At 43.6% G+C, this 144,179-nt stretch overlaps 1 protein-coding gene across 1 annotated transcript; it reads right to left on the minus strand.

Annotated features, from left to right (window-relative positions):
* Positions 1–44,366: 44,366 nt before the first annotated feature.
* Positions 44,367–89,968, minus strand: ostn (osteocrin). Its single transcript, XM_064982676.1, has 5 exons — positions 89,760–89,968; positions 49,966–50,064; positions 46,864–47,084; positions 45,199–45,319; positions 44,367–44,774 (listed from the first exon to the last, which is right to left on the minus strand). Exons 1-4 carry the CDS (start codon positions 89,787–89,789, stop codon positions 45,235–45,237), a joined length of 435 nt encoding a protein of 144 aa, XP_064838748.1. The 5' UTR covers positions 89,790–89,968; the 3' UTR covers positions 44,367–44,774; positions 45,199–45,234.
* Positions 89,969–144,179: the final 54,211 nt, after the last annotated feature.

Below are 144,179 nucleotides of genomic sequence, written 5' to 3' on the forward strand. Positions count from 1 at the left end.
CGCATCACCGGCGGCAAACTACCTGCCCTCTAGGACACTTACAGCACCTGATGTCACAGAAAGGCCAAAAAGATCATCAAGGACAACTAACACCCGAGCCACTGCCTGTTCACTCTGCTATCCAGAAGGCAAGGTCAGTACAGGTGCATCAAAGCTGGGGCAGAGAGACTGAAATACAGCTTCTAACTCAAGGCCATCAGATTGCTAAATAGCCATCAGGCTGCTTCCACCCAGTTACGTAACCCTGCACCTTAGAGGCTGCTGCCCTACGTACATAGACTTGATATCACTGGCCACTTTAATAATGGAACACGAGTCACTTTACTAATGTTTACATATTTTTGCTTTACTCATCTCATATGTGTATACTGTATTCTATTCTACCGTATTTTAATCAATGCCACTCCAACATTGCTCATCCTAATATTTATATATTCTTTATTAACTTCTTTCGGATCTTTGGGAGGGTAGCGTCCCACCTCAACAACATCCGGTGAAATTGCAGAGCGTGAAATTCAAAATACGAAAGTAGTAATATTAAATATTAATAACAATAGAAGTGTGAAACATCATTCTTTAGCTTAGAATCTTGGTAATCAAACCACTTTGTCCGATTTACAATAGGCTTTACGGCAAAAGCATAGCATCTCATCGTCTGAGGACAGCGTCTCACCCACTTCCTGCATTAACATGAATTCATAACCTGCACAGGTGTCACAAAACTCAAAAATAGCAATAAAATAAATCACTTTACTTTGAAGATCTTCATCTTTTTGCAAACTAAAGGGTCCCAGTTACACAATGAATGGTCATTTTGTTCGATAAAGTTCTTCTTTATATCCCAAAAATGTCAGTTTATTTGGCGCGTTTGATTCAGAAATCCACCTGTTCCAACGCGCCCAAGATGCCTATAAAGGAATCTAAAACTAAAAAGTTACCTGTAAACTTCATCCAAGCAATTCAAACAACGTTTCTAATCCAACCTCAGGTACCCTAATATGTAAATAGTCCATACAATTTAAGACAGAATGTACTGTGTTCAATACTGGAGAAAAAGAATGAGGAGCGCACACTCATTCACCCGAGCCAAATTACTAGAGTCCTTCTGAGGGATACTTCAAAAGAATACGAATACTTCTTCATTTTTCAAAAGACAAGCATGAAACAATTATAGACTGTTGACATCTAGTGGAAGCCATCGTAACTGCAATTTGGGTCCTTATTATTACACTTTCCCATAGAAAAGCATTGACAAGTCCAATGATCTCAAAAAAAGATGGATTGTCCTCATTGTCCTCAGACTGAGTAACAGGCAGTTTACTTTGGGCACCTCAGTCATCCAAACTTCCAAATACTGCCCCCTAGCCTTAAAGTTCATTTCATTTTATTGCTTTTAGGTTTGCATGTATTGTGTGTATTGTTAGATATTACTGCACTGTTGGAGCAAGAAACACAAGCATTTCGCAAGTGTTTTCACAAGCATTTTCATGCAAATGTTTTATTAATTAATAATGCAAAAAACACCTTAGCTAGATGTACAATAGTGCCCAAGATGCAAATCTCGTTTTTCTTCATGGTTAGCAGAAAAGCCCAGGCAAAATTGGTGAATTCAACTGCACTTCCTGATTCCTATTGAAAAACCCTGGACTTGATTGTTTCGTCAATCAATTAACATAATAAATAAATCCCCATCAACATCTATCTGTTTAAGCTAGAGATATCTGTGTGGGCTGCGTCTCAGTCCACCACATCTGCATATTTAAGGCCATCCGCATCTGGTGAAAAGTGGCAGAGCTATACCTCTGTTTGTCAGACCAGGAGGCATACCGAAAATCGCTCTTCCCATGAAAACATCTGTAGCATCCGAATGGTTTAGTCTGCAAATTAATTTGACCATCAAAGATGAGACTCTCACAAACACGATGCTATATGATCCCCACACATTTTGCTCTATGACTCCCACAAGTCTTCATCTGAAGGTAATCAGTTTAAAACAATTTATGGAAGTATGAAAGTAGTTTTGTGCCCCCCAAAAACGGGTTAAACATGTATGAGCTTGGTAAAATCTTCTAGATATAGGACAGACTGCAATATACAAGGCAGTGTGTATATCAACCCGAAGCCTGGACACCGTACAGAAGGCATATCAAAATCTTGAGGCCTTTCGCATCTGATGTCGACAACGGATCTAGGGGCTAACATGGGAGGATAGGGTGCCCTACACCAAAGCTACAGCCGAATACAATCCATCAGCTTTGATGCACTTCTCCCCAAAGACACCTGCGGTGGCTGGGGCATGTGATGCTCATGCCTCCTCACCACCTCCCTCGGCCTATCCTTTATGGCCAGCTGAAGAATGGACATAGGTCTGCTGGGGGACAAAAGAAGCACTTCAAGTACCACAGCAAGACCCTGCTGAAATGGTGTGACATCCAGCCTTTAAACCTGTAGAGACAGTTAACCACCGCCATACCTGGCATTCCAACTTCCACCAGGAGACAATCACAGAGAATCTAATTGTGTGCCCAGTGACACCAGCGTGCAGCAGGGGCTCCCCTCTCTGGTGGCAAATTAACCGGTGCCTGCCTCATGTGGCAGACATGCAGGTCTCGCATTGGCCTGCATAGCCACATGCAATGGCATAAACTCAACCACCCACAATAACCACAATTGGGAGAAATGTCACCATCGACATCGAAGGACAGTCATAAAAAATGTGTGTGAGTATGTGTGTGTGTTTCAGAGCGTTAATAGAGTGAGAGAGTCACCACCCTACTTTCAGGTGATGAGATTAATTGAAGAACCTCAATTGACAATATTTACCATTTACCTCCCACAGCACATCCTCCTTTATTCTACTATCTACTCACATCAGGGAGGAGGTACTAGTAACACTTTTAATCAAAAACTTTTAACAAGACAACTGTTTGATGAATGGTGTTTTCCAGAATTCCCCTCCTCCTCCTCCCCATATTTTGCCTTCTGCTCCTGCCCTTTCCACCCCACCCCACCTCCCCTGTCCCATTTCTTTTTCTTTCGTCCTCTGTATCTTCCTCCTCCTCTGCATTCTCTTCTGCCCCCTCTTTTCCCCTCTTCTCCCCTTCCTCTTCCTCCTCCTCAGTAAGAATGACATTCCATTCCCAAGTTGACCCCTCAGCACCGCCCGATGACGTCACTCATTCAAAACCCTTGATGAGAGAGGAGCCAAATCGATCATTCGCTAAGCTTATCCCTCCCCATCTGAAGATGCTTGTCTCAGATCGTCATGACAACAAAAACCCTGATGGTGAGGATGAACTGAATGATGAGAGTGTGATAGGCATCGCATTGGACGCCACATACCCCCGAAGGGATTTATCTGAAGATGCTCGTGTGAGATTACCTGGCCCTCCTTTTCTCCCACCTCTGTTGTCCCCCAATCGACACTTGAAAGGTGCTAAAGGACATCAGCTCACACACCCCGGCAGCTTTTGACTTTGGTCTCCTGTTAAGAAGTGCAATGTTTCAATTTCCTTGGGGGACAAGGGCAAAGGAGGATGAGGAGCGAACATGCAAGAGAGGTTGGGAGAGAGGGAGTCCCTACTGTCCCATAATATCTTGTGGTATATCCTGATGGAGAGAGCAGGAAGAAGAAGAAAGAATAAAGGATGAATAAATTAATGGAGGGATTGAGAGACGGCCGCCCCTTTCTGGTTAATTGTTGGCCTGTCCGTTTGAAGGAGGCCATTACCAACACAAAGGACACAATCCCCTTAATTCTGTCATTTAGGAAAACAGTGACTGAGGGAATACGGTCTGTGTAGATAGCGGAATCCCTCAACCCCGGGCCTACACAGTTACAACCCCACCACCCCCGGCCTGACAATCCCTCTACAATAACCCCCCAACATCTCCCTGGAGCCTTCAGCCTGCACACACACACACAGCCCCATACACTGGCCACACAGCCATGATACAGAACAACAGTGATAGCCACAGCACAAATACACAGCATTCAATATCCCGGCATTACCTTTCCTCTTCATCTGTGAGCCTCCCCAAACCAATGGAACTTAATATGTACTGAGACAACACTGATACATTCAACAATGATCACATGTTAAAGGGACGATCTGCAGTAGCAACATCCATTTTTGGACTTATAAATAAATTATATGCACCCATTGAAGATTGAAGAATATAACTCAGAAATCCCTTGTGAGCTAAGTTCAACTGTCGTACCCCATCAGAACCCAAAATCTAGCTTGTTTTACTTCAATGTTTGTAAAAAAAAAAAAACGAAACAAGAAAACATGATTACAACTATAATTTTGATATCATGGATGGTCAGTCCTTGCATCCATAGCTCTATCTATGAATTTGAGAGTGGTTACATCTCTCCCGCCCTATACCTCAGTGGTGGGCAAATGTTTTGTTATTGCTTCAACTGCTGATTGTCGCTTTATGGACAAGTTGCATAGACTGCTGTGATCACAAATGCTTTGAGAATGCATAGAATTGGCCCATTATACAACCAGACACTGTGCTAAAAAATGACAAACCACATTGACATTACATTTAACAGACATGACTGTGGCACTTTCCTGCTGTAGTAAATACACAAACAATTAGCTTATTTGATGCTTCTGCCAGAAGTTGATGTCACCGTAACATTTCAATATCAGATTGGAAGATACTGTACAGTCATGCAAAGTACTTGCATGAGTTGTAACAGGTAGACACATCTGATCAATGTTCGTTCACCAGAAGTTAACATATGACTAACGTCTGATTCATTGTATTGTTAATATTCTTACTGTGCAGAGAGCAATAGCTCTCCCATTGTTTTGCAAGATGGGACACGTCACGTCTGCTCCCGCTCTTCTCCCCCTGGCGCTTGAGGGAGCCAGGCTGCCCTTCATCACACACTCCTGCCATCTATTACGCACACCTGCCTTCCCTCGTCACGCGCATCAGCGATATTGGACTCACCTGAACTCATTCATCATCTGTTTATTTCCTCCCCTATATTTCCCCATCTCTGTTCCCTGCTCCTGCATTGTATTGTTTTTGTCTGTATTATTAGTTTGCTGACGCTGTTCCTGTCTCGTTCCATGTCCGTTATTTATTAAATGTGTTACTCCCCGTACCTGCTTCGTCTCTCCAGCGTCATCCCATGTGACAGAATGCAGCAGCCTCTCTTCCCCCCCTAGCGCTCGAGGGTGTCAGGGGGCCCTGCATCACGCCTCCCTCGCTGCAGCGGGATCGACAGGTGTCTTGCCTTAGCCGGATTGTCGGGCTTCCATGCCTCAGCCGGCTCGCCAGGCTCTCAAGCTCCTGCGGGTTCGTTTGGCTCCCACGCCCCTGCCGGCTTGCCCAGTGCCCATGTCTCGGCCGGTTTGCCCAGGTGAGACGCTGTGTGGCGCCCCAAGGAGGGGGGTACTGTCATGTCTGCTCCCGCACTTCTCACCCCTGTCGCTTGAGGGCACCAGGCTGCCCTTCATCATGCACTCCTGCCATCTATTACGCACACCTGCCTTCCCTCACCACGCGCATCAGCGATATTGGACTCACCTGGACTCATTCATCATCTGTTTATTTCCTCCCCTACATTTTTCACTTCCCCAGCTCTGTTCTCTGCTCCTGCATTGTATTGTTTTTTGTCTGTATTATTAGTTTGCTGACGCTGTTCCTGACTCGTTCCATGTCCGTCATTTATTCAATATTTTACTCCCCATACCTGCTTCGTCTCTCCAGCGTCATCTCATGTTTCAACACAGTTCTTACTCATTTACTTCAGTGTTTGATCTAATTAGAGTAATCAGCTAACCTTGGCTGCGATGGCGTTGACAAGTGATGGATTGGGAGACCTAGTTGGGTCTTCAATGGTCAGTTGAATCACCCCAGTGGACAAGGGTGACCCGAGATAGAATATCTTGTTTTGTCGTTTTAGTACTTCAATCAAAGCATTTTAATTCCACCCTGGTCATAGTCTGAAGCCTCCCAGGATTCTTCAGAATTTACAAATTAACAGCTGCTTTTACGTAAAAAATCTCCCTGGATGTACATGATTCCGGACCCCTCTAAGGCCCCCTACAATTGGGCTACAATTTGAGGTGAATGGTAGGGAATCAGGTTGTGAAGCCTAGCTGTGACAATAGGAACCTCAAGGCACAGCCAGCTGTACAGAGGATGAACAGCACCCCCTGGTGATTCAAACACATATGTACTCTGTGTGTCTACCAAGTTGCATGTTCTCTATTGTTACTATAATAATCATGGACCTTTTCCAATTGGAAAGTACACAATCATTCCTTCACAGGGTAATATCTCATTCATGGGATTAACTCGATAGCCTGTCACAAGAGATCTACGCTGTTTACACACCCACACTGCTTGCACAGTTAACACAGTTCAGTCCCATTCAATATCCTATTTTCCCTAACCCCTAACCCTAATTCCAATTATGTACTTATTTCATTATTTTTTATAATTTAATTTTCCAGTTTGCATGTTTCATTGTGATTTTATATAACATTTGTTTAAATTTAAACCTTTTTACCCTCAGCACTTTATTAATAATTGTCTTCCTCCCGTTATTGAACTGTTGTGGGTTACCCCTCGGAGCTCTCGTCCGGTCGGATGTACAAACAGAAACCCTCTTAAACCTAACCGTAACCCCAAAAACCTAACCTTAAACCTAACCCCAAACCTAACTTGAACCCTAACCCTAACCCTAAACCTAACCTACCCCCCCACACACACACACACACACACACACACACACACACACACACACACACACACACACACACACACACACACACACACACACACACACACACACACACACACAGTCAAACAGCACTGATTAGGCTCTTTCATAACTACAATCTGGAGAGTGGATTCCGTCTGGCCACTCTACCATAAAGGCCTGATTGGTGGAGTGCTGCCGAGATGGTTGTCTTCCCTGACCAAGGCAATTCTCCCCCCAATTGCTCAGTTCGGCCAGCTCTAGGAAGAGCCTTGGTTGTTCCAAACTTCTTCCATTTTAGAATGATGGAGGCCACTGTGTTTTTGGGGACCTTCAATGCTGCAGAATATTTTTTGGTACCCTTCCCTAGACCTGTGCCTGGACACAATCCTGTCTCGAAGATGTATAAGGCACCATGTCATTGCTCTGTTTCTCTCTGCTGTGTGTATGGAGTTTCCACTGAGTTGTTGGGTTGGCCCTGTAACCTCATTGGATAACACTGAGCTGGCCTGGACCAGCCTTCTGCGTTCACTGTGCAACCTCATTGGACCTGATCACATGATTGTGCCTTCTGCAGAAGAAAAAAAATGTCATGCACGTAGTAATTTCACACAATGAGTGGTATTTTGCATGGGCTGAAAGTTAACAAAAACGTATTTAACCCCCTAGAGTTCGATTGACACACAATCTAAGTAAAACAATAAAAAAATCCTGTCAATTTATTAAGCTAGAGGGAACTATTTTTTGCATTGGATGCGTCTCAATCCTCCACATCTGCCTATGTCGAACAGTTTGACCTGCAAAACTATTATGACCACGCAGTGGAAAGGGGAGACTCATGAACACGATGGTCTCCGTTTTGGTGTACGACCCCCACAAGTGTCAGGGAACTTGTCTGAAGTCAGTACTGTCGAGCCATCTTCTGTTTGTGTAGTCCAAACCGTTTGGGCTACAAACCAATGTGACTCCACTGAAGAAAGGGGAGATTCTCATGAACATGATGGTGTTCTCCGTTTTAAGAACCAAGCACATGGAGCAAAGATTCAGTTTCTGTGTTTTCTCATGCAAAAGTGATTGCATTTTTAAATTAAAAGTAGTGGGGGGGCTGGTACAAAAAAACAATCAAAGAAATGCATGCAATGATAACCCCATTCCATTTCCCCACTCAGTCCCCATCCACCCATCCATGTCCTCCCTCCCCACCCAGAAACCATGCCTCCTACCATTCTTGCTGTCAATAATTCAAATGTTATAACTTCTAATAATAACCACTGGTTAAATGGGAGACAGTGAGGCGGTTGCCATCTTAGAGCCAAAAATTGTTAAGCAACATAATAGAAGCAAAGCATTAAGGATTAAAATTTGTGCACTTCAAACTGATTTAAAAAAAAAACTTTGCACCAGAAGCTTTTAACTGTGGGGCACTCCCACATTACATGAACAAATGTGCCTACCTGTTCTTAAATACAGTCTGTGAACAAACCTAAAACTTATAAATTGATTGTTCACATTACAGGATGCCATAGTCACATCTTTCCGTATTCTTTTCCTGTTATGGATATCCCCCTTTTTTCAATTTTCGCCTAAATGACATACCCAAAACTAACTGCCTGTAAGCTCAGGCCCTGAAGCAAGGATATGCATATTCTTGGTACTATGTGACAGGAAATACTTTGAAGTTTGTGGAAATGTGAATTGAATGTCGGAGAATATAACAGAATTGATCTGGTAGAAGAAAAAAACTGTTTTTTTTTCTACCACCATCTTTGAAATGCAACAGAAAGGTCCCACTTCCAGCCATCACCCTGGTTGGAATCCCAATGATGTTCACAAATGACAGCAGTGTATTTCCAAAGTGTCAGACGGATAACTTGAAGTATGTGCGAACTGCATGACATTTAGTGTGTCACCCAAGTACATTTGGGCAAATCGTGAAGGAGATATTTGCATTCATTACATTTTTTTCTGCAAGAATATCATCAAATCTGTATACTTGGACTTTGATTTAGCTTTTCCAGTATTAGCAGCCATATTATAAGTTCACATTTACAAAATAACCAGTTTTCATAACTTCATAACTCTGAATATTCTTATTATTATTGTCCAAAAGGAAAAGGCATGCTGTCGTACAAGGTTATTAGCTACAATTTACAACAGATACAGTCTCCATATACTCACGTAAAGCCCAGCTCATTGGCTATCTAGCTAGCTTTGTTTGACCCCTAATGGTGCTTATTTGACAAAGTTAGAGTCGTTCAAGTGAAGACCGCCCACATCATCAGCTTGCCTTGAAGGCTTCGCTCTCTGACCAAATATGGTATCCTATAGGATATACTACACCCCTAATGATATAGTGAAGTCTGGTTACGTTCTAGGATCTCTGAGGAATACACACAAACGTGATTTGACTGGTTGAAACAACGTTTAGGGTTAGATTTTCACAGATTCCTTTCTTTGCAAATTGAACAAGTGTAAATACAAAATCGATCATGGACCTTTTCAGGATATGAAAAAGGATTTTATCGAACAAAACGACACTTCATGTTATCTCTAGGACCCTTTGGATGATAAATCAGAGGAAAATTTCAGAATGTATGTACACATTTCACTTTCAGTGGGGAATTTATCAAACCTATTGCTGTGAAAAAAAGTGTTTTGTTGTTAGGAGCTCTCCTCATGGCATGGCATTCTTTCGCAGTTGTATTAACAATAATTTAAGATTTTAGCTGATATAAGACATGTATATGTACCGACATTTGTTGTTTCTCTAAAATCTGCGAGCCCAGATCATTTATTTATAAATCCCATATTTGGATGGATTGGCAATTGGGTTTCCCAAGGGACTCTATTGGCCAGCATAGCTGACCTAAGTTTTAAATATAGAAAAAAGGAGTTGGCAGGTAATGTCCATGTATCTTTCAAAACAAAGGAGATGATCGTGGGCTTCAGGAAACAGCAGAGGGAGCAACCCCCTATCCACATCGATGGGACAGCTGTGGAGAAGGTGAAAAGTTCCTCTGCGAACACATCACGGACAAATTGAAATGGTCCACCAACACAGACAGTATGGTGAAGAAGGCCCAACAGTGCCTCTTCAAACTCTGGAGGCTGAAGAAATGTTGCTTGTCACCTAAAACCCTCACAAACTTTTACAGGTGCACAATTGAGAGCATCCTGTCAGGATGATACAGCAACTGCGCTGCCCACAAACACAGGGCTCTCCAGAGGGTGGTGCGGTCTGCACAGCGCATCACCGGCGGCAAACTACCTGCCCTCCAGGACACCTACATCACCGGATGTCACAGGAAGGCCAAAAAGATCAAGGACAACAACCAGCCGAACCACTGAATGTTCACCACGCTACCATCCAGAAGGCAATGTCAGTACAGGTGCATCAAAAGCTGGGACCGAGAGACTGAAAAACAGTTTCTATCTCAAGGCCACCAGACTGTTAAACAGCCATCAGTAACAGAGAGGCTGCTGCCTATATACAGACTTGAAGTCACTGGCTACTTTAATAAATGGATCGCTATAAAATAAATTAATAATAATCTATAAAATAATTTCTCCGTAATTAATATTAACTGATTGGGCTAACCATGTAAATGTAATTAACTAGAGAGTCGGGCACCACAAAATAATATTTATAGAGCTGTTATCTTCCGAATAATCTCTTAAAGACCTAGCAATATTTTACATCAATAGCAGTCAATGTTAATCGTCATCTTAATTCAGTCTCATCTGAAAGTTGTAAATTCTTGGTTATCTGCACGAACCCTGGCTAACAAGTTGAATCAGCAATACAAAATTGGGTTTAATTATTTATTTACTAAATACCTAACTAATCACACAGAATTACACATACACATAATTAAGTCATAAAGGAAAATGTCCTTGGCGGGTGGAACAGATATGACAGCTTGTTACACAAAAGAAAAGGGTCTGGGTTTGAGTGAAAGAGCGGGAAGACTAAGGAACAAAGGGTGAAGCTGTGCTATCGTAAATACCGTATCTTATGCATTCTAAATTACCGCACATTTGGAAAAGGAAAATGCAATAAATATTTACTTTGAGCTGCGCTTCGGTAGGTTGGTGGTAGATGGAAGGTCGTGTTGCCCAACCGAGTCCTTTGTCCTTTGAAGAATGTCTCTGCTGGTAAATTGGGTACGTTGTAGTAACATCGTTGTGTGATAGACGGAATACTCTGTCTGTTCCTTCCTAACCCTCATTTGCCTCTGCTGTTGCTAACTCAACGGCTAGGACGTATCACGTTCTGACCCTAGTATTTCTGTTATTTGTTTGTTTGAATTGATCAGGACGTGAGTTGGGTGGGCATTCTATGTTTGGTGTTTCTAGGTTAGTTTTCTGTGTTCGGCCTAGTATGTTTCTCAATCAGAGGCAGGTGTCGTTAGTTGTCTCTGATTGAGAATCATACTTAGGTAGCCTGGGTTTCACTGTTGTTTTGTGAGTGATTGTTTCTGTGTCTGTGTCTTACACCACACGGTACTGTTTTTGTGTCTGTGTCTTACACCACACGGTACTGTTTTTGGTTTTCACATTTGTTGTTTTTTGTAAATTCAAATGTTCAGTTTGGATTTATTATTAAATAAGATGAACACAAACCACGCTGCGCTTTGGTCCTCTCCTTCAACGGAAGAAAACCCTTACAGAATCACCCACCAAACAAGGACCAAGTGGCGTGGTAAACAGAAGCAGCAGCAAAAGCAGCAGCAGGAGAAACAACAGGTGCAGCAGGAGAAGCAGCAGCAGGAGCAACAGCAACAGCAGTGGGAGAGGCAGCACTCTTTGGAGAAGTGGACTTGGGAGGAGATCCTAGACAGGAAAGGACCCTGGGCAGAGCCAGGGGAATATTGCCGCCCCAAAGCCGAGCTGGAGGCAGCGAAAGCAGAGAGGCGGCATTATGAGGAGCTAACACGGCAGAGCGGCTGGAAGCCCGAGAGGCAGCCCCAAAAATGTATTGGGGGCGGCACAGGGAGCATGTGGCAGAGTCAGGAGTCAGACCTGAGCCAACTCCCCCTGTTTACCGTAAGGAGGCATGGATGTTTTCGGAGCTGTCGGCAAAGCTGAGGGCTGAGTCTGAGAGGGTCGAGGAGTTATTGGACAGAATGGAGGAGAGTGAACAGAGGGGAGATGAGGAGACACTCGAGGAGCTGTTAATAGAATTGGGGGAGAGTGAAGAGAGAGAGCAGTTGATTTGGCGAAGTATGCAAGGCATTCGCCCTGAGGTGCGTGTCCCCAGCCCGGTACCACCAGTGCCGGCACCCCGCACCAGGCTGTCTCTCCGTCCCATCAATACAGGTGCTCCCGCCTGTCCGGCACTACCAGAGTTTCAGCCCCTCAGACCAGAGGTGCCAGAGCCCCTCAGTCCAGCGCCGCCTGAGCTGCCCGTCTGTCCAGAGCTGCTAGAGTCTCCCATTAGTCATGAGCCGCCAGTCTGTCGTGAGCCGCCAGAGCCGCCAGTCAGCCAGGATCTGCCAGAGCCGCCAGTTAGCCAGGATATGCCAGAGCCGCCAGTCTGTCATGAGCCGCCAGAGCCGCCAGTCAGCATGGAGCCGCCAGAGCCGCCAGTCAGCGTGAAGCCGCCAGAGCCACCAGTGAGCTTAGAGCCGCCAGTCAGCCAGGATCCGCAAGGCCATCAGTCAGCCAAGAGCCGCCAGAGCCGTCAGCCAGCCAGGAGCCGCCAGAGCTGTCAGCCAGCCAGGAGCTGCCAGAGCCATCAACCAGCCTGAGCTGCCCCTCAGTCCTGAGCTGCCCCTCAGTCCTGAGCTGCCCCTCAGTCCTGAGCTCCCCCTCAGTCCTGAGCTACCCCTCAGTCCTGAGCTACCCCTCAGTCCTGAGCTACCCCTCAGTCCTGAGCTACCCCTCAGTCCTGAGTTATCTCTCAGTCCTGAGCTACCCCTCAGTCCTGAGTTACCTCTCAGTCCTGAGTTACCTCTCAGTCCTGAGCAACCTCTCAGTCCTGAGTTACTCCTCAGTCCTGAGCTACCCCTTAAGTCCAGAGGTGTCCCTCAGTCCAGTGGGCCTGTTGTTTAGGGTTCCCAGGTCAGGGTCGACGGCAAGGGTTGCAGTTCCTAGGAGACCACAGAGGCGGACTAAGACTATGGTGGAGTGGGGTCCACGTCCAGCGCCAGAGCCGCCACCGTGGACAGATGCCCACCCAGACCCTCCCCAATAGGTTCAGGTTTTGCATGTCGGTTTTGCGTGTTGGCGTGTCCATCAAAACTTTGGACACGACAACACATTCAAGGGTTTTTCTATATGTTTACTATTTTCTACTGTTTAGATTAAAAGTGAACAAACACATCAAAACTATGAAATACCACCTATGGAATCATGTAGTAACCAAATAAGTAGCCACCCTTTGCCTTGATGACAGCTTTTGGCATTCTCTCAACCAGCTTCACCTGGAATGCAATTCCAACAGTCTTGAAGGAGTTCCCACATATGCTGAGCAATTGTTGGCTGCTTTTCCTGCAGTCTTCGGTCCAACTCATCCCAAACCATCTCAATTGGGTTAAGGTTGGATGAGGCCAGGTCATCTGATGGAACACTCCATCACTCCATCACTCTCCTTCTCTCCTTCTTGGTCAGGTGTGTTGGGTCATATTCCTGTTGAAAAACAAATTATAGTCCCACTAAGTACAAACCAGATGGGATGGCGTGTCGCTACAATATGCTGTGGTAGCCATGCTGGTTAAGTGTGCCTTGAATTCTAAATAAATCATAGACAGTATCACCAGCAAAGCACCCCCACACCACCTACTCCATGCTTCACGGTGGGAACCACACATGCGGAGATCATCCATTAACCTTCTCTGCATCTCACAAAGACACGGCGGGTGGAACCAAAAATCTCAAATTTGGACTCGTCAGACAAAGGACAGATTTCAACCGCTCTAATGTCCATTGCTCGTATTTCTTGGCACAAGCAATTCTCTTATTATTATTGGTGTCCTTTAGTAGTGGTTTCTTTGCAGCAATTCAACAATGAAGGCCTCATTCAAGCAATCTCCTCTGAACAGTTAATGTTGAGATGTGTTTGTTACTTGAACTCTGTGAAGCATTTATTTGGGCTGCAATTTCTCAAGCTGGTAACTCTAATGAACTTATCCTCTGCAGCAGAGGTAACGCTAGGTCTTCCTTTCCTGTGGCGGTCCTCATGAGAGCCAGTTTCATCACTGCTTTTACTTTTTCAGGATCCATTTCCATCAGCGATGACATATCCCAGAAAGGAGATTTTGGAGCAGTGGAACTCACACTTCTTGGCTTTCACGAACATTTGGTTCTCCAAGAGACGCTGAAGGACTTGTCTGACATGAAGAACGTGTTCTCGGGCAGACCGGGGAAAAAAAACAGGATGTCGTCAAGGTAGATGAACACAAAACGGTTTAGCATGTCCCGGAGCCTGGAAGACAATGGGGGCGTGGGTGAGTCCAAACGGCATGACCTGGTACTCATAATGTCCACAGGCTGTCTTCCACTCATCTCCTTCACGTTTCCAAACCCAGTGGTAGGCATTCCAAAGTTCCAGTTTGGAAAAAATGGTGGCCCCCCTGGAGAGGTTCGAAAGCCGAGGAGAGGAGTGGTAGGGGGTAATTATTCTTGATCGTTATATCATTCAGACCACGGTAGTCAATGCACAGATGCAGGGTCTTTTCCTTCGTCGTAGAAAAACCCTCCGCCGGCAGGAGATGCAGACGGACGGATGCCTCCAGTATCCAGAGAATCCTAAATGTACTCCTCGATGACCTTGAAAAAAAAGAAGTAGCCCGTTTCTTACTGAAGTCCTCCAGGAGTTCATGGTACTCCGTGGGGACAGCATCCGTGGCTTTGTTTACGTCCTGAGGGGAACGTCTCAGGGACGGATGTGCCACTTTTAGACAATGAGAATGACAAAACAAGCTCCAACCCAGCTCGTGGTCCAGGTCCAGTCAATAACAGGATTGTATTTCTGGAGCCAAGAAAATCCAAAACCACAGGAACATGGGGGGAAAATTATAAAAAATAAACAATAACTCGATGAGGAGGAACTGTATGGTCTCACTATGGTTTCTTGATACCCGTATATGAACGGGCACAGTGCTATGGGTGACTCTTCCAATAGAGCGGCCGTCCAGTGCCCTTGCATCCATGGGGACAGAGAGAAGTTGAGTGGGAATACCTAATTCAGAAACCATGGTAGCAGTCATAAAACTTTTATCAGCCCCAGAGTCAATGAGCACCCGGAGAGACTTAGACTGGTCTCCCCACAGCAGGATCACAAGAAAAGGTGGGCGGGTGATGGAAGTTAGGAGATTCCCAGTCTGGCTTACCAGAGTACTTGTACCCACTAAAGAAAAGCGTTTCTTAACTGGGCAAGTGGTTATATAATATCCCGCCCCGCCACAGTACAGACAGTTAGAATTCAGCATACGTGAGCGTTCCCCAAACGATAACCTAGCTCTTCCCAGTTGCATGGGCTCAGGAGGATCCAACTCACCCGTCGGCGATGATTCTCAGGGAACCTCGGGTGTTTTTGGCTTTCCTCGGAAATACAAACTTAGGGGATTTCCATATTCGGACAGGCGCCAGCATTAGCAGATGAACGAGTGTTCCCGAGACCCGACCTCTCACACCGGCATTCTCGTAGGCGCCCATCAATCCTAATCGCCAGGGCGATGAGTGAATTGAGGTCCTGTGGTATTTCCCGAGCTGCGAGCTTGTCTATAATCCCCTCCGACAGTCCGTGGAGAAACATGTGAACAGAGCCTCCGGATTCCAGGAATTCTCACCGGCCAATGTGCGAAAATCTACTGCGTAGTTTGCCACACTACGGGAGTTCTGATGTACCTGCAGTACACCGTCTCCTCCCGTCTCCTCCCAGGCACTGGAGAATCAAAAACCTGGCACACAGCGGATTTCTGCTCCGACACAGCCGTAGCCCAGGAGGGCGCCCTTCCGGACATTAGCCTGATTAAATACGCTATCTTCGATCGGTCCGACGGGAACAAAGAGGGCTGGAGTTTGAAAATGAGGGATCACTGGGAAAGGAACGCCTGGCAGGTATCAGGATCACCTGCATAATGCTCTGGAGGATGTAAAAAGGGTTCTCAGGGAGCAAGGGGAGGTTGAACAAATCCACTAGTAGTAGAAAGGTTACTGGGTGGTTGGGAGGTCTTAGAGGTGGGGGGGCTGCCTATGAGCAAACTCTGATTTGCTCTATTATAGCCTTGGACCCTTGGTCGTGGCGTTCCGTCACGGAACGAAGCCCTTCCAAAAGATCCAGCAGTAGCTCCTCATGCTTCCCAATGGTGGCTCCCTACAGGGAGACAGCGTGACGGAGCTGGTCCCAGTCTGCTGGGTCTGTCGGTGCCATTTCATACTATAAGGCGAGACCGAAATGCAGACCCAGGAGGCAGATGGTTGAGCTCCGACATTTATCATACAAAAAGGGTTAGGCAAAAGGCAGGCCGGGACAGGCGAGAGTTCATAAACCAGGTCAGTGTCCAAACAGTATCAGGCGATAGGCGAGCTAAAGGTCAGGACAGGCAGGTGTTCAGTGAACAAGTCTGAGTCCTAACAGTACAAGGGGATAGGCAGGCTCGAGGTCAGAATGGGCAGAGTGGTCAGGCAGGCGGATTTGGCGTCAGGACAGGCAAGGGTTCAAACCAGGAGGGCTAGGAAAAACAGAGACTGGGGAAAAATAGGAGCTAGGAAAAACACTGTTTGACTTGGCAAAACAAGACAAACTGGCACAGAGAGACAGGAAACACAAGGATAAATACACAGGAGACTAATTGGGAAAACAGGAGACACCTGGAGGTGGGTGGAGACAATCACAAAGACAGGTGAAAAAGATCAGGCGTGACAGGTGTAAATCCTTTGAACGCACTATATATCCTGTCAACATTAACCTATACTTTATTAATCATTTCTACCATAAACTTTTCTCAGTACGGTCCACATTTGTCTTTGTTTTATATCAACGTGTGTAGCATGTTATTAATGATAGATCGGTCTCTCTATGCATTTTTAAATTCTAGATTACAATACATTTCCAGGTGTTAAGAGCTCCACAATCAACCCAATACCCAAAATAATATTTTGGGGCAATACCAAATCAATTACGAGCAATGTTGACCCCCCCTGTCAGAGTGGGTGGCCCTTGATGATGTCCCAGTGTTAATATCTTGGGGGTTAGACTGATTTTCCCAACCAGATGATTTTTCTCTTTGTGTATGCTACCTCATCCATTTTTTTTATCCGGTGCACCAGCAGCATGAGAAGTTTTTAAAAGTGATCTCTGCATGCTCACTCCACGTGCTCAACCTCAAGACAACTCATGTAACACTCTTCTGAGAAAAGGCAGGCGATTGCTTCGACTGGATGCTGTACACAAGTTGCTGGCTCGGACTCAGGTCTCAGGTGGAAGTGGTGAGGGACAGGGACTCAGTGGATGCCATTTCCGCCATTACTTCAGCCGGCTAGAGGGGATGGGGCTCAAAAGATCCCATCAATGCATCTCGGTACCATCCTGGGTCACTATTGCTATAACCTCGAGAGAAGACAGACCAGAACATCAGTTTAGGGCATTTGTGATTCAGGAATTCAAGACAGAATATTCACTGTACCAGGTTGATATTGTTTTTGAGTACATTTCTCATAAGGAGGACATACATATGTGAAACCAAAATTTGGACAATGGAGAGTTCAGAAAATGTTATTTGACTGTCCTTTAACTTCAATGGGACTGGGGGCAGTATTAAGTAGCTTGGATGAATAAGGTTCCCAGAGTAAACTGCCTGCTACTAAACTGCCCAAATGAAGAATATGCATATAATTAGTAGATTTGGATAGAAAACACTCTGACGTTTCTAAAACTGTTTGAATGATGTATGTGAGTATAACAGAACCCATATGGCAGGCAAAAACCTGAAAATAATCCACCAGGAAGTGGGAAATCTGAGGTTTGTAGTTTTTCAAGTGATTGCCTATCCAATAAACAGTGTCTATGGGGTCAGATTGCACTTCCTAAGGCTTCCACTAGATGTCAACAGTCTTTAGAACGTTGTTTCAGGCTTCTACTATGACGGGAGAGCGAATAAGAGCTGAATCAGGGGTCTGGCAGAATGCCATGAGCTAAGTCACGCTCGCGGCCTTGAGAGCGAGCTCCGTTCCTTTTCATTTCTAAAGACAAAGGAATTTTCCGGTTGAGACATCCTAAAGATTGATTATATACACCGCTTGACATGTTTCTACGAACTGTAATTTAACTTTTTTTGACTTTTCGTCTGGACTTAGTGCCTGCGTCTTGTGCATTTTGTGCGAACAAAAAGTTTGTATTTGGACTTAAATATGAACTTTATCGAACAAAACAAACATTTATCGTCTAACATAGAGGCCTGGGAGTGATCATCAAAGGTAAGTGATTCATTTTTAACGCTCTTTCTGTCTTTTGTGACACCTCTCCTTGGCTGGAAAAGGACTGTATGGTTTCTGTGGCTAGGCACTGACCTAATATAATTGCATGGTGTGCTTTCAACGTAAAACTTTTTTTATAATCATATGTATAACACTTGTATCTTAGATCAATGTTTATGATGAGTATTTCAGTAATTTGATGTGGCTCTCTGCACTTTCACCAGATGTTTGTTTGAGACAATGCATTTCTGAACATAACGCACCAATTTCAAATGAGGTTTTTGGACATAAAGATGAACTTTATCGAACAAAACACACATTTATTTTCTAACATGGAGTTCTGGGATCCGCCATCCGGTGAAGATCCGGTGAACTTTATCGAACAAAACACACATTTATTGTCTAACATGGAGTTCTGGGATCTGCCATCCGGTGAAGATCATCAAAGGTTAGTGATTCATTTGAATGCTATTTCTGTATTTTGTGACACCTGTCCTTCTTTGGAAAATGGCTGTATGGTTTTCTGTGGCTAGGCGCCGACCTAACATAATCGCAAGGTGTGCTGGCGAGGTGTGTTGGCGAGGTGCTAGCTGGCGTCCCACATATCCCAGAGAGGTTGGTGCATCCTTTCTTACCCATAAGAACCAAGTAAAACAAATAAAAAAGTCCACAAACGATAAATCAGACATGATATTTTATCCACCCAGTAACGTTGCAATTTCCCTTTCCACCTGATGTGACAGTTGCCTGAGTTTGTCCCTTGAACGGTCCAGTTGTTGCTTCATACTCTGAACCGGCAGCATCTGCTTGAGAGTCCTTCTCTTTATTATCAGCATCATATTCATTTTTTTTCTTTCAATAGTTCCCGTTCTTCCTCCTCTCTCCTCCTTTCTTTCCACTGTCTCCTGTGTTGTTCAGTTTCCTTTTTCTTCATATTCTGTTCCCAGTCATATCAGTTCTTATTCTTCTCTTCTGTTCTCTTCATTCACTGTGTGATAACCACATAGACTTTGCTCTTTATCTTCATCATTACAACCTTGTCTGATAACCTCAACAGCTTTATCCATTTCTCTCTGCACTTTCTTTTCTTAGGCTGCCATGAGGTCCTTTGCCATGGTAACTCTAGGGTAGAGAGGTGTTGATTGTGTCTTGTCATCATTCCATATTTTTCCAAGTTCTTGATACATTCTACCTGGTGGTGGGGGAGAGTTGTCATCTTGCTCTGGCAGGGGACCAGGTTCCCGTGTCTCTGAATTCAGAAAAGTCTAGTCTACAGTAAAGACAACCCTCCTGGTATCATCCGAATCCCCTCCTTGACTCGGGGCTCTTCCTCCCCCTGGTTCGGGAGACCAAGCACCTGGAGCTACGACTTCATTTGGGAGTAGTGGATAAATTCCTTCAAACCTATCTCCGCAGTAGGGAGGGGGCGGTGGAACATATGGTGGGGCGTTGCATTCTAGAGGAAACATCTCTGTCTTGACGGAGGCAAGGTCTTTAATCTTTGTCAATTCCTTTTTCAAGCAGGTAGCTTTCTGTTGAGTCCAGAATAGGTTACCCTCAGTTTTTAAAATCGACAAAGCAGTCACAGAAAACAGGGTGGATTTTTTTTCTTTACCTTGGTCTTATTTTCCTGTCTTCTTTTCACAATGTCCTGCACATGTTGATATTTGGTTTTATTAAAACATCATAGGGCTCAAATCCCGTTAACGGGATCGATTTGACAACTGTCAGTGAAATTGCAGGGCGCCATATTCAAACAACAGAAATCTCATAATTAAAATTCCTCAAACATACAAGTATTATATACCATTTTAAAGATACATTTATTGTTAATCCATCCACAGTGTCCGATTTCAAAAAAGCTTTACGGCGAAAGTATACAATGCGATTTTGTTAGGTCAGCACCTAGTCACAAAAACATACAGCCATTTTCCAGCCAAAGAGAGGAGTCACAAAAAGCAGATAAAATGAATCACTAACCTTTGATGATCTTCATCAGATGGCACTCATAGGACTTCATTTTACACAATACATGTATGCTTTGTTCGATAAAGTTCATATTTATATCCAAAAATCTCAGTTTACATTATGTTCAGTAATGTTTTGCCTCCAAAACATCCGGTGAATTTGCAGAAAGCCACATCAATTTACAGAAATTCTCATCATGAACTTTGATGAAAGATACAAGTTTTATACATAGGATTAAAGATAAACTTCTCCTAAATGCAACCACTGTGTAATCTGAAAAAAATAGACATGTTACTTTCACCCTGTTTTACTTTCGTCCTGACTTTCCCCTATTACTATTAAACAGGTGCACACTTCAGGAAGAAGGACTGATCATTGGGAAGTAGCCTGACGAGCAAAAGGAAATAGGGGAGCTGAGGGTGCTGCAGAACCCCTTGAAAATCATCTGAAAAGTAAAATAATTATTTACAAAAGTATTGAAACTGGGCCTTTACTAGTGATGTATTCGCCGACCGATGTAGCTGTAGCGCATATTTTTCTGCATCCCCCTCTACAAAAAATGTCTCAGCTGTCTTGATAGAATTAATGGCTTTATTCCATTTATAAACAACTTTTTCTCACTAAAGCATTGCACTGGTCCTTTATTTGCAGACCGACGTAGCACACATTTTTTTTTAACAATCCCCCGTTCAGGAAATCCCTTCCTATTTCAGTCCGTTTTCCTCCGTTTGACGCCTATTGAATATGAATACGATTCAGATTTTTGCCTCACATGGATGTGCATGTTTGTGTGAGATAGAGGGTAAAGGGGAGGAAGGTGTAATCAAAAGCACTCAAGGGATACAATGTCTAGTCAACTGTGAGTCCTTGACAAGTTTTGCAATGGAAGTGGTTCAGCCATCCACGGTTGACCCTGAGACCTGAAGACTTGTGTTCGCTACCCAAGGCAATATCTAGACTTTTGCTCAGCAGGCTAAATCAATGGCGCTTAAAACCCTGGATTAATCCAGTCGATCACACTTACAAAATCTTATAAACACTGTGTAAAAGCGACCAGCATACTATCCAAACAAAACCCGTGCAAATACTAGACTTCGAAGATAAAGCAAAACAAAAACAATGTAGGTTCTTCCTCCCTGGATCCTCACTGGTTTATTGTATGGCTCAGAATAGGTTCCCTGAGAAGTTCACTAAATGCAATCGTATTGGAAGCAAGATTTCTTGGCTTATCTTAAGCAATAGACTACTGCCTCTGCTAGAAGTGGAATATTGATTACACCTACCATGCTGTGTTGTCCCCATCTCCAGCTGTTTCCATGCCGTTGGTAGAAGTGACGTGAACACTTGTTGGGAAAGCGAGTTCATGTTTGTGCAGGGATGTCATGTTGAAAGAAGCTCAGCTGTTTCGCACAGTAAACGGGACTTGGCTGCAACTTCAGCAATGATGGGGTAGGTGTAGACTAGTATATAGTTTTAAATTGGCCTCTAAAGTATCTCACAGTAGATATAAATAAAATGTTTTTATGGGATATTTCATATGTGTTATATATATATATATATATAAGTTTTAAATGATTAACGGTTTATTCTGTCAATGCATGGAATGTGAATTGAATATTGCTGTTTCGAACGCTCTTTGACTTTTAGACCACTCTTTGATCTTAAAAAATTAAATACAGGATAAAAATATGTTTTTGTAAATGCTCAGAAATAACCATAAGAAAAAGATATCCCAAAACAAATATACACTGCTCAAAAAATAAAGGGAACACTAAAATAACACATCCTAGATCTGAATGAATGAAATATTCTTATTAAATACTTTTTTCTTTAGATAGTTGAATGTGCTGACAACAAAATCACACAAAAATGATCAATGGAAATCAAATTCATCAACCCATGGAGGTCTGGATTTGGAGTGAAACTCAAAAATAAAGTGGAAAACCACACTACAGGCTGATCCAACTTTGATGTAATGTCCTTAAAACAAGTCAAAATGAGGCTCAGTAGTGTGTGTGTGGCCTCCACGTGCCTGTATGACCTCCCTACAATGCCTGCGCATTCTCCTGATGAGGTGGCGGATGGTCTCCTGAGGGATCTCCTCCCAGACCTGGACTAAAGCATCCGAACAACTCCTGGACAGTCTGTGGTGCAACGTGGCGTTGGTGGATGGAGCAAGACATGATGTCCCAGATGTGCTCAATTGGATTCAGGTCTGGGGAACGGGCGGGCCAGTCCATAGCATCAATGCCTTCCTCTTGCAGGAACTGCTGACACACTCCAGTCACATGAGGTCTAGCATTGTCTTGCAGTAGGAGGAACCCAGGGCCAACCGCACCAGCATATGGTCTCACAAGGGGTCTGAGGATCTCATCTCGGTACCTAATGGCAGTCAGGCTACCTCTGGCAAGCACATGGAGGGCTGTGCGGCCCCCCAAAGAAATGCCACCCCACACCATGACTGATCCACTGCCACACCGGTCATGCTGGAGGATGTTGCAGGCAGCAGAACGTTCTCCACGGCGTCTTCAGACTCTGTCACGTCTGTCACGTGCTCAGTGTGAATCTGCTTTCATCTGTGAAGAGCACAGGGTGCCAGTGGCAAATTTGCCAATCTTGGTGTTCTCTGGCAAATGCCAAACGTCCTGCACGGTGTTGGGCTGTAAGCCCAACACCCACCTGTGGACGTCGGACCCTCATACCACCCTCATGGAGTCTGTTTCTGACCATTTGAGCAGACACATGCACATTTGTGCCCTGCTGGAGGTCATTTTGCAGGGCTCTGGCAGTGCTCCTCCTGCCCCTCCTTGCACAAAGGCGGAGGTAGCGGTCCTGCTGCTGGGTTGATCTCCTCCTACGGCCTCCTCCACGTCTCCTGGAAGCGCCTCCATGCTCCGGACACTACGCTGACAGACACAGCAAACCTTCTTGCCACAGCTCGCATTGATTTTATTTAATTAATTTTTTTACCTTTATTTAACTAGGCAAGTCAGTTAAGAACAAATTCTTATTTTCAATGACGGCCTAGGAACAGTGGGTTAACTGCCTGTTCAGTGGCAGAACGACAGATTTGTACCTTGTCAGCTGTCAGATGTGCCATCCTGGATGAGCTACACTACCTGAGCCACTTGTGTGGGTTGTAGACTCTGTCTCATGCTACCACTAGAGTGAAAGCACCGCCAGCATTCAAAAGTGACCAAAACATTAGCCAGGAAGCATAGGAACTGAGAATTGGTCTGTGGTTGCCACCTGCAGAACCACTCCTTTATTGGGGGTGTCTTGCTAATTGCCTAATTTCCACCTGTTGTCTATTCCATTTGCACAACAGCATGTGAAATTTATTGTCAATCAGTGTTGCTTCCTAAGTGGACAGTTTGATTTCACAGAAGTGTGATTGACTTGGAGTTACATTGTGTTGTTTAAGTGTTCCCTTTATTTTTTTGAGCAGTGTATTTCAATCTCTGCCATAGTTGTTTAATTTGAGTTGAGATTTACTTTCCTTTGAATTTTTAAAATTTTTATTATAAAATGTCGATAAAGATAGATTCATCATAATACCTCTTTTTCCAGAGTTTGACTGTTCCTGTTAGATCTACTGTCCATGGTGCCCACTGGAGCTCAGGTGTTTTCTCTGAGTGACATGTCACCATCAACTCAACAAACTTCCCAGAACCCTAGCCCAAAGACGCCAAGGTCATCAGCAACATCAGCATTCCCGGCGGGTTCCAAATCAAACTTTACTTCGTACACTTCGACCTAAAACTGTACTACTTCTGCCAGTACGACTCCGTCTAAGAACGTTTGTGTGTGTGTGTGTGCGCGCGCGCGCGTGTGTGTGTGGCCAGCCATCCACACAAAGTAAATGACTCAAATGGACAGACAAATTCACAAATCCCATCTGGATTGATTTCAGTTATTCCAATTAAGAATTCAATTAATATGCAACTCTCCTGACAAACATTTTTATCCTTGGAGGAGAATATTTTTTTAAATAGAAAATTTGTCACCTCTACTCCAGCTCTCCCGCTCCAGGCGCTCAACGCCTCCGGTTTACTAACAATTGGTACTGGCAACCCATCATTACGCACACCTTGCAACAATTCTTACGCACACCTGCTTCTCCATCATCATGCAGACCTAGACTTCATCACCACCTTGACCACTTCCCCTTTCTCTAGCACTCTCACCTCAATCATCAGGCAGTATTGAGACAATTCTCTTTTTTGGATCACTCCATGTTCCTTATGATCAAACGCACCAACTGCACCTGCTTCCTGACTCCCTGCATCTCCTTTACAAGATTAGCCTGCCTGGCGCAACATACCCTGGCATATTGCTAAATTATTGGTGTTGGTTTGTCCCTGAGAAGGTGCATGGGTTTAGACAGCTAAGGATGTCAGTGTGCCAGCAAGACTAGTGTAATAGGCTATGCCAGTGAAGAGAAGGATAATGGATGATGTGCCAGGCAGCATTGACACGGGAGCCTGGTCGGAGCTGGTGCCAGTTCGGGTTGGTTTGCCAGGCTTTGGTGCCAGAACAATTGAAACTTCTGAACAGGGTTTAATATGGCAACCAGCATAAGGAACTGAGGTGTGGAGTGCTCTTACTGCATCAAAGCATTCAGGAGAAATGCTCCTGACCCGTTTGTCTTTCTGCAATGCAGTGGCGATTTTAGCATGCAAATCTTGGTGGGGTAAAAAAAAAACAATGGGATGCATGCCAGCAAAGTCACTACACAACACTAAACAATTCATTTAATTGCACTATAACGGTGACAAACGGTGCCCACAAACTGTTAGGGCTTACATAAAGCTATCCCACAGCAGAGTCCCAACACCAGCAACACCTGGCTATCAGCAGAGCCTTGTCTGGCAGCGAAACAGTTCATTTAGCCTCATTTACTGCCTTTAAAAAAACATACTGTAGCTGTTATGGCTGACTTGCTTAAACAAATGTGGTTTCTACTGACAATTGAGATGTACAAACTATGGCGTAAGGGGACGACAAGCATATAATAGGCAATCCGTACTTTCGACAAACGAAGAACGCCGTTACAGAATCACCCACCACACACGGACCGAGCAGTGTGTCAACAGGCAGGAGCAGCCCAAAGAGGAACTGCGTATTAAGGATATCCTTGACGGGAGAGGACCCTGGACTAAACCAGGGGAGTGTAGCCGCCCAAAGGTGCAGCAGGAGAAGAGGAAACAGGAGCAGCCCAAAGAGGAGTACAGTATGGACTATACGACGTGGGAAGAAATAGACAGGTGGGCGGCCGACCCAGAGAGAGTGCCGGAAGCCGCCTGGGATTCACTGGAGCAGTGCGAAGAGGGCTATAGGAGAATGGAGTCGAAAAGAAGGACACGGCGGCGCAGAGCGAAGCCCGGGAATCAGCCCCAAAAATTTCTTGGGGGGGGCTACCAGGTAGGAGACCTGCGCAAACTCACTGTGCTTACCGGGGGGCTAGAGAGACCGGGCAGGCACCGTGTTATGCAGTGGTGCGCACGGTGTCCCCAGTGTGGGTGCATAGCCCGGTGCGGTATATTTCAGCTCCGAGTATCGGCCGGGCTAGATTGAGCGTCGAGCCAAATGCCATGAAGCCGGCTCTACGCATCTGGTCCCCAGTGCGTCTCCTTGGGCCGGCTTACATGGCACCAGCCTTGCGCTCGGTGTCTCCGGTTCGCCTACATAGCCCAGTGCGGGCAATTCCACCTCGCAGCACTGGCAGGGCAACCGAGAGTATTCAACCAGGTAAGGTTGGGCAGGCTCGTTGCTCAAGAGCTCCAGTGCGCCTGCACGGTCCGGTCTATCCAGTACCACCTCCACACCCCAGCCCTCCGGTAGCAGCTCCCCGCACTAGGCTTCCTGTGCGTGTCCTCGGCCCAATACCACCAGTGCCAGCACCACGCATCAGACCTACAGTGCGCCTCGCCTCTCCTGCCCTGTCGGAGCCTTTCTCCTCTCCAGCGCTGCCGGAGCCTCCTGCCTGTTCGGAGCAGCCTGAGCTGCTAGTCTGCATGGAGCAGCTAGAGCTGCCAGTCTGCAAGGAGCTGCCAGTCTGCATGGAGCAGCCAGAGCTGCCAGTCTGCATGGAGCAGCTAGAGCTGCCAGTCTGCAAGGAGCTGCCAGTCTGCATGGAGCAGCTAGAGCTGCCAGTCTGCAAGGAGCTGCCAGTCTGCATGGAGCAGCTAGAGCTGCCAGTCTGCAAGGAGCTGCCAGTCTGCAAGGAGCTGCCAGTCTGCATGGAGCAGCTAAAGCTGCCACTCTGCAAGGAGCTGCCAGTCTGCATGGAGCAGCTAGAGCTGCCAGTCTGCAAGGAGCTGCCAGTCTGCAAGGAGCTGCCAGTCTGCAAGGAGCTGCCAGTCTGCAAGGAGCTGCCAGTCTGCATGGAGTTGCCAGTCTGCATGGAGTTGCCAGTCTGCATGGAACAGTCAGAGCTGTCAGTCTGCAAGAAGCCGCCAGAGCTGTCAATCTGCATGGAGCAGCCAGAGCCGCCAGTCAGCATGGAGCAGCCAGAGCCGTCAGTCTGCCAGGATCTGCCAGTCAGCCAGACTCTTCCAGATCTGCCAGTCAGCCAGACTCTTCCAGATCTGCCAGTCAGCCAGACTCTTCCAGATCTGCCAGTCAGCCAGACTCTTCCAGATCTGCCAGACAGCCATACTCTTCCAGATCTGCCAGTCAGCCAGACTCTTCCAGATCTGCCAGTCAGCCAGACTCTTCCAGATCTGCCAGTCAGCCAGACTCTTCCAGATCTGCCAGTCAGCCAGACTCTTCCAGACTCTTCCAGATCTGCCATTCAGCCAGACTCTTCCAGATCTGCCATTCAGCCAGACTCTTCCAGATCTGCCAGTCAACCAGACTCTTCCAAATCTGCTAGTCAACCAGACTCTTCCAGATCCGCCAGTCAGCCAGGATCTGCCGGATTCAACTGCCTGGCTGGGCTTCATCTCAGTACTGGGCTTCTTCTCAGTACCTGGCTTCCTCTCAGTACTGGGCTTCCTCTCAGTACTGGGCTGCCCCTCAGTCCCGAGCTGCCCCTCAGTCCCGAGCTGCCCCTCAGTCCCGGGCTGCCCCTCAGTCCCGAGCTGCCCCTCAGTCCCGAGCTGCCCCTCAGTCCCGAGCTGCCTCAGTCCCAAGCTGCCCCTCAGTCACGAGCTGCTCCTCAGTTCAGTGGGGTTCTGGGTGAGGACTATTCGGCCATGGTCGGCGGTGAGGGTGGATCATCCCAGGACGCGAAGGGGAGGAACTATGACATTTATGGAGTGGGGTCCACGTCCCGAGCCGGAACCGCCACCATGGACAGACGCCCACCCGGACCCTCCCTATGGTTTTGAGGTGCGTTCGGGAGTCCGCACCTTAGGGGGGGGTCTGTCACGCATTGGTCTTAGTATTTTGTGTTTTAGTTAATTAGTTGGTCAGGCCAGGGTGTGACATGGGTTTATTGTTTGTTGTAATTCTTAGTGGGGTTTTTTAGTTATTGGGTTTGTGGCTAATTAGGGGTGTGTGTTGCATAGGTTTGGCTGCCTGAGGCGGTTCTCAATCAGAGTCAGGTGATTCTCGTTGTCTCTGATTGGGAACCGTATTTAGGTAGCCTGGGTTTCACTTTGTATTTCGTGGGTGATTGTTCCTGTCTCTGTGTTAGTGTTCACCAGACATGCTGTATAGGTTTTTCACGTTCCGTTTGTTGTTTTTGTTATTTCATGTATCGTCATTTGTTCTATTAAAAACATGAGTAACCAACACGCTGCATTTCGGTCCGACTCTCTTTCGACAAACGAAGAATGCCGTTACAGTCGGGAAGTTAAAGCTTGGTCGCAAATGGGTCTTCCAAATGGACAATGACCCCAAGCATACTTCCAAATTGTGACAAAATGGCTTAAGGACAACAACGTCAAGGTTTTGGAGTGGTCATCAAAAAGCCCTGACCTCAATCCTATAGAACATTTGTGGGCAGAACTGAAAAAGCGTGTGCAAGCAAGGAGGCCTACAAACCTGATTCAGTTACACCAGCTATGTCTGGTGTATTGTGGGAAATTTGTGGAAGGCTACCCGTAACGTTTTACCCAAGTTAAACAATTTAAAGGCAATCCTACCAAATACTATTTGAGTGTATGTAAACTTCGGACCCACTGGGAATGTGATGAAAGAAATAAAAGCTGTAATAAATTGTCACGTTCTGACCTTAGTTCTTTTTTCATGTCTTTGTTTTGGTATGGTCAGGGCGTGAGTTGGGTGGGTTGTCTATGTTAGTTTTTCTATGATTAGCTATTTCTGTGTTTGGCCTGGTATGGTTCTCAATCAGAGGCAGCTGTCAATCGTTGTCCCTGATTGAGAACCATATTTAGGTGGCCTGTTTTCTATTGTGTTTTGTGGGTGATTATTTCTGTCTTTGTGTATGTCACCAGACAGGACTGTTTTGTTTCGTGTCATTCTCGTATTCGTTTTCATTAAAAGGCGTAATGAATACTTTCCACACTGCACCTTGGTCCTCCTCTCTTTCTCTGTTTCTCCCAACGACAAACGTTACAGAACCACCCACCTCCAAAGGACCAAGCAGCGTGGTAAAGGGAAACAGCGAGATCTGGACTATGTTACAACATGGGAAGAAAGAGAGAGGTGGTCGGTTAACACAGTGAGAGTGCCGGAGCACGCCTGGGATTCTCTGGAACAATCTGAGGAGGGATACCGGCGAATGGAGTTGGCACGGCGATCAAGGAGGCCCGAGAGGCAGCCCCAAAAAATTATTGGGGTGTGGCACACAGTGAGTGTGGCGAAGTCAGGTAGGAGACCTGCTCCAACTCCCCTTTTTACCGTGAAGAGAGAGGGACTGGGCAGCATCTGTTATGCCGTGAGGCGCACGGTGTCCCCGGTGCGCAGGCATATTCCGGTGCGATACAAAGCAGCGCCTCGTATTGGCCGGGCATGAGTGGGCATCGAGCCAGGTGCCATGAAGCTGGCTCAGCGCATCTGGCCTCCAGTGCGTCTCCTCGGGCCGGGGTACATGGAACCAGCCTTACGCATGGTGTCTCCGGTTCACCAGCACGGCCCAGTGCGGGCTATTCCACCTTGCCGCACTGGCCAGGCTACGGTGAGCATTCAACCAGGTAAGGTTGGGCAGGCTCGGTGCTCGAGAGCTCCAGTGCGCCTTCACGGTCAGGTCTATCCGGTGCCACCTCCACGCTCCAGCCCTCCGGTGGCAGCCCCCCCCGCACCAGGCTGTCTCTCCGTCTCCTTCCTACAGGTGCTCCCGCCTATCCAGCTCTGCCAGAGTCTTCCTCCTGCCCTGTCATGAGCCGCCAGAGTCGCCCGTCTGTCCTGAGCCGCAAGAGTCGCCCGCCTGTCTTGAGCCGCCAGAGTCGGCCGTCTGTCCGGAGCCACCAGAGTTGGCCGTCTGTCCGGAGCCGCCGGAGTCGCCCGTCTGTCAGGAGCCGCCGGAACCGCCAGTCAGCCAGGAGCCGCCGGAACCGCCAGTCAGCCAGGAGCCGCCGGCGCCGCCAGTCAGCCAGGAGCCGCCGGCGGCGCCAGTCATCCAGGAGCCGCCGGAGCCGCCAGTCAGCCAGGAGCCGCCGGAATCGCCTGTCACACCGGCGCTGCCAGAATCGCCCTTCACTCTGGAGCTGCCGGAGTCTCCCGTCCGTCCGGCGCTGCCGGAATCTCCCGTCCATTCGGGACCCGTGGCTAGGGTCCCCAGTCCGAGGTCGGCGCTCTAAAGAGGCCACGGAGGCGGGCTAAGAGGTGGACAAGGACTATGGTGGAGTGGGGTCCACGTCCCGCGCCTGAGCCGCCACAGCGGACCGCCACCGCGGACAGACTCCCACCCAGACCCAGGATATTAAATATCCTTTTGAGCATTGTGAATTATTAATTACACGTTGGATGGTATATCAATAAACCCAGTCACTACAAATATACAGACGTCCTTTCTAACTCAGTTGCTGGAAGGAAACCGCTGTGGGATTTCACCATGAGGCCAATGGTGACTTTTAAACAGAGTTTAATGGCTGTGATGGGAGAAAACTGAGGATGGGTCAACAACATTGTACTAGTTACACCACAATATAAGCTAATTGACAGAGTGAAACGGAAGCCAGTACAGAATAAAAAAGTAATACTTTTGTCCTGATTTAAAAGTATTATGTTTGGTGCAAATCCAATACGACACATTACTGGGTACCACTCTCTAAATGTTTAAGCATAGTGGTGGCTGCATCGTTAAGGACTGGGGAGTTTTCCCTATAAAAAATAAACGGAATGGAACGGAAGCAAAATCCTAGAGGAGAACCTGGTTCAGTCGGCTTTCCACCAGACACTGGAAGATGAATTCACCTTTCAGTATGACAATAACCTAAAACACAAGGCCAAATCTACACTGGAGTTGCTTACCAAGAAAAATGTTCCAGAGTGGCCAAGTGACAGTTTTGATTTAAATCTGCATGGAAATCTATGACAAGACTTGAAAATTGTTGTCTAGCAAATGAACAACAATCGGTTTGACAGTGATTGATTTTTTTTTTAAGAGGAAGGGGAAAATATTGTACAATCGTGGAGTGCAAAGCTTTTAGAGACTGACCCAGAAAGACCCACCAAAGGTGATTCTAACATATATTGACTCAGGCGTGTGAATACTTATGAAATTTGCAAACATTTCTAAAAACATGAATTCACTTTGTCAACATGTATTGTGTGTAAATGGGTGAGATTTGTATTTATTTTATCCATTTTGATTTCAGGCTGTAGCACAACAAAATGTGTAATAAGTCAAGGGGTATGAATAATTTCTAGAGGCACTGAATTTACATAGCCCCAATTAAATGAGGGAAGCGCATGGTAATTTGTTGTATGGCTCCTTCAGAAATATGAACCCATCACAGACAGAAAAGGTGAGGAATTTATTTTGCAATGTTTATGAAAATGATATAAATAGTAAATAGAATCATATGTAATTATTTTAGATTCCAAAAATGAAACACTAGATTTTTTCTCTTCTCACTAATGACAAATGATTGCTTCTTGTTATGTTATGAATAAGCTTGTCATCATATCCCTCATTTGCACAAAATACTTAGGCCTACTTGCTTGTTTGCAATACAGTACTTCAACCACTAGAAGATGTGCTAACACATGTTGTACAGTTTGCTCGGAGGAAAGGACATTCTCACGTTAAGTTCAGTTTTTATAATTGCCTTTTGTGGGAAAGCTGGAGGTCACACATTTTGGGGTATATTTATACGGATGCACTTGTTTTTAAAAGAGACCCCAGAAGCACCAATCAAATGCTTTTCAATGAACCGGAAAATAGCTAAGAGAAAGTGGCAAATTGTATGGAGGATTCTGCTGCAAAACCAATGTCCCCCTGGGGGTAATCAAGTTAAACTAATGTTAAGGGGCTGTGTGTGCGTGTGTGTGCGTGCATGTGTGTGCGCACTTGTGCTAAGTGCAAGTTCTCCCACCTAAAAAGATGAGAGAGGCCTGTAATTTTCATCATAGGTACACATCAACTATGACAGGCAAAATGAGAAAATCACATTGTGGGATTTTGAATGAATTTATTTGCAAATTATGGTGGAAAATAAGTATTTGGTCAATAACAAAAGTGTATCTTAATACTTTGTTTTATACCCTTTGTTGGCAATGACAGAGGTCAAACATTTTCTGTAAGTCTTCACAAGGTTTTCACACACTGTTGCTGGTATTTTGGCCCATTCCTCCATGCAGATCTCCACAAGAGCAGTGATGTTTTGGGGCTGTTGCTGGGCAACACAGACTTCCAACTCCCTCAGTGTTTCCTTCTGATCCGAGGAACGCTTCTTGGGCTTCCAGTCCCACTACAGTGATGTCAGTGAGTGGCCAGTACTATCACTTCCATTCACTGTTAGATAGTGGTCGCTAAAGTTTGTAGTGGCTGTTTAAAGAAAACCAGACCATGGTTGACAATCTCCTGGCCCATAGAGTACTTTCAGGGGGAGGAACCATTTAACATGATTAAAATCAGTGTTCTTCAATACTGGTCCAGGCTAGACCCAGAGGTTATTCAGGCTTTTGTTCCAGCCCAGCACAAATAAGATATAATCCAGTTAACTCTTAATTAGCTGTGATATAATACAAATTAAGTGATTAATTGAATCAGGTGTGTTAGTGCAGATCTTGAGCAGAAAGTCCCACTCGCTCTCTCGACGTGGATGAGTGTAGGAACAGGAACGATGAGGATCTGGCCTGTGACCATGTCTGCTCAACTACATCGGTGACTACTAATGCTCCTGTCGCTGTGGCTACCTGCTGCACTCTGACAACAGGACTAGTCGAGGTATTGTTTACCTTGTCCCCAAACTCATGGCCACAGCTTCTAAACCTTTCATATTTGTAAAGTACAGTTGGGGACGCTTAAGAGTTTATTTTTTATGACACGCTATCACTAGGAGACTGTAGAGCGCCGTGTTATACACGCATACTGGCAATTGTTCTGCCTATCTGCTACCTAACTTTGAAAAACTGTCAATTATTATGCATCATACACTGCTAAAAAAATAAACGGAACACTTAAACAACACAATGTAACTCCAAGTCAATCACACTTCTGTGAAATCAAACTGTCCACATAGGAAGCAACACTGATTGACAATATATTTCACATGCTGTTGTACAAATGGAATAGACAACAGGTGGAAATTATAGGAATTAGCAAGACACCCCCAATAAAGGAGTGGTTCTGCAGGTGGTGACCACAGATCACTTCTCAGTTCCTATGCTTCCTGGCTGATGTTTTGGTCACTTTTGAATGCTGGCGGTGCTTTCACTCTAGTGGCAGCATGAGACGGAGTCTACAACCCACACAAGTGGCTCAGGTAGTGCAGCTCATCCAGGATGGTACATCAATGCGAGCTGTGGCAAGAAGGTTTGCTGTGTCTGTCAGCGTAGTGTCCAGAGCATGGAGGCGCAAACAGGAGACAGGCCAGTTCATCAGGAGACGTGGAGGAGGCCGTAGGAGGGCAACAACCCAGCAGCAGGACCGCTACCTCCGCCTTTGTGCAAGGAGTAGCAGGAGGAGCACTGCCAGAGCCCTGCAAAATGACATCCAGCAGGCCACAAATGTGCATGTGTCTGCTCAAACGGACAGAAACAGACTCCATGAGGGTGGTATGAGGGCCCGGCGTCCACAGGTGTGGGTTGTGCCTAGCCCAACACCGTGCAGGACGTTTGGCATTTGCCAGAGAACACCAAGATAGGCAAATTCGCCACTGGCGACCTGTGCTCTTCACAGATGAAAGCAGGTTCACACTGAGCACATGTGATAGACGTGACAGTCTGGAGACGCCGTGGAGAACGTTCTGCTGCCTGCAACATCCTCCAGCGGTGGGTCAGTTATGGTGTGGGGTGGCATTTCTTTGGGGGGCCGCACAGCCCTCCATGTGCTCGCCAGAGGTAGCCTGACTACCATTAGGTACCGAGATGAGATCCTCAGACCCCTTGTGAGACCATATGCTGGTGCGGTTGGCCCTGGGTTCCTCTTAATGCAAGACAATGCTGGACCTCATGTGGCTGGAGTGTGTCAGCAGTTCCTGCAAGAAGAAGGCATTGATGCTATGGACTGGCCCACCCGTTCCCCAGACCTGAATCCAATTGAGCACATCTGGGACATCATGTCTTGCTCCATCCACCAACGCCACGTTGCACCACAGACTGTCCAGGAGTTGGCAGATACTTTAGTCCAGGTCTGGGAGGAGATCCTTCAGGAGACCATCCGTCACCTCATCAGGAGCATGCCCAGGCGTTGTAGGGAGGTCATACAGGCACGTGGAGGCCACACACACTACTGAGCCTCATTTTGACTTGTTTTAAGAACATTACATCAAAGTTGGATCAGCCTGTAGTGTGATTTTCCACTTTAATTTTGTGTGTGACCTCCATGGGTTGTTAAATTTGATTTCCATTGATAATTTTTGTGTGATTTTGTTGTCATCACATTCAACTATGAAGAAAAAAGTATTTAATAAGAATATTTCATTCATTCAGATCTAAGATGCGTTATTTTAGTGTTCCCTTTATTTTTTGAGCAGTGTACATTTTTGATTTCCCATTCCAACCCCCTTTCCTACATGCCATCCAATTTTGATGTTGAAATTTGTATATGTGTCGACAATACTTATGGGGAGATGGAAATGTAAAGTGTTTAGCAGCTAATGTACTGTCAAATATGAATTTGTTAATGAAGGCAGTACGATTCCAATGTATTGGCCTATCTGGCACCAATCTGATCTTTTCCTTTTAACAGCAAAAACCACGTGGAATCTGATATTATGTAGTTCTGATTTTATTGCACATTCAAATGTGGTTCTCAATCCCGATACAGTTCTGAGGTTTCATTTGCTTCCTCAGTCTGGATTATCAGATCTTGCTTTTTTAGTTTGGAAGTGTTTTTTATTTGTTGTATTTTTTCACATCTGCCATTACCACAACAACAACCCACAAATGTAAAGGAACAGTGACAGGAAATTAGCATAGCATCTGTATGTGACTTCAAAGGCTACATCAGTGTGAATGTCAAAATCTGATAATCTGTAGGTCACATGTAAAACTGTGTGTGGACATTCTGAAGAAAGTGGGTATGGAAAAAAATCTGAATTGTGTTCTTAAGATGGCTGTGTTAACGCAGCCCTAGTGACCTAGGACGTACTTTTCTTTGGGGCAGCATTGTTAACATGCTATATATTTAGAAAAATATGAATTCTGATCCACAAACCAACAATGCAATCCTTTGGGTATACAACATTCTAAACTCTGTTTTGATTTTCTGCACTAAATGTCTCGAATTGTACATTTGTGAGGCTCACCTATTTTTTTGTGGACAGTGATATCCTTGTTTTTTACTTTTTTTTAAAGATTTAACTTTTTTTCTGACATGACCTATTGAGAGCTAGGTCACTTTTACAAGTGTGCCCTGTATATACACACACAACATACAATACCAGTCAAAAGTGTGGACACTACTAATCCAACGTTTTTTCTTGATTTGTACAATTTTCTACTTTGTATAATAATAGTGAAGACATCAAAACAATGAAAAAACAATAATATAGTAACTAAAAAAAGTATTAAACAAAGTAGCCACCCTTTGCTTTGATGACAGCTTGGCACACTCTCGGCATTCTCTCAACCAGCTTCACCTGGAATGCAATTCCAACAGTCTTGAAGGAGTTCCCATATATGCTGAGCACTTGTTGGCTGCTTTTCCTTCACTCTGCAGCCCACTCATCCCAAACCATCTTAATTGGGTTGAGGTTGGGTGATTGTGGAGGCCAGGTCATCTGATGCTGCACTCCGTCACTCTCCTTATTGGTCAAGTAGCCCTTATGTGTAAGGCTGTGGCCTGGAGGTGTGCTTTGAGTCATTGCCCTGTTCAAAAACAAATGATACTCCCACTAAGCCCAAACCAGATGAAAAGGCATATTGCTGCAGAATGCTGACAACCTTTTTAACAAGTTTGTGCTCATGTGTAAGGTGCAGGGGGGGGGGAGACCCGGATGGGGTGGCTGAGATTTGCGTGTTTTTTAAATACAGTGGAATAGCCAGTCCACAAGGAGGCGTGGCGCCCCTCTTACATTCTTTGGGCGCTCATTGATGATGCATTGAGTAGAATGCTCAGTTAGGCATCAGTCCAAAGCCAACGTTCAAAACAATATTGTTAGGAAACATGCAACCCATTAATTAGAAGAGGATGAGAGGATGAAAACCAGAAGTGTTTAAGCCCTCCTCAGGACCGACCTTGAACAGCCCTGGGATGCTTACGTGTCTTTTTGTAGAGCAAAACTTTTTGTGGAAGGTAGGACACAGTGCATAGACCCTCTTGCACACTCAACGTAGTTGAGATACAGTATGTCGAGTTTCCTTGTAGGCCTATTTGGCACAGAAACTATGAAGCCAGCTGTATAGTCTTGTCTGTTTGTTTTTGAGTCTTTCTATTACAGAATGTGAAACAATGTTATGTCTGTTTTCTGCTTCATTAAATCATGCATCGTGTAACCTAAAATACATGTGTTCATATGTGGAGAATGTTATCTATGGACAATAGCAAAAAAACATTCCATGGGGATATAAAAATTATCTCCTAAAAGGCCTACATTTGGGTGTTTAGATTAAAAGAGTCTGTCACATGACTACAAAAATGTGAACTGCCAGATCTGAATAAATGGGTTGGATAAATGGCTTCGATTGTCCAGCTATTAAATTTCAAGTCCTTCATATGTTAATAATCCAAATATTCTGCTTAAAAAGATCTTGCACTGTTACCTCAGCATTCATTATTCTTAGAGGAGGTCAAAACAAGCAACATGGAAATAGCCTTTTCTAAAATAATTTCTTGCAATTCTAGGTCATTTAACATGACTGGAGACGTTACAGTAATATATTTAAATACCGCATTAATGACCAAAATGATAAAATACTCTGACATTGACATAAATAAAACAAATGACCCATGTCTTATATGCAATGAATAGAATAGGGCAATGAAAAGAGTGGATACACAGGTTGTAGGCCTACAAATATGAGGAGGAAATTAGTCCACCAATTTTCCAGTGGCACTCACTTATCCAAGGTCATGGTGACATATCTAACAAGCAATGGAAACAAAATGTATCATCTCTGTGCTTCAAAAAAACACTGACTAATGGGGTTATCTCCAAATGATGCTGGACACACCTTTTTTTTCAGTGCCCAGGGAACATCAATTGGAGAAGCTCCTGACATACTTTCAGGCAACAGGGGTTCGGTCGGAGAAGGTCGGTCGCATTTGAAGAAAGCCAATAGGAATGTCTTGTTTAATATAATAAAGGCTTTATTATTCTTATTTTCAATTATGTTGATTACAGCATGCTCTTGGCCAATAAAGAATTATGGAACTATTATGATGCTGTCATGCAATTCTTGGCACTACCCACTCCACCATTTAAGTTCATTGAGGCATTCCAATGACAGCAGCAGAGAGGCAAAATGAGAATGGAGCAGACCAGAACATTAAGCACATTATTGGACAATTTGTTGCTGAACTTGTTCTTAATGGGGCTACACTGTAATATTTTGGTAATTTGAAATAAATGTTTTAGGCCTAGTTATTTTCGCCCATTTTTTGTATTTTGCTAAACTTTTTATTCTGAAAGATTGGTGTTAAAGGTGTAAATGATCTGTTGTTGAAATAAATGTTTAGACCTACTTTGTCACACCCTGACCTTAGAGCTTTTTATGTCTCTATTTTGGTTTGGTCATGGTGTGATTTGGGTTGGCATTCTATGTTCCTTTTCTATGTTTTTGTATTTCTTTGTTTTGGCCGGGTATGGTTCTCAATCAGAGACAGCTGTCTATCGTTGTCTCTGATTGGGAATCATACTTAGGTAGATTTTTCCCCACAGGGTTTTTGTGGATAGTTAATTTCTGTTCAGTGTTTTTTAGTGTTTTCACCTTAGGACTGTTTCGGTTATTCACTTGTTTATTTTTGTTATAGTGTTCAGAGTTTTAATAAAACAAGCATGAACACTTACCACGCTGTGCTTTGGTCCGATGATTCCTCTTCTTCAGATGATGAATACCTTTACAAACTTATTTTTGCCCCACACTTAAAAAAATGTGTGGGGCAATGTCATCATTGGATGAATGTAATTTAATCATGCTACCTATATTCCATCTAAACAAATCAAGATAAATCAGTCTATTTTGATTGTGTTATTTGAACACCACATAGATTTATGGTTGAAATGTCTTGTTAATATTTATATTAAATTAATTTGCCTTATATTGAATTAAAATGTTTGCTTAGTTAGTCTAGTCAAATGAAAGTCAAATTTAAGTTTAGTTTGTTGGTCAAACACTCTAGTACAACTAAATTCAGCCTTGTTGTATGAACTAATGTCACGTTCATCATAATGATTGGACCAAGGCGCATCGTGCGTAGAGTTCCACATATTTTAATCAATCGAAACTCACCAAACAAAACAATAAAGCACAAACAAAACATGCCGCTACTAGGCAACTATACATAGACAAGATCCCACAAATCACAAATGAGGAAATGGCTGCCTAAATATGATGCCCAATCAGAGACAACGATAAACAGCTGTCTCTGATTGGGAACCATACCAGGCCAACATAGACAAACAAATCACCTAGATGACCCACCCTAGTCATTGTCACTCCTCAACCAACATAAAGAATAAACAGCTTTCTATGGTCAGGGCGTGACAACTAATATAGGTTTTGTTTGTTATACTAATGTCAATCTTGTTTCAATTAGTGAGGTTTCCATTGCTAGTAAGCATTCATTTTAATTAAATTACCAAAGGTCCACTAACATACATATAAAAAAGGACAACATGCAAAACCATTTGATATTTTATTTAATATTTGGCTTTAACATACAGCTACCAAGATACCTGTTCTTCTCATCTTTCTCCCCTTTAGCCATCTCATGCTGAACTTCCCTTTAGTTATTATATTAGCACCGACCCACAGGCCTCAATTTACATTCATGCCACCTGTGAATTCAAATCAACAGGCCAAAATGCAACCACACTGTTCTGAAGGACGATTGACGCAAACGTCAAAGTTGAGACCAAGAGGATTAAATGAGTTGAGTAAATAACATTTTAGGTACATTTTAGAACCGTTCCACCCACAGCAATGCATGTATGAGACGATAGAACTTTCTAAACAATGTTCACTCAGTCGAGAAGGATTACGCAAATGGAGACGCTCTAACCTCCTCTCGACCTAACATTACACCAGATCTTTACCATCATTATCTCTATATTGTGTTTTTCCACACATCTCCACAATATGCCAGTTACTACTGGCATATTGTCATTTAACTTAATTACTGACAAAAAAACTTTAAGCGACTTAATTCCTTCCAGCACTCAATGAAAAGCACCAATTAAACCATTTTCCACCAAGAATCATTTTGTTTGTGTCGAAAATTAACCATATCATTATGCATTTGGTAATGCTGTATTCACTTCCAAATCCTAAGCGTAGTGGCTTCAAGAAAACAGAGTACAAATAATCTTGCAAAATGTGTGCACTTCTGTCATTTAAGGTTAACATTCAACAATTTTTTCAACTTTTGAAACAAATGCATGTAGAATATTTTGCCAACAAAATAATTGAGAACATTAATTAAGGAAACAGCCTTAAAAACAATCTTTCAGGATTTGTGCCTGACTTCTGTCATTTCAATTTTTAAAATTCTAAGTGCAACAATTAAACTGCTTAACACATTTATAAAATATACATTGGAACCTACAAAAATATTCTTGGCCCATAATAAAAACAAAGTTTACAAATAATCCAGCAAGATGTGACAGGATTTGGCCAGGGTTGTTCCGGTTTTTGGTCACTAGATGCCCCCATTGTGCTTTTTGACCTTTTGCTTTCCCTTGATCCCCATTATTATTTGCACCTGTGCCTCGTTTTCCCCTGATTGTATTTAAACCCTTAGTTTCCCTCAGTTCTTTGCTCTGTGTTTGTATGTTAGCACCCAGCCCTAGTATTCTGTGAACTCTTGTTGATCCCGGTGGATGCTCTTGTGGAATTCTTTTTTTTGTTCTTGTTTATTTATTTTTGAGTATCTTTTGAGGCTTTTTATGCCATACCTACCACCTTGTGGATTTACCTTTTTGTCTTTGAGGATTACCTTGTGGATTACCTTGTTCTTGTGGAATTCCTTTTGAGGTTGTGGAGTTACATGTTTTCCTGAAGGACTTCACTTTTTACTTTATTAAATACACCGTCTCAAGTACTGCTGTGTCTGCCTCATCTTCTGGGTTCTGCCGACTATTTGTGGCTCAGTTGGTTAAGTGACTATTTCTCACTCCGGAGACCCGGGTTCGTAACCGGGTCCTGACAAGATGTGTGTATGACTGCAACAATATGCATATTCTAAACACTGAATTATTATTACAATCTACACATGTGCATGGACAAAATAAACCAGAAATAGTGAAAAATTACTGTGATGTTGCTTGCACAATCTTTTTTGCCATGTTGATAAAATGTCAAAAACATTTGTAAATGCAAAATACTACATTTTTTAAGGCGGTGATAACCCTTTATGGTGTATTTATTCTATTTAACATGTGTTCAAAAGCACTACTCTGTGTCTGCTCCACCCACACACAAACATAGGAGACTTTTCAACCTATGAGACAACAATCTTCGTCTCAGTCCATTGAGCAAAATAAATTAAATACTCATTTTGAAAATCTTTATGAGAGATATGGACAAATACCAGGCTTCTATCAGTCTTCAAGCTTAGTCACTCCAGAAGCGTGTTTTTTTTAGGAATTGTGCCTTGGACAACACCCTCTGCCCATCCAGATTCAGAAGAATATTCTGTATGACTTCAAAAGTGCATTTGAGCTCTTGTGGGTAGCTTAGATTCAAACAGTATATCAGTCCAAATAACAGAGCACAAGCCATCACAATGTTCCCCAAACCACTGAGGACCTCCAATCAGGACACCGATGTCTTCTGGTCATCTCCAGGCTCCGCACCCTCCTTCTGTGTGACATACACTCGCGTCAGAGTTTGCTCCATGTTGGACTCAAGGTCTGTGTTCTGTGGAGTGAAATATGACACATTTTCTGAGTCTAGACAAATTTGGCAAGAGCCTGGAGGCAAGACAAAGTTAAATATGTGGATTGCTGATCATAAAATTGTTAATTGTAAAACAAACATCTGAAATTTTAGGAAGAGAAGTAGAAATTAAGTCATACAGTTGGAGATGTACAGAAGAAATACAAATGCATACATTACAAAAATAGTACAAAGTGAAATCTAAGGTTGGACATCCTAGAGAGCACTGAAAGCATTCATTGGAGAACTACGGAAGGAAGTAACACCTAGTGTATGTAACTCACTATATATTCCTTCAGAAATTTCTCATGGTCTTCGTTCAGGTTGGTGCACAAGGACTTGAGGGCACATGCTCGTCTTGTATGTATGGTGTCATCCTGAGGACAAAAGGGAGCCCATTCTGACAATATTCAGCATTTTAGGCAGCAGTTTGAAAAAATAACTTTGCAGTCTTGATAGCAAACTGCAATTTTTGCAAATTTTTTTACCATGGTTATTGTGTCTTAGACAATACTTTGGTCTCAGGAGCCCAAAAGGCAAGTACTCAACATCTATACAAGATCTCAACCAAATCAGACATGAAATGAGGCAACCACACACACACACACACACACACACACACACACACACATACACGGTGGCTTTTCACTCTGACCAAAAATGTCACCATGTGATTTTACCAAAAAGAAAAATATTTCACTAACCTTTTGAAAATCTTCATCAGATGACAGTAATAGGACATGTTACACAGTACATTTATGTTTTTTTCAATAATATGCAATTTATATCCATAAATCTCTGTTTACATTGAGCCATGTTCAAAAAATGCTACAGAAATGTCCGGAGAAATTATAAATAGCTCCGCCAGATAACGCCAGATAACAGCAATATACATCATAACCTTTGACTAAATATACATGTTCTACATATAGTTAGAAAGATACACTGCTTCTTAATGCAACCGCTGTGTTACATTTATTTTTAACGTTACAGAATTCGTTCACTAGGCAATATTCTGAGGCGGCGCTCAGACATATGCAATATTTCTCTGTCAACAGAAATACAAAATTACAACATAAATATTCCCTTACCTTTGATGGTATTCAATCAGAATGTAGTGGAAGGAGTCATACTTACCTAATATAACATTTGGTTTCAGTTCGTGTGTCTTTGTATTAGCATATGCTAACAGCTTCAGGTGAAATGCACCAAAAAGGACTTCTGATCACGAACAGTTGCGCATCAAAACTTCAAAATTACATATTATATGTTGACTAAACTGGTCAAACTAAGTGCAGAATCAAGCTTTAGGATGTTATTAACGTACAAAACAATTGGCGATTCAAACAAAAGAACACAACTCTCCTCAGACGATGTGGAAAAAAGAGTGCCGTGTCTTCAATTGCGCCCTGACGTGCAGCTAAATTCTCGTGACACTTCAGTATTTTGCCCGCCAACCGGTCAAAGCTCGAGGGATTTTCTTCATTACGCGCCCCATTGAAAGAACACAGCACTGATCCCAGATCCGTAGCTGGTTGGGAAGGGTGGGGGCGATGACGTCAAAGTTGGGGTAACTTTCCTGATGAGAGAGAGAGTTTGGGAGAATGGCTGCCCTGTGAGTTCTGCTTTACATACAGACATAATTCGAACGGTTTTAGAAGCTTTAGAGTGTTTTCTATTCAATAATAATTATTATATGCATATATTAGCAATTTTGGATAGATTTCTTTTCTGTTTACTATGGGCACGCAATTCCTCCAAAGGGGCAGTATTGTGCATAGCCTTAACTAGGTAAAACAAGGTTTTAGGCTTGTTTTTTTATTATTAAAAAGTATTTGTAGCCTTTCCAAGTTGAGCACCAGGGCAAAAGTAGTCTTTTTGCATGCGTGAACGTGGGTGCGCTCTTCGTTCTTTTCCTTTGCTATTGAACATAGTAATCTCCGTCTGAAATATTATTGTTTATTTAGATATTAGACAACCTGAGGATTAATGAAAAACATTGTTTGACTCGTTTGGACGAACTTTGCTCGTGAATTTTTGGAATCCTTTGTATGCATGTTGAAGTACTGGATTATTGGATTCAATGGCGCTAACTAAACAGTGTTTTTGGGATATAAAGGAGAACTTTATCGAACAAAACATCCATTCATTGTGTAGCTGGGACCCTTGGAATTGCAAATAGAGGAAGATCTTCAAAAGTAAGTTATTTATTTTATCGCTATTTGTTATTTCGTCACGCCTGTGCTGGTTTGGAAAATATGCTAATGTGAGGCGCTGTCCTCAGACAATTGAATGCTATGCTTTCACCATAAAGCCTTTTTGAAATCTGACAACACAGTTCGATGACCAAGATTCTAAGCTAAAGAATCATGCATGACACATGAATGCTTAATATTACGATTTTGTATTTTGAATTTGGCGAGCTCCGATTTCTCCCAGATGTTGTCGAATTTGATCCTGCTAGCGGGATCTCCGCACTAAGAGGATATAGCACGCACAATCGATTTTGAATTTCCTCTCATTCAATTGGCAAACAAAGGAATCTGTTAAAATCTCAAACTAAACGTTGTTTGAACGAGTCAAATCATGTTCGAATCTATTCCTTCGACATCCTAGAAGGCAACAAGGCTTCACTATTTCATTAGGGGTGTATCCTATAGGACACCATATTTGGTCAGATAGCAACGCCTTCATAGCACGCCAATGACGTGGGCGGCCATCTCCCGAACGACTATCTTTTTCAAATAAGCACCAATTGGTGTCAAACAAAGCTAGCTAGCCATTGAGCTGGGCTTCACGGGAGTATCCGGAAACCATATATATGTCATAAAATGTCATTTCTAACCTTGTACAACAGCATGTCTCCTCACAAAAATAAGAAATATTCAGAGTTATGAAGTTATGAAAACTGGTTATTTTGTAAATGTTGAACTTATAATATGGCTACTAATACTTGGAAAGTAAAATCAAAGTCCAAGTATACAGATTTGACAATAGTCTTGCAGAAAAATGGAATGCGAATGTCTGCTTCACAATTTGCTCAAATGTCCCTGGGGACTTCACACTAAAAGTCTTGTTGTCCACTCATTTTGAAGTTATCCATCTGACACTTTGCACATTATCAGCTGCCATCTTGTGGACACTTTCGGGAATTAAAATGGCTACAGAGTAATGGCTACAACTATGACATTTCTCTTGCATTTCAAAGATTGCGGTTGATATAGACCGGTTTATTTTTTCTTTGTATTTTCTTCTACCAGATCTATTGTGTTATATTCTCCTACATTAAATTCACATTTCCACAAACTTCAAAGTGTTTCCTTTCAAATGGTACCAAGAATATGCATATCCTTGTTTCTGGGTCTGAGCAACAGACAGATAGATTTGGGTATGTCATTTAGGCAAAAATTGAAAAAATGGAGGGGGTGGAGACAATTAACGAGGACAGGTGAAACTGATCAGGGTGTGACAGTCAATGTGCTTTCAACATTGTGAATTCAAATATAATCAATTTAACTTTACTCTGTCTTCTTAAGTATGTGTGTAAACTGTACTGTCAGAAATGAGCAATCACAGTACCAACGCAAAGTTGTACCAATACATAAAAGTAAAACACTTGAGTCAGTTGTTGTCTTATAATCAGTTTTTAATGTCAAGGCCATTGCCACACAGTCAGCCTTCAGTCAAAGTGAACAGACAGACCATGTGTGCATGTACTACAAACGAGCAAAAAAGGCAAGAGTGCCCACAGGCATTATGGGTAAATAAGTGTGTTGCTATGTTAGTGATGTGCTTTTTAGGACGTTGCCACACTGTATCCCCCCACAGTATCATCACTGAGGACGGGGAAAGGAAGTGGGGAGGAAGGGGGGGGGGTATTTTACTTCACATCAGAACTTTAACGAGGAAGTGATTTGTGCCATGGTGTACGTATGTAGGGTGATGGGGTGAGATGGGGGTTGGTAGGGCAAGAGGAGTTGTCGTGGGGTGTTGATGTGCTTTCCAATGCATCTTCTACCTGTGGTAGAATCCCCTGTGGAAAATTGAGAAAATAGACACAGATTACATTGAGTGGTCTTCAATGTCATCTCTTCAAAAAATTGTTGTTAGAATAAGTTATATCTGGTCTGATCCACTGTAGAGTTACTGTATTTGTAGCTACGCTATGTATAAGAATGGACATGTTTTTCCTGACCCTGTGACCTGCTTTTCCTTATTGCCCATTATTAGGGCCCAAATGTGTTCCTGGTCAAGTCACAGGACCCTATGTTATAAGTCATTCATATTACACTGTTGTGTACAGTATATAATGGTGTGCGGTAAAACTGGGTCTTGTTCATTAGGCACTAAACGGAAGGAAATAGATTGAAACAAAGAGGGACTACCAAGACTTGTCCATTAAGAAACCCTATTTTTTCTGTTGCAATACGTTTTAAAACTGTTGGCTTGTCCTTTACCTGTCCAAGTAAGGGGATGGGTGGATGGGGGGGGGTCTACCCTCGGCTGCTAGGTAGATGGCCCACTCCGATCCGGTCGATAGGGACACTCACTCGCCTCCGTGGCAGTTCAACAACTTTCCTGTTGGGGGATATAAACCGTCACCATTTACCTTTCACTTATCCTATGGGCCTGGTGTTTCCCAGATACAGGTGAACTTATCATAGTCCTGGACTAAAAAGCTCTTTGAATGGAGAATCTCCATTGAGAATGCTTTTCAGTCCTGGAATAAACATCCTCTGTGGAAAACTGTCTGTATGTGTAACAGCCTAATCCTGGTGGTTATTTCAAATATGAATATTCCGTTTAGAACATGATTTAAATGTATCGTCAATCGAATTTAAATAAACTTCCAAATTGAAAATGGATTTCAAATAAGTTTAATTTGTATTTACTGAATCAAACTCTTGACAAAAACATTGAATACATTGCATTGCATGACCTGGTAAATAAAAAATAAAAAAGGAAAAACTCATTTGTGGTGAAACTGAAGCCAAATTTTCACATTGAGTGGACAATGACATTCTTTCTAATTCTAATTGAATAATTTAATGCATATGAAAGTGTTGTTTCCCTTTGGCATTTAGACTGCCATGCACTGAAATAGGAAGGTTGCTGTCCATTCTGTCCAGGGGTGTAATATCAGTTGTCATAATGCAACCTGTTTCCTCTGTTACGACAACGGCCGTCATCTGACATGGTGGTCTTATAACACCGTCATGTTCATGTCACAGTGAAATGTCAAATAAAGTGGAACTCACTAATACAATATATGCATTTTCAACAAATGTTTTATTTGTAAATGTCCAGGATGTAAACCTTTCACAGGTCTCAACATTTCTCATCGGTACAACTATGACTAAGGCACCATGTCCATACAAATCAAATCAAACCTTATTTTAAATGCATGAAGCTCTGATAATTCATCATGACTTGGCACTAAATCTCACACAGTTCATTCGCTTGGAAGAAACAGCAAAGCCTTTATTCTACGATGCACTTGCCAATCAAAAGCCTGTTTTGATCTTCAACCAATCAAATCTGCCTGTGTGTAAGCTACAACCAATTAAAGCGGCCACTGTTTTGACCCTCGTCCAATCGAAATGGCCAGTGTTTGGGCTATGGTAGAAAGATAAGATATGAAATATATAATATTGTTAAGTAATAAGTTTGAGAGAGAAGAGTTGGACTATTTACATTGACACCCCTCCGTCTCCATTTGTTTTGTACACTGCTGCTACTCGCTGTTTATCATCTGTGCATAACTTCACCACTACCTACATGTACAAATTACCACAACTAACCTGTACCCCAGCACACTGACTATCGGTACCCCCTGTATATAGCCTCGTTATTGTGTTAATTTTTTTTTCTGTAGTTTATTTGGTAAATATTTTCTTAACTCTTCTTGAACTGCACTGTTGGTTAAGGGCTTGTAAGCATTTCACGTTAAGGTCCACACTTGTTACAAATAAAATTATATTCTGTGTCCCGGGAAACTGCCCCTTTAACTATACGTGTGTAGGTCTATTTGTGTATGTGCGTCAGGGTGGAGTACGGAAGTGCTTTACTGATGTCTTAATAAATAGCATCAAAAGTAGTCTCTCTAAGTGGTTAGTACCTACCTCTGCTTGGAGCCCTTAGGGTCCATGGTGCTGATGGAGAGGCGGTCCAGTGGAGTGTTGGACCCTGGGAAGCTCCTCTTCATCTTGGTTTCGATGACATCATTCTCCAGGCGGTCCAGGTGGTCAAGTAGTAGTAACTTGGCCGTCAAAGCCCCTGCTGCCTTTTGCTCACTGGACCGGGCCTGCAGGCCTGACTCCTCCAGAACCACCGGGTCCAGGTACTACAACAACAGCAATAGGAAAACACAGAAAGTCAATAAGAACTTCTAACACTAGGTTGGAAGTAAAGAATGGGATAACATATTGAGGTCTAAAATAACCTTTACCACAAGGTCAAAGTGGATGGTTAATCAAGATAATGCGCTCATTAGCGTTAGCTGTCACACAAAATGTTTTTGCTTTGTGGTATACAAAAGATTTTGGCAATAAGGCCCTTTATTTACTTCCCCAGAGTCAGATGAACTTATGGATACCATTTTTGTGACAGACAGACAGACAGACAGACAGACAGACAGACAGACAGACAGACAGACAGACAGACAGACCGTCCCCTGTGTCCCCCCTCCCTTGTCCCTCTGACGTGACTGTTGTTTCTGCCTCTCCTGGGAACAGCGCTGTGTGGTATTTATAGCTCAGCCAAGCAGCGCCACAGAAGCGATGACAGACCGTCATCTCGCCATTTCGTTCCACATAATCAGATTGGGGAGAGAAAATGTTCTGACCATCCCGATGAGAGACAGAATAACACAGCCACCACCGTCCGTGGCCGTGCAGATACAGTACCTTCCCCAACTCTTCTGCCTGGACCTCCCTCACTCTGCGTGCATGCGTGTCCTCAATCACTAACTCACTCACTTACTAACAGCCCTTACTCAGCTGGATCCAGGTTGCTCGTTTGCACCTTCCCCTTGGCCCTAACCCTACACCCTTCACCCTTCATTGTTTGTAGATCGGAAGGGTCTAGATAGTTATAAGCAGTGTAATGATGGAGCTTCCACCATATTACTTCCACCTTACAGATCTGCAAACAACGAAGATCAAGGACTAAGGGGAATGTGGACGCTCCTCCCCTCAGCCAGTTTACTATCCTGGGGTGGGAACGAGGACTACACCACAATTGGTTTCGGATTTGCCTTCTTTCAAATACGTTGAGAGTTTACTTAAGCTTGCATGCCAGATTAACTTAGTTTGCACTTTTGGGACTATTCCATACGTTTCATTGCCCCAAGCAAGCTCAATGAAGCACAGCTTGATACTATTTGAACACAAGTCTGGACCACACAGGTGTTAGGAGATTTCTATAATACTATTATATTATTACAGTGCCTTGCGAAAGTATTCGGCCCCCTTGAACTTTGCGACTTTTTGCCACATTTCAGGCTTCAAACATAAAGATATAAAACTGTATTTTTTGTGAAGAATCAACAACAAGTGGGACACAATCATGAAGCGGAACGACATTTATTGGATATTTCAAACTTTTTTAACAAATCAAAAACTGAAAAATTGGGCGTGCAAAATTATTCAGCCCCTTTACTTTCAGTGCAGCAAACTCTCTCCAGAAGTTCAGTGAGGATCTCTGAATGATCCAATGTTGACCTAAATGACTAATGATGATAAATGCAATCCACCTGTGTGTAATCAAGTCTCCGTATAAATGCACCTGCACTGTGATATTCTCAGAGGTCCGTTAAAAGCGCAGAGAGCATCATGAAGAACAAGGAACACACCAGGCAGGTCCGAGATACTGTTGTGAAGAAGTTTAAAGCTGTATTTGGATACAAAAAGATTTCCCAAGCTTTAAACATCCCAAGGAGCACTGTGCAAGCGATAATATTGAAATGGAAGGAGTATCAGACCACTGCAAATCTACCAAGACCTGGCCGTCCCTCTAAACTTTCAGCTCATACGAGGAGAAGACTGATCAGAGATGCAGCCAAGAGGCCCATGATCACTCTGGATGAACTGCAGAGATCTACAGCTGAGGTGGGAGACTCTGTCCATAGGACAACAATCAGCCGTATATTGCACAAATCTGGCCTTTATGGAAGAGTGGCAAGAAGAAAGCCATTTCTTAAAGATATCCATAAAAAGTGTCGTTTAAAGTTTGCCACAAGCCACCTGGGAGACACACCAAACATGTGGAAGAAGGTGCTCTGGTCAGATGAAACCAAAATTGAACTTTTTGGCAACAATGCAAAACGTTATGTTTGGCGTAAAAGCAACACAGCTCATAACCCTGAACACACCATACCCACTGTCAAACATGGTGGTGGCAGAATCATGGTTTGGGCCTGCTTTTCTTCAGCAGGGACAGAGAAGATGGTTAAAATTGGTGGGAAGATGGATGGAGCCAAATACAGGACCATTCTGGAAGAAAACCTGATGGAGTCTGCAAAAGACATGAGACTGGGACGGAGATTTGTCTTCCAACAAGACAATGATCCAAAACATAAAGCAAAATCTACAATGGAATGGATCAAAAATAAACATATCCAGGTGTTAGAATGGCCAAGTCAAAGTCCAGACCTGAATCCAATCGAGAATCTGTGGAAAGAACTGAAATATGCTGTTCACAAATGCTCTCCATCCAACCTCACTGAGCTCGAGCTGTTTTGCAAGGAGGAATGGGAAAAAATGTCAGTCTCTCGATGTTCAAAACTGATAGAGACATACCCCAAGCGACTTACAGCTGTAATCGCAGCAAAAGGTGGCGCTACAAAGTATTAACTTAAGGGGGCTGAATAATTTTGCACGGCCAATTTTTCAGTTTTTGATTTGTTAAAAAAGTTTGAAATATCCAATAAATATCGTTCCACTTCATGATTGTGTCCCACTTGTTGTTGATTCTTCACAAAAAAATACAGTTTTATATCTTTATGTTTGAAGCCTGAAATGTGACAAAAGGTCGCAAGGTTCATGGGGGCCGAATACTTTCGCAAGGCACTGTATGTTCAGGGCCAGGGGTTCTTCCTGGTCAGGTCACTTGGCACTAGTTATACAGCAGTTACTGATACATGGAACTCATATGTGACCAGGTGAACCCATACACACACACACACACACACACACACACACACACACATACTATCCTGATCTCACCTCTGGGCTCTCCTGGGTGAGGCGAAGGCTGTCTACGCTGCAGTGGAACAGAGTCACCGTCAGGAGATACGAGAGAAGCACACAACCACACCCCAGCATCTGAAACACACACACACAGATCAGGATCAGACATACACATCTGTACTTTACAGTGTACAGAACATGAAATCAAAGCTATAACGTTGTAACATATTCACGAGTAACAATAATAGTTGTCACATACAATACACACTTTATACAAATTTAAGCAGTTTAACCCATACATAGTTCTCACTTTGTTTTTTTATCACTTTGGTGCAATTTTCAAAGGTATGTGGTACCTTTTTACAAATCTTAGTACAAATCTCAAAACCGATCATCAAACACGAAGTTGCTTCAAAACTTATTTCAAAACAAACAAAAAGTCAGTCACTTTTTCACCAAACTTAATCAGTGTTCCATTTAGAAATACATGTTTCACATTGCAATACATCTTCATATAAAGTAATTGCCTTTCACAAGGCAATGCTCACGTTACTTTTGATATGATTCTTTTTTTTGTTAAAACACATTGTAGTATTACTTAATCCGACTGCTCTTAATTGATGATCACTGAATCGTTTGGTAAACCTATAGATTTGACATGTAAACTAATTTGTCTACTACAGATTTTGAGAACTACATATTGAAAATGTAAGTCTGTAAAGTAGAAACCTGAAAAGTACGATATACAGTACCAATCAAGAGCTTGGACACACCTACTCATTCAAGGGTTTTGCTTTATTTTTACTATTTTATACATTGTAGAATAAAAGTGAAGACATCAAAACAATAAAATAACACATATGGGATCATCTATCATCAATGAAAATATATTTGAGATTTGAGATTCCTCAAATAGCCTTGATGACAATCATAGACCCCTGTGACGTGTGCGCTGGGAGTCAGGAAGCAAGTTCAGGGAGTGAATAATTTAGTAAATGAACTAAACATGATACAAAACAAGAACCAAGAACAACATACAGGCATGAAACTGAAACAGAAACAATAACACCTGGGGAAGGAACCAAAGGGAGTGACATACATAGGGAAGATAATCAGGGAGGTGATGGAGTCCAGGTGAGTCTGACACGGTGGTGCACTTAATGATGGTGACAGGTGTACGCCATAACGAGCAGCCTGGAGACCTAGAGCGCCGGCGAGGGAGTATACGTGAAAACTCTGCCAAATTCACACATGGAGAGATCATCCGTTCACCTACTCTGTATCTCACAAAGCACAGCAAATCGAACCAAAAATCTCAAATAAAAAAAATAATCTCAAATTGCAGCCCAAATAAAAGCTTCACAGGTAAAATAACAGGCACATCTCAACAACAACTGTTCAGAGGAGACTGCGTGAATCAGACCAAAGGACAGATTTCTACCGGTGTAATGTCTTTTGCTCGTGTTTCTTGCCAAGAGTGTGCAAATCTGTCATCAAGGCAAAGGGTGGCTATTTTGAAGAAACTCAAATATAACATATATTTTGATTTGTTTAACACTTTTCTGGTCACTACATGATTCCACGTGTTTTATTTCATAGTTTTGATGAAACTAGTAAAATAAAGAAAAACCCCTGAATGAGTAGGTGTGTCCAAACTTTTGACTGGTACTGTATACACAAATGTACAGTACTACAATGATGAGATTTTTTAAAATCTGATATTGACAAGATCCAATGTACTCTAACAAATAAAATCAATGTTTATTGGTCACATGAAACGGATTAGCAGATGTTACAGCAGGTGCAGCGAAATGCTTGTGTTTCCAGCTCCTACAGCGCAGTAATACAATATCAGTACAATGCAATACCAATACACAAATAATTCAGAAAGCCCAAAACAAGCAAGTAATGCATACCCTGTACAGTAAACATGTATCCAAAATCTTATGAACTGAATCACATACAAGACCACTACAATAAATAAGTACAATACAATACTGTAATATACACCAGGGTTCCCGAAGTGGCGGCCTGCAGGCCAAATGGGGTTTTATTTGGCCTCCCAAGTACAAAAAAAGTATATGTTTTTTTGTTGGATATTCAGCACTGTAAAAAACACCAGGAAATGTTGTGATGGGGGGGTTCCTCTCTAGGTTTCTTCCTAGGTTCTGGCCTTTCTAGGGAGTGTTTCCTAGCCCCCGTGCTTCCACACCTGCATTGCTTGCTGTTTGGGGTTTTAGGCTGGGTTTCTGTACAGCACTTTGAGATATCAGCTGATGTAAGAACGGCTTTATAAATACATTTGATTTGCTTTGATTTGAAATCAGCTCCAAGTGATTTTAATTTTGAAAATCTGTTCTCACACATAGAGTGACGTGATTATATATAAATGTAAGCACAGTTTGAAATCATTATGTTTTCGTCAAATATTATTTCTGTTTGTGCTTCTTGCGATCAATTTGAAGTCCACAAATGATTTGCAATTATGTTCCGGCCCGCCCAACCATTCATAGTTGATGATCCCTGCAATACACGATTACAATATAGGTGGAAAATTAGCTTTACCACCCTCCTTCAGACCATGGATGAGGCATGCAATGATTTCAATCCAGGTGCATAAACAATGAGGACATTTACTGTGACTTCGATGAGAACCTGTGGCCAAATGCTCAAGACAGACTTGATGCCAACTGGTGCCTGCTAAAAATAGTTTAGTTCATTTCTTTAATTTGATTACATTGGAAAGATGTTTTCAATAATCCCACGTTTGATCAAGGGATATAAATTATGGACATTTAATGATCAGTCAATTTTAATGGGTAGTGCAATTTGTATTGCCAATGTGAAAACAGAGTAGTGCACTGTAATTTATAGTACCGTATCATATCACATTCAAAGGGCAATTTTGAAACATGTATCTTACATGTTTTGCTATTGGATTAAGTGCTTGTTAAATAACAATTGTATTTTGGTGATTAAACCAATGTAGTTATTACATTTCATTGTTAACTTATATTTTAGATCAATTGTTGTGTGGTGAAATATGTCAGCAAACAAAATTAATGCACAATGAAAGGTTTTGAATGTAAGACTGACTATATTACAGGTGTTACCAGTTTGGAGTTTTGTACTAAGTTTAAAAAATGTCCCACATACTTGTGAAAATAGTACCAAAGCGATACTAACACATTCACACACCAATTACGAAGTCAGTAGTGTTTCTGTGTGTGTGTGTGTGTGTGTGTGTGTGTGTGTGCATACGTGCGTGTGTGTACTGTCTGTGTGTACCCCTCTCCAAGATGTCAGACGCAGAAACACTGGCCGTTTTGGGTTACTGCGATATAGAGCTTGGTATTTACCTTTACGCAGCCTCCATCTGTGAAAATACTGGGAGCTCGGCATGGCTCGCCGCCCTGAATGTGAGAATGGGGTGGATGTGGACCCGGACACACCTCATCCCTTCCCTTTACACAAACACATGACCACAGGATGTAACAGCCAACCCCAGTCTCCCCTAACCCTAGCCTGGATCAGTGACCGGGCTAGTCCCTCAGCTGACTCTACTGTGGAAAGAAGGACATCTTGTTGGGACTATAGGGGAGAGTGGGGACACAAGAAACAAGGGACCTCTGTAACAGGGTATGTACAAATAATCCCTGTTCTCCCCTAGTTCCCTATGGGTGACTTAGTTCCATATAGACATGCCTACTGTCTGTCTGTGTCTCACCTATCCTGTATCACTGATATCTTAAGCTATTGGATAACACAGGGGTGGTGTCTCCTGGGACTTACATGGAGGTGGTTCCATCATCGGCCTGTTTGGTTTATCCTGCCCCCTTCTGATTACTATGTGTAATAACACCAGAACCATGATCATGCCACGACAATGCATTTGTGCTCCTGTTGTGAATTTCAGAATAGTTGTACATACGTACCAGGTTCCGGTGTCAATTTTATCTTAATTAAGTCAATTCAAGAACTGAAATTCCTATTGTAAATATGAAGATCATTTTTAATTAGAATTGGAATTTCAGTTTACTTTGTGAATGGACTGACTTCAGATAGAACTGACCAGAGCCTGATACTGAAGTTGTTTTAATAGTCGCTTATCTGTTATCATTTCATACTTCAAACTCTCACTAGAACACTTATTTGGCCATGTCCAATTACCCGTACTTGCGTTCAGAGCCATTCCTAGCCTTTTGGGGGCCCAAAGCGAGATTTCCTTGGTAAATTCCTGCAATTCTACAGATTAACCCGCTATGCGCAGAGAAAATGTTGTCCTCCGCTTTCTCTCTGTTTGATGCACTGGTGTGTGACTCGGCTGTGTGTTGCTTGTGTATTTGCCATTTCACTGGCTATGCTTGTTTTAGGAGGTGATTTGTGGGCTGTATTTGTGAACTCACTGTAGCCAAAAGCACACTTTAAGAAAATTCCTGTCAAGAAGAGAGAGACGTAAGCCCAGCTAGGCAAGCTAGCCTAGCTAGCCTGTAGTTAAAAATGCAGGTCACTAACTAATGTTTTCAACGCTGCAGGAGCTGTGTTTATTTTGCTCTATTCTGGGACAATGTGGACCGTCTTGACATTCAATGTAGCAAATGTTTGCCTGCAGAGTACTACAGGGGCGAAGTGGCTACTCTTAGCAAACAAGTAGCGAACTAACACATGCTACTGGTGAATGCATTCCCACCTACTTTCTCTGTCTCTTCTACTCAAGTATCTGGATGCCGCTCTGAGCTGGGGGGGAGTGTATGTGTTTTTATTAGGGATCCCCATTAGCTATTGCCAAGGCAGCAGCTACTATTCCTGGGGTCCAAACACATTAAGGCACTTACATTTCATATAAAACAGAATGTAAAATAGTACATCATATCATGTATGAAGCTACAAGCTTGGCAGACCTGTATTTGGGGAGTTTCTTCCCATTTTTCGTCAGGTTGGATGAGGAGCGTTGCTGCAAAGCTATTTCCAGGTCTCTCCAGAGATGTTTGATTGGGTTCAAGTCCAGGCTCTGGCTGGGCCGCTCAAGGAAATTCAGAGACTTGTCCCGAAGCCACTCCTGCGTTGTCTTGGCTGTGTGTTTAGGGTCATTGTCCTGTTGAAAGGTCAACCTTCGCCCCAGTCTGAGGTCCTGAGTGCTCTGGAGCAGGCTTTCATCAAAGATCTCTCTGTACTTTGCTCCGTTCATCTTTTCCTCGATCCAGGCTAGTCTCCCAGACCCTGCCGCGGAAAAACATCCCCACAGCATATTGCTGCCATCAACATGCTTCACCGCAGGGATGGTGCCAGGTTTCCTCCAGACGTGACGCTTTACATTCAGGCCAAAGAGTTCAATCTTGGTTTCATCAGACCATAGAATCTTGCTTCTCATTGTCTGAGAGTCTTTAGGTGCCTTTTGGCAAACTCCAAGCGGGCTGTCATGTGACTTTTACTGAGAAGTGACTTCCATCTGGTCACTCTACCATGAAGGCCTCATTGGTGGAGTGCTGCAGAGATGGTTAGAGACCCTCTGGAAGGTTCTCCCATCTAAACAGAAGAACTCTGGAGCTCTGTCAGAGTGACCATCGGGTTCTTGGTCACCTCCCTGACCAAGGCCTAACTCCCCCGATTGCTCAGTGTGGCTGGGCAGACAGCTCTAGGGAGAGTCTTGGTGGTTCCAAACTTCTTCCATTTAAGAATCATGGAGGCCACTATGTTCTCGGGGATTTTCAGTGCTACAGAACATTATTGTTACCTTTTCCCTGATCTGTGCCTCGACACAATCCTGTCTTGGAGCTCTACGGACAATTCCTTCGACCTCATGGCTTGGTTTTTGCTTTGAAGTGCTATGTCAACTGTGGGACCTTATATAGACAGGTGTGTGCTTTTCCAAGTCATGTCAAATCAATTGAATTTACCACAGGTGGACTCCAGTCAAGTTGTAGAAACATCTCAAGGATGATCAATGGAAACAGGATGCACCTGATCTCAATTTCGAATCTCATAGCAAAGGGTCCGAAAACTTGTTTTATTTATTTATATATATATACTCAAAGTATTCAGACCTCCTCACATTTCCCACATTTTGTTACGTTACAGCCTTATTCTAAAATGTATTAAATATATTTTTCACCTCAATGTTTACCTCCACACCTACTTCACGGAATTCAAAAGTACAATTATTGTCTTTCATAATTTGATCAGATATACCTGGGATCTGTAGTGTCAGCGTTTGTTGCTGGCATGTCATACCTACATTTGTTTATCTTGCCAATGAAAAAGTAATTCAAGTAGTTGGCAATATCAATGGGTTTTGTGATGAATGAGCCATCTGATTCAATGAATGATGGAGCCACGCAGCCTTTTTACCAAAATGTAATTTAAGGCGCTCCAAAGCTTTTTACTATCAATCTTTATATAATTTATTTTAGTTTCATAGTATAGTTTATTTTTATTTAGTTTCGTAACAGGATTTCATAATTTGCAATACATTTGCCAATCATTTGGGTTGCCAGACTTATTTGCCATACCTTTTGCCTCATCCCTCTCAACCATACAATTGTTTTATTCCTCATCAATCCAAGGGGATTTAACAGTTTTTACAGTCATTTTCTTAATATGGGTGCGTATTAGTAACTGGAATAAGCAATTTCATAAATATGTCAATTGCAGCGTCTGGTTGCTCCTCATTACACACCACATACCAGCAAATAGTCCACTTATACTAAGTGGGGAAATAGGTATAACCAGTTACAATTGTAACGGCTTTGTCACACCCTGACCATAGTTTACTTTGTATGTTTCTATGTTTTGGTTGGTCAGGGTGTGATCTGAGTGGGCATTCTATGTTGGATGTCTTGTTTGTCTATTTCTATGTCTGGCCTGATATGGTTCTCAATCAGAGGCAGGTGTTAGTCATTGTCTCTGATTGGGAACCATATTTAGGTAGCCTGGGTTTCACTGTGTGTTGGTGGGTGATTGTTCCTGTCTCTGTGTTTTGCACCAGATAGGACTGTTTTAGGTTTTCGCACGTTTGTTGTTTTGTTAGTTTATTCGTGTACAGTTTTCTTTATTAAAGTACAATGAATAACAACCACGCTGCATTTTAGTCCGCCTCTCCTTCTACAGACGAAAGCCGTGACAGGCTTAGCAGATAATTAAAAAAGAAGATACATTTTTACCTGGCTAAAAGCTAAATAATATATCTAATGTTTACAGGAAACTCGTTTTACAAATATAGATGAGGTTTGGTGGAAAAAAGGACTGGAGTGAGAAATATATTTTTGTCTTGGGCAAAATAATCTCAAAAGGGGTTATTATACTAATTCATATACATTTTATCTGATTGTGCAAACTGAGCAAACAGATCCTCAAGGAAGATGGATTTTTTTAAATATTCTATATGGGTCAAAAACGGATTAATTAATCTACAGTATATGGGCTAAATAATGATAATCCACACTTCTTCCAAAATATGTATAATAATCTATTAAACTCACAAGCAACGAATTAATCTATTATTATGCTGGGAGATTACAATACGGTTTTAAGCACCTCAACAGATCGTAAAGGAAATCACACTACAAACTATAACCCTCAAGCACTTAAGGAGATCACGAAGATCATGGATACATTAGAACTAGAGGATATATTTAGGCTGAAAAAACCTGCCCAGCTGAGATATACATGGAGAAGGCCTACTGTCTGTTATTAGCTATGCATAGTCACTTTAATAAATCTACCTACATGTACATATTACCTCAATCAAGCTAGCCATCTTGATTACTTCCTAGTCTCATTCTTGCTGGCATCAAAAGTTTGAAAAAAAGTATTAATAGGAGACTGCGATTGGATCCCCATTTAATTGGCCACCATTTAACTCTTACAGAATTTCCATGTGGACGGGGATTGAAAGTTTAATCAAAGCCTATTGGATGATAATTTGTTCTTAACAAAGACAAAATAATTAATAATTGACTTTTGTCTGTACAACATAGGTACAGTAGATCCCCTTATTGTATGGGACACTTTTAAACATACTTTAAGAGGCCATTCAATACAATACTCATCATTAAAACAGTGTAGGTCCAAAGAGATGAGACTAATAGGAAATAGAGGAAGTAACAGTGCAGGTACAGTTGAAGTCGGATGTTTGCATACACTTAGGTTGGAGTCATTAAAACTCGTTTTTCAACCACTCCAAAAATGTCTTTTTAACAAACTATAGTTTTGGCAAGTCGGTTAGGACGTCCATTTTGTGCATGACACAATACATTTTTCCAACAATTGTTTACAGACAGATTATTTCACTTATCATTCACTGTATCACAATTTCAGTGGGTCAGAAGTTTACATGCATTAAGTTGACTGTGCCTTTAAACAGCTTGGAAAATTCCAGAAAATGATGTCATGGCTTTAGAAGCTTCTGATAGTCTAATTTACATAATTTGAGTCAATTGGAGGTGTACATGTGGATGTATTTCAAGGCCTACCTTCAAACTCAGTGCTTCTTTGCGTGACATCATGGGAAAATCTAAAGAAATAAGCCAAGACCTCAGAAAATAATTGGAGACCTCCACAAGTCTGGTTCATCCTTGGGAGCAGTTTCCAAACGCCTCAAGATACCACGTTCATCTGTACAAACAATCGTACACAAGTATAAACACCATGGGACCACGCAGCCATCATACCGCTCAGTAAGGAGACACGTTCTGTCTCCTAGAGATGAACGTACTTTGGTGCGAAAAGTGTGAATCAATTCCAGAACAACAGCAAATAACTCTGTGAAGATGCTGGAGGAAACAGGTACAAAACTATCTTTAGCCACAGTAAATGGAGTCCTATATCGACATAACCTGAAAGGCCGCTCAGCAAGGAAGAAGCCACTGCTCCAAAACTACCATAAAAAAAGAGAGGCTACAGTTTTGCAACTGCACATGAGGACAAAGATCGTACTTTTTGAAGAAATGTCCTCTGGTCTGATGAAATAAATATAGAACTGTTTGGCCATAATGACCATCGTTATGTTTGGAGGAAAAGGGGGAGGCTTGCAAGTCAAAGAACACCATCCCAACCATGAAGCAGCATCATGTTCTGGGGATTCTTTGCTGCAGGAGGTTCTAGTGCCCTTCACAAAATATGTGATATGTGGATATGTTGAAGCAACATCTCAAGACTTCAGGCAGGAAGTTAAAGCTTGGTTGCAAATGGGTCTTCCAAATGGACAATGATCTCAAGCATACTTCCGAAGTTGTGGCAAAATGGCTTAAGTTCAACAAAGTCAAAGTATTGGAGTGGCCATCACAAATCCCTGACCTCAATCCATTAGAAAATATGTGGGCAGAACTGAAAAAGCGTGTGCGAGCAAGGAGGCCTACAAACCTGACTCAGTTACACCAGCTCTGTCTGGAGGAATGGGCCAAAATTCACCCAACTTATTGTGGGAAGCTTGTGGAATGCTACCCGAAACGTTTGACCCAAGTTAAACAATTTAAAGGCAACGCTTCCAAATACTATTTGAGTGTATAAACTTCTGACCCACTGGGAATGTGATGAAATAAATGAAAGCTGAAATAAATCATTCTCTCTACTATTATTCTGACATTTCACATTCTTAAAATAAAGTGGTGATCCTAACTGACCTAAGACAATACATTTTTACTAGGATTAAATGTCAGGAATTGTAAAAAACAGAGTTTAAATGTAGTTGGCTAAGCTGTACGTAAACTTCCGACTTCAACTGTAGATGGTAATGGAAACTGTACTATAGAAATACAAAATAAGTTAGATGAAAAACAAAAAGAAATGGAGGTACTTGAAGTGTAATGAACGATGAAGTGTAATGTATTAGAAAAATAAAGTGAATTAGATGGTAAATGGTGTTGGAAAATGTTGAAAAGGCACAACATTTTTCTTGAATCTTCAACATAGAAAAGCTACCAAAAGTAATTTACAAAAACTCGTTACAAATGATGGAGTCATCAATGATTCACCAAACTATATTTTGAAAGAGAAAGCAAAATATTTTTAGCATGTTTTCTTTTCAGTCTCTTCCATTTCCACTGAATGATGTAACTGTGTGAATTTCTTTCCTAAAAATAATAATAATATGAATGTAAAATTGACAAATTTACAGAAAGACCTGGGTGAAGGCCAACTTACAGAAGAGGAAGTTTGAGGCAATAAAATATGTTCAGTCTGGAAAAACACCAGTGCTGAAGGTATGCCGGTAGAGGTATATCAGACCTTTTTTGATGTACTCAAAGATTGATTATTAGCATGTTTTAAGTACTCAACAAGAAGGTCTGATTTCATTACTGCTAAAACAGGACCCAGGTGGTAGGTATAAAGATCCAGTCCATTTAAAATATTGGAGGCCTTTTACGCTTCAATGTTGTGATGCGAAAATCCTGGCAAAGTGCATAGCAAATAGAATAAAAAAAAGTTTTTTTCATATACTCTTCATCCAGATCAGACAGGTTTTTTACATGGACGATATATTAGAGATAATATACAACAATTATTTGAAACAATTGAACATTATGAAACATTAAAGATACCAAGCCTGATCTTCATAGCAGATTTGGAAAAGTTGTTTGATAAAGTATGACTAGAATGTATATATTCATTTGTGGATTACTTTAATTTCAGTGACTCTCTTATACAATGGGTTAAAGTTATGTACAGCAACCCGAGATGTAAATAGTAAATAATGGTTACTTCTCAGAAAGTATAGAGCCTTTAAGAGGAGTATAACAAGACTGTCCATTGTCTCCAAATGTATTTGTTATGGCCATTGAAATGCTCTCTATTAAAATCAGTCTCATTGAAGATCTTGATCACTTTTCTAGCCTCTCTGGACTAAAACCTAATTATGACAAGTGTACCATATTGCGTATTGGATTGTTAATAAAAACCAGAGTGTTTACATTACCTTGAAGTTTATCAATCAAATGGGCGGATGGTGAAATAGACATACTTGGTATTCACATCTCAAATAATATAAATGAACTTACAACAATCAATTTCAATAGAAAGTTAGCAAAAACAGATAAGATTCTACAACCATGGAGAGTTAAATACTTGTCTATTTATGGAAAGATCACAGTTTACTTAGCTATTAATGGCACTGCATACTCCAGATGACTCATTTTGTAAATCATATGAGCAAAAAATATTGAATTTTATTTGGAATGCTAAGCCAGACAAAATTAAACATGCCTATTTATAAAATGCATATGAGTTTGGGGGGCTAAAATAATTAAATATTAAAGCTTTAAACCACTCACTAAAGCTTCACTTATACATAAATTATAATGAATCCCTAAATAGTTCTCAAGTAGATTATTAAGAAAGGCTTGTCCTTTGTTAAAAAAATTGACTGTTTTGCCTTTATACAGATTACAACTTCTAATTTCTGACTAATTGAAAACGAAATGTTGTTTAAAGTATCACCCTTTTTAAACAAGCCATACAAAGCTAGTTACAATTTCAGTTTTATCCTCCAGAAAAGATAAAAAACTAAACTGAAATATACTGATTATTAATAAAAAAAAAACATTATTTATGGAAAAAAATGTAATTTTTAAAATTATATGTATTAATGATATTAGGAATAGAAACCTATGCAGCTATCAACAATATATGGGAATATCTGCTCAATCCCATATTTACAACCAACTGATTGCAGCATTACCACAAAAATGGAGGAGGCAAGTGGAAAAGGGAGAATGTAGGGAACCTGTTTGCCTGCCATATATTAATAAAGGTTGGCTGAAAGGAATTGGCATAAATAGAAAAATATACCAGTTTCAGTTGAGGACAAAAATGTTGACTGCTGTGCCATACAGGTTGCAAAATAAATGGGAAGAAATATTTGATGTACCAATTCCATAGCACATGGTTTATGAACTGTTGCAAATATCAACACTTTATTCAACACTTAGAGTTTTTAAATTGAGATGATTAAATAAAATTCTTGCCACCAACAGTATGCTGTATATATGGGGCATACAACAATCTCAGCTCTGTAGATTTTGCTGCAAAGAGACAGAATCACTAGATAATTTATTCTGGTGTTACCTCTGTGTAGCTTGTTTCTGGTCACAGGTCCAGGGATGGTTAAAAAATCACAACATGCACTTAAAATGAACCTTACTAATAGCAGTTTTGGGCGATTTGGAAAGCCATAGTGTCACGCCTTGGTCTTAGTATTTTGTGTTTTAGTTTATTAGTTAGTCAGACCAGGGTGTGACTTGGGTTTATTGTATTGTAATTTCGTATTGGGGTTTGTAGTGTTTGGGATTGTAGCTGATTAGGGGTGTGTGTGTTAAATAGGTTGGCTGCCTGAGGCGGTTCTCAATCAGAGTCAGGTGATTCTCGTTGTCGCTGATTGGGAACCGTATTTAGGTAGCCTGGTTTTCGCTTTGTATTTCGTGGGTGATTGTTCCTGTCTCTGTGTAGTGTGCACCAGTCAGGCTGTAATAGGTTTCACGTTCTGTTTGTTGTTTTTGTATTTATAGTTATTCGTGTATAGTTCGTTCGTTTTGTCTTCCTAATAAACATGAGTAACTTACACGCTGCATTTCGGTCCGACTCTCCTTCAACAAAAGAAGAACGCGTTACAGAATCACCCACCACACTCGGACCGAGCAGCGTGTCAACAGGCAGGAGCAGCGCAAAGAGGAGCCGCGTATTAAGGATTTCTGGACATGGGAGGAAATCCTTGACGGAAGAGGACCCTGGGCTAAACCAGAGGAGTGTAGCCGCCCTAAAGTGCAGCAGGCGAAGAGGAAACAGGAGCAACAGAAGCAGCTTCAGTGGGAGAGGCTACACCATTTGGAGAATTGGACATGGGAGGAGGAACTTGACGGAAAAGGACCCTGGGCTCAGCCTGGTGAATATCGCCGCCCCAAGGAGGAATTAGAAGCGGCTAAAGCGGAGAGGCGCAAGTATGAGGAGGCAGCACGGCGACGTGGATGGAAGCCCGAAAAGCAGCCCCAAATTTTTTTTTGGGGGGGGCTATCAGGGGGAGTGGCTGAGTCAGGAGACAGACCTGAGTCAACTCTCCCTGTTTATTGTGAAGAGCCAAGGAGGAGGTCAGAACCAGTGTTGGAGGTGAGCGAAGCAGAGACTGTGAAGGAGTTAATGGGGAAATTGGAGGAGAGTTTAATGAGGGAGTTGCTAGTTTGGTGCTTTAGGTATAATATTCGGCCGACGGAGCGTGTTGGGGATTTAATGGCACCTGGGTCAGCACTCCATATTAGTCCTGAGGTGCGTGTTAGTCGACTGGTGGAAAGTGTGCCAGCCTCACGCACTAAGCCTCCTGTGTACCTACCTAGCCTTGCACGTCCTGTGCCAGTCCTGCATTCAGGCTCTCCAGTACACCTTCACGGTCCAGTCCATCCTGTGCCACCTTCACACACCAGTCCTCCGGTAGTAGCTCCCCGCACCAGGCTTCCTGTGCCTGTCCTTTATCCAGTACCACCTCCACACCCCAGCCCTCCAGTAGCAGCTCCCCGCACTAGGCTTCCTGTGCGTGTCCTCGGCCCAATACCACCAGTGCCAGCACCACGCATCAGGCCTACAGTGCGCCTCGCCTGTTCAGCGCAGCCAGCGCTTTCTCCCTCTCCTGTGCTGTCGGAGTCTCCCGCCTGTTCAGCGGTTCTAGAGCCTTCCTCCTCTACAGCGCTGCCGGAGCCTCCTGCCTGTATAGAGCAGCCAGAGCTGCCAGTCTGCATGGAGTTGCCAGTCTGCATGGAGTTGCCAGTCTGCATGGAGCTGCCAGTCTGCAAGGAGCCGCCAGAGCTGTCAATCAGCATAGAGCAGCCTGAGCTGCCAGTCTACATGGAGCAGCCAGAGCTGTCAGTCTGCATAAAGCAGCCAGAGCTGCCAGTCTGCATGGAGTTGCCAGTCTGCATGGAGCTGCCAGTCTGCATGGAGCTGCCAGTCTGCAAGGAGCTGCCAGTCTTCAAGGAGCTGCCAGTCTGCAAGGAGCTGCCAGTCTGCAAGGAGCCGCCAGAGCTGTCAATCTGCATGGAGCAGCCAGAGCTGCCAGTCAGCATGGAGCAGCCAGAGCCGATAGTCAGCATGGAGCAGCCAGAGCCGTCAGTCAGCATGAAGCAGCCAGATCTGCCAGTCAACCAGACTCTTCCAGATCTGCCAGTCAGCCAGACTCTTCCAGATCTGCCAGTCAGCCAGACGCTTCCAGATCTGCCAGTCAACCAGACTCTTCCAGATCTGCCAGTCAACCAGACTCTTCCAGATCTGCCAGTCAACCAGACTCTTCCAGATCTGCCAGTCAGCCAGGATCTGCCAGATCTGCTAGTCAGCCAGGATCCGCCAGTCGGCCAGGATCTGCCAGTCGGCCAGGATCTGCCAGTCAGCCAGGATCCGCCAGTCAGCCAGGATCTGCCAGATCTGCTAGTCAGCCAGGATCTGCCAGTCGGCCAGGATCCGCCAGTCAGCCAGGATCTGCCAGATCTGCTAGTCAGCCAGGATCTGCCAGTCAGCCAGGATCCGCCAGTCAGCCAGGATCCGCCAGTCAGCCAGGATCTGCCGGATTCTACTGCCTGGCTGGGCTTTTTCTCAGTACTGGGCTTTTTCTCAGTACTGGGCTGCCTCTCAGTGCTGAGCTGCCCCTCAGTCCCGAGCTGCCCATCAGTCCCGAACTGCCCCTCAGTCCCGAGCTGCCCCTCAGTCCCGAGCTGCCTCAGTCCCGAGCTGCCCCTCAGTCACGAGCTGCTCCTCTGTTATGTAGGGTTCTGGGTGAGGACTATTCGGCCATGGTCGGCGGTTAGGGTGGATTATCCATGGACGCGAAGGGGAGTAACAATGACATTTATGAAGTGGGGTCCACGTCCGGAGCCGGAACCGCCACCATGGACAGACGCCCACCCGGACCCTCCCTATGGTTTTGAGGTGCGTTCGGGAGTCCGCACCTTAGGGGGGGGGGGGGGTTCTGTCACGCCTTGGTCTTAGTATTTTGTGTTTTAGTTTATTAGTTAGTCAGACCAGGGTGTGACTTGGGTTTATTGTATTGTAATTTCGTATTGGGGTTTGTAGTGTTTGGGATTGTAGCTGATTAGGGGTGTGTGTGTTAAATAGGTTGGCTGCCTGAGGCGGTTCTCAATCAGAGTCAGGTGATTCTCGTTGTCGCTGATTGGGAACCGTATTTAGGTAGCCTGGTTTTCGCTTTGTATTTCGTGGGTGATTGTTCCTGTCTCTGTGTAGTGTGCACCAGTCAGGCTGTAATAGGTTTCACGTTCTGTTTGTTGTTTTTGTATTTATAGTTATTCGTGTATAGTTCGTTCGTTTTGTCTTCCTAATAAACATGAGTAACTTACACGCTGCATTTCGGTCCAACTCTCCTTCAACAAAAGAAGAACGCCATTACACATAGTCAATAAATAACATAACAATACATTAATACTCATCTTTAGCTCACAATCTGTGGATACTATAAAAAGTATGCAAAACGTCCCAGCACAATTAAAAAATATATGGCACATGGAAACCAAACGAGGGCGGTCTATGGTTGTAACGGCGTTCTTCGTTTGTCGAAAGAGAGTCGGACCGAAATGCAGCGTGTTGGTTACTCATGTTTTTAATAGAACAAATGACGATACATGAAATAACAAAAACAACAAACGGAACGTGAAAAACCTATACAGCCTGTCTGGTGAACACTAACACAGAGACAGGAACAATCACCCACGAAATACAAAGTGAAACCCAGGCTACCTAAATACGGTTCCCAATCAGAGACAACGAGAATCACCTGACTCTGATTGAGAACCGCCTCAGGCAGCCAAACCTATGCAACACACACCCCTAATCAGCCACAATCCCAATAACTAAAAAACCCCACTAAGAAATACAACAAACATAAACCCATGTCATACCCTGGCCTGACCAACTAATTAACTAAAACACAAAATACTAAGACCAAGGCGTGACAATGGTGATAGGTGGGGTGGGCTGAGAGTGGCTGAGTGCTGGGATTAAAGAGCTTATGTTTGATAATGTTATTATTGTTATGTGAAATTCTTCGTATAAAAGTACCATGTACAGTATGTAACTGATGAATGCAAAATGTGTACGAAAAATTAATGTATATGTAGCAGAAAAGCTGTAAAAAAAATTTTTTTTAAATTGTCCCCCGAATAGATGGGTTAATAATATTTTTTAATTAAAAATAAATAAAGAAGTGTAGTTATTCCCTCCGTAAGGCAATCAAACAGGCAAAAGGTCAGTACAGAGACAAAGTGGGGTCGCAATTCAACAGCTCAGGCACGAAACGTATGTGGCAGGGTCTACAGACAATTACAGATTACAAAGGGAAAACCAGCCATGTCGCGGACACTGCCGTCTTGCTCCCAGACAAGCTAAACCCCACACAACGCCCGCTTTGAGACCATCACAGTGCAACTAACGCGGCCCGCTCCCAAGGAGTATGGGCTCTCGTTCTCAGTGGCCGACATGAGAAAGACATTTAAACGTGTTAACCCTAGCAAGGCTGCTGGCCCAAAAGGTATCCCCAGCCGTGTCCTCAGAGCAGATCAAATCAAATGTTATTTGTCACATGCACCAAATACAACAGGTGTAGTAGACCTTACAGTGAAATGCTTACTTACAAGCCCTTAACCAACAATGATTTAAGAAGTTAAGATAACAATTTTAAAAAGTGTTAAGTAAAAAACAGATAAGTAAAAATATGTATGTGCAGACCAGCTGGCTGAAGTGTGTATGGACATGGTTAATCTCTCCTTATCCCAGCCTGCTGTCCTCATTTTCTTAATAAAGATGTCCACCATTGTTCATCTATCCAAGAAAGCATTGGTAACTGAACTAAAATGACTATCTTCTGTCATCATGAAGTGCTTTGAGAGGCTAGTTATTAAGGATCATATCACCTCTACCTTACCTGACACCCTAAACCTTATTTGCATACCGCCCCAATAGATCCACAGACAATGCAATCGCACTGCACACTGCCCTATCCCATCTGGTCAAGAGGGATACCTATGTAAGAATGCTGTTCATTGACTATAGCTCAGCCTTCAACACTATAGTACACTCCAAACCAAAAAGATCATCAAGGACATCAACCACTTGAGCCACGACCTGTTCACACTGCTACCATCCAGAAGGTGAGATCCAGTACAGGTGCATCAAAGCTTGGACTGAGAGACTGAAACAGCTTCTTTCTCAAGGCCATCAGACTGTTAAATAGCCATCACTAGCCGGCTACCACACGGTTACACAATGGAGCCCTAGTCATGTTTTTAATAATGTTTACATACTGCGTTACTCATCTCATATGCATATACTGTATTGTATTCTACTGTAATTTGTACTGTAATAACTGCTTCTCCTAATGTTGATATATTTCTGAAATCTGTTATTTTACTTTAGATTTGTGTGTATTGTTGTGAATTGCTAGATATTACTGCACTGTTGGAGCTAGGAACACAAGCAGTTCACTACACCACAATAACATCTGCTAAAATGTATATGTGACCAATAAAATTTAATTTGATAATTATGCTGTGAAAGTTGATAAACTTGTAACCTCACTTTTGTGAAAATGGCCCTTGAATATTTCGTAAAGCTCTTCTTCGTCAAAACATATTCAGCATTGTTCACACCCTCTTAAGCCTTAGCCCCATCTGTCAGGACCCGGTTACGAACCTGGGTCTCCGGAGTGAGAAACAGTCACTTAACCAACTGAGCCACGAATAGTCAGCAGAACACAGAAGATGAGGCAGACACAGCAGTACTTAAGACGGTGTATTTAATAAAGTAAAAAGGAGAAGTCCTTAAATACAAAAATGGCAAATCCAAAAGGTGGTAGGAATAGCACAAAAAGCCTCAAGAGATACTCAAAAACAAAAACAGAATTCCACAAGAGCATCCACCGGAATCGACAAGAATACACAGAACACTAGGGCTGGGTGCTAACATACAAACACAGAGCACAGAACTGAGGGAAACTAAGGGTTTAAATACAATCAGGAGAAACGAGGCACAGGTGCAAATAATAATGGGGAACAAGGGAAAAAACATAAGGTCAAAAAGCACAATGGGGGCATCTAGTGACCAAAACCCGGAACAACCCTGGCCAAATCCTGACAGAATCCCCCTAGGAACGGCTCCTGACGTTCCTACCAGCTCTCTCAGGGTGGAGGGCCCTGAACTGACGAATGAGGTCAGGGTCCAGGATGTCTTTGGCAGGAACCCAGGAGCGCTCCTCGGGACCGTAGCCTTCCCAGTCCACCAGATACCGCCAGGACCGCTGCACCCGGCGGGAATCCAGTATCCGATGGATGGTATAAGCCGGCTGGCCTCCAATGACACGAGGCGGAGGGGGAGGTCTGTCTGCCGGGACAAGGGGAGAAAAAACAACAGGTTTTAACAATGACATGTGAAATGTGGGATTAATCTTAAGGGATCTGGGTAAGTGTAGGCGATAAGAAACTGGGTTAACTCTCCTGGCAACCTTGAAGGGACCGATGTATTTTTGGGACAGCTTGCGAGACTCCACCCGTAGAGGTAAGTCTCTTGTGGAGAGCCAGACTCTCTGGCCGGGGCGCAGGGTAGGCCCGGGACGGCGACGTCTGTTGGCTTGTTGTTGGTACCTCTGTGAGGAACACATAAGATTAAGACGGGTCTTCCTCCACATAAGCCGACAGCGTCTGACGAACTTCAAGGCTGAAGGCACTCTGACTTCTGCCTCCTGGTCCGGGAACAATGGAGGAGCATAGCCAAACTGACACTCGTGCGGGGACATACCAGTGGAGGAGGAACGCAAGGTGTTGTGCGCGTATTCGGCCCAAACAATAAAGGATGACCATGTGGACGGGTTGTCACGAGTCATACATCGGAGGGTGGTTTCCAGCTCTTGATTCATCCTCTCTGTTTGGCCGTTGGACTCCGGATGGTACCCTGAAGATAGACTGGCAGAAGCCCCCATGAGTTGGCAGAAGGCCTTCCAAAACCTTGAGGCGAACTGGGGACCTCTGTCAGAAACCATATCTTGAGGAATGCCGAAGACTCGGAACACATGATTAATTACCAACTCAGCCGTTTCCTTGGCAGAAGGTAACTTAGTCAGAGGGACGAACCTGGCCGCCTTTGAAAACCTGTCGATTATGACTAGGATAGTAGTATTGCCATGGGATGGAGGAAGTCCAGTAATAAAGTCCAATGAGATATGGGACCAGGGTCTGTGGGGAACAGGTAAAGGGTGAAGGAGTCCTTGAGGGCGGAGGTGAGAAGATTTGCCCTGGCAGCACACGGGACAGGCATTGATGAAAGTGGCAACGTCTTCTCTTATGGTAGGCCACCAGAACTTACGCTGGATGAACTCCAAGGTGCGACCTACGCCCGGATGACAGGTGAGGCGAGAGGAGTGCCCCCACAGAAGGACCTGAGTCCTCACTGCCTTGGGGACAAACAACCGATTGGCAGGACCTCCTTTCGGGTCCGGTTCGCTAGCTTGAGCACGTCTCACGGTATCCTCAACTTGCCACGAGATCGGAGCCACAATCTTAGCAGCAGGAAGGACATCTCGAATGGCAGGAGCGTAGACTCGGGACAGGGCATCCGGTTTGAGATTCTTCGACCCGGGCCGATAGGTGAGGATAAACTGGAATCGATTGAAGAAAAGAGACCATCTAGCTTGTCTAGAGTTCAACTGCTTTGCCTGCTGGATATACTCCAGATTTTTGTGGTCCGTAAGCACTTGAAACGGGTGAGAAGCCCCCTCGAGCCAGTGTCTCCATTCCTTCAATGCCATCTTAACCGCTAGGAGTTCACGATCCCCCACATCGTAGTTCCTCTCAGTCGGGGTAAGCCGGTGTGAGAAGAAAGCGCACGGATGAAGCTTCTTGTCTTCACCCCTCTGAGACAGGACAGCTCCAACACCAACCTCTGATGCGTCTACCTCCACCACAAATGGTTCATCCGTAGTCGGTAGTATCAGGATGGGAGCAGAGAGAACGCGCTGCTTGAGTCCTTGGAAGGCCGTCTCAGCTTCTCTTCCCCACAAAAACCTTGCATTGCCACCCTTGGTTAAAGCTGAGAGAGGGGCTGCCACCAAGCTGAAGTTCTTGATGAACTTGCGGTAGAAGTTTGTGAAGCCCAGGAAACGCTGAACTTCCTTAACGGATTTGGGGTGGGCCAATCCGCTACCGCCCCTACCTTCCTGGGGTCCATTTGGACTCGACCGGGTTCCACTACAAATCCCAGGAATTGTACTCGGGATGAATGGAATTCACATTTTTCCGGCTTAACGTACAGATGGCTGTCCAGGAGGCGTTTGAGTACTTGTCTGACATGCTTAGTGTGTTCTTGAAGGGAGCTCGAAAAGATGAGGATGTCATCCAAGTAAACGAACACAAATATGTTAAGCATATCCCTAAGCACATCGTTTATGAGCGCTTGGAACACCGCTGGGGCGTTGGTCAGGCCGAAGGGCATCACCAAGTATTCATAGTGACCAGTAGGCGTGTTGAAAGCGGTCTTCCACTCGTCACCAGGTCTGATCCGCACAAGATGGTATGCGTTCCGCAGGTCAAGTTTAGTGAAAACAACTGCTTCCTGGAGCAGCTCGAAGGCTGTGGCCATAAGGGGTAGCGGGTAACGGTTACGGACGGTTATGGCATTGAGTCCCCGGTAGTCGATGCAAGGACGTAATCCACCGTCTTTCTTGGCCACAAAGAAAAACCCTGCTCCCGCCGGGGAGGTGGATGGACGCATGAGGCCTGCTTCCAGAGCGTCCTTGATGTAGGTATCCATAGCAGCTCGTTCGGGTGGAGATAGGGAAAAGATCCGACCCCTGGGGGGGCAAGTGCCCGGAAACAGGTCGATGGGGCAATCGTAAGGTCTATGGGGTGGTAGCATGGTGGCCCTCTGTTTGCTAAACACCAGTTTGAGGTCATGGTAACACTCGGGAACTCAGGTCAGGTCGATGGATTCTAAAGACTCGGGAGTAGAACTCGGGGAATTCTGGAAAATACAAGTAGCTTGGCACGTAGGACCCCACTGCTTGATAGTGCCCACAGACCAGTCGATGTGAGGGTTATGGCTGTGAAGCCAGGGGTATCCAAGAACGAGAGGGAACTCGGAACAGGAGATCAAATGAAAGTTCATCAATTCCTGGTGTTGTGAAACTGAAAGTCGCAAGGAGGTTGTGACATGAGTGACAAGTCCAGATCCCAAAGGGCTTCCATCCAATGTAGTGACCCTCATGGGTTCACTTAGAGGTTCAGAGGGAACGCCATTCTCCTTCGCCCAGACACCATCCATGAAGTTACCTGCGGCTCCAGAGTCTACCAAGGCTTGAAGGTGAAGCTTGTGGTTGTCCCAGGAGAGGGTGACTGGAATGAGCAGACGGGAGTTGGACGGATGGGAGGAGGTTATGTTTCCCGTTACAGTTCCCCCGGTCTGTACGGGACAGAGCGTTTCCCTGGAGCCCGGGACACGTGGAACGGAAATGGCCCGGTTTGCCGCAATATAGACAGCGTCGCTCCCTCATCCGGCGGTCTCTCTCAGCCTGGGAGATGCGTCCAATCTGCATGGGTTCCGATGGAGCCAGCGAGGATAAAGGTGGGGACTCGGAGCTGGGACTGATAGGGGCTAGAGGTCTACGGTTGAGTTCTCTCTCTCTCAGACGCTGGTCAATGCGTGAGGCCAACTTGATCAGGGACTCGAGATTGTCCGGTGGTTCCCGAGTGGCCAGTTCATCTTGGATAGTGTCGGAAAGGCCTTTCAGAAAGCACACCGTGAGCGCCTCGTTGTTCCAGCCACTTGCTGCTGCCACCGTGCGGAACTGGATGGCATAGTCCGTCACGCTGCGCCAACCTTGGTGGAGAGTCAGGAGCTGTTTGGCTGAGTCAGAACCACTGCTTGGGCCTTGAAACACTCGTTTGAATTCCTCAGCAAAGGCAGAGTAGCTGGCACAGCAGGAACTATGGGCATCCCACACAGCAGTAGCCCAGGCCAGGGCTTTTTCCGACAGCAGGGTGATGATATAAGCGATCTTAGACCGGTCGGTGGGAAACGACGAGGGTTGTAGCTCAAAGGAGAGAGAACATTGGGTGAGAAACCCTTTACAAGCACTTGGATCACCTGAGAACCGTTGGGGAGGTGGAAGACGAGGTTCAGCCAGGGGGTTAACTGCCATGGGTACGTGAATCTGAGGTACTGGGACGGGAACTGTTGCCGGGGTAAGACGATCAGATATTTGCTTAATGGAAGTCAGCATCTCCGACAGAAGATGACAATGTCTAGCCATTAAGGCCTCTTGCTAAACCAGGGCGGCTTCGTGGCGTTGGACAGTCTCCTGGTGGTGGGACAGCATGGCAAAAAGGTCCTGGAAACTGGCTGCCTCTGGGTTCATTTTTGGCTCTGTGTTTCTGTCAGGACCCGGTTACGAACCTGGGTCTCCGGAGTGAGAAACAGTCACTTAACCAACTGAGCCACGAATAGTCAGCAGAACCCAGAAGATGAGGCAGACACAGCAGTACTTAAGACGGTGTATTTAATAAAGTAAAAAGGAGAAGTCCTTAAATACAAAAATGGCAAATCCAAAAGGTGGTAGGAATAGCACAAAAAAGCCTCAAGAGATACTCAAAAACAGAATTCCACAAGAGCATCCACCGGAATCGACAAGAATACACAGAACACTAGGGCTGGGTGCTAACATACAAACACAGAGCACAGAACTGAGGGAAACTAAGGGTTTAAATACAATCAGGGGAAAACGAGGCACAGGTGCAAATAATAATGGGGAACAAGGGAAAAAACATAAGGTCAAAAAGCACAATGGGGGCATCTAGTGACCAAAACCCGGAACAACCCTGGCCAAATCCTGACACCATCTCTTTAAGTATTAACATGTAAGGCCATGTGCTAAACAACCAAAGATTGCAAGACTAAAGGCTGGTTTATACTACGTCTATCAACAGTTGTTATAGTGACATCATGAACATTCTATTGTCATCTGACATCAAACTTGTCATTGCCATTATTTATTTATTTAATTTAAATAGGCAAGTCAGTTAAGAACAAATTCTTATTTTCAATGACGGCCGAGGAACAGTGGGTTAACTGCCTGTTCAGGGGCAGAATGACAGATTTGTACCTTCTCAGCTCGGGGATTTGAACTTTTGGTTATTAGTCAAACACTCTAACCACTAGGCTACCCTGCCGCCGCATTATGAAAAAGTATAAGCCCAATAACTAGAGGCTGCTTGATATCAGCAACCTAGTGGTCCAAAATAGCATAACTAGTGTATTTTAACAACAATAAACCCACCCATTAAAAAATGTATTTAGTACATGTCAATCTAATAAGCCAGGCAATTAAAAGCAACTTTCTAAACAATCTTCCGTTTTGTTCATTTCTAGCTACTGTTAAGTTAGCTGGCTAGCCTTGGCTCGTTTGTCTTCATTACTAAAGGAAAATAAAGTCACAACAAGATTATTATCTACAAGTTAATGGCGACCCAATTCCTGAAAATAGCTTAAGTTTGTGAGTGCGACAAAATAAAAGTAGGGCATTCTACCTGAGAATTTTAGAACTTGGTCTCGTTAGCCTAACGTTATATCCTAATTTGACTTTGGTGCAGGTCATGTTCTTCACATTACCATCTCTGGTAAACACACACTATATCATATAAGATCAACATTTATTTGTTACATGCACAGGATAGAGAATGAGTAATTAAATGGTTACTTGCATAGTGGGGTCTTTTGTTGAGACATGTAGCTATCTATCTAGCTAGCTAGGTAAACAATGAACCATAATACCAAATCATAATGTTACTACCCTTCATGAATCTGCAGAATCTGCAGCTTTAACTTGAAAAGACTTTCTGACAAAATTATAAATTAATAATAACTGAAAATTGAGCTAGCTAAAGTTACCTGTAGACAAGTTACCTGTAGACATGGATGGACGTTTCTACCTCTCTGTCATGGATGGCATGGTTTCCCTTAGTTTGAAGACGTAATTCATAGACAGGTGTTTTATACAACCGCCTTCTGTGTGTTCTCTTTTCAACTCCCTCTGCATATTTGCAATCAAATGGCAGCATTTTCTCCATCTCCTTTAGCTATCATATTCTATTTCCATGGGGCATTTCACTGATTTCTAAACTCCGTCCCCCAGAAAGTGGAGATCAATATATTTGCAGTTTTACTACGTGATATCTTTCCAAAAATCTGCATTAGAAAGGATTAACAACACATTCTGACCAGCTCATGTTATAGACAGAAGAGTGCTACATGGCAGACCATTCAGACCTCTTCTCTAAAACAAGCCTGTCCATAATAAATCACTGCTCTGCCTTCTTAACAATGCTATCAACAAGGCAGGTCCTACACGACCTAGTTTTGTCTCACCTGGACCACTGTCCAGTCGTGTGGTCAGGTGCCACAAAGAAGGACAAAAGAAAATTACAATTAACCTTAAATGTACAGGGAAAGCTAACATAAACAATATACAGTTGATGTCGGAAGTTTATATACACCTTAGCAAAATACATTTTTCACAATTCCTGACAATTTTATCTTCCTAAAAATTCACTGTCTTAGGTCAGTTAGGATCACCACTTTATTTTAAGAATGTGAAATGTCAGAATAATAGTAGAGAGAATGATTTATTTCCAGCTTTTATTTATTTCATCACATTCCCAGTGGGTCAGAAGTTTACATACACTCAATTAGCAGTTGGTATCATTGCCTTTAAAACTTCTTTGGGCTGCAATCCCATTAACGGGATAGATATGACAACAGCCAGTGAAAGTGCAGGGCGCCAAATTCAAAACAACAGAAATCCTAATTAAAATTCCTCAAACATACATGTATCTTATACCGTTTTAAAGGTAATCTTGTTGTTAATCCCACCACAGAGTGTCCGATTTCAAATAGGCTTTACAGCGAAAGCACCACAAACGATTATGTTCGGTCAGAGCCAAGTCACAGAAAAACCCAGCCATTTTTCCAGCCAAAGATAGGAGTCACAAAAAGCACAAATAGAGATCAAATTCACCACTAACTGATGATCTTCATCAGATGACACTCATAGGACTTCATGTTACACAATACATGTATGTTTTGTTTGATAAAGTTCATATTTATATAAAAAAATCTCAGTATAGATTGGCGCGTTACGTTCACTAGTTCCAAAAACATCCGGTGATATGCATAGAGCCACATCATTTTACAGAAATACTCATTATAAATGTCGATAAATGTAATTGTTAGATATGGAAATTTAGATATACCTCTCCTTAATGAAACAGCTGTGTCAGATTTTAAAAAAACTTTACGGAAAATGCAAACCATGTAATAATCTGAGATGGCACTCAGAAAATTAAAAAAATGTATCCGCCATGTTGGAGTCAGCAGAAATCACATTATAAATATTCCCTTACCTTGAACGATCTTCATCAGAATGCACTCCCAGGAATCCTAGTTCCACAATAAATGCTTGATTTGTTCGATAATGCGCGTTTAGTACACAAATCCAAACGATCGTGCAGGTCCATCCGAACGTCGGACGAAAACTTCAAAAAGTTATATTACAGGTTGAAGAAACTTGTCAAACTAAGTATAGAATCAATCTTTAGGATGTTGTTATCATGAATCTTCAATAACGTTCCAACCGGAGAATTCCTATGTCTGTAAAGAAGCCATGGAACGTAGGTCGCGATCATGTGAAATGCGCTTGACAAGGACCTGGCTCTCTGCCAGACCACTGACTCAAAGAGCTCCCATCCTGCTCCACAACACAGTAGAAGCCTCATTCAAGTTTCTAAAGACCCTTGACATCTACTGGAACTTCATTCATATCCCACTGTCTATTCAATAGGGGCTGGGTTGAAAAATCGACCAACCTCATATTTCCCACTTCCTGTTTGGACTTCCTGTTCAGGTTTTTGCCTGCCATATGAGTTATGTTATACTCACATACATCATTCAAACAGTTTTAGAAACTTCAGTGTTTTCTATCCAATACTAATAATATGCATATATTAGCAACTGAGACTGAGGAGCAGGCCGTTGACTCTAGGCACCTCAGGGCACCTTTCATCCAAGCTACTCAATACTGCCCCTGCAGCCATAAGAAGGTAAATTGTTTAACATGGGCCAAATATTTCAGGTAGCTTCCACAAGCTTCCTACAATAAATTGGGTGAATTTTTGCCCATTCCTCCTGACAGAGCTGGTGTAACTGAGTCAGGTTTGTAGGCCTCCTTGCTCGCACACACTTTTTCAGTTCTGCCCACAAATTTTCTAAAGGATTGAGGTCAGGGATTGTGATGGCCACTCCAATACCTTGACTTGTTGTCCTTAAGCCATTTTGCCACAACTTCGGAAGTATGCTTGGTATCATTGTCCATTTGGAAGACCCATTTTCGACCAAGCTTTAACTTCCTGACTGATGTCTTGAGATGTTGCTTCAATATATCCACATAATGTTAGTCCCTCATGATACCGTCTATTTTGTGAAGGGCAACAGACCCTCCTGCAGCAAAGCACCCAACAACCTGCTGCAGCCACCATCGTGCTTCACGGTTGGGATGGTGTTCTTAGGCTTGCAAGCCTCCCCCTTTTTCCTCTAAACATAACAATGGTCATTATGGCCAAACAGTTCTGTTTTTGTTACATCAGAACAGAGGACATTTCTCCAAAAAGTACGATCTTTGTCCCCAGTTGCAAACCGTAGACTGGCTTTTTTATGGCGGTTTTGGAGCAGTGGCTTCTTCCTTGCTGAGCGGCCGTTCAGGTCATGTCGATGTAGGACTTGTTTAATGTGGATACGGATGCTTTTGTACCTGTTTCCTCCAGCACCTTCACAAGGTCCTTTGCTGTGGTTCTGGGATTGATTTGCACTTGTCGCACCAAAGTACATTCATCTCTAGGAGACAGAACGCGTCTCCTTCCTGAGCGGTATGATGGCTGCGTGTTCCCATGGTGTTTATACTTGCGTACTATGTTTGCACAGATGAACGTGGTACCTTCAGGCGTTTGGAAATTGCTCCCAAGGATGAACCTTAATTATTTTGAACATAATAAACAGCTCTCTATCCACCAGATGTGTACCAAACTCACTAAAAGTGTCAGTAATTAAGCCTCTCTTGAAAAAGCCAAACCTTGACCCAGAAAATGTAAAAAACATCGGCCTATATCGGATCTTCCATTCCTCTCTAAAATTTTAGAAAAGGTGGTAAATTACCTTTAAATGGCGTCAGACCGAGGCTCTGCATCTGTCCTCGTGCTCCTAGACCTTAGTGCTGCTTTTGATATCATCGATCACCACATTCTTTGTGGACTTCAGGAAACAGCAGAGGGAACACCCCCCTATCCACATCGATGGAACAGTAGTGGAGAGGGTAGTAAGTTTTAAGTTCCTCGGCATACACATCACAGACAAACTGAATTGGTCCACCCACACAGACAGCATCGTGAAGAAGGCGCAGCAGCGCCTCTTCAACCTCAGGAGGCTGAAGAAATTTGGCTTGTCACCAAAAGCACTCACAAACTTCTACAGATGCACAATCGAGAGCATCCTGGCGGGTTGTATCACCGCCTGGTACGGCAACTGCTCCGCCCACAACCCTAAGGCCCTCCAGAGGGTAGTGAGGTCTGCACAACGCATCACCGGGGGCAAAGAGAGACCGAGAGACTGAAAAACAGCTTCTATCTCAAGGCCATCAGACTGTTAAACAGCAACCACTAACATTGAGTGGCTGCTGCCAACACACTGACTCAACTCCAGCCACTTTAATAATGGGAATTGATGGGAAATGATGTCAAATTTATCACTAGCCACTTTAAACAATGCTACCTAATATAATGTTTACATACCCTACATTATTCATCTCATATGTATACGTATATACTGTACTCTATACCATCCACTGCATCTTTATGTAATACATGTATCATTAGCCACTTTAACTATGCCACTTTGTTTACATACTCATCTCATATGTATATACTGTACTCGATACCATCTACTGTATCTTATGCTGCTCTGTACCATCACTCATTCATATATCTTTATGTACATATTCTTTATCCCCTTACACTTGTGTATAAGACAGTAGTTTTGGAATTGTTAGTTAGATTACTTGTTGGTTATTACTGCATTGTCGGAACTAGAAGCACAAGCATTTCGCTACACTCGCATTAACATCTGCTAACCATGTGTATGTGACAAATAAATTTGATTTGATTTTGAATAGGGTTCCATAATAAATACAAAAACAAATATTAGGTTTGGCTGTTTTAGTTTGATATGCTACGTTAGGTTAGGGGTTAAGGTAAGGGTTAAGGTAAGGGTTAAGATAAGGGTTAAGATAAGGGTTAAAGGGTTACATTTAGGGTTAGGGGAAGGGTTAGCTAACAGAGGTATAGATAAAACGGAGTAAGTAGTTGCAAAGTTGCCGATTAGCTAAAACATTCCATGATGAGATTCGAACGGGCAACGTTTGGGATGCCAGACGTTCGTGTTATACAACTGCCAATCCACCCTGACGGTTTGGCCTACAAACTAATATGACTCTGTAGAAAGGGGAGACTCTCACAAATACGATGGTGTTCTACGTTTTGCACTATGACCCCCTCAATTATCGTGGGACTCATCTGAAGGTAACGCATACAAAGGAATGGAAGTATGGAGGTAATTTTGTGCCAACAAAAAATAAGAGGTTAAATAAGTGTCCTCACCCCACCCGGCTTTTAGAGTCATACCAAATATAACATACAGTATCATACTAATTTCAGTGTCCCGAATTTACGTATGTCAATTAAATGTAACCTAACGTAAAGTAACATATCATACTAAAAGGCGTGGCACGGATTTTAGTTAAATAGAATATGTTTTGCTCTGAGACCAGGCTGAAAGATGGGGAAAAACATTTGCGCATTAGATGATGCCTTGGCAGTATGTACACTACCAAGGTTATTCTTTTTCTGAAATAACACATCATGCAGTAACCAAAAAAGTGTTCAATAAATCAAAATATATTTGAGATTTGAGATTCTTCAAATAGCCACCCTTTGCCTTGATGACAGGTTTGCACACTCTTGGCATTTTCTCAAGCAGCTTCATGAGGTAGTCGCCTGGAATGCATTTCAATTAATAGGTGTGCCTTGTTAAAAGTTAATTGGTGATATTTCTTTCCTTCTTTCTTTCCTTGCGTTTGAGCCAATCAGTTGTGTTGTGACAAGGTAGGGGGATATACAGAAGATAGCCCTATTTGGTAAAAGACGAAGTTCATATTATGGCAAGAACAGCTCAAATCAGCAAAGAGAAACGACAGTCCATCATTACTTTAAGACATGAAGGTCAGCCAATAAGGAACATTTCAATAACTTTTAAAGTTTCTTCAAATGCAGTCGCAAAAACCATCAAGTGCTATGATGAAACTGGCTCTCATGAGGACCAACACAGTAAAGGAAGACCCAGAGTTACCTCTGCTGCAGAGGACAAGTTCAGTAGAGATACCAGTCTCAGAAATTGCAGCCCAAATAAATGCTTTAAAGAGTTCAAGTGACAGACACATCTCAACATCAAAAGTTCAGAGGAGACTGCATGAATCAGACCTTTCATGGTTGAATCGCTGCAAAGAAACCACTAATAAAGGACACCAATAAGACGAAGAGACTTGCTTGGGCCAAGGAACATGAGCAATAGACATTAGACCGGTGGAAATGTAACCTTTGGTCTGGGGTCCAAATTGGAGATTTTTGTTTCCAACCACCATGACTTTGTGAGACGCAGAGTAGGTGAACAGATGACCTCTGCATGTGTGGTTCCCACTGTAAAGCATGGAGGAGGAGGTGTTGTGGTGTGGAGGTGCTTTGCTGATGACACTCTCTATGATTTATTTAGAATTCAAGACACACTTAACCAGCATGGCTACCACAGCATTCTGCAGCGATACGCCATCCCATCTGGTTTGGGCTTAGTGGGACTATCATTTGTTTTTCAACAGGACAATGACCCAACACACTTACAGGCTGTGTAAGGGCTATTTTACCAAGACGGAGAGTGATAGAGTGCTGCATCAGATGACCTGGCCTCCATAATCACTCGACCTCAACCAAATTGAAATGGTTTGGTTGGAGTCAGGCCGCGGAGTGAAGGAAAAGCAGCCAACAAGTGCTTAGCATAAGGGAACTCCTTTAAGACTGTTGGAATAGCATTCCAAGTGAAGCTGGTTGAGAGAATGCCAAGTGTGCAAAGCTGTCATCAAGGCAAAGGGTGGCTATTTGAAGAATCTCAAATATAAAATATATTTTGATTTGTTTAAAATGTTTTGGGCGACTAGATGAATCCATATGTGTTATTTCATAGTGTTAATGTCTTCACTGTTATTCTACAATATAGAAAATAGTACAAATAAAGAAAAACCCTTGATATAGTAGGTGTTCTAAAACTTTGGACCGGTAGTGTATGAGCCTAAGTTGTATAAGTTTTTAATAAACGTTATATTCTAAATGGTATGAAGTACAATTACTACACATGCAGGTTTAGTAAAATCCAATTTATTTATATAGCCCTTCTTACAGCAGCTGATATCTCAAAGTGATGTACAGAAACCCCGCCTAAAATCCCAAACAGCAAGCAATGCAGGTGTAGAAGCATGGTGGCTAGGAAAAACTCCCTAGAATTATTATCAACTACCCCAGCCACCCAAGCCCTAGACTGTTCACGTTGCTACCAGAGCACAGATTCTGTGACCAAAACCGCTTCTACGTCCAAGCCATAAGAGTGCTGAACAGTTAATCAAATGGCTACCTGGACTTTTCACTGACTTTCTTGCACTGACTATGCACGCTCATTGGACTCTACCCACACACTCACACGTACTTGCACTAACACTCCAACACACACATACACACACACATGCCATTGCATCCGCTCACACCAGTGGAGGCTCCTCAGAGGAGGAAGGGAAGGACCATCCTCGTCAGTGAATTTCAGAAAAATTTAAATAATTAAGCATTAAAAAAGTTATCATTTTTTGATACAACTATACTAAATATATTCACGTCACCAAATAATTGATTAAAACACAATGAAGGTCTACAGTAGCCTCAACAGCGCTCTGTAGTGTAGCACCATAGTATAGCTGGAGGACAGCTAGCTTCCGTCCTCCTCTGGGTTCATTGACTTCAAAACAAAAAAGGCTCATGGTTCTCACCCCTTCCATAGATTTACAGTAATAATGACAATTATCAGAGCTCTTGCAGCAGGAACTGACATGTTGTTCACCGAATTAATCTGGTATTGAAAGCATAATTTACAGCTAGCTAGCACTGCAGTGAATAAAATGTGGTGAGTAGTTGACTCAAAGAGAGGGAAGACAATAGTCGAACAGTTTTGATAAATTAATTTCTTCCAAATTGGAAAAGCTTTCACAGTGTAACTGCTAAACTGCTTGTAACTGCTAAACTGCTTGCTGACTGTACACTTTACTGCATTATTGTAGCTGGTATACGAACACATTAGTTCTATTAGCTATATTGACTATGACGCTAGCTAATATGGTGACAAAGATGTAGGCTGTGAGTTAGAGGTTATGATATGAAGGTTTGGCTTAGAAAGAATGTTTTGCTTGGTCACAGACAGCTGATGTGGTGTTCACTGAAGTGGCTGCTAGTTCTGTTTGCGTATGATCAGGGGTGTATTTATTCTGCCGATTCTGTTCAATTTTTTTTCTTAAACGGAGGGAGAAACGTACCTGAATTTCTCCAATAGAAACTCTTGTTTGCAACTGTTGGACTAATGATTACACTCTAGATCAGCTAGATACAGGCAAGAGTGTGCAAGGCTGTATTGAATGTGTCACTGTCTGACAACTTGATTACAAAAAAATGTCTCTCGACCTGTGCACCTACATTGTAAACTTTCATTCATAGGCTAGGTTGTACTGATTGCCTTGTCACTTTTACCCCTACCTACATGAACACAGAAATGGCTTCTAGAACGTGAACTTTCATAAATCTTAAAGTGTATGCAATCTGTAAATATAAATTAAATTGTTAAATTACAAGCCTAGTTTGTTTGGCCACAAAAAAAGATAGCAACCTTCTCGCTAGCCATGATTGGCTGAGATAATGAGGGGGCTGGACATGCTGAGAGATCTAGTTTTGAAATCAGTGGAATTAAAGTATGATAGCTAAGGAGATGGAGAAATCGTCTGTCTCCGGATTACATATTCAAACTAAGGGCATCCATGACAGAGAGGGAGAAGCGTCCATCCATGCACAGTATACTGGTAAGATAGTCTCGCTAGCCACATTTTCAGATATTGTTTCTAATTTTAATTTCAAGTAAAGTGTACAGTTAGTTAGCTAGCTAATGTTAACTGGCTGGCTTGCTAGCTAACCTTATATGTATGATCTGTGTAGTAATATTAGTCGTGTCTCTGAGCCATTTGCTTTGCTAGTTATAATCTAATGTTTGTATTTGTATGTATTATGGAACTCCATTAGCTGCTGCCAAGAATAAAACTTATTACTGTCCCACCTTGCCAACATCCGGTGAAAATGCAGAGTGTGAAATTCAAACTACAGAATTATAAATGTTTAACTTTCATAAAATCACAAGTGTAATACATCAAAATAAAGCTTAACTTCTTGTTAATCCAGCGTCAGATTTCAAAAAGGCTTTACGGCGAAAGCACTCCATGCGAGGACAACGGCCCGCTTACAAAAGCATGAAAAACATATTTCAACCAGGCAGGTGCGCCACGGAAGTCAGAAATAGCAATATAATAAATGCCTTACCTTTGATGATCTTCTTCTGTTGGCACTCCAAAAGTACCCAGATACATCACAAATGGTTCTTTTGTTTGATAATGTTCTTCTTTATATCCATAAAAACTCAGTTTAGCTGGCGCGCTTCAGTCAATAATCCACCCAGTTTCCCTCCGTCAAAATGCATACAAAATGAATCCCAAACGTTACTAATAAACTTTTCGAAACAAGCCAAACAACATTTATAATCAAACCTTAGGTACCCTAATACGAAATAAACGATAACATTTAAGATGGAGAATCGTTATTGTCTTTACCGGAGAACAATACCAATACCACTGTCACGCCCTGGTCGAAATATATTATGTTTATCTTCTTTTATTTGGTCAGGCCAGGGTGTGACATGGGTTATTGTGGTGTGTTTTTGTCTTGGGGTTTTGTGGGGTGTCTAGCGTAGTCTATGGCTGCCTGAGGCGGTTCTCAATCAGAGTCAGGTGATTATCGTTGTCTCTGATTGGGAACCATATTTAGGCAGCCATATTCTTTGAGTGTTTCGTGGGTGATTGTTCTTGTCTCTGTGTTTATGTTCAATAGATAGGCTGTATAGATTTTCACGTTCCGTCTATTGTTTTTGTACATTTCAGTTATTTCATGTCTAGTCTATTTTCATCAATAAACATGAGTAACCACCTCGCTGCATTTTGGTCCGCTCCTCCTTCAACAGAAGAACGTCGTTACAGAATCACCCACCACAACAGGACCAAGCGGCGTGGTAGTAGGCAACAGCCGCAGCAGGAGCAGCGTAACAAGACTTTCTGGACTTGGGAGGAAGTCCTAGTCGGGAGAGGACCCTGGGCTAAACCAGGGGAGTGTAGCCGCCCCAAGGTGCAGCGAGAGAAGGAATGGACATGGGAGGACGAACTGGACGGTAAAGGACCCTAGGTTCAGCCTGGAGAATATCGCCATCCCAAGGAAGAACTGGAGGCGGAAAAGCGGGGAGGCGCTGGTATGAAGAGGCAGCACGGCGACAAGTTTGGAAGCCGGAGAGTCAGCCCCCAAAATTTCTTGGAGGCGCCTCACAGGTATTATGGCTACGCCAGGTAGGAGACCTGCGCAAACTTCCTGTGCTTACCGGGGGGCTAAAGAGACCGGGCAGTCACCGTGTTATGCTGTGGAGCGCATGGTGTCTCCAGTGTGGGTGCATAGCCCGGTGCGGTACATACCAGCTCCTCGTATTGGCCGGGCTAGAGTGGGCATCGAGCCAGGTAAAGTTGGGCAGGCTCGGTGCTCAAGAGCTCCAGTGCGCCTGTACGGTCCGGTATATCCAGTGCCACCTCCACACACCAGTCCTCCGCTGGCAGCTCCCCGCACCAGGCTTCCTGTGCGTGTCCTCGGCCCAGTACTACCAGTGCCAGCACCACGCATCAGGCCTACAATGCGCCTCGCCTCTCCAGCGCTACCGGAGCCTTTCTCCTCTCCTGCGCTGCCGGAGTCTCCCGCCTGTTCAGTGTTGCCGGAGTCTCCCGCCTGTTTAGCGCAGCCAGAGCCTTCCTCCTCTCCTGCGCTGCCGGAGTCTCCCGCCTGTTCAGCGCTGCCAGAGCCTTCCTCTTCTACAGCGCTGCTGGAGTCTCCTGCCTCTTCAGTGCAGCCAGAGCTGCCAGCCTGCATGGAGCAGCCAGAGCTGTCAGTCTGCATGGAGCAGCCAGAGCTGTCAGTGTGCATGGAGCAGTCAGAGATGCCAGTCTGCATGGAGCAGCCAGAGCTGCCAGTCTGCAAGAATCCGCCAGAGCTGTCAGTCTACATGGAGCCGCCAGAGCTGCCAGTCAGCATGGAGCAGCCAGATCCGTCAGTCAGCCAGACTCTTCCAGATCTGCCAGTCAGCCAGACTCTTCCAGATCTGCCAGTCAGCCAGACTCTTCCAGATCTGCCAGTCAGCCAGACTCTTCCAGATCTGCCAGTCAGCCAGACTCTGCCAGAACTGCCAGCCAGCCAGGATCTGCCGGATCCTACTTCCTGCCTGAGCTTCCTCTCAGTGCTGGGCTTCCTCTCAGTGCTGGGCTTCCTCTCAGTGCTGGGATTCCTCTCAGTGCTGGGCTTCCTCTCAGTGCTGAGCTTCCCCTCAGTCCCGAGCTGCCCCTCAGTCCCGAGCTGCCCCCCAGTGCTGAGCTTCCTCTGTCCCGAGCTGCCCCTCAGTCCCGAGCTGCCCCTCAGTCCCGAGCTGACCCTCAGTTCCGAGCTGCCCCTCAGTCCAGTGGGGTTCTGGGTGAGGACTACTAGGCCATGGTCGGCGGCGAGGGTGGACTATCCTAGGACGCGAGGAGGGGGGACTAAGACATTTATAAAGTGGGGTCCACGTCCTGCGCCGGAGCCGCCACCATGGACAGACGCCCACCCGGACCCTCCCTATTGTTTTGTGTGTCCGGGAGTCCGCACCTTAGGGGGGGGGTTCTGTCACGCCCTGGTCGAAATATATTATGTTTATCTTCATTTATTTGGTCAGGCCAGAGTGTGACATGGGTTATTGTGGTGTGTTTTTGTCTTGGGGTTTTGTGGGGTGTCTAGCGTAGTCTATGGCTGCCTGAGGCGGTTCTCAATCAGAGTCAGGCGATTATCGTTGTCTCTGATTGGGAACCATATTTAGGCAGCCATATTCTTTGAGTGTTTCGTGGGTGATTGTTCCTGTCTCTGTGTTTATGTTCACCAGATAGGCTGTATAGTTTTTCACGTTCCGTCTATTGTTTTTGTACATTTCAGTTATTTCATGTCTAGTCTATTTTCATCAATAAACATGAGTAACCACCACGCTGCATTTTGGTCCGCTCCTCATTCAACAGAAGAACGTTGTTACAACCACTCTCTTCCAAGCACTTGAAAACAGTTCAGCCAAAATGGGAGCCACCTAGAAAAACTACAATTTCTGGCTCATTTTTCCTAAAAGCAGCATGAAACTCTTTCTAAAGACTGTTGACATCTAGTGGAAGCCCTAGGAACTGCAATCTGGGAGTATTTCGCCTTATAATAACAGTAAAAGCCATTGAAAACAGTGGTAGGCTGAAATTGTTTGGGGGGGATGGTTTGTTCTCGGGGTTTCGCCTGCCATATCAGTTCTGTTATACTCACAGACATAATTTTAGCAGTTATAGAAAATTCTATCCAAATCTATACAGACAGCTCAGTACATTCAGCTTGTCAACACCTCTTACAAAAACAAGTAATGAGGATGTCAATCTCTCTTCCACTTTGAGCCATGAGAGATTGACATGCATGTCATTAATGTTAGCTCTCCATGTACTTTTAAAGGCCAGCTGTGCTGCCCTGTTCTTTTATCGTTTTTCTTTTTTCTTTCACCTTTATTTAACCAGGTAGGCTAGTTGAGAACAAGTTCTCATTTACAACTGTGACCTGGCCGAGATAAAGCAAAGCAATGCAACACAAATAAGAACACAGAGTTACACATGAAATAAACAAGCGTACAGTCAATAACACAATAGAAAAAAAGAAAGTCTATATACAGTGTGTGCAAATCGTGTGAGGAGGTAAAGCAATAAATTGGCCATAGCAGTGAAGTAATTATAATTTAGCAAATTAACACTGGAGTGATAATGTGCAGATGATGATGGGCAAGTAGAAATACTGGTGTGCAAAAGAGCAGAAAAGTAAATAAAAACAATATGGGGATGAGGTAGGTAGATTGGATGGGCTATTTACAGATGGGCTATGTACAGCTGCAGCGATCGGTTAGCTGCTCAGATAGCTGATGTTTTAAGTTAATGAGGGAAATATAAGTCTCCAGCTTCAGCGATTTTTGCAATTCGTTCCGGTCAACTGCAATTTTCCCAAGTCCCTCTTTGTGGCACCTGACCACACGACTGAACAGTAGTCCAGGTGCAACAAAAACAGGGCCTGTAGGACCCTAGTGTTGTTAAGATGGCAGAGGAGCACATTATTATTGACCGACTTCTCCCCATCTTAGCTGCTGTTGTATCAATATGTTTTGACCATGACAGTTCAACAGTCCAACTTATTCAATTTCCACATTATTCATTACCAGACGTAGTTGAGGTTTAGAGTTTAGTGAATGATCTGGACTAACTTATTCCTTGCTATCTATTCCAAAACTAACTGCAGCTCTTTGTTAAGTGATGCAGTCATTTCAGTCCCTGGAGTAGCTAATGTATATAGTGTTGTGTCATCCGCATACAACGACATACTGGCTTTACTCAAAGTCAGTGGCATGTTGTTAGTAATGATTGAAAAAAAGCAATGGGCCTCAACAGCTACCCTGGGGAATTCCTGCTTCTACCTGGATTATGTTTGAGTAGAAATGCTGGTGTTCTGTTAGACAAGTAACTCTTTATCCACATTATAGTAGGGAGTGTAAAGCCATAACACATACTTTTTTCCAGCAGCAGACTGTGATCGATAATGTAAAAAGCTGTACTGAAGGCTAGCTAACATTGAACCTGGTTGGTTTGAGACCTGCGGAGTAATGCAGGGTAGTAACATTATGAGTTTGGATTATGGTTCTTTGTTTAGCTAGCTAGCTACATGGCTTAACAATAGACTTCACTATGAAAGTAACCATTTCAATAGAATGTTCAAGATGTCTATTCAACAACTGTTGATAGACGTAGCTGGTAAATACGCTCTGGCTATCTACTCTGATTTCAGAGCACTCTTGTCCGAGTGTGTCAGAGCACAAAATAACTGACGAATTTGTTGCCAGCAGCACAGTTGCAGTCACCAATGCTCTGGATAACATAAAAACAACCTAACCTGTTCTGCTAGGGCAAGTAAAATGATCAATATTTAAAAAGAAATAGTTTCGCCATATAGAAAAAAAGAGTTCAGTTCACTTAAATGAATCACTAACCACATTAAATAAATAATAATCTTTAGAAATTACTTTGTCAAATCAACGCACTAACTAGGGCAGAAATGTTGGGGTTAAGTGGGTTAAAACGTCCTAGAAGTGACACGGTTGATGGAGGGACATGTCAAAATGTGGAAGTTTGGCATTTTTGCAAGTATTTATTCATATCAGATTTATTGAATTCCCCATGTGGTTGGTTTATATTAAAGGGCACTATACAATAGTATACTATTGATCCTCATTCTCCCCTACACACACTTGGCAACGTATTATTACTACTCAGGCTTTCTGAACACTGTCTGGATACACATACAGTATGTACACACACACTACTCTACCCATTCTCACTTAATACTCCACACTCTAGCCTGGTTTATACCTGGTGCTAACATGCGTCCTTTGTCCAACACTTATTACTCAACACAAGCTATTAGACCCCGTCTCAGGGATGGATAACTCTGGAGATCCTTTCGATCTCCACTGAGTTAGGTAAATCTGCTTCTAGTTTTTTTGCGCCCATTATGTGAAACAATTTACAGAGTTGGAATAATCCTCAATGCTCTCTAAATTTGGAAGAGTTGGCACCTCCAGGATATTCAGAAGGATGATTAAGGAATTTATTTTATGAAGAATGAGTTAGTTTTATATTATTTTGTGTATGAATGTGTATATTGATGTTTATATTTATGTGTATAGTGTATATTGATGTGTATGCATGATACAGGTCTCAGCATGACTCCCTGTCAGAATAAAGATGAAATAAAAGAATGAATAAAATAAAAACACTGTAGCATTCAAAGGACTATATCCTATTCTCTAATACCAATAGGGTATTAAAACTCCTTCAACTCCTTTTACCATACATGTAGTATTCCAATCCCTATCACTCTACAAGGGTCCAACTAATACCCCAAAACAACCCAAAACTACCCCAAATTACTCAAAACAGCTACCCAAAACAGTAGGACCTCTCTACAACAAACACTCTGCTGCTGTCCCAACTTTCAACACCCTTCACTCGCTTTCAATAGCTGTAACCAACCTTTGGCACTAACGGGAGAAACATTTGATGGTCCAATTTAGCAATGGAATATACCCATAACACATGATGTGTGGGATTTGACCAATTATTAAACACATGATTTGAGCAATTATACACTCTCATCATCAAATGTACAAAAACATAGTTCCACACATGGATATCTAATCTTTATCTAGTCTATATCTATCTATACCAAGTGTATCAGTCTACCCCGAGAGCACTTGCATTCTGGTCCAAATGACCGAGCAGTAAATCAACCAAAAAGCTGATAAAAATAACTAAATGTCTCTATTGCTCCATAGAATACGTTTTGGAACACCTTTCTCAAACTGTAAAATCATGCGGTCCTGTTTGAAACCATGCTGTGTTCAATTCCCCCAAGGTTTTCACAGTGTATGTTTTAGACTTGACTGGCAAAGGGTATTGTCTAGCAACATCAGCTAATTTTAGCATTTTCCATTCCCGAAAATAAACACCTCCACCCTTCACATGCACTCTCCCCAATGTACGTACACCAACATTCTCTCAAAGACACACTCACACTCTCCATACGTCACACACATTCTTTACGCGCACACAAAGACACTCAAATTCTTCCATTCACAAAAATACAGATACAATTCAAAGATCAAACAAATGTTCTCACTCATTGTGAACTTAGGCAAGGTCTACAACCACCACTTAACAAAACTGTCACTCATCATTCACTCATCTTTCTTCTACTGTATTCTATATTGCACACATAAACTACATCTCCCAAGAACACCTGCACACATACACATAGGTGTGATGAACATACACTCTTAGAAAAAAGGGTTCCAATAGGGTTCTGGGGCCGTCCATACAGGAGAACACGTTTTGGTTCCATGCAAAACCCTCTGTGGAAAATGTTCTACATGGAACTCAAAATAGTTCTATCTGGAACCAAAAGGGTTCTAGTTGGAACCAAAAGTGGTTCTTCGAAGGGTTCTCCTATGGGGACAGCCAAAGAACCATTTTTGGTTCAAGATAGCACCTTTTTTTTCAAAGAGTGTGCACACCTGCGCTACATTCATGCTTTTATGTATACATATATCCATGCATGTCTGAGCACCCACTTGTGCACAGAGAGCCCCATTCGTTCTATTGTACTCGTTCGTTCTATTGTACTCACCTTTGGTTTTAGATAGTCTGGAACACACATTTACACACACACAGAGTGTGGAGAAGAGAGAAGATGTTGAAAAGTTCCTGGAATTTCTCACGTTCCAACTTTTCCCTCCCTTTGCTTGTTCCTGGTGTTGACTTTCCCCGTTTTATAGGCTCTCCTCTGGAATCTCCACTCCAATCGGTGGTCGCGATTCCTCTGACATCATTTCTCCTCGTTTTCCACTGCTCCACTGCTCCTTGCCCTAAACCCTCTCACTCTGACATTTTCATCCTCATCACCCCAGGGCTGGGGTTATTACCTGCTAATGGGAACTCTGGGGAGTAGCTGGGTGGCCGGGGGAGGTGAGGGCTGTTGCCCCCCCTCCCTCTGCTGGGCAAAAGAGTTAATGTCCCAGAGATCAGAGGGAAAGGTCAGGTCCTGTTGCCTGATGAGGTGCATGCTGTCGGAATGACGGTCCTTAAAGCCACAGAGGCGAGCGGGCGATGTAGGTAGAGAGATCAGGGGAGGAGAGTGTAGGTGACAGGCAAGGTTTATCTTTCCATACCGCCTGCGGATGATCAGATCGCCTGCGGATGATCAGATCGCTCAGCCCAGGCTTGTATCTCACCTGTCCGAAATAAAGTCATGATAGCTAATCCTTGTCAAAACTAAAGTCAGATCCTCCTGACCTATACACTGACTGTATGCTATGTAGCCTAATATCATGCCCAATGAACCATCTAGGTCTCCATCTAGGGCTCTGTCAGACTGTCTGTCTGTCTGTCTGTCTGTCTGTCTGTCTGTCTGTCTGTCTGAGCTAAACCTGTGTCCCCCTATGCCCAACTCCTGGACCTCCAACTTAACTTGTCTTCAGTACAAACTCACATCTCATGTCGGTTGATCTCAACAACAAATCCAGGCTTGACCAAACCAAAACCCCACCATTGTAATACTGGTCCATAAGAGTTCTTGCTACCTGTTATACTAAAACTGGTACAAAATTGGTTCAACCTGTTTGAATTCCTTCTGTTGGAATTCTGAATCAATGTTTTCCCAGGTTTGAACAATATAAGACAGAGCTAGTGAGAGACACACTCTATAGCCCCTCTGGATCTCTCTCCTTAGACTGAGGGCAACCTGCAGCAAATCCAGCTGACTTATCACACACTATAATTAAATATAAACAGACCACCAACCACTTTTTATTGCCAACAAGTTATATCAAGATCCTCAGAGGGAGCAATGCATAGTAAAACGGCAATGCTGTTTGGCAACCCACAAAAGCTGAGACACATAGGCAAAAGTGTCACAAGAACAGATAGACAAATCACTCATGAACAAGTAAACGCAAAGTACAAGGGGATGATGTTGGTCCCACACCTACACTGGACTAAATATGCCAGCCTGATCACAGTGAAACTGCTGTCTGGGCTTGGCACTCTAAAAATGGCAAGAGACTTCATCTCCAAGGACATCCTCCTGACAATCTACCACACCATGGTAACAACTCACATGGAGTACTGTGCCACAGTATGGCTTCACACCCTACAACAGTGCAATAAGGTGTGTGTGTGTGTGTGTGTGTGTGTGTGTGTGTGTGTGTGTGTGTGTGTGTGTGTGTGTGTGTGTGTGTGTGTGTGTGTGTGTGTGTGTGTGTGTGTGTGTGTGTGTGTGTGTGTATGTGTGTGTGTGTGTGTGTGCGTGCATGCGTGTGTGTGTATGGCATGTGTGAGAGCAAAGAATTACCCCAGTCACCCCAGTCATGACCCCAATGCTACTCTGAAACTCCATTCAGAGCAAAAACTATCCACTCGTTGATTCTATTAAAAGCCTTGGGCTGTGTGTGTGTGTTTTCATTTGTGCGTGTGTGTATGTATGCGCCCATGTGTAGGTCTGTGTATGAGAGCGAAGAATGACCGCAGTGCTGGGTGCATGGACATCTGTCCATTAGATGCTGAGCGCTGTCGGAAACCCTGAACTGTGTCTCCTAGACGATGCTCTTTTAAGCAGAGAACACCTCAGCCCAAACATCCGCGACTGGCAGGCTCACACTCAATGATCGCTCCCACTACAATTGCACCTAATGGCTTTCACAGCAGACATACTGTAGCTTCATTCAACTCACACACACACACACACACACACACACACACACACACACACACACACACACACACACACACACACACACACACACACACACACACACACACACACACACACACACTCAGCCCACAGCTTTTAATAGAATCAATGAGTGGATAGAGTTTCAGCTCTGAATGGAGTTTGACCTCTCAGCACTTCGCCTGTGCTAATTAAATCATGTAAGCGGCCATATCCTGATCCTCTGCGTGTGTTCGGATTGTGTAAAAACAACGCATGAAAGGGGGATTCTATGCTACGCTATGCTTGACAGGTATCAAGTGTTTGGGATATATGGTTGTTGTGGTTAGCCAAACAGGGACGGCATGTGTGTGTGCGTATGTGTGTATTGGAGGATCTTCTGTTGCCGGCAGCAACACCCTTTCACATCTCCCAGCTGGTTTCTGACAGACTCTATTCAGCAAAGCAGAAGAAGAATTTGGTCATTGAAAAAACACACCTGCGTTAATAATGACACGGTTAATACTCAAATAATGTCGGAAAAAATTACCCTCGCTCCGGATCACACCCCACTTCACCCCCTCCCCTTTTCCCGTTCACTTTCCGCCCCCCGCTCTCCCATCATTAGCGAAGACCTTCTCAGCTCATGATGTCATGCACCTCAACCTGTGGTTGCTATGGAAGGAGGACTGAGAGAGCTAAGGAGATGTGGTCACAGGGTTATGAGGTCACAGCCACTCAGTGACTAGGGGCGACAAGAAGCCAAGTGAAGGAGCCAACCCAGACCATTGACCTATGACCCCCCACAACAGTCCCAAAGGGAGAGAGACACACACACACACACACATTAAAGAAATACACACAGACACAATCCCACACACACATAGAATCCCTGCGCTGGAAAAAGTGACACACAGCCCAGAGGATAATTGCGGATACCTGCTGTAAGAGCCGTGTGAGGAAGGCAGGTTGGCGGGGGGGGGGGGAGACAGAGCTCTGCCCCTTGGCTATTGGCACTGTTGTTTTAGTGGTGCTGATCCTAATCTCCTTTGAAATGTCAATTTTCATGCAATCAAAACACCATCTATATTTAGTTTCCTGATGGCGGGCTATTATGCTTTATGAGTTATGCTTCATATCGCAGCTGAACACACTATCACAGATATAACCACCCTGCTCACTCTAAACTGACTCTGTCCAAGGCCTATCCAGTGCCCTTTCAAACACTAACTCTAACTCATCCCATACAATCTGGGTTAAACAACCTAATTTGGTTGTAGATTTTCAACTACAGTGAAATGGATGATTCAACCCAAAAAGTCATTGTGAGCAAAAACAACACAGGCAAAATCAACCCTGTCCAACGATCGTTTTCCTATCCAGCTTTGCCGGCCGTCCGGGTGTGTGTTTACCTTGTGTGAGTCGGCCTCGGAGAGTGAGAGGGAAGCCGTGGCCCGCAGCTGTGCAAGCGGACACAGAGGGGGAAACCTGATAGGATGAGAAGCCCGGAGAAAGACTGCTCTTTTGTTAAAGTCTCTTCCACAGCAGATAGATCGGGATGGTTTTCTCAGGCTGTTGTTTTAGGGTCTGAGAGCAAAACCATGTGTGTGTTTTTCTCTGGCTCCTTGTTACAGCCCCAGTGCTGTAAGCAATGTGTGTGTGTGTGTGTGTGTGTGTGTGTGTGTGTGTGTGTGTGTGTGTGTGTGTGTGTGTGTGTGTGTGTGTGTGTGTGTGTGTGTGTGTGTGTGTGTGTGTGTGTGTGTGTGTGTGTGTGTGTGTGTGTGTGTGTGTCTGTGCAAGTGCGTGAGCATGTCTCAGAAATTACCCTCTCTCCTCTGCTGACTCCAGATCAGTGCTGGGATGCCCAGCTTGCTCAGAGAGAGAGCAAAGTAACAAATAGGCTGGCGTGGTGTGTGGTCAAATAGGATCCTTTCAAAACAGATGGCCTGGTTACAAGATATCATACAGTGTTATAATGGAAGTTCAGGTTTACATTGGGAAGCCACACATGCTCTAGAGTCCATGCAGAAGATATACTGTATATCAGGATAATAATCAGGTGTCAGGATATAATAACAGAAGCCTATCATGTTCCAGGGGTAGACAGTACAGTGGACTTTTGGCACATGACATCATTTTCTGGTTGGGAAGACGTCACGCAACCAGATTACAACCAATTGGTCTCTGTTGTAACCCTCTAGACTTTAAGCCATTTTTGCACCATCTCTACTAAACTAACATATGGAATTGTTGAAGATCGTAACCATCTAGGTATTTTAATTTGTATTTTAGAACCCCTGGGGGTATCAGAAACAAACATATCAAAGCAAATTGATGAAACAATGATTTTGGCCTTACTGCTATTATCCGTGATCAATAAAATGTCACAATATGGTGCAGAGCAATTCAATTTGGCAGCTGGGGGCAGAGTATGTGAATGGAGTGGAGCTGAAGCAGAGCGAGGAGCGGAGCGATCCCAATCATATCTGGCCCTGTGCCCTCTGAATCGTGGCATTGAACGCTTTAGTCAGATGCTTTCTCTTCACTACTGGCTATGTGATTATTGCAGCTCGATTGGTGTAACTTTTGTTGACAATTTCGATACCTTTTGGAAACAAAACATGTTTTATAAGTAGAATGGGATCCACCCAAATCATTTGTGTTCCTGGATCCCTTCACAACATTATAAGGCAGCGTTGAGACAATGACTTATCATTGATCCAAGCCCAGCTCAGTTAAACCCGACCATTGTGTTGCTGAGTCATCATAATGCTTTTGCAAATGTACATTATCCTCTTAAGGATCCGCCCCTTTTTTTTCAATTTTCACCTAAAATGACATACCCAAAACTAACTGCCAGCTCAGGACCTGACGCAAGGATATGCATATTATTGATACCAATTGAAAGGAAACACTTTGAAGTTTTTGGAAATGTGAAATTAATTTAGGAGAATATAACATATTAGATCTGGTAAAAGATAATACACACCCTCTATGTGTGCTGAAAGTCTGTTGCCAATTTGTTTACTGTAAAATAGCATTGTATCTGGTCCCCAAAAAATCTGAACTTTACTAGGGGTTGGTACCAGGCTGATTGGTCTGCTATTTGAGCCAGTAAATGGGGCTTTACTGTTCTTACGTAGCGGAATGACTTTGGCATCCCTCCAGGCCTGAGTGTCAAGGCTTAGGAGAAGACCCAGATGCAGACAGTTTCGAAGTAACAAAAGTGTATTACAAAAACAGGGGGACAGGCAAACGACGGGTCAAGGGCAGGCAGCAGTCAGTAGTCCAGGGTGGTGTGACAAGGTACAGCACGACAGGCAGGCCCAGGGTCAAGGCTGGTAGGCTTGATGAAGCAAAACGAACTGACAGACAAACAGAGAACACAGGTATAAATACACTGGGGATAATGAGGAAGATGGGCGACACCTGGAGGGGAGACAAGCTCAAAGACAGGTGAAACAGATCAGGATGTGACACTGAGGGCACACACTTTCTAGTAGGTTTAACGTCTTGGCGCACCCATCCCGTTACCGGGATCATTTTCGTCAACATCCGCTGAATTGCAGAGCGCCAAATTCAAATTAAATTACTAAAAATATTTAATTTTCATGAAATCACAAGTGCAATATAGCAAAACACAGCTTAGCTTGTTGTTAATCCACCTGGTGTGTCAGATAAAAAAAAAGCTTTACAGCAAAAGCTATCCAAGCGTTTATGTTAGGACATCTCTCTCAGCAGACAAAACATTACACACAGCGAGCATCCAAGTAGATTGGTCACAAAAGTCAGAAAAGCAATAAGATGAATCGCTTACCTTTGACGATCTTCAGATGTTTGCACTCATGAGACTCCCAGTTAACAATAAATGTTCCTTTTGTTCCATAAAGATTATTTTTATATCCAAAATACCTCCATTTGTTTGGCGCGTTTATTCAGAAATCCACAGGCTCGAGCGGTCACAACGGGGCAGACGAAAATTCCAAATAGTATCCGTGAAGTTAAACGTTTTTTTTTAATCAATCCTCAGGTTGTTTTTACAATAAATAATCAATCATATTTCAACCGGACCGTAGCTTTTTCAATGGGTGAGAGAGAGAAAATGTCTGCTCCAAGCTGTTGCGCATGCAAAACTCTGCTGGCACCCAGCCTTCCACTAACGCGATGTGATCCTTCTCGCTCATTTTTTTCAGAATAAAAGCCTGAAACTATGTCTATAGACTGTTCACACCATGTGGATGCCATAGAGAAAGGAATCTGATTGATATCCCTTTAAATGGAGGGAAGGCATGCAATGGAACATGGAGATTCGTTTCTCTTAGGCACTTCCTTGTTGGATTTTCCTCAGGATTTTGCCTGCAATATCAATTCTGTTATACTCACAGACAAAATTTTGACGGGTTTGGAATGTTTGTTCACCTCTTGCATACTCACTCCACATAATTAAAAATTACAATTCTTATCTTTCATAATGTGGCCAGTTATACTTGGAGGTGTAGTGTCAGTGTTTGTTGCTGGCATGGCATGCCTAAGTTTGCTAATCTTTCCAATGAAAAAAAATCTTTAAAGTAGTTGGCAACATAAGCCAGTTTTGTAATGAATGAGCCATCTGATTCAATGAATGATGGAGCTGAGTTTGACTTTTTCCACAAAATTTTATTGAAGGTGCTCCAAAGACTTTTACTATCATTCTTTATATCAGTCATCAAATCAAAGTTTATTTGTCACCTGTGCCGAATACAACCAGTGTAGACCTTACAGTGGAATGCTTACTTACAGGCTCTAACCAATAGTGCAAAAAAGGTATTAGGTGAACAATAGGTAGGTAAAGAAATAAAACAACAGTAAAAAGACAAGCTATATACAGTAGCGAGGCTATAAAAGTAACAAGGCTACATACAGACACCAGTTAGTCAGGCTGATTGAGGTAGTATGTACATGTAGATATGGTTAAGTGACTATGCATATTTGATGAACAGAGAGTAGCAGTAGTGTAAAGGAGGGGTAGGAGGGTGGTGGGTGGGACACAATGCAGATAGCTTGGTTAGCCAATGTGCTGGAGCACGGGTTGGTTGGCCCAATTGAGGTAGTATGCACGTGGATGTATAGTTAAAGTGACTATGCATATATGATAAACAGAGAGTAGCAGCAGCGTAAAAATAGGTGTTGGGGGGTTGGGGGAGGCACACAATGCAAATAGTCTGGGTAGTCATTTGATTACCCCCAAGCCATAAGACTCCTGAACAGGTAAAAACTGTTGAGAAGCCTTTTTGTCCGAGACATGGCAATCCGGAACCACTTGCCATGCTGTAGTAGAGAGAACAGTCTATGACTGGGATGGCTGGGGTATTTGACCATTTTTAGGGCCTTCATCTGACACCGCCTGGTGTAGAGGTCCTGGATGGCAGGAAGCTTAGCCCCAGTGATGTACTGGGCTGTACGCACAAACCTTTGTAGTGCCTTGCGGTCAGAGGCAGAGCAATTGCCGTACCAGGCAGTGATGCAACCAGTCAGGCTTTCGATGTTCCAGCTGTAGAACCTTTTGAGGATCTCAGGACCCATGCCAAATCTTTTTAGTTTCCCGAGGGGGAATAGGCTTTGTCTTGCCCTTTTCACAACTGTCTTGGTGTGTTTGGACCATTCTAGTTTGTTGGTGATGTGGACACCAATGAACTTGAACCTCTCAACCTGCTCCACTACAGCCCCGTTGATGAGAATGGAGGCGTGCTCAGTCCTCCTTTTACTGTAGTCCACAAACATCATGTTATTCTTGGTTACGTTGAGGGATAGGTTGTTATTCTGGCACCACCCGGCCAGGTCTCTGACCTCCTCCCTATAGACTGTCTCGTCGTTGTCGGTGATCAGGCCTACCACTATTGTGTCATCTGCAAACGTAGTGATGGTGTTGGAGTCGTGCCTGGCCATGCAGTCGTGGGTGAACAGGAGGGGACTGAGCACACACCCCTGGGGAGCTCAAGTGTTGATGATCAGCGTGGCAGATGTGTTGCTACCTACCCTCACCACCTGGGGGAGGCCCGTCAGGAAATCCAGTATCCAGTTGCAGAGGGAGGTGTTTAGTCCCAAGGTCCTTAGCTTAGTGATGATGTTGGTGTTTAACGCTGAGCTGTAGTCAATGAATAGCATTCTCACATACAGTGGGGCAAAACAGTATTTAGTCAGCCACCAATTGTGCAAGTACTCCCACCTAAAAAGATGAGAAGAGGCCTGTAATTTTCATCATAGGTACACTTCAACTATGACAGACAAAATGAGAAAAAAAATCCAGAAAATCACATTGTAGGATTTGTAATGAATTATTTTGCAAATTATGGTGGAAAATAAGTATTTGGTCAATAACAAAAGTTTATCTCAATACTTTATTATATACCCTTTGTTGGCAATGACCGAGGTCAAACGTTTTCTGTACGTCTTCACAAGGTTTTCACACACTGTTGCTGGTATTTTGGCCCATTCCTCCATGCAGATCTCCTCTAGAGCAGTGATGTTTTAGGGCTGTTGCTGGGCAACATGGACTTTCAACTCCCTCCAAAGATTTTCTATGGGGTTGAGATCTGGAGACTGGCGAGGCCACTCCAGGACCTTGAAATGCTTCTTACGAAGCCACTCCTTCGTTGCCCGGGCGATGTGTTTGGGATCATTGTCATGCTGAAAGACCCAGCCACATTTCATCTTCAATGCCCTTGCTGATGGAAGGAGGTTTTCACTCAAAATCTCACGATACATGGCCCCGTTCATTCTTTCCTTTACATGGATCAGTCGTCCTGGTCCCTTTGCAGAAAAACAGCCCCAAAGTATGGTGTTCTGTGGATGCAACTCAGCATTCTTTGTCCTCCAAACACGACAAGTTGAGTTTTTACCAAAAAGTTATATTTTGGTTTCATCTGACCATATGACATTCTCCCAATCTTCTTCTGGATCATCCACATGCTCTCTAGCAAACTTCAGACGGGCCTGGACATGTACTGGCTTAAGCAGGGGGACACGTCTGGCACTGCACGATTTGAGCGTAGTGTGTTACTGATGGTAGGCTTTGTTACTTTGGTCCCAGCTCACTGCAGGTCATTCACTTGGTCCCCCCGTGTGGTTCTGGGATTTTTGCTCACCGTTCTTGTGATCATTTTGACCCCACGGGGTGAGATCTTGTGTGGAGCCCCAGATAGAGGGAGATTATCAGTGGTCTTGTATGTCTTCCATTTCCTAATAATTGCTCCCACAGTTGATTTCTTCAAACCAAGCTGCTTACCTATTGCAGAATCAGTCTTCCCAGCCTGGTGCAGGTCTACAATTTTGTTTCTGGTGTCCTTTGACAGCTCTTTGGTCTTGGCCATAGTGGAGTTTGGAGTGTGACTGTTTGAGGTTGTGGACAGGTGTATTTTATACTGATAACAAGTTCAAACAGGTGCCATTAATACAGGTAACGAGTGGAGGACAGAGAAGCCTCTTAAGAAGCAGTTACAGGTCTGTGAGAGCCAGAAATCTTGCTTGTTTGTAGGTGACCAAATACTTATTTTCCACCATAATTTACAAATAAATAAATTAAAAATCCTACAATGTGATTTTCTGGATTTTTTTTCTCATTTTGTCTGTCATAGTCGAAGTGTACCTATGATGAAAATTACAGGACTCTCTCATCTTTTTAAGTGGGAGAACTTGCACAATTGGTGGCTGACTAAATACTTTTTTGCCCCACTGTAAGTGTTCCTTTTGTCCAGGTGGGAAAGGGCAGTGTGGAGTGCAATAGACACCATCGCATGATCCTGAAGCCACAGACTGGCCAAACTCATTTTTTCAGTTAATTTGTATTTAATTTGTATTTTATTCTAAGTAAGTCACAGCCTATATGCAACATGTATAGGCTATGTAATACAACAAAATGTTGTCTAACTTCTTCGATATAGGGGGCGCTCTTTTAATTTTTGGATAAAAAAAGTTCCCGTTTTAAACAAGATATTTTGTCACGAAAATATGCTCGACTATGCACATAATTGACAGCTTTGGAAAGAAAACACTCTGACGTTTCCAAAACTGCAAAGATATTGTCTGTGACTGCCCCAGAACTAATGCGACAGGCGAAACCAAGGTTAAATTTCATACAGGAAATGCCCCAGATTTTGAATGCGCTGTGTTCCAATGTCTCCTTATATGGCTGTGAATGCGCCAGGAATGAGCCTACGCTTTCTGTCGTTTCCCCAAGGTGTCTGCAGCATTGTGGTGTATTTGTAGGCATATCATTGGAAGATTGACCATAAGAGACTACATTTACCAGGTGTCCGCTTAGGGTCCTCCATCGAAATTATTGCGCAATCTCCAGCTGCGTCCACTTTTCCATTAGGTTCAGAGGAGAAAGGCAACTGCCACGAATGATTTATCATTAGATAGATATGTGAAAAACACCTTGAGGATTGATTCTAAACAACGTTTGCCATGTTTCTGTCGATATTATGGAGTTAATTTGGAAAAAAGTTTGGCGTTGTAATGACTGAATTTTTTATTTTTTTATTAGCAAAACGTGATGAACAAAACGGAGCAATTTCTCCTACACAAATAATCTTTTTGGAAAAACTGAACATTTGCTATCTAACTGAGAGTCTCCTCATTGAAAACATCCAAAGTTCTACAAAGGTAAATGATTTTATTTGAATGCTTTTCTTGTTTTTGTGAAAATGTTGCCTGCTGAATGCTAGGCTTAATGCTATGCTAGCTATCAATACTCTTACACAAATGCTTGTGTAGCTATGGTTGAAAAGCATATTTTGAAAATCTGAGATGACAGTGTTGTTAACAAAAGGCTAAGCTTGTGAGCCAATATATTTATTTCATTTCATTTGCGATTTTCATGAATAGTTAACGTTGCGTTATGTTAATGAGCTTGAGGCTATGATTACGCTCCCGGATACGGGATTGCTCGACGCTAGAGGTTAAATGCTGAGCCAATATTGAAATATTGTGAAATTACATGATCAATTGATATTTACTGATCATGAAAAGCATGCAGTTGCTTTCTGTATAAGTCTGACGATAGAGATACATGTGCACAATTGTTTTGCACGGAATAATCTGGCATTTCTTGTTCTGACTATGCTCTTCAAGAGTTGACAATATTACAACCAAACATTTAACAGATATTTAACAATCCCTTGAAAATGGTTAGCAGTTGTCCATGGTTTTAGCAGAGCTGAGGGTCTCCTTGCCCCCAAGCAGGCAAATTCTTGCCCCCCAGCAGGTAAGTCTCCTTGCCACTCTGCACCTTATTCTGACGGTTTATTGATAATGACTTATATACCCATATAAACATATATGTGCCCATATAAACGCCCATATAAACGCACAGAATAACAGACAAATAAATAACAAATAAAAATAGAGCAAAACATCAGAAGGAAGTATGGTTTGAAGTGTCTGAAATATATCAAAGAGCTCCGGAAACCAGGTAAAGATGTCTTAGTTATATAGACAAAATGTCCTTATACAACTAGTATACAACCTGACCATGACATCCCAAAATACCTCATAATCACATAAATTCAACCAATTTTTCCCACTCAGATGACCCTTTGAAGACACTGCTCCTTACCCACTTATTTCTTACCCTCTTAGCAACAAGCCCATACTGTACTTGACACTATGCCAAACCTATGCCTGTCTTACTGATTGCCTGACTCACAGTCATACTGCTTTAGTCTGAATCGGTCTGACCTGCTCGAAGCACAAAGGAATGTGTTTTAAGTAGATTGGGGAGGCAGCACCTGCCATTTCCTGGGGCCACAGCATCACTTTCTCCACTGTGGGAGTGAGATGAACATTATACACATTCTTTCCTAATTTTTTACCGGTAAATGCTCCTCCCGCTCTTGGCGCATGTGTCAGGGGTGGGGGATGGAGAGGGAGTATGGAGAGACATAGAGGAGAGAGGAGAGAGGAGAAATCAAATCCCTCTCCCTATATTTTACTCTATTTCTTTTCATCCCTATCTTTTTCTCTGTCCCTGTATCTCACTCTTTCTTTTTCAGCTTCTCTCTCTGTCCTTCTCTCCCAGGAAGGGGAGACCAGGAGGAAATTGGGTTCTGTGCTTACAACCGGCCAAAATGTAAAGTTTCCCCAAATGTAGACCTTAGTGTGATTCAGTCAGCCTGATGGTCAGGTCGGGTTACAGCAGCTCCATGGTGGGGCTGGGGCTGGGCCAGGCTGGGCCAGGCTGGGCCCTCATGCGACGGTACCTCTGGGAACCCACTGAGGCGTGTGATTGCACTCATTACTGGGTAAACAAGCTGGGGACACAGTCAGACAAAGAAAACAAGCCCTCTTCCTCTTTCCCAGCAAACGCCGGGAGCCTCCAAAGCAACCGATGCATGCACACTGCCAGATGTGAGACTACTATCGAGGATTCCCATCATCTGTCTGACTGACAACACAGGTGGCGGAGTGAAGATTATTGTCACGCCCTGACCTTAGAGAGACGTTTTATTTCTCTATTTGGTGAGGTCAGGGTGTGATGTGGGATGTGCATTCTATGTTTTGTATTTCTTTGTGTTTGGCCGAGTGTGGTTCCCAATCAGAGGCAGCTGTCTATCGTTGTCTCTGATTGGGAATCACACGTAGGTAGCCTTTTTCCCACCTATGTTGTGGGATCTTGTTTTTGTACAGCGCTGATAGCCTATGGAACTGAACGTTCGTTTTGGTTTCACTTTGTTGTTTTGTTACTGGATCTCATTTAATAAATATGATAACCACAAATTACGCTGCGCCTTGGTCTCCTTCAGACAACGTTCTTTACAGAAGATCCCACCACAAACGGACAAAGCGGCATGGCCGGGAGGAGCAGACAGAGTGGACATGGGAAGACATTCTGGAAGGAAAAGGATCCTGGATGTGGGAGGAAATCCTGGCTGGAAAGCTACTCAAGGGGACCACCGTTACATAGGGTCAAGGCTAGCACAGAAGTCCGAGAGGCAGCTCCAAAAAAATGTTTGGGGGGAGCACACGGAGAGATTGGTGGAGTCAGGGTTTAGACCTGAGCCAACCCCCCTGTGCTTACCGTGGGGAGTGTGGTACAGGTCAGGCACCGTGTTATGCGGTGTCTCCAGTGCGTGTTCACAGCCCGGTGCGCTACATTCCAGCTCCCCGCATTGGATGGGCTAGAGTGGGCATCCAGCCAGGACGTATGGTGCTGACTCAGCGCTCCTGGCTTCCAGTGCGTCTCTTCGGCCCAGGATATCCTGCGCCGGCTCTGCTCACTGTGGCTTCGATGCGTCTGCACAGCCCAGTGCTTCCTGTGCTAGCGTCCCACATTTGCAGGGCAAAAGTAACCATCCAGCCAGGACAGGTTGTGCCAGCTCTACGCTTGAGACCTCTAGTGCGCCTCCACGGCCCAGTGTATCCGGTGCCTGATCCATGCACCAGGCTTCTAGTGCATCTCCCCAGTAAGGTAAGACCTGTTCTGATTCCACGTACCAGGCCTCCAGTATGCCTCCTCAGTCCGGTGAGACCTGTTCCGACCCACTTAGGAGGCCTCCAGTGATGATACATGGCACGAAGCCTCCAGTGATGATCCATGGCACGAAGCCTCCAGCGTTGATCCGCGGTCCAGAGCCTCCAGCGACGGTCCCCAGTCCGGAGCCTCCGGCGACAGTCCCCAGTCTGGAGCCTCCAGCGACGAGCTGCAGTCCGGAGCCCCAGCAACATTCCCCAGTCCGGAGCCTGCAGCGAGGGTCCCCAGTCCAGGGCCTGCGGCGAGGGTCCCCGGTCCGGGGCCTGTGGAGAGGGTCCCTAGTCCGGGGTCGGCGACGAGGTTCCCCGCACCAGAGGTGCCACCAAAGTGGGGGGAGCCAGAGGTGCAGCGGGGTCTACGCCCCGTACCGGAGCCTCCGCCAAGAGTAGATGCCCACCAGGGTAGACCCTCCCCTATAGGTTCAGCTTTGCGGCTGGGAGTCTGCACCAGATCGTTACAATTATTATGTGTGTGGACTGTGTTTATGTGTTTGTATCTATGTGTGTGCAGTGGGTATAGTGTGTTATAGTGTTATTGAAGTACTAGTGGGTCAATGGTAACAGCAGCAGGAGTAGTGATTGTAGTGCAATGCCATGATTAAAACAATGATAGAGGTACTGTATATGATTGTTTATCATGGGTCTTGCAGCCCTCCCACTTTACTAGACTGTATTACACTGAGCAATGTCAGAGAAAAACTGGGCAATCTCTGAAAAGAAATCCTGGTTTATCAAGCCGGATGGTTCATAAGACCCTCACAGACACGTGCATGCACTCGATCTCACTCACTCACTCACTCACTCACTCACTCACTCACTCACTCACTCACTCACTCACTCACTCACTCACTCACTCACTCACTCACTCAATCACTGTGAGTTAATACATATACTTTTTAGACGTGTATTTGTGTGTGGGGGGGTGGTTGGTGTGGGAATAAATACAGGCATTGCTGATGATGCTGAGGGGTAAATACAAGTGTCGTGGGGGACTATATAATAGAGATGGGGGATAGATAATGACATAATACTGAGCAAGGGAAGCTGTGAGAGAGAGGATAAATCATACTTTTTTGCCATTTAGCAGACTTACAGTAGCAGTTAGGGTTAAGTGCCTTGCGCAAGGGCACATTGGCCAATTTTCCACCTACTCAGCTCAGGGATATGAACCAGCAACCTTTCAATTACAGGCCCAATGCTCTTAACCGCTAGGCTACCTGCCGTGATGCACCAGGCAGACCAGCCTGGACAGGCTATACCCAGGTATTCATTTCGTGACACAGGGCCATCAGCAGCGTGTGCGTCAGCCACAGATGTCCCCCCTTCCTCATCTCCTGTCTTTACTGCCGTTAGTCTATTTGCATTGCAAACGAGGATGGCTCGGCCACCAGTCTGCCGCGGGCACCTTTTATTGACGAGAGGCGCAGGTCATAGTCTCTAAAACAATGAGCTGTAAACACCCTGCATTGACAGCTCTTTATTTATAGGCTCTGTAAAAAAAATATCATGGTACTACTATGGTGCTTTAAATCATACCATGGTTTTCTTTTGGTTATTTGAAAACGAAATGATCTCCAAAATATTGTTATTTTTTAAACAAGCCATAGAAAGTTGGTTGCAATTTCAGTTTAATGCACCATAAAAGACAGAACAAATAATAAAACAAATATTGTGGTTAAACTCAAATATACTAATTGATCAAAAAAACTATATTTGTTGATAACATTGGGGGAAAAAACAATCTTTGTAAATTAAAACATAAATCGGACTGGTGGAGGTCACACATGCAGCTAACACAAATATATGTACATGTCTGCGTAACCGGTGTGAAATGGCTAGCTAGTTAGCGGGGTGTGTGCTAATAGCGTTTCAATCAGCGACGTCACTCACTCTCAGACCATGAAGCAGTTTTTTCCCTTGCTCTGCAAGAGCCGTGGCTTTTGTGGAGCGATAGGTAACGATGCCTCGAGGGTGACTGTTGCAGAGGGTCCCTGGTTCAAGCCCAGGTAGAGGCAAGGAGACATACGCAAACTATACTGTTACATCTGCTCTATCCAAAATTACAACCAACTCATTTTAGCATTACCACAAAAATGGAAGAGGCAAGTGGAAGGGCGAAAAAAGTAAGGAACTGGTCTGTCGGCTCTGCATTAATGATCAAAATTAGTTAAAGAAAATTGTGAGATATAAAAATATATACCAGTTTCATTTAAGGACTAAACAATTGACAGCTGTGCTATATAGCATGCAAAGTAGTTGGGAAGAGATTTTTGATGTACCGATTCCATGGCACGTGGTTTATGAATTGACACGCAAAATGACGTCGGTTTCAAAACTTGGAATTTTTCTATTTAAATTATTACACAACATTTTTACAACCAATAGAATGTTATATACACTGCTCAAAAAAATAAAGGGAACAATAAAATAACACATCCTAGATCTGAATGAATGAAATATTCTTATTAAAAACTTTTTTCTTTACATAGTTGAATGTGCTGACAACAAAGTCACACAAAAATTATCAATGGAAATCAAATTTAGCAACCCATGGAGGTCTGGATTTGGAGTCACACTCAAAATTAAAGTTAAAACCACACTACAGGCTGATCCAACTTTTATGTAATGTCTTTAAAACAAGTCAAAATGAGGCTCAGTAGTGTGTGTGGCCTTCACATGCCTGTATGACCTCCCTACAACGTCTGGGCATACTCGTGATAAGGTGGCGGATGGTCTCCTGAGGGATCTCCTCCCAGACCTTGACTAAAGCATCCGCCAACTCCTGGACAGTCTGTGGTGCAACGTGGCGTTGGTGGATGGAGCGAGACATGATGTCCCAGATGTGCTCAATTGGAATCAGGTCTGGGGAACGGGCGGGCCAGTCCATAGCATCAATGCCTTCCTCTTGCAGGAACTGCTGACACACGCCAGCCACATGAGGTCTAGCATTGTCTTGCATTAGGAGGAACCCAGGGCCAACCGCACCAGCATATGGTCTCACAAGGGATCTGAGGATCTCATCTCGGTACCTAATGGCAGTCAGGCTACCTCTGGCGAGCACATGGAGGGCTGTGCGGCCCCCCAAAGAATTGCCACCCCACACCATGACTGACCCACCGCCAAACCAGTCATGCTGGAGGATGTTGCAGGCAGCAGAACGTTCTCCACGGCGTCTCCAGACTCTGTCACGTCTGTCACATGTGCTCAGTGTGAACCTGCTTTCATCTGTGAAGAGCACAGGGCGCCAGTGGTGAATTTGCCAATCTTGGTGTTCTCTGGCAAATGCCAAACGTCCTGCACGGTGTTGGGCTGTAAGCACAACCCCCACCTGTGGACGACGGACCCTCATACCACAAATGTGAAAAACCGAAACAGTCCTATCTGGTGCATAAACACAAAGACAGAAGACAACCACACACAAAACAGGATACCTAAATATGGTTCCCAATCAGAGACAATGACTAACACCTGCCCCTGATTGAGAACCATATCAGGCCAAACATAGAAATGGGAAAACTAGACACACAGCATAGAATGCCCACTCAGCCCACGTCCTGACCAACACTAAACAAAGACAACACAAAAGAACTAGGGTCAGAATGTGAAAGTTACACCCCCACCCCCCCACCAAGGTGCGGAATCCGGCCGCAAAACCTGAACCTATAGGGGAGGGTCTGGGTGGGCATCGGTCCGTGGTGGCGGTTCTGGCGCAGGACGTGGACCCCACTCCACCATAGTCTTTGTCCGCTTTAGTCTCCTCCTAGGAATGGCGACCCTCGCCTCCGACCTAGAATTGGCAACCCTACTAAATGGCCCCACTGGACTGAGGGGCAGCTCGGGGCTGAGGGGCAACTCCGGACTGAGGGGCAGCTCCGGACTGAGGGGCAGCTCAGGACTGAAGGGTAGCTCAGGACAGACTGACGGCTCTGGCGGCTCCTGGCTGACTGACGGCTCTGGCAGCTCTGGGCAGGCGGGAGACTCTAGCAGCTCTGGACAGGCGGGAGACTCTAGCAGCTCTGGACAGGCGGGAGACTCTAGCAGCTCTGGACAGGCGAGGCGCACTGTAGGCCTGGTGCGTGGTGCTGGCACTGGTGGTATTGGGCCGAGGACACACACCTCAGGGTGAGTGTGGAGAGGAGGAACAGGGAGTACTGGGCTATGCATAAGCACAGGAATCCTGGTGCGGGGGGCTGCCCCTGGAGGTCTAGTGCGTGGAGATGGCACCGGATAGTCCGGCCCGAGAAGGCGTACTGGAGATCTGGAGCATTGAGCCTGTCCAACCTTAGCTGGTTGAATGCTCCCGTAGCCCGCCCAGTGCGGCAAGGTGGAATAGCCCGCACTGTTCTGTGCAGGCGAACCGGGGACACCATGCGTAAGGCTGTTTCCATGTATGCCGGCCCAAGGAGACGCACTGGAGACCAGATGTGTAAAGCCGGCTTCATGGCACCTTGCTCGATGCTCAACCTAGCCCGGCCGATACGAGGGGCTGGAATGTACCGCACTGGGCTAAGCACGCGTACTGGGGACACCGTGTGCTCCACCGCATAACACGGTGCCTGACCAGTACGACGCCCTCTCTCACTCCGGTAAGTACGGGAAGCTGGCGCAGGACTCCTACCTGCCTTGGCAACACTCTTCGTGTGCCCCTCCCCAATACATTTTTGGGGCTGCTTCTCGGGCTTCCTTGCCAGCCGTGTTCACACGTATCGCCGGTTCCTCTCTCCGGTTGCCTCTGCTCTCCTAGCTGATTCCACCTGTTCCCATGGGAGGCGAACCTTTCCCCCCAGGATCTCCCCCCATGTGTAGCAACCCTTGCCATCCAAAACGTCCTCCCATGTCCATTCCTCCCTATTTCGCTGCTCCTGCTGCCGCTGCCTGTTACAGAGACACAAAGACAGAGGACAACCACACACAAAACCCAACACAAAAGAAGCTACCTAAATATGGTTCCCAATCAGAGACAATGACTAACACCTGCCTCTGATTGAGAACCATATCAGGCCAAACATAGAAACGGGAAAACTAGACACACAACATAGAATGCCCACTCAGCTCACGTCCTGACCAACACTAAAACAAAGAAAACACAAAAGAACTATGGTCAGAATGTGACAACAATCATTTCTATATCCACAGTAAAACGAGTCCTATATCGACATAACCTGAAAGGCCGCTCAGCAAGGAAGAAGCCCCTGCTCCAAAACCACTATTAAAAAGCCAAACTACGGTTTGCAACTGCACATTGGGACAAAGATTGTACTTTTTAGAGAAATGTCCTCTGGTCTGATGAAACAAAAATAGAACTGTTTGCCATAATGACCATCATTATGTTGGGAGGAAAAAGGGGGAAGCTTGCAATCCGGAGAACACCATCCCAACCCTGAAGCACGTTTCAGACAGTACACTACTAGACCATGTGTGTTGTGGTTTTTCACTCTGATCTAAACGGGTTTAAGGGTGTAGCTTTGACATTGCAGAGCCAGTAGTCAATGTTGCATTATGTGAGTCCAAGTCTCAGGTCTTTTGCAGACTCCATCAGGTTTTCTTCCAGAATGGTCCTGTATTTGGCTCCATCCATCTTCCCATCAATTTTAACCATCTTCCCTGTCCCTGCTGAAGAAAAGCAGGCCCAAACCATGATGCTGCCACCACCATGTTTGACAGTGGGTATGGTGTGTTTAGGGTGATGAGCTGTGTTGCTTTTACACCAAACATTATGTTTTGCATTGTTGCCAAAAAGTTAAATTTTGGTTTCATCTGACCAGAGCACCTTCTTCCACATGTTTGGTGTGTCTCCCAGGTGGCTTGTGGCAAACTTTAAACAACACTTTTTATGGATATCTTTGGCTTTCTTTCTGAAGAAATGGCTTTCTTCTTGCCACTCTTCCATAAAGGCCAGATTTGTGCAATATACGACTGATTGTTGTCCTATGGACAGAGTCTCCCACCTCAGCTGTAGATCTCTGCAGTTCATCCAGAGTGATCATGGGCCTCTTGGCTGCATCTCTGATCAGTCTTCTCCTTGTATGAGCTGAAAGTTTAGAGGGACGGCCAAGTCTTGGTAGATTTGCAGTGGTCTGATACTCCTTCCATTTCAATATTATCGCTTGCACAGTGATCTTTGGGATGTTTAAAGCTTGGGAAATCTTTTTGTATCCAAATCCGGCTTTAATCTTCTTCACAACAGTATCTCGGACCTGCCTGGTGTGTTCCTTGTTCTTCATGATGCTCTCTGCGCTTTTAACGGACCTCTGAGACTATCACAGTGCAGGTGCATTTATACGGAGACTTGATTACACACAGGTGGATTGTATTTATCATCATTAGTCATTTAGGTCAACATTGGATCATTCAGAGATCCTCACTGAACCTCTGGAGAGAGTTTGCTGCACTGAAAGTAAAGGGGCTGAATAATTTTGCACGCCCAATTTTTCAGTTTTTAAATTTGTTAAAAAAGTTTGAAATATCCAATAAATGTGTGTCCCACTTGTTGTTGATTCTTCACAAAAAAATACAGTTTTATATCTTTATGTTTGAAGCCTGAAATGTGGCAAAAGATCGCAAAGTTCAAGGGGGCCGAATACTTTCGCAAGGCACTGTATATGTTTGTTTTAAGTGTTTTAAATTGAACCTTTATTTAACTAGGAAAGTCAGTTAAGAACAAATTCTTATTTACAATGACAGCTGACACCAGCCAAACCCAGATGACGGTGGGCCAATTGTGCGCCGCCCTATGGGACTCCCAATCACAGCCAGTTGTGATACATCCTGGATTCAAACCAGAGTGTCTGTAGTTACACTTCTGGCATTGAGAGGCAGTGCCTTAGACCGCTGTGCCACTTGGGAGCACAAGTTAGACTAGATCATGTTAAACAAGTTTGGAATGTTGTAATGTGTAGCAATGAAATGGGGTATCAGTCTACTCGGTGACACCCACAGAACACAACTGTGAAGAGTTTACACAAATATTAGAGTATTAGCTCCTTTCAGGGACTTTGACTGTGGGAAATTACCTCCCAGTTAGCCTATTGTGCATACTGACAATCATATTGCACTGTACAGCCTTACCTAAGGACTGGGGATCAATGAAATAGGGTATCAGTCTATTCAGCACCTAAGTGCTTTTTTCCCAACGTCGTCCTCAGAGTTATCAGACTTCAAAACATTAACCTTGTATGGCTTTTCCTCTGGAATAGTGTTCAATATACATAGTAGGTTGACTGGTACAGTAAATGTGGCTCAATTCAGTGGATTCAGAATCCCGTAGTAATAGCTACGACGCTAATGTACTCATGGTGTCACTGAGTAGACTGATAAGCCATGTAATTGATCCACAATCCACAGGTAAGGCGGTACAGTGAAATAACTGCCGACAATGCAATTCTAAAGTCTAATACATCCAGTGTGATTTCAACAGATTTTTGCCAATTTTACAAATTATTGTCTTTTGTTGAATTTATTTAACAACATTCCAATCTCGTTTAGCATGAGCTATTCAATTATGGCATAATTCCACTATTTGTATTCATTTGCATCACTGTGAATGACAGAATTTTATTTTGAAGGCGAACCGCAAATTCCACTAATGTGGCTCATAGTTTTATTTTTATGTTATTTATTTTTAATTTAACCTTTTATTTAACTAGGCAAGTCAGTTAAGAACAAATTCTTATTTACAATGACGGCCTACCAAAAGGCAAAAGACCTCCTTTGGGGACGGGGGCTGGGATTAAAATAAATAACATAAATATTTGACAAAACACACATCACGACGAGAGACAACACAACACTACATAGAGAGAGGCCTAAGACAACAACATAGCAAGGTAGCAACACATGACAACACAGCATGGTAGCAACACAACATGACAATAACATGGTAGCAACACACTATGGTAGCAGCACAAAACATGGTACAAACATTGGGCACAGACAACGGCACAAAGGGCAATATGGTAGAGACAACAATACATCACGCAAAGCAACCTCAACTGTCAGTAAGAGTGTCCATGATTGAGTCTTCGATTGAAGAGATTGAGATAAAACTGTCAAGTTTGAGTGTTTGTTGCAGCTCGTTCCAGTTGCTAGCTGCAACGACCTGAAAAGAGAAGCAACTCAGGGATGCATGTGCTTTGGGGACATTTAATAGAATGTGACTGGCAGAACGGGTGTTGTATGTGGAGGATGAGGGCTGTGAGGGTTTTACAAATAAGCATCAAACAGTGGATCTTGCGACGGTTATACAGAGATGACCTGTTTACAGAGGAGTATAGAGTGCAGTGATGTGTCCTACAAGGAGCATTGGTGGCAAATCTGATGGCCGAATGGTAAAGAACATCTAGCCCTCGACAGCACCCTTACCTGTTGATCTATAAATTATATCTCCGTAATCTAGCATGGGTAGGATGGTCATCTGAATCAGGGTTAGTTTGGCAGCTGGGGTGAAAGAGAAGTGATTACGATAGAGGAAACCAAGTCTAGATTTAACTTTAGCCTGCAGCTTTGATATGTGCTGAGAGAAGGACAGTGTACTGTCTAGCCATACTCCCAGGTACTCGAATGAGGTGACTACCTCAAGCTCTAAACCCTCAGAGGTAGTAATCACACCTGTGGGGAGAGAGGCATTCTTCTTACCAAACCACGTAATTGTGAAGCTAGCCAAATACTTATTGTGGCTAGCTTCACATAGGTGGGTCCGACCACCATTAATAAAAAAAATAATTGGTCTTTTAGATGATGACATCTATCTAGATAGTTAGCTAGGTAACTACAGCTACTGAAACAGATTGTCATTTTCCTATGCTTTTGGGGAAGAATATTGTTTGCATCAATCAGCTAGCCTCTTGGAACTCCCCATCCCGGATCCGGGATCGTGACTAAAGCCTCAGGCTCATTAGCATAACGCAACGTTAACGATTTCTGAAAATCGCAAATAAAATTTAAATAATGCGTCTGCTCTCAAGCTTAGCCTTTTCTTAACAACACTGTCATCTCAAATTTTCAAAATATGCTTTAAACCATAGAAATTGACTAATTTGTGTAAGAGTATGCAAAGCTAGCATAGCATTTTGAGTAGCATTTAGCACGCAACATTTTCACAAAAACCAGATAACCAAATAAATAAAATCATTTACCTTTGAAGAGCTTTTGATGTTTTCAATGAGGAGACTCTCAGTTACATACCAAATGTGCAGTTTTTCCTGAAAGCGTCTGTGTGTAGGAGAAATCGTTCCGTTTTCTACATTGCATCTGGCTACCGAAACGAAACGAAAATTCAGTCACCTACAACGTCAAACTTTTTCCGAATTAACTCCATAATATCGACCGAAACATGGCAAACGTTGTTTGGAATCAATCCTCAAGGTGTTTTTTCACATATCTCTTCATTGATATATCGTTCGTGGAAGCTTGCTTTCCTCTCTGAATCCCATGGAAAAATACTGGCAGCTGACTTTTGCGCACCAATTTCGGCACAGGACACCGGGCGGACACCTGGTAAATGTGGTCTCTTATGGTCAATCTTCCAATGATCTGCCTACAAATACGTCACAATGCTGCAGACACCTTGGGGAAACGACAGAAAGGGTTGACTCACTCCTCTCGCATTCACAGCCATATAAGGAGACAATGGAAAACAGAGCCTCAAAAATCCTGCTCATTTCCTGGATGCTGTCTCATCTTGGTTTTGCCTGAAGCTCACGTTCTAGGGCACGCACAGAAAATATCTTGGTAGTTCTGGACACGTCAGAGTGTTTTCTTTCGAAAGCTATCAATTATATGCATAGTCGAGCATCTTTTTGTGACAAAATATCTTGTTTAAAACGGGAACGTTTTTCATCCAAAAATGAAATAGCGCCCCCCATAGCATCAAGAGGCTAGCTAGCTTTTTTTTTATGACCAACGTTATCCAGAGTTTGGGAAGGTGTGTCTGCGTTTGTGCGGCAGCGGCAGGTGCGCGAGACAAAACTTTACCAGCGTCGTAGCATATGTATTGGTGAATCGTGTTATTTGACGTGTATATTTTTTGACAAGCAAAGACCGAAAAGGCGTTCCATACTTCTGTGACTTCTAGTGAGATTTTAACCCACTTAACCCAAAAATGTCTAAACGTTTTCACCATCATTGTAAAGCCCTAATTATTTTGTTGCTTTGCCAAAGTCATTTTTGATTATTTGTTTAATGTGATTAGTAATTAATTTCCAACTGTCCCTCCTTTTAAGGTCAACCCTCTTACGTGAACTGAATTCACGTTTTAATATGGTGAAACTATTCCTTAAAAAATAAAATTCTAAGGAAACAGTGAACATCTGATAGTCAAATCATATTGTAAAAGTCTACTATTTTAGGCCATTTTCTAGTACTTTGTGGTGGAAAACTGAGTGGGTCAAGCATAATACATCAACCCTGTTACCCATAGATAGACAGCCTATAAATGTTTTAACAATTACTTTTTTTTGTGAAGCTTGCATTCAATTGCCTCTCCCTGTTGCACACAATAAGCTTCCTTTCCCCCTGTCAAAAGGGGATTTATGGCTGATTTAAGATGAAATCGTCAACCCTGTTAAGTTCAACCCTGTGACATTATTTGGCTACTTAATGTTTATTTAACATCTTGATATGTGAAAATGTCTTTTTCATTATTCTTCATGACAGAATGTAAAATTAGCTGAACTCAAACGTTTTTGGTGAAGAAGTTACACTTCAAGGTCGAATGTGTGGAATGACCCAGCTACACCCTATGTTTTGGGGGGTTTAGTGCCTCCCCAGGTGACCCTGTCGCAGGACAGCTGAGTGAGTGTTACTGGGAACTGTTCAGGGTGTGAATGGGCGTCATACTAAGATCTCATTCCCTCTGGACCACAGGCTCCATTCTCTAGTCCAGCCCACTTGTGTTTCCATCACTGAGCCTGAAAGAGACCCAAGATGTCTCTCTCTCACACACTCTCTCTCTCACACTCGCTCTCACACTCTCTGTCACACACACACTTGTTGCACAGCCTTTGAGGTGCCGGTACTGTGATGTTCTCAATGTGTTTTTTAAGAGAAGTTAAAGTACTCACAACAATTTAGTTTTTCAGCCAGGTTTATCACCCACTGATAGAGTACCCTCTTCATGAAAAAGTGGCACAGCGCATCTTTCTGCCTGCAGGTGGGGCCAGAGAAGTGCTGATAATAAGGAGACCCAGTACCCAACCAAAGGAGCAACTGTAGATATTGGAACATGACAACTTTTTAAAACTTACAATCATTGTAATTCTGCGTCATATAATTGGACATGCATGATTATTGAGACAACCCAGCACTTGAAAAACATTCATACACAGATCTAGGTAGGTATCCATGTACACTGACCTCCAAGTCCTAGGCTGGCTATTTATCCCTTAGTCCTTTTCTGTCCCTCTCTTTCTACAATGTCACCCCTTAAGGCTTGGCCTCTGTCCAGACCTAACGCCTTTGAGCCTGGCGTCGGTTGAGTCCAAACCCCAGCACAACTCCCTCTCCCCTTCATCCTTATTTGGGTTGGAACCCCCATACCAACTCTACACTACCACCACTCCTATTCTTTGCCTTGCACATGTTTTTGTGGGTTAGGGGATGGCTGTGGGAGTTTTTTTGGCTTTAATAGTAGTGGTATGGTGTGGGTGGTACTATTTTGGCTAGGGGGGAGGGAGATGGCAGGGGGGCACTATTGGCCGGTGAAAGCCAGGGCTGGGGCCAGTGCCAAGGGCCCCCTCAAAGTGCGAACTCTGAAGGGATTAGGAGCAGTGATTGGAGGGCTCTCCTCTGGTCCGAGCACCCGCTGGGCGACTGGCAGCACTTCATTCTCTAGGCGACGTTCAGACACACCGCCTTTCCCCTTCCATGTCCTACTGACAGGAACTTCTCAAATGTCTCCACTGATGGGTGCAGAATATTCATTGTAGTTATTCAGCAGACACTCTCATCCAGAGTAATTTACAGTCATCAGCAGTGCGTTCAACCAAGGTAGGTAAAACCATATCACATTGCAAGTAATCACACTTCAAAAATAGGCCCTGTTATACACTGAGTATACCAAACATTAGGAACACTGGCTCTTTCCATGAGATAGACTGACCAGGTAAATCCAGGTGAAAGCTGTGATCCCTTATTGATGTCACTTGTTAAATCCACTTCAATCAGTGTAGATAAGGAGAAGAGACAGGTTAACAAATCATTTTTAAGCCTTTAAACAATTGAGACATGAATTGTACATGTGTGCCATTCAGAGGTTGAATAGGCAAGTCAAAAAAGTGCCTTTGAACAGGGTATGGTAGTAGGTGCCAGGCGCACCAGGTTTGAGTGTGTCAAGAACTGCAACGCTGCTGGGTTTTTCACGCTCAACATGTCCCGTGTGAATCAATAATGGTCCACCACCCAAAAGAAAATACAGCCGACTTGACACAACTGTGGTAAGGATTGGAGTCAACATGGGCCAGCATCCCTGTGGAATGATTTTGACACTTTGTAGAGTCTATGCCCAATGAATTGAGGCTGTTCTGAGGGCAAAAGGGGGTACAACTCAATATTAGGAAAGTGTTCCTAATGTTTTGTACACTCAGTGAATATCTGAATGTAGGCATACATTTAAGATATACAATATACCACACCACATTCCATAAATTAAACTTCACCCACTGTCACAAGACACCATTACCCACTTACCCCAAGGTGGTTAATCTTACCCTGTCCCTATGCTCAACTTACCCCATACCAAGAGACCACGTTTTTATGTTTTTGTTATGTTTACATGAATTGTGGTTATTTCCAGTGAGATACAACATCCTAAAATATATGTAGATATCTTTGTTAGAAAGAATACAATATTTCCCTTGACGTAGTGATGCTGATTGTAAAAAAAATGGCTCATCTTACCGAACTCCTTTAGGCATTAAGACCTGCAGGTCCCATGTACAGTGTCACATGAACATGTTCATCTATCTGGGAAATAAACAACAGATAGTCAACTTTATTCACTGTAGTTACCATAGTGTCAGGTGGGGAAACTAGCACCCTCCCCAGCACCAACAGAATAGCAAGTAATCAAAGCCTCCTCAACCCTCTAAACAAACATAAAAAGTACCCACCAAAACCACAGCTCTCCACCCCCTAAAAAACACACGCATGGACTCTCTCACCTCCCCCTTTCCCCTTCCCTCCTTTTCTGTAGTGTCCCAGTGAAGGGTTACTTTGGGGCATCAAGCCTGAAGCAGAAAAGAGCTCTGCCACAGACACACAGGCCCAGACCTGGGCCATCAGCCATCCCCAAAACATAGCATGAATACTGAAAGAACCTAGACCCCCAGGTCACAGAGCTGCTATGGTATGGTACAGTATGATACAATGTCTCATAAAGTTAATGTACAGTACACAATCTAAAGCTATGACTAAGTAAAAAAAGTTGAGACAAAACACATAAAATAACTGAAAATGAGCTCTGTATCATTATTAAACAAATCATTTGGCCTTAATTGGCAAATAAGTATATAATAAAACCATAAAACATGTGTAATCTCTAATAAAAAAGCTAAAGTAGCAAACAATAGTATTGCACAATCACACTATGACAATAACCGTCCTATCTTGTAGTCTTTATCCATTCACTTATTTACAAACCGTATCTATCTATTCAGTCCGTAGAATTGTGGGGTGTGTGTGGTTTAGATGGGCTGTCCATGATGCAACAGTATATACTTAAAATATTTAAGTAGAGTTGAGTAGTTCATTGACAATATTGTGTGTGATGTCACCTCATTGACTGGCCAGTAGGGGGCGCTGTGATCCTGATCAGTCAGTATGGTCTTGCTGAGGTAGTGGCTAACATGTTGAGGTCACATTGCCATAATGAGCAAAAACGTAGTATACTCTGTTCATTCTGTTACAGATTTACCAGACAAATAAAACAAGTAGACCTACAATTTACAGAATTTTTACATGACACCGACAGTTGCAGTATTTTTTTTTGTAAAAACTGTAGGCCTTAGCTCAGTGGGATAACAGTCTTGAATCCCCCCAGACAACAAGGGTTCAATACCCAGTTGGTAAAAAATAGATCAGCCCACACACAAGGTGTTAGTGGGCCATAAGCTGATATGGAGATAGTATTGAAAGGAGAGGTGCATGGGAGGTGTTACAGCAATGTAACAAAGCAAGTATAGGGTGTGTGAGAGAGGGCAAAGCCACTTGTAAAGATGAGAACAATTGGATTAGCAAGACGACACTGCCAACCCCTGTTTTTATCTCCTGTTTTACCTGCTGCCAAGTGTCTCTCCAGTCCATGGCTATGTCCCAAATGGCACCCTATTCCTTACATAGTGTACTTCATTTGATGCTGGTCAAAAGCAGTGCACTATATTTAGGGATTAGTGTCCCATTTGGGATGCTGACCATGTCAACTGTGTTTCATATTGTCTTTAATGTTCACCGTCTAAGTGTGAAGCACTTATCAAATATATCAATTATGCGATTACACTTTGTTTGTAACTGAAGGTCCATTCAGTTGGTACTCTTTGACATGTTATCCCTTTGTCAGTAGATTATCTGATAAAAATGTAAATAGTGTTTCTGGGGACAGTGATTTCTAAAGTGTAACCCCTGTCAGTCAGTCAGTCTCCTAGCTTGTCCTTTTGAAGACCTTGAGGCATACGGTGGTGTGCTAATCCTTGTAATACTTAGATCACGCTGCTGTGTCCCAAATTACACTCTATTCCATGTAATATAGGGTGCCATTTGGACATAAAATTGTTGATACCAGTCTGTCCCTGCTCTTGGCTGGCTATCTGGTTCCACTACTTTAAGTCGTCAGTATTCCTGATTTATCTGGGTTCAAATACTGTTTTCTTTCATATACTGTTAGCGTTTGACTGAGCCTGCTCTTTTGTGACTACTCTGTTGGTTCCACCACAACAGGCAAGCTCAATCGAGGCAGAGCTATAGTATTTAAAAGAAGACGATGACTATTTGAAGCCAGGTGTGATACCTGATCAACTTGAATGTCATGGTTCTGTGAATCTGACTTACGGTCAGAACCACAGAACGGTCAGATTCCAAAATGCACCTCTCTGCAGGACATGGTCAAAGGTCAGAGTTCAGCTCAGTCTCACGTAACTAGCTGTCATAATCTAATTTTTGCTATGAGGGAGAAGCCTGGAAATTTTAGCTAAATTCAGGCTGACTATCGGGGAGCATGCCACACATTTCTGAGCATTCCGCATGCATTTTAAGCATGACTAGAGGGGACTACAAGACAGGTATATCACGGAAAGAAAGTGTATAGAGTCTCTCTCTCTCTCACACACTCACACAAACACACACACATATTCACAGCGTGCCAAATGTCTTTGACTGTTTAAAAAATATGTACTGCTCTGTTAGAAAATGTTGCTGTCTTAAGACAAGTGTGCTAATATGGAAGTAATGAAAAGTTGTGGGCCAGATTAGGTATTAGGAGGAGTTAAATGGATTCCTGTTGGGATTAGGACAGATTACACGCAAAATCCCTGCTGAGGTCTAGGCCGCGGTCCACCTCTAACTTTCATCCTTCTCAAGTGTCTCCCTTTCTCAAGATTTGCCTTTCTCTATATGAAATAATAATAATCACATAAGTAAGAAGACTGAATTCTGCTCTCTTCAAAAGAAAAGAGAGAGACTTATACCCAGGAGAAGCACGGCTATGGAGAGAGACAGGAGAGAACACGATGGCTGCATTATAATGCTCTAACCTTCTCCAGAAGTGTGCACTCATTCACTCACCCTCATGGAGGGAGTTTGCACAATATTTCTTATACCAGTCCAGTCCTTTGGGTTCACACTTCGGCAGAAGGGTAGAGCATCGGAATGTAGCCACCGTCAACTCTCTGTCCAAGGCTGAATTCCAAATCTACACCTAGCCGTAGCCCCTACTCCCTAGGCACTCCTGCAGATCCAAAAGTATTGATTAATCATTGTCCTCTGATAGGCTGGCTGGAGGTTTTAATTTTGATTTGATACTTATACTATCAGCATGTTTACTATATTACTTATCAGCATGTCTTATTTTGTTATCATCCCCTATTTAAGAGTGTTTTTCACTCGTGTGCTGCGTTATTTACAACAATTGCCTTTCACTTAACTCCTCACATTCTCAGGTGTGAAATTTAATTTAATTGCATATTTTCTTGCTTTGCATGGTGTGCTGTGATTGTACAGATAGACATGGACTATATTGACTATGATACAGCTGTTGCCAATCCCTATCACCTTCTCCCTCCCAAAATGAATTGCCAAACACGCTCCAGAACTAGACACAAAAGGAAATGGACCCTTCCCAGCTAGCACATAATGTTTTTTAGAGCTTGGTGAGAGCGTGGATGTCCTAAGGTATTTTGCATACAACCTTTCCACAATGTTCTGGGAATGGTGCAGTATACCCAGCCAGCATATAACATTGTGAGAACCATATGTTTATTAAGTGGGAATTTCAGTACATCAGCATAATGTTTCCTAAAGGTTTCCTCATGGGTCTATTGAAAGTCATGTTCTCAGAACAGAAAACTTTCCCTAAAAACAACAAGAAAACATAAGTGATGTTCATAAAATGTTCTAAGAATGTTATTTATAAACATATACATTCTGTTCTCAGCTTCAACAAAACTCTATCCTCTGTCTTGTTAAATGTGTTCAGGTGTGTTGGCCGCGCCCACTAAGTGGCCACACCTGATCTTAATGAGTGCTTGTTTCCTTTGAAATGGGGTCTGTTTGAATAGACTAAAATTAAGAGCTTTGTATGAGTAAAAAAACATGCTAGCTCCATCCTGGTGGCATGGTGGACTAATTCCATGGATAGAAAACAGAAGATCATAGGTTTGAATCTCACTGACTCCGTGCCACAATAGAAATAAAGGTATTAGCTTGCTTAAATGCCTAATCAAATTAATACATGTGTCCTATCTGTGCTTGGAGTTCAAAACAGTTCATCTAAACTAAGCTAACAGTGTTATTAGAAGTCTTATTGAATCGTGTTCTAAGAACGTTATTTAATTACCTTCAAATAAGCTATACTTTCTATTCTCAGAACGTTAATACAACCTCACAGGAAAATTTTCAGGGAACCATAGTAAAAATGTCTCAGTACCTCCCTGCAACCAAAACATTTATGTTCCCTGAACAACCTAAATGTTCACTTCTGTTCTCAGAACGTAAAAAAAAACGTTCAGTTTTATCAGTCAGGAAACATGCTTCGTTCCCAGAACCAATATGAAACCAAATACTAACGTCCCAACAACTTCCAATGAACCAAATGTGCTAGCTGGGTTACCTTCGATAGGAACCTCTTCACCGACACCCTTCTGACTCCTCTGCTCCTCGATAGCTGTCCTTCTCCACTGATCACCTTACTCTTTAGGAAAAAAGACCCCATTACATGCTCTCTATAGCACTATTTTTAAAGGAAAGAGCTTATTCCTTACTTGTGAGTGTGACTCCAAATGTGTGTTTGTAACAATGGTCTAAAAATTAATAAAAGGTAAAATTGTATAATGTATAAATAGAGACAGAACATCTATGGAATTCAGACATTTCGGTGGGACTTTAGGTATTCAATTTAATGTCAAATATATGTTTTTTTCTTCTTTGTAATGATACATGTCAAAGATTTTAAACCACATTTGGCCTTTTTGTGTTTTGTTATTATATCAATATAAAAATAACTCACTTGCATTTACATTTAGGCATAATTTCATACATTTGCATGAAATTACAATCTATCCAACTAGCTCTTACTAAGGTACTGCCCCAAAGAGAATTTGTACCTGCCCCCTCACAATCTCCCATCAACTTTCATCATGGCTTTCTCCCAAAGATAATTATTAAACACAAGGCGGAATGTTTTGTACCAAAATAATACCTACCAGTTGTGAATATCACCATATATTGCTCTAGAATTAACCAATACATATTTATTTGACAATAGGGGACGATCCAAGATTGCGCAATTGATTTAGATTTTTTTCTTTTTTTTCTCAGTAGCGACTTTGTTTACATTATGATCAACAATTTTCTATCCCAAGAAGGGGAACACTTACTTTAAGTAGACCCTTTTCTCTTCTCTCTTTTCATGTAGTTGCAGTGTCTGTGTGTTTAATCGCCATGGATATATTAGCTGTGATATACACGTGGGTCAAAACCCCATCCTTTTGAGACATTGTTTCACACTTTCCTCCAATAGTGAAGTCCAAGAGAACGGATGGTTTGCACAGGTAATCATATGAATATTGTCAGTTTCTATTTTAAAAGCAATCAGTGAAGTGACAATTAGATGACAAATGCAGTATCCACTTCTCAAACAGCTGAACAGAACTGTATTCTCAGATGGGCGTGGCTTGAGCCTTGCTAGTGTTTGTTGCCCCTCCGCGACTACAGCCACGGGGGAGACGCCTGACGCAGTGGAGAGTCTACCGATGCTACAACACAGCCAGCCTGGCTTGGAGTGAAGGAAATCCCTGCAGCCAGAGAGGGACTCGTACAACGCTATCTAAAGGAAGTGCTTATTCACGTTACTTACTTACTCACGTTATACACGTTTTCAAAACTGTCTCCTTTTTTCAAAACTCTACACATGCAATTCACAGTCACCAGTGCTAAGTTATGCTTCATCTCTTCTCCGGCATGGGTCTGGCCACAATACTTCGTCCACATCACAAATCAAAATCAAATCAAATGTATTTGTCACATACACATGGCTAGCAGATGTTAATGCGAGTGTAGCGAAATGCTTGTGCTTCTAGTTCTGACAATGCAGTAATAACCAACGAGTAATCTAACCTAACAATTCCACAACTACCACCTTATACACACAAGTGTAAAGGGATAAAGAATATGTACAGAAAGATATATGAATGAGTGATGGTACAGAACGTCATAGGCAAGATGCAGTAGATGGTATCGAGTACAGTATATACATATGAGATGAGTAAAGTGGCATAGTTTAAAGTGGCTAGTGATACATGTATTACATAAAGATGCAGTAGATGATAATAGTACATTATATACATATATATACATATGAGATGAATAATGTAGGGTAGGTAAACATTATATTAAGTAGCATTGTTTAAAGGGGCTAGTGAAATATTTTACATCAATTTCCATCAATTGGATTATTATTATTAAAGTGGCTGGAGTTGAGTCAGTGTGTTGGCAGCAGCCACTCAATGTTAGTGGTGGCTGTTTAACAGTCTGATGGCCTTGAGATAGAAGCTGTTTTTCAGTCTCTCGGTCCCAGCTTTGATGCACCTGTACTGACCTCGCCTTCTGGATGATAGCGGGGTGAACAGGCAGTGGCTCGGGTGGTTGTTGTCCTTGATGATCTTTATCAAATCAAATCAAATCGACTTTATTTATATAGCCCTTCGTACATCAGCTGATATCTCAAAGTGCTGTACAGAAACCCAGCCTAAAACCCCAAACAGCAAGCAATGCAGGTGTAGAAGCACTGTGGTTAGGAAAAAGTTCCTAGAAAGGCCAAAACCTAGGAAGAAACCTAGAGAGGAACCAGGCTATGTGGGGTGGCCAGTCCTCTTCTGGCTGTGCCGGGTAGAGATTATAACAGAACATGGCCAAGATGTTCAAATGTTCATAAATGACCAGCATGGTCGAATAATAATAAGGCAGAACATTTGAAACTGGAGCAGCAGCACGGCCAGGTGGACTGGGGACAGCAAGGAGTCATCATGTCAGGTAGTCCTCGGGCATGGTCCTAGGGCTCAGGTCCTCCGAGAGAGAGAAAGAGAGAGAGAAGGAGAGAATTAGAGAACGCACACTTAGATTCACACAGGACACCGAATTGGACAGGAGAAGTACTCCAGATATAGCAAACTGACCCCAGCCCCCCGACACATAAACTACTGCAGCATAAATACTGGAGGCTGAGACAGGAGGGGTCATAGAGACACTGTGGCCCCATCCGAGGACACCCCCGGACAGGGCCAAACAGGAAGGATATAACCCCACCCACTTTGGCAAAGCACAGCCCCCACACCACTAGAGGGATATCTTCAACCACCAACTTACCATCCTGAGACAAAGCTGAGTATAGCCACAAAGATCTCCGCCATGGCACAACCCAAAGGGGGGCGCCAACCCAGACAGGATGACCACAGCAGTGAATCAACCCACTCAGGTGACACACCCCTTGCAGGGACGGCATGAGAGAGCCCCAGAAGCCAGTGACTCAGCCCCTGTAATAGGGTTAGAGGCAGAGAATCCCAGTGGAAAGAGGGGAACTGGCCAGGCAGAGACAGCAAGGGCGGTTCGTTGCTACAGAGCCTTTCCGTTCACCTTCCCACTCCTGGGCCAGACTACACTCAATCATATGACCCACTGAAGAGATGAGTCTTCAGTAAAGACTTAAAGGTTGAGACCGAGTTTGCGTCTCTGACATGGGTAGGCAGACCGTTCCATAAAAATGGAGCTCTATAGGAGAAAGCCCTGCCTCCAGCTGTTTGCTTAGAAATTCTAGGGACAATTAGGAGGCCTGCGTCTTGTGACCGTAGTGTACATGTAAGGAATGTATGGCAGGACCAAATCAGAGAGATAGGTAGGAGCAAGCCCATGTAATGCTTTGTAGGTTAGCAGTAAAACCTTGAAATCAGCCCTTGCTTTGACAGGAATCCAGTGTAGGGAGGCTAGCACTGGAGTAATATGATCAAATCTTTTGGTTCTCGTCAGGATTCTAGCAGCCGTATTTAGCACTAACTGAAGTTTACTTAGTGCTTTATCCGGGTAGCCGGAAAGTAGAGCATGGCCTTCCTGTGACATCGGGTGGTGTAGGTGTCCTGGAGGGTAGGTAGTTTGCCCCCGGTGATATGTTGTGCAGACCTCACTAACCTCTGGAGAGCCTTACGGTTGTGGGCGGAGCAGTTACCGTACCAGGCGGTGATACAGCCCGACAGGATGCTCTCGAGTGTGCATCTGTAGAAGTTTGTGAGTGTTTTTGGTGACAAGCCGAATTTCTTCAGCCTCCTGAGGTTGAGAAGGCGCTGCTGCGCCTTCTTCACGATGCTGTCTGTGTGGGTGGACCAATTCAGTTTGTCTGTGATGTGTACGCCGAGGAACTTAAAACTTACTACCCTCTCCACTACTGTTCCATCGATGTGGATAGGGGGGTGCTCCCTCTTCTTTTTCCTGAAGTCCACAATCATCTCCTTAGTTTTGTTGACGTTGAGTGTGAGGTTATTTTCCTGACACCACACTCCGAGGGCCCTCACCTCCTCCCTTGTAGGCCGTCTCGTCGTTGTTGGTAATCAAGCCTACCACTGTAGTGTCGTCCGCAAACTTGATGATTGAGTTGGAGGTGTGCGTGGCCACGCAGTCGTGGGTGAACAGGGAGTACAGTAGAGGGCTCAGAACACACCCTTGTGGGGCCCCAGTGTTGAGGATCAGCGGGATTTTGTTACCTAGCCTCACCACCTGGGGGCGGCCCATCAGGAAGTCCAGTACCCAGTTGCACAGGGCGGGGTCGAGACCCAGGGTCTCGAGCTTGATGACGAGTTTGGAGGGTACTATGGTGTTAAATGCTGAGCTGTAGTCGATGAACAGCATTCTCACATAGGTATTCCTCTTGTCCAGATGGGTTAGGGCAGTATGCAGTGTGGTTGAGATTGCATCGTCTGTGGACCTATTTGGGCGGTAAGGAAATTGGAGTGGGTCTAGGGTGTCAGGTAGGGTGGAGGTGCTATGGTCCTTGACTAGTCTCTCAAAGCACTTCATGATGATGGAAGTGAGTGCTACGGGGCGGTAGTCGTTTAGCTCAGTTACCTTAGCTTTCTTGGGAACAGGAACAATGGTGGCCCTCTTGAAGCATGTGGGAACAGCAGACTGGGATAAGGATGGATTGAATATGTCCATAAACACACCAGCCAGCTGGTCTACGCATGCTCTGAGGGTATTGTCCTCAAAGCAAGCAAAAAAGTTATTTAGTCTGCCTGAGAGCAAGACATCCTGGTCCGTGACGGGGCTGGTTTTCTTTTTGTAATCCATGATTGACTGTAGACACTGCCACATACCTCTTGTGTCTGAGCCGTTGAATTGCCCTGATTAAAAGCAGTGGTTCTCGCTTTCAGTTTCACGCGAATGCTGCCATCAATCCATGGTTTCTGGTTTGGGAATGTTTTAATCGTTGCTATGGGAACGACATCTTCAATGCACGTTCTAATGAACTCGCACACCGAATCAGCGTATTCGTCAATGTTGTTGTTCTCCGCAATGCGGAACATATCCCAGTCCACGTGATGGAAGCAGTCTTGGAGCGTGGAGTCAGATTGGTCGGACCAGCATTGAACAGACCTCAGCGTGGGAGCTTCTGTCTGTAGGCAGGGAGCAACAAAATGGAGTCGTGGTCAGCTTTTCCGAAAGGAGGGCGGGGGAGGGCCTTATATGCATAGCGGAAGTTAGAATAGCAATGATCCAAGGTTTTACCAGTCCTGGTTGCGCAATCGATATGCTGATAAAAGTTAGGGAGTCTTGTTTTCAGATTATCCTTGTTAAAATCCCCAGCTAAAATGAATGCAGCCTCAGGATATGTGGTTTCCAGTTTGCAAAGAGTCAAATAAAGTTCGTTCAGAGCCATCGATGTATCTGCTTGGGGGGGGGGGGAATATATACGGCTGTGATTATAATCGAAGAGAATTCCCTTGGTAGATAATGCGGTCGACATTTGATTGTGAGGAATTCTAAATCAGGTGAACAGAAAGACTTGAGTTCCTGTATGTTGTTGTGACCACACCACGTCTCGTTAACCATAAGGCATACGCCCCCGCCCCTCTTCTAACCAGAAAAATGTTTGTTTCTGTCGGTGCGATGCATGGAGAAACCAGCTGGCTGCACCGATTCCGTTAGCGTCTCTCGAGTGAGCCATTTTTCCGTGAAACAAAGAACGTTACAGTCTCTGATGTCCCTCTGGAATGCTACCCTTGCTCGGATTTCATCAACCTTGTTGTCAAGAGACTGGACATTGGCGAGAAGTATACTAGGGAGTGGTGCGCGATGTGCCCGTCTCCGGAGCCTGACCAGAAGACCGCTTCGTTTCCCTCTTTTACAACGTTTTTGTTTTGGGTCGCAGGCTGAGATCCGATCCATTGTCCTGGGTGAAAGGCAGAACACAGGATCCGTTTCGGGAAAGTCATATTCCTGGTCGTACTGATGGTGAGTTGACGTTGCTCTTATATTCAGTAGTTCTTCCCGACTGTATGTAATGAAACCTAAGATGACCTGGGGTACCAATGTAAGAAATAACACATACATTTTTTTTTAAATGAGTAGTTTCCTAGGAACGCGAAATGAGGCGGCTACCTCTCTCGGCCCCGGAAGTCGTTTTCTCTTGACAAACATCGAGGGAAGTATAGAATAGCATGGCGTATCCAACCTTGGACAGAGACAACCTCTATGTCCCCACATGCGTCCTCCATTGCCTGGAGAAGCGGCATGCGGACATAGGGTTGGCAATCATAAACTTTCCAGCGCCAGGCTGAGAAGAATTCCTCTATGGGATTTAGAAAAGGTGAATATGGGGGTAGGTACAAAACTACAAATTGTGGATTGGTGGCAAACCAGTTTTGGACCAGAACAGCCCGGTGAAAACTAACATTGTCCCATAAAACCACAAATCTAGCAGGCTCCTGATCTGGATCAGGGACAAACATTGTGTAAATTGCATCCAGAAAAGTGAGCATATGGCCGGTGTTGTACGGACCCAGTGTGGCATTGAGATGGAGGACCCCGTTTTGAGATATGGCAGCACACACAGTTATATTATCCCCACGCTGTCCAGGGACATTGGTAATTGCCCTGTGTCCTATTACATTTCTTCCGCGGCGCCTGGTTTTGGTGAGGTTGAAGCCAACCTCAGCCACATAAATTAATGGCGAATTACATGGGCATCCAGCTTCAATACTCTCTGTAACAGACAAAAGGATATACAGATGAGTAATATGGTATGTCTGAAGTACTGGAAGTAGTGTTGCATACATACCTCTACAAAGTCATGTCGCATATTCTTGACTCTGTCAGAGTTCCTCTCAAATGGCACCTTGTAAAGTTGTTTCATCGTCACTCGGTGCCGTTGGAGGATGCGTTGTATGGTTGACAGGCTTACAGCATTGATGTTGTTAAACATGGTGTCATTATTCAAGATATGCTCTCTTATCTTTCGAATCCTAATTGCATTGTTGGCCAAAATCAAATTTATAATTGCAGTCTCTTGTACAACTGTAAACAAGCATCCTCGTCCTCCATGATGTCTTTGCCTTTCCACTCTATACAGAATTCAAACACAGTATGTGTTCAGCATAGGAACTGTAAACAATGTACAAAAAATGTAGTACAGCATGATAACCAACCTCATTCATTCAATGCAGTGCAGGAAAATGGATGGCTTAGAGTTATAAATGTTTATGCAATACTATGCAGTCATACGTATTTTACAGTACATTACTGTAATGTTAAAATAGTCATTAGATAGTTGCATACCTGTTCTCATTTCTGAAGGTTCGAATTATGGACGTCACTCTAAATCGACTCAAGTTGGGCTGGACTCTCAGTCCAGCCTCTCCCATGGTCAAACCGTGGTTGATCACATGATCAACAAGTGTTGCCCTAATCTCATCAGAGATGGCTCTCCTTCCTTCTCTTCTTTGCCCTCATCCTCTTCTTCCTCTTCCTCTCCCTCCTACACCTCTTGATCTCTCTGCATTGTTGGCATCCATTGTTCAAAACAGGTAATCTTTGGATATTTGGTGTGTAGTTTGGCACTTCGTGTGAGAGGTTTCAAAAATCGTGTGACATGAAAAGTTTTTGTGTGTAAGCAGTCGGAAAAAACTGTAAAACATAGTTTTTGTGTTTAATTGTAGTAATGGTTTGGCTCTCTCCAGTGTAGTTTGTGAAAAGGTCATTGTTTGCTGCTCCCTCCCTTTATCCTTTCAGACAATCTATCGTTATGGACATTTGGAAGTGGATGGAGACATTCATAGAGTGTTTGTGTGTGTGTTTGTAATGTTATGTGAGTGTGTGTGTGTGTGTGTGTGTGTGTGTGTGTGTGTGCGTGTGCGTGTGCATGTGTGTGCGTGTGCGTGTGTGTGTGTGTGTGTTTGTCAAGAAGGGCCATGGTGTTCTCTGTAGACTTTGTGCCCCCATTTACAGCTCGCATTAATCTGACCTACCACCTGAGAGAGCACCTTACCCTCCCTGGGTGCAGGACACAACCAGGGGCTGAGGCCAACACAAAGACCTTGGACAAAGGCCTTGGATGCCCTCCCAGGAAATATCATATCTCCCTCACGCCTCACTGGTCACCAAGAACACTTTGTCCAACACAGAAACTTAATCACAGCAACGGCAGGCACTGAGTGGCACACGTTTTCGAACTAAGCCCCTGGTCTCTCCTGAGAGTCATGTGATGAGGTCACAGCCAATGGGAGAGTGAGAGAGGAGTGAGGTCACCCCAGTAGTGAGGCACCCCAAGTACCAGGCAATTGTTTGCCCACTTCTGGGCATGCTGCCATACGATACGTGACACCATTGTCTGGCCTTAGTAGTTTATGTAAAAGGTGCAGAGGTGGGTTAGGCAGGGCCCACAGTCCAACATGGCTTCCCCTTTAACTGCAGGAACTAATAGTTTCATCAACATAAAGTATTGTAACACAATCCTATAATCTGCAACAACGCCGTTCCGAAAGGGCGTTTCACATTTCAGTAATCTGCTGAGTCCTTTCTTTGCACTTGCACATTCCACACACCGACCTCTGTCTGTGTGTGTGTCTGTGTGTGTGTGCTCACTTACGCGTGTGCATGAGTATCTGTTTTGAGAGCAAAGGCTAAATGGCTTTGTATCAAAATTTCCACTGGTAGGTTTAAAAATGTTGATGGCGCTCTAGTAGCAGCCTAAGCAGAGAGCTTCTGTACATATTTAGCTATTTTTCTGGTGCTTTTAATTGTTTATGATAACATTGAGTTTTTATTGCATATATCTGCCCTTACAAAAATGAATTTGTTGCTGTGGCAAACCTGTGGCAGCAACATGTATTGCCACTAGAGGCAAACATTTTAACAGAAACTGTTTCTGGTGAACACGAGATCCAAGACAATAACCTTTGAGGACCAATCAAGGTGATTAGAAACATCTGTCAGAAAATGTAAACCAAACTAGCAAGCTACAGTACCTAACAAAGTTGTCCGGTGAGTGTCTAATTTATTAATTAAACTTCATAATAAACTTTAATATTTTATTAACTACACTCAGCAAAAAAAGAAATATCCCTTTTTCAGGACCCTTTCTTTCAAAGATAATACGTGAAAATCTGAATAACTTCACAGATCCTCATTGTAAAGGATTTAAACACTGTTTCCCATGCTTGTTCAATGAACCATAAACAATTAATGAACATGTACCTGTGGGACGGTCATTAAGACACTAACAGCTTACAGACAGAAGGCAATTAAGGTCACAGTTATGAAAACTTAGGACACTAAAGAGGCCTTTCTACTGACTCTGAAAAACACAAAAAGAAAGATGCCCAGGGTCCCTGCTCATCTGCATGAACTTGCCTTAGGCATGCTGCAAGGAGGTATGAGGACTGCAGATGTGGCCAGGGCAAAAAATTGCAATGTCTGTACTATGAGACACCTAAGACAACGCTACAGGGAGACAGGACGGACAGCTGATCGTCTTCGCAGTGGCAGACCATGTGTGACAACACCTGCACAGGATCGGTACATCCGAACATCACACCTGCGGGACAAGTACAGGATGGCAACAACAACTGCCCAAGTTACACCAGGAACGCACAATCCCTCCATCAGTGCTCAGACTGTCTGCAATAGGCTGAGAGAGGCTGGACTGAGAGCTTGTAGGCCAGTTGTAAGGCAGGTCCTCACCAGATATCACCGGCAACAACGTCGCCAATGGGCACAAACCCACTGTTGCTGGACCAGACAGGCCTGGCAAAAAGTGCTCTTCACTGACGAGTCGTGGTTTTGTCTCACCAGGGGTGATGTTCGGATTTGCGTTTATCGCCAAAGGAATGAGCGTTACACCGAGGCCTGTACTCTGGGGCGGGATCGATTTGGAGGGTCCTTCATGGTCTGGGGTGGTGTGTCACAGCGTCATCAGTCTGAGCTTGTTGTCATTGCAGGCAATCTCAATGCTGTGCGTTACAGGTAAGACATCCTCCTCCCATGTCGTACCCTTGCTGTAGTCTCATCCTGACATGACCCTCCTGCATGACAATGGCTCCAGCCATACTGCTCATTCTGTGCGTGATTTCCTGCAAGACAGGAATGTCAGTGTTCTGCCATGGTTAGCGAAGATCCCGGATCTCAATCCCATTGAGCACATCTGGAAGAGTGGGGTAACATCTCACAGCAAGAACTGGCAAATTTGGTGATGCGGAGGAGATGCATTGCAGTACTTAATGCAGCTGGTGGCCACACCAGATACTGACTGTTACATTTGATTTTGACCCCCAGTCCTTTCGTGACCGTGACTAAAGCCTCAGGCTCATTAGCATAACGCAACATTAACGATTTCTGAAAATCGCAAATAAAATGAAAATAATGCGCCTACTCTCAAGCTTAGCCTTTTCTTAACAACACTGTCATCTCAGATTTTCAAAATATGCTTTTGAACCATAGCAATTCACTAATTTGTGTAAGAGTATGCTAAGCTAGCTTAGCATTTTGAGTAGCATTTAGCACGCAACATTTTCACAAAAACCAGATAACCAAAAAAAAAATAATAATTTACCTTTGAAGAGCTTCGGATGTTTTCAATGAGGAGACTCTCAGTTACATAGCAAATGTGCAGTTTTTCCTGAAAGCGTCTTTGTGTAGGAGAAATCGCTCCGTTTTGTACATCACATTTGGCTACCAAAACAAACTGAAAATTCAGTCACCTACAACGTCAAACGTTTTCCGAATTAACTCCATAATATCGACCGAAACATGGCAAACATTGTTTGGAATCAATGCTCAAGGTGTTTTTTCACATATCTCTTCATTGATATATCGTTCGTGGAAGCCTGCATTCTTCTCTGAATTCCATGGAAAAATACTTGCAGCTGACTTTTGCGCACCAATTTCGGCGCAGGACACCGGGCGGACACCTGGTAAATGTGGTCTCTTATGGTCAATCTTCCAATGATATGCCTACAAATACGTCACAATGCTGCAGACACCTTGGGGAAACGACAGAAAGGGCTGACTCACTCCTCTCGCATTCACAGCCATATAAGGAGACAATGGAAAACGTAGCCTCAAAAATCCTGCTCATTTCCTGGATGCCGTTTCATCTTGGTTTTGCCTGTAGCTCACGTTCTAGGGCACGCACAGCAAATATCTTTGCAGTTCTGGAAACGTCAGAGTGTTTTCTTTCCAAAGCTACCAATTATATGCATAGTCGAGCATCTTTTTGTGACAAAATATTGCGCTTAAAACGGGCACGTCTTTTTATCCAAAAATGATATAGCGCCCCCAGAGTTTCAACAGGTTAACAGACTAAGGGTGTTTAGGCTGACTGAAAACTGTGAAAACAGTTTTGTAAGTAACAAATGTTACGAATTATGAATTTGATGGTAATTCAGGTTAAATAGGTATAACCTGAGTTACCTATCATAATTAGGTAGCTAGCGAATGTTAGCTCTAGCGTTAGCAAGCTAATGACTGTTAGCTAGCTAGCCATTTTCTGTGCTAATATCTCTGGCTGTGGTAACATTAGCTAGCTTGCTAACGTTAGCCTCACGACCATGCCCACGACGCTAGCTGACTGATGTGTTGTCGCGGAATATAACTAAATGTACGTGTTTTGTCAATGTTTGGCTAGCTAACTAGCAAACTATGTCAGTGTCTGTAACAAACTTAGCTAGCTTATTCTGACACTTCTTCTGGACTGTCTTGGACACTTTTTCATTTGTTAGCTAACATTAGGTAAGTTAGCTGGGTAGCTAAGTTACCATAACTAGATTTGACTTTTTCTCCATCTGGGTGTCAGGCATAGGTGTATAGGTGGCAGGGAAGTCAGGCGAGGGAGTGTAAAATGGAGTCTTTTAATAAAGTCCACGTAGTATGCTCCATCACACTAAAATGTACACATACAAACAAACATGGGTACGAGGACCCGACGCGCACCTATACAACATTAAACTACACTGACAATAGAACAATCTCTGACAAAGACATGAGTGGAAACAGAGGGTTAAATACACAACAGGTAATGAATGGGATTGAAAACAGGTGTGTGGGAAGACAAAACCAATGGAAAATGAAAAATGGATCAATGTTGGCTAGAAGACCGGTGACGTCGAACGCCGAGCACTGCCCGAACAAGGAGAGGAAACGACTTCGGCAGAAGTCGTGACACTGGGTTCATTTAAAAAAGTTTGAAATATCCAATAAATGTCGTTCCACTTCATGATTGTGTCCCACTTGCTGTTGATTCTTCACAAAAAATACAGTTTTATATCTTTATGTTTGAAGCCTGAAATGTGGCAAAAGGTCGCAAAGTTCAAGGGGGCCGAATACTTTTGCAAGGCACTGTAAGTTAACTTGGCTACATCTAATTTAAGGTTAACTGTACAGTTAGCTAGCAAACAGAATTTGAATCCATCATCAACTTCACACCTGACTAAAGCTGCCATTGTCAGAAACCATTGAAAACCAGTACAGTAAGGCTAGCTAACTTAATAAATCACCATGCAAGCATGAGGTACGCCTCCCAAATACCTTGGTTAACAAATCAAAAACTGAAAAATTGGGCGTGCAAAATTATTCAGCCCCCTTAAGTTAATACTTTGTAGCGCCACCTTTTGCTGCGATTACAGCTGTAAGTCGCTTGGGGTATGTCTCTATCAGTTTTGCACATCGAGAGACTGAAATTTTTTCCCATTCCTCCTTGCAAAACAGCTCGAGCTCAGTGAAGTTGGATGGAGAGCATTTGTGAACAGCAGTTTTCAGTACTTTCCACAGATTCTTGATTGGATTCAGGTCTGGACTTTGACTTGGCCATTCTAACACCTGGATATGTTTATTTTTGAACCATTCCATTGTAGATTTTGCTTTATGTTTTTGATCATTGTCTTGTTGGAAGACAAATCTCCGTCCCAGTCTCAGGTCTTTTGCAGACTCCATCAGGTTTTCTTCCAGAATGGTCCTGTATTTGGCTCCATCCATCTTCCCATCAATTTTAACCATCTTCCCTGTCCCTGCTGAAGAAAAGCAGGCCCAAACCATGATGCTGCCACCACCATGTTTGACAGTGGGGATGGGGTGTTCATGGTGATGAGCTGTGTTGCTTTTACGCCAAACATAACCTTTTTGCATTGTTGCCAAAAAGTTACATTTTGGTTTCATCTGACCAGAGCACCTTCTTCCACATGTTTGGTGTGTCTCCCAGGTGGCTTGTGGAAAACTTTATGGATATCTTTAAGAAATGGCTTTCTTCTTCCCACTCTTCCATAAAGGCCAGATTTGTGCAATATACGACTGATTGTTGTCCTATGGACAGAGTCTCCCATCTCAGCTGTAGATCTCTGCAGTTCATCCAGAGAGATCATGGGCCTCTTGGCTGCATTACAGATCAGTCTTCTCCTTGTATGAGCTGAAAGTTTAGAGGGACGGCCAGGTCTTGGTAGATTTGCAGTGGTCTGATACTCCTTCCATTTCAATATTATCGCTTGCACAGTGCTCCTTGGGATGTTTAAAGCTTGGGAAATCTTTTTGTATCCAAATCCGACTTTAAACTTCTTCACAACAGTATCTCGGACCTGCCTGATGTGTTCCTTGTTCTTCATGATGCTCTCTGCGCTTTTAACGGACCTCTGAGACTATCACAGTGCAGGTGCATTTATACGGAGACTTGATTACACACAGGTGGATTGTATTTATCATCATTAGTCATTTAGGTTAACATTGGATCATTCAGAGATCCTCACTGAACTTCTGGAGAGAGTTTTCTGCACTGAAAGTAAAGGGGCTGAATAATTTTGCGCACCCAATTTTTCAGTTTTTGATTTGTTAAAAAAGTTTGAAATATCCAATAAATGTCGTTCCACTTCATGATTGTGTCCCACTTGTTGTTGATTCTTTGCGAAAAAATACAGTTTTATATCTTTATGTTTGAAGCCTGAAATGTGGCAAAAGGTCGCAAAGTTCAAGGGGGCCGAATACTTTCGCAAGGCACTGTAGCTATGTTGCTACCATTTCTTTATTTCAATGCAGAGGTCGAGGCAATTCAAAGGCTCAGACACGAGAGGTATGTGGCAGGGTCTACAGTCAATCACGGATTACAAAAGAAAAACCAGCCCCATCACAGACCATGATGTCTTGCTCTCAGGCAGACTAAATAACTTCTTTGTTCGCTTTGAGTACAATACAGTGCCACTGACACTGGGTCCTGGACTTCCTGACAGGCCGCCCCCAAGTGGTGAGGGTAGATAACAACATCTCCACCCGCTGATCCTCAACACTGGGGCCCCACAAGGGTGTGTTCTCAGCCCTCTCCTGTACTCCCTGTTCACCCATAACTGCGTGGCCTGCAGCCCGACAGGAGGCTGAAGAAATTCGGCTTGTCACCAAAAACACTCACAAACTTTTACAGGTGTACAATCGAGAGCATCCTGTCGGGCTGTATCACCGCCTGGTATGGCAACTGCTCCACCCATAACCGTAAGGCTCTCCAGAGGGTAGTAAGGTCTGCACAACGCATCACCGGGGGCAAACTACCTTCCCTCCAGGACACCTATACCACCCGATGTTACAGGAAGGCCATAAAGATCATCAAGGACAACAACCACCCGAGCCACTGCCTGTTCACCCCGCTATCATCCAGAAGGCAAGGTCAGTACAGGTGCATCAAAGCTGGGACCGAGAGACTGAAAAACAGTTTCTATCTCACGGCCATCAGACTGTTAAAGAGCAACCACTAACATTGAGTGGCTGCTGCCAACACACTGACTCAACTCCAGCCACTTTATAATGGGAATTGATGGGAAATGATGTAACATATATCACTAGCCACTTTAAACAATGCTACCTAATATAATGTTTACATACCCTACATTATTCATCTCATATGTATATGTATATACTGTACTCTATATCATCTACTGCATCCTTATGTAATACATGTATCACTAGCCACTTTAACTATGCCACTTTGTTTACATACTCATCTCATATGTATATACTGTACTCAATACCATCTACTATATCTTGCCTATGCTGCTCTGTACCATCACTCATTCATATATCTTTATGTACATATTCTTTATCCCCTTACACTTGTGTATAAGACAGTAGTTTTGGAAATGTTAGTTAGATTACTTGTTGGTTATTACTGCATTGTCGGAACTAGAAGCACAAGCATTTCGCTACACTCGCATTAACATCTGCTAACCATGTGTATGTGACAAATAAAATTTGATTTGATTTGAAGCGAGATGTTCGGGCCTTCTTAGGGATAACAGGATATTATCGCCGTTTTATCCCGGGATATGCAACCATTGCCAACCCCCTCACAAACCTCATCAGGAAAAACCTGCCAAACCAGGTAGAGTGGAAAGACGAGACGGATGAGGCCTTTCAATTGCTAAAAGATGGCCTGTGTTCTGATCCCGTTCTACAGGCTCCGGACTTCTCACAAGAGTTCATTGTGCAGGTCAACGCCTCGGATACAGGGCTCGGGGCCGTACTAGCTCAGGGTAAAGGTGAAGCAGAGAAGCCGATTCTCTTCATTAGTAGGAAGCTCAGCGATCGGGAACAGAGGTATGCGACCGTAGAGAAAGAGGCCTTAGCCATCAAGTGGGCCCTCGATTATCTCCGGTACTACCTACTGGGTCGGAGGTTTGCATTAGTTACTGACCACGCGCCCCTCACGTGGATGGCTGGTAAGAGAAACAATAACAACAGAATAGTCAGATGGTTTTTGTCGTTACAACCGTTCTCTTTCCATGTCATCCACAGGGCCGGATCGATGAACGGGAATGCAGACGCACTGTCCCGACGCGACCAAGACGGTGCGTCTGGCGCCTGACCCTCCGGTTCGGTCTTGGGGGGGAAGGTATGTGGAAGGACCACCAGAGGGCAGGCTGGGCTCACGGATAGTAGCCCAACAAGGCATGGGAGACAAGGTAACCAGAGGCAATTAAGCACAGCTGACGGTACTAATGACATACTCTCCTTCCCCTATAAGAGAGAGAATGGAACCAGCAGAGAGGAGGGGGAAACTATCTCTGGAAGATGGCCACCGAGAGAGAGAAGCTATCCAGGAAGAACCACTAAGACGGTGACAATCCTGTGACTTTTTGTTGTAGTTTAAAGATAATCCTATTGTGTTCCTGTTTCATCTGGAGAAGAAGATGTATGTTTTTCCTTGGAAGATTTTCATTGATTATGTTGGAATATTTTTATGTTGACCAAATGCCCTCAATAGAGAACTGTGTTCAATCAAGAAAACCTACTCCTGACTCGTTTATTCCACCTTCCCGCTTTAGAGTGAAGCCCAATTACTTGGTCCGCTCACACTATGTTGTGATTTTATTGTATTTCATCAATAAATGTCATATTTTGTTCAATGATCCCACTGTGTCTGTAGTATAGTTATTTTACAGTGATGTGCACTGCTCAAAAAAATAAAGGGAACACTTAAACAACACAATGTAACTCCAAGTCAATCACACTTCTGTGAAATCAAACTGTCCACTTAGGAAGCAACACTGATTGACAATAAACTTCCCATGCTGCTGTGCAAGACAACAGGTGGAAATTATAGGCAATGAGCAAGACACCCACAATTAAGGAGTGGTTCTGCAGGTGGTGACCACAGACCACTTCTCAGTTCCTATGCTTCCTGGCTGATGTTTTGGTCACTTTTGAATGCTGGCGGTGCTTTCACTCTAGTGGTAGCATGAGACGGAGTCTACAACCCACACAAGTGGCTCAGGTAGTGCAGCTCACCCAGAATGGCACATCAATGCGAACTGTGGCAAGAAGGTTTGCTGTGTCTGTCAGCGTAGTGTCCAGAGCATGGAGGTGCTACCAGGAGACAGGCCAGTACATCATTAGACGTGGAGGAGGCCGTAGGAGGGCAGCAGCAGGACAGCAGCAGGACCGCTACCTCCGCCTTTGTGCAAGGAAGAGAAGGAGGAGCACTGCCAGAGCCCTGCAAAATGACCTCCAGCAGGCCACAAATGTACATGTGTCTGCTCAAACAATCAGAAACAGACTCCATGAGGGTGGTATGAGGGCCTGACGTCCACAGGTGGGGGTTGTGCTTACAGTCCAACACCGTGCAGGACATTTGGCATTTGCCAGAGAACACCAAGATTGGCAAATTCGCCACTGGCGCCCTGTGCTCTTCACAGATGAAAGCAGGTTCACACTGAGCACATGTGACAGACGTGACAGAGTCTGGAGACGCCGTGGAGAACGTTCGGCTGCCTGCAACATCCTCCAGCATGACCGGTTTGGCGGTGGGTTAGTCATGGTGTGGGGTGGCATTTCTTTGGGGGGCCGCACAGCCCTCCATGTGCTCGTCAGAGGTAGCCTGACTGCCATTAGGTACCGAGATGAGATCCTCAGACCCCTTGTGAGACCATATGCTGGTGCGGATGGCCCTGGGTTCCTGCTAATGCAAGACAATGCTAGACCTCATGTGGCTGGAGTGTGTCAGCAGTTCCTGCAAGAGGACGGCATTGATGCTATGGACTGGCCCGCCCGTTCCCCAGACCTGAATCCAATTGAGCACATCTGGGACATCATGTCTCGCTCCATCCACCAACGACACGTTGCACCACAGCCTGTCCAGGAGTTGGCGGATGCTTTAGTCAAGGTCTGGGAGGAGATCCCTCAGGAGACCATCCCCCACCTTATCAGGAGCAGGCCCAGGCGATGTAAGGAGGTCATACAGGCACGTGGAGGCCACACACACTACTGAGCCTCATTTTGACTTGTTTTAAGGACATTACATCAAAGTTGGATCAGCCTGTAGTGTGGTTTCCCACTTTAATTTTGAGTGTGACTCCAAATCCAGACCTACATGGGTTGATAAATTTGATTTCCATTGATAATTTTTGTGTGATTTTGTTGCCAGGACATTCAACTATGTAAAGAAAAAAGTATTTAATAAGAATATTTCATTCATTCAGATCTAGGATGTGTTATTTTAGTGTTCCCTTTATTTTTTTGAGCAGTGTATTTGCAATATTTAATGCAATACAATATTTAATGATTGTTATGAATAACGACACAGTGAAACTATTGGTATCTTGTGTGTGATCTAAATTAATGTTCATATGGTATTTCATGATAAATGAGTTATTTGAACCAATGATTCTGCAAGTGCAAGGTTTCTTTATGAATGATATGAATGCACAATGCAATGTTTTGAACATTGGACAGCTTGTATTACAAGTGACAACTGTTTTGAGTTTTGTGTCTAGAGTTTTGAAAAATGACCACAATGTTCTGAAATTAGTGCCAAAGTGATTGTTAAAAACTGTAATTCATCTGATCCCTCTTCATAACATTCTGGAGTATATTCAAATTGCCATCATACTAACTGAGGCAGCAGACTTTGTGAAAATTCATATTTGTGTCATTCTCAAAACTTTTGGCCACGACTGTATGTACATTTTAAGTTGTATATTGTTTTTGTCATATGTTTATGTTTGTCAAAAAAACTAAAGTACAATACAAATGACATAAAAATAATTGTCTGCATTACTACAGATTGCTGGGGACTTCTACATTTTAAACCCAGATTTCCCGGGGAAACTGATAACTGGATCACACTCTTCAAGGACAATCAAATGATTTATCGAACGGGTTGGGACCAACATGATTGAGTACCTGCACCAGGCGGAGGTGACAAGACCCTACCCATATATGTTGGCTCTTGAGGACTGCTCACAGCTGTTTACAGTCATTAGTGGACTGGCATTGTAGCAAGGTGCACTGCTTGAGGCACTGTATGTGTGCTTCAAGTCCTATTATCAACTTTTCCACTGTAGCCCAGCATAGGACTTCCTACAGACCACAGTGTATCAGCTGCCAGGAACAGGATCCCCGTAGTAAGACTGTGGCGAGCATGTCTTTTTTCCACTGAACAATTATGTAACTGCTCTTGTAGTGTGAAAAGAGACAGGAGGAAGCACAGCCCTTTTACTGATGTGTTCTTGTGAATTAATAATAGATCAATGGATGGATGAGTCATCAGTGTCTCATTCCAATGCCAATGTGCTCTTAAGGCACTATTTATAGCTCTGTTAAATGTACTTTTAGTTTGTTTGTTAATGCATTTGTGCCTGCGTTTTGCCTACAGTATGGTACGTGGCTCGTTTTTGCCTTTAGCTCTTCTACTGAAGCGCGTTCTGGTACGCTTTCATTCTATCACATTTTATTTTAAATACAAATGTTACAGTACATAATGGGGATTGTGAAAAAGTGCTTTATGAACGAAATACAGTTACTAAGTAATGAGTCATTAGTCCATGTCCTTAGTAGAGTGACCTTCAAATGTAATATTTTACATTTGTTCTGTGTAACAATGTTTTAACGCAACCCAAATGTAGACAATTATTGTATGGCAAAGTGTCGTGGAGTGTGTGTGTGTGTGTGTGTGTGTGTGTGTGTGTGTGTGTGTGTGTGTGTGTGTGTGTGTGTGTGTGTGTGTGTGTGTGTGTGTGTGTGTGTGTGTGTGTGTGTCTGTGTCTGTGTGTGTGTGTGTGTGTGTGTGTGTGTGTTGTCACCTAAGACAACCAAAGTGTGTCAGTGAATGCGAATATCTATTGATTCGCTCTGACACTGTGCTAGATAGATCTGTGTTAATAGCACTTAAGATAGACAGTGTCACACACGCATGTTTTGTTTTTCTGTGTTTGCAATCTGAGAGTGCAGATCAAGTTCAATTGAGGCTTTAGTGTGATGTGTGGACTGTTTGGTTCATGAAATAACATAAATAAATTATAATAATCAATTCTATCTTATGAAATCTTATCTTGTGAAATAATACATGTTTAAGACAATAGTGCTTTGTTTCAATCGGCTATTTAAAAAAATGACATATTCTTGTGCATTCTCTGAAATGCAGGCAATAGAAATTAATTATTTGAAATTCTAAATCATATCTTGATTGTGTGTGTAGGAAAGGGAGGGGTTGGGATGGTAGAGAAGGCAAAAATATGCAAGCCAAATTGAAATTCGGATGTCACTGAAAGGATTGCATAAACAATTACCCAGCTGCTGGGTCAATCCATCAACCCAATGTGCTCAGGTTTAGAGTGCATTCAGAAAGTATTCAGACCCCTTGACTTATTCCACATTTTGTTATGTTACAGCCTTAATCTACAATGTATTAAATATTTTTTTCCTCGTGAATCTACACACAATATCCATAATGACAAAGCTAAAACTATTTTTGCAAATGTATTAAAAATGTGAAACAGTATTCAGACCCTTTGCTATGAAACTCAAAATTGAGCTCAGGTGAATCTTGTTTCAATTGATCATCCTTTAATATTTTTTCGTACCTTTATTTAACTAGGCAAGACAGTTAAGAACAAAGTAGTGTTCTTAACTGTTCAAACAGGTGCCATTAATACAGGTAACGAGTGGAGGACAGACGAGCCTCTCAAAGAAGAAGTTACAGGTCTGTGAGAGCCAGAAATCTTGCTTGTTTGTAGGTGACCAAATGCTTATTTTCCACCATAATTTGCAAATAAATTCATAAAAAATCCTACAATGTGATTTTCTGTATTTTTTTTTCTCATTTTGTCTGTCATAGTTGAAGTGTACCTATGATGAAAATTACAGGCCACTCTCATTTTTTTAAGTTGGAGAACTTGCACAATTGGTGGCTGACTAAATACTTCTTTGCCCCACTCTATGTCTCAGATACAGGACCAACACTTCAGAACAAACTTCCTTTAGATTTTTTTGGGGACTCTCTGATGTTCCATGTAGTGAATCTGTTATTCAATGTGTTTTATATGGAGTAATAGCAGTAAGGGCTCCCCCGGTTTAGACAGAGATTAGACTATTATGGGCTAAAAAGCTGTTTAAGTGTCTGTAGTTTCTTGGAGTCCCTGCTACTATTCTACAAGCATATCTGTCACCCCTGTATCCTTTGACTGGCACTACTTTGATGTCAGCATGGTGGCAGCAGAATCACGCCCCGTCACGTGGGGGGGGGGGGGGGACACACGTCCTGCAGGAACCAATATGTCTCTCCTACTCCAAACAAAAGGACCCGGTTTAGGGCTTCCCTTGCCAGTACCGCGATAGGGAAAGGGGGTCCTTCCTAGGTCCTCGGCACGCCTGTGGGCAGCTGGGCTGGTCCGTTTGGGGGACGAGAAGGACTCATGCTCTGGGCCAGTGCAGGGCGGGCACTCTCTGCATTGCTCTCTGGGGCTCTCTGGGAGCTGAGGGCTTAATTGGCACAGGGCTCTCAGCAGGTGACTATTGTTGAGATAAAAGAAGATTAGCAGCACGTCGCTAACTAACGGAGTAGGCCCTAGCCACAGCACTGATAGGTAACAGCCAGATATGGACAGTCACTGTGGAAGGAGGTTAATAATCATATATGGTCTGAGCAGGAGGAGTGGAGGGTTAACACCAAATGGAGTTAAGGAGGGGACAGGTGGAAGTTAAGAGGCCCCCCGTGAAGAAGTCAAGCGTGCCAGGCTGTGACTTTAGACACTCTCCACAGGTGCTTTTGAGAACACGTGGCGCACATTGTTGGACTATTATTGTAGGCAACCCTGTTTATATTGGGGTAAATTAGCAAATAGTATGATGACACACACAACATGTATGGAGTAGGTTGCTGATTTGCATATTACGTGCCATAGCAGTCAATGGTTAACTTTGATGGTGCTTGAAAAGTTAGGTGCTTGCAAAGCCAGAGCTGTGGTATGTTGAAATGTACTAAGCCCATAGTTCACAGAATTTCTTGTTTGCATAAATGTTAATTGTTCAGGTGGCGGTCAGTGCTGGTGATTTAGACCTTGTCAACTAAGGTAAAATCCTAACTTAAAATGTATGTGCTTAACTCCTGACTCAAGCTTTGCACTTTTCCCATTGACATGAGCTGATCTAAAGTTAGGAATTGGCGCTTAATGGAGAACATCATACAGGTCATTAGCCTATGTTGTTACTCTAAACATAATTTAACACAGAATTTACCTTTGTTAACCTTCAATGGATCAGTGGATAACTAATAATGGATTACTTCATCAGTCACTCCTCTTTTACTGAAACTCAGGCTGGGATTCAATCCGAGCCGCACTTTATACAGCCGACAATTCAGCTTCCAAAAGCGTTTCTCACAAAATGTGCAGATGTTGCGTTATGGTAAACGCTGCACATGTCAGCTCAACCATAAATTACCTATACAAGTGGGCTGCTCTATAGTTAGGCTTGGATAGAATCCTGGCATCAAATCTATAGTTTCTGGGGCCAACATGTTAACTCAGTGTGAGCCAGGCCTCATGCAGACAGGGAACAGTCCAAAAGGCCTGTTTACCACTTAACAACAGGTTGCAGGCAGCCAGAGTGGCCTGCTTGTTGCCCAACAAATCCATTGTCTGCAGCCCCCGTCATTAGAGCTCTCTGCAGGGGGGGGGTGCAGCAGAGAAAGGGCAGGCCGAGCTGACATCTGTGACAGGGCCACGGGGTTAGACTCCCAGGTAGCCCACCTGTACAGCCTCGTTACTGGCCCTGAACACGGAGCAATTAACTGGCCAACTGGCTAAGAAGGAGGGGGGCTCTGAATGGATAGTATGTTAGTCACCCTCTAGCCGAAGATGGTAGGGAAGGTGAAGGGGTAAAGGAGTGGAGGTATGGATGGAGGTATGGATGGATGGATGGATGGATGGAGGGAGTTAAGGGGATGGAGGGGTGGAGAGTATGGAGGGATAGACAGATATAGAGATAGAGCTGTGAAGGGGTAAAGGAGTGAAAGGATGGATAGAAGGAGAGTGTGGTGAGGGGGGGTATGGAGGGAGTTAAAGGACAGTTCATGCAAGTTACAAAATTACTGAATGGTTTCCTTACCATGGAAGCAGTCTATGGACTAGGTACAGTATGACAGCAATCCATGCTTTGGTTTTGTTTAACTGGGCACTGCAAATTCAATGCAAGTCAATGGTACCGATATTAGACATTTTTCCAAATCATCCGAAAGTATCTAAAATGAATTGTATAGCTCAGTGTCGGCACATAATGTGCAAAAATATCTAATATCGGTAACATTGACAAATGCTAAAAAGGCAGCATTTAGTTTCAGTGGTCAGGTAAACAAAACCAAATCATGGATTGCAGTCAGACCTTGTCCATAGACTGCTTACAGCGTAAGGAAATCAATATGTAATTTGGATTAACTTTAAGGAGGTGGAGGGGCAGGGGAGGGGTGACTGAATCTGAGGACCTGACTGCTAACAATGGATATAAAGCAGTGTCCTGACTGTGGCCTCAACACTCCCCTCCATTTCCACTGTAAGACACACTTTCAGGATTCCCTGCTTGCGCACACATACACACACAGGCACACACGCACATACATGCGCACGCATGACTGCATACACAAAGCGACACATATACAAACATGCACACTCACACAATCACTCACTCACTCACTCGCACATACTGTAAGGGTGCCTTCAAACCAAAATGCATTAAACGGTTGTCTGAATCAGTGGTGTGGTGGGGTGCAAAGAAACGATTAGCTAGAAACGGTGTTCTACCTTTTAAACAATTATGATGGAAAAGGCATTGAGGTCAAAGTATGGATTTGGA

The sequence above is a fragment of the Oncorhynchus masou genome, chromosome 13, assembly GCF_036934945.1.
Source record: "Oncorhynchus masou masou isolate Uvic2021 chromosome 13, UVic_Omas_1.1, whole genome shotgun sequence".
Taxonomy (NCBI): domain Eukaryota; kingdom Metazoa; phylum Chordata; class Actinopteri; order Salmoniformes; family Salmonidae; genus Oncorhynchus; species Oncorhynchus masou.

Coding starts and splice junctions, on each gene's coding strand:
- ostn (XM_064982676.1), bottom strand. CDS start 89,789: ATGTGTGTTCCAGACTATCTAAAACCAAAG. Junction 50,065..89,759: donor CAGACTATCTAAAACCAAAG/GTGAGTACAATA, acceptor TGTGTGTTTCAG/ATGCTGGGGTGTGGTTGTGT. Junction 45,320..46,863: donor CCTAAGGGCTCCAAGCAGAG/GTAGGTACTAAC, acceptor ATCCCCCAACAG/GAAAGTTGTTGAACTGCCAC.